Source organism: Coregonus clupeaformis, chromosome 7 (genome assembly GCF_020615455.1).
Source record: "Coregonus clupeaformis isolate EN_2021a chromosome 7, ASM2061545v1, whole genome shotgun sequence".
NCBI lineage: Eukaryota > Metazoa > Chordata > Actinopteri > Salmoniformes > Salmonidae > Coregonus > Coregonus clupeaformis.
Window position 1 is genome coordinate 57,588,043 of NC_059198.1, and position 144,179 is coordinate 57,732,221.

At 42.8% G+C, this 144,179-nt stretch overlaps 2 protein-coding genes across 2 annotated transcripts; both read left to right on the plus strand.

The window, feature by feature from the left end:
• Window positions 1-12,501: 12,501 nt before the first annotated feature.
• On the plus strand, window positions 12,502-103,331 carry trpa1b (transient receptor potential cation channel, subfamily A, member 1b). Its single transcript, XM_041881345.2, has 28 exons — window positions 12,502-12,582; window positions 26,279-26,453; window positions 27,101-27,263; window positions 27,743-27,918; window positions 33,285-33,392; window positions 39,366-39,474; window positions 55,364-55,509; window positions 57,329-57,465; window positions 59,443-59,491; window positions 59,926-60,025; window positions 60,135-60,235; window positions 68,958-69,127; window positions 75,642-75,806; window positions 76,135-76,249; window positions 76,599-76,765; window positions 79,592-79,682; window positions 80,883-80,942; window positions 81,153-81,251; window positions 81,547-81,617; window positions 82,131-82,290; window positions 88,679-88,768; window positions 90,545-90,714; window positions 93,482-93,611; window positions 93,799-93,981; window positions 99,763-99,831; window positions 100,120-100,221; window positions 101,896-101,996; window positions 102,736-103,331. The coding sequence occupies exons 2-28, from the start codon at window positions 26,325-26,327 to the stop codon at window positions 102,950-102,952; spliced, it is 3,378 nt and encodes a 1,125-aa protein (XP_041737279.1). The 5' UTR covers window positions 12,502-12,582; window positions 26,279-26,324; the 3' UTR covers window positions 102,953-103,331.
• A 25,199-nt stretch (window positions 103,332-128,530) lies between these two features.
• On the plus strand, window positions 128,531-130,094 carry LOC121570648 (musculin). Its single transcript, XM_041882122.2, has 2 exons — window positions 128,531-129,375; window positions 129,833-130,094. Exons 1-2 carry the CDS (start codon window positions 128,917-128,919, stop codon window positions 129,908-129,910), a joined length of 537 nt encoding a protein of 178 aa, XP_041738056.1. The 5' UTR covers window positions 128,531-128,916; the 3' UTR covers window positions 129,911-130,094.
• The last annotated feature ends 14,085 nt before the right edge of the window (window positions 130,095-144,179 follow it).

Consider the following 144,179-nt stretch of genomic DNA (forward strand, 5'->3'; position numbering starts at 1 on the left):
CCGCCCACTGGGGAGCCAGGCCCAGCCAATCAGAATTAGTTTTTCCTTACAAAAGGGCTTTATTACAGACAAAAATACTCCTCAGTTTCATCAAGTTGTCCAGCTGGCAGGTCTCAGACGATCCCGCAGGTGAAGAAGCCGGATGTGAAGGTCCTGGGCTGGCGTGGTTACACGTGGTCTGCGGTTGTGAGGCTGGTTGAACGTACTGCCAAATTCTATAAAACGACATTAGAGGCGGGTTATGGTAGAGAAATTAACATTCAATTCTCTAACAGCTCTGGTGGACTTTCCTGCAGTCAGCATGCCAATTGTACGCTTCCTCAAAACTTGAGACATCTGTGGCATTGTGTTGTGTGGCAAAACTGCACATTTTACATTAGCTTTTTATTGTCCCCAGCACAAGCTGCACCTGTTTAGTGATTATGCTGTTTAATCAGCTTCTTGATATGCCAAACCTGTCAGGTGGATGGATTCTCTTGGCAAAGGAGAAATGCTCACTAACAGGGATATAAACACATTTGTGCACAACATTTCAAAGAAATACGCTTTTTGTGCGTATGGAACATTTCTGGGATCTTTTATTCCAGCTCATGAAACATGGGAACAAAACTAAGTTTTGCGCTTATATTCTGTACAGTGTACATACATGTTGAGCAACATACTAAGTTGCATTTATTCCTTACATGTTTTGGTAAAATGAAACAAAACTTTGAAACGACTTGCATTAATTTTTCTTATTTCAATTCACCACATAATATTTTTTTTTTTACAGTGTGGCTGTGTGGTTGAGTGTGTAAAATGCCAATGATGTGTACCATCCTACTGCCCCAGAAGTTGGGGATTCAACTCCTGCTTCCTCCTTTCACTCTTTCTCTATCTCCTCTAAATAAAGCATTGAAATGGAATTCCACAAACCATATTCTCCACAGGCCCCACCATCAATCAATATTTAGGCTATAGGCCATTTGCATTTCTTACCCATTTGATTGTATGAGACACAGCATGCAAAACAAACATTGTTTTAGTGTGTTGATGCTGCCTCCTGAAACCAGATTGAAGAACCACTTTGGGTGTTTCAGAGTACTTCTATTCTGTTTTAAAACACTTTCTGTGTATCATCACACTTACATTGGGGTTTACATTTAAACGCCCTCTAAACACCAGTTTTCAGGTCAGCTACTGTTCATGGTTTCAGGGATGGTGATTTGAGTCTTTAAATTTGTATCTCAAGTCTATAACACGGTCCTCTGTAGCTCAGCTGGTAGAGCACGGCGCCTGTAACGCCAGGGTAGTGGGTTCGATCCCACCCATACGTAAACATGTATGCACACGTGACTGTAAGTCGCTTTGGATAAAAGCGTCTGCTAAATGACATATTATAACAAAAGAAAACATATGTATACTTTTTTTTTTTCACTCACGTCCAAATCCACTGACCTCCCAAGTGCTGACAGTCATGCTAAAGCCCTCAGAAACCCATTCTCATAAACAATTAGTCTACTCAATCACTTTGGTATTTAAAGCACAATCCAATCGTGTCTGTCATCAGAGTAGCTATACATGTTCAGTAGAGGACAGTGTTTCCCAATCAGAAAAACCTCTCCAGTCTAAGTGCCCGCGTCCCAAATGGCAACCTATTCGATATGCAGTGTACTACATGGACCTTATGGACCCTGGTCAAAAGTAGTGCACTACATAGGGAATAGGGTGCCATTTCAGACACGGCCAATGTGTCAGAATAGAAACGCCTGCATCTTGACCTTCTGTTGAGACCAGGAAGTCCTGAGAGGTGGGCATCAATAAGTCATAACACAGGGTTCACTAAGGCTCTGTCTCAAATGGCACCCTACTTCTTATATAATATGGTATATGGGTCCAATGGGCTGTGGTCAACAGCAGTGCACTATATAGGGAATAGGGTGCCCTTTGGGACGTATCCTAACTGCTCCCCCCTCCCTCAGGATCTGCACTTAGAACAGCCCTGCCTGCCGCAGTGTGTTTGATTGACAGATCATAGTTAATGCACTCTACATACAGTACAGTACTCTACATACAGTACTCTACATACAGTACTCTACATACAGTACATTACTCTACATACAGTACTCTACATACAGTACAGTACTCTACATACAGTGCAGTACTCTACATACAGTACTCTACAGTGCAGAACTCTACATACAGTACTCTACATACAGTACATTACTCTACATACAGTACTCTACATACAGTACAGTACTCTACATACAGTGCAGTACTCTACATACAGTACTCTACAGTGCAGAACTCTACATACAGTACTCTACATACAGTACATTACTCTACATACAGTACTCTACATACAGTACTCTACATACAGTACATTACTCTACATACAGTACTCTACATACAGTACAGTACTCTACATACAGTACTCTACATATAGTACAGTACTCTACATACAGTACAGTATTATACGTCCAGTACAGTACTCTACGTACAATACAGTACTATACATACGGTACAGTACTCTACGTACAATACTCTACATACAGTATTATACATACAGTACATTACTCTACATATAGTACAGTACTCTACGTACAGTACTCTACATACAGTACAGTATTCTACGTCCAGTACAGTACTCTACATACAGTACAGTACTCTACATACAGTACAGTACTCTACATACAGTACTCTACAGTGCAGAACTCTACATACAGTACTCTACATACAGTACTAAACATACAGTACAGTACTCTACATACAGTACTCTACATACAGTACTCTACATACAGTACAGTACTCTACATACGGTACAGTACTCTACATACGGTACAGTACTCTACATACAGTAAATTAGTATACGTACAATACTCTACATACAGTTCTCTACAACCAGCACAGCACTCTACATACAGTACAGTACTCTACATACAGTACAGTACAGTACTCTACATACAGTACTAAACATACAGTACAGTACTCTACATACAGTACTAAACATACAGTACATCACTCTACATACAGTGTAGTACTCTACATATAGTACTCTACATACAGTACAGTACTCTACATACAGTACTCTACATATAGTACAGTACTCTACATACAGTACAGTATTATACGTCCAGTACAGTACTCTACGTACAATACAGTACTATACATACGGTACAGTACTCTACGTACAATACTCTACATACAGTATTATACATACAGTACATTACTCTACATACAGTGCAGTACTCTACATATAGTACTCTACATATAGTACAGTACTCTACGTACAGTACTCTACATACAGTACAGTATTCTACGTCCAGTAGAGTACTCTACATACAGTACAGTACTCTACGTACATTACTCTACATACAGTATTATACATATAGTACATTACTCTACATACAGTACAGTACTCTACATACAGTACAGTACATACAGTACAGTACTCTAGATACAGTACAGTACTCTACAGTACATCACTCTGCCTCGCCTCAAACACTTAGTACACTCTTAGAAAAAAAGGGTGCTATCTAGAACCTAAAAGGGTTCTTCGGTTGTCGCCATAGGATAACCCTTTATAGAACCCTTTTTGGTTCTAGGTAGAACCCTTTTGGGTTCCAGGTAGAACCCTTTCCACAGAGGGTTCTACATGGAACCCAAAAGGGTTCTACCTGGAACCCAAAAATGTTCTACCTGGAACCAAAAAGGGTTCTCCTATGGGGACAGCCGAATAACCGTTTTGGAATCCTTTTTTACTAATGCAACATGTAGCTGCATTGGTGTATAATGATGCTAATATCACCTTTTAGGAGCCATCTATCAGGAAGCCCTGAAAACATTATACCGGATATGTCCCAAATGGAACGGGCTTAGTGGCAGTAGCAGTAGCTAAATCCCGAGTGCATATGTGAGCCTCAAATAGTACCCTATTCCCCATTTATTGCATAGGGTTCTGGTTTAAAACTCGTGCACTACATAGGGAATAGGGTGCCATTTGGGACACAAGCTCTGGCTTAGTGCCATTTGCCATTTGGGATGTGGCCTGTACGGGGGAACAATAAAACTGATTAATCCTGACTCTAGCAGGGGCTCAATAACCATGCAAATATTTGCTAATGGTAATAAACCACAGAGTAAACCTCAGCTGGACAGGTGCAGCTGCATCACCCTGGGTCTGAACGCTCAGTCAGCACTGAGTGCAGTAAACTCCATGTCTGTGTACCCAAATGCACCACATTTCCTGTAGTGCACTACTTTTGATCAGGTCCCATATGAGTATATAGGGGATAGGGTGCCATTTTGGAATGCATCCCATGACACCTCAATGGATTTAGCGTCTAGTCTAAAGCATGTGCTTGTGATACATATACAGTACCGTGAATTTTATACAATATAAGTTAATTGATGATTTTTTTGTGGAGGGGATATTTGTGGGTATACAGGCGGACAAGCCTTTGAACTAACGCATTCATAGCAAGCCAAACTGCTACAGTCGTTTTTCATCGAAGTACTTCTCAGATACCTGTTTACATCATACATAAACGTAATGAAAACGTTTTATATTAATCAAGAAGCTTCTATAAATACACCTGCAATCTCAACATAAACAATCAACAGTACAGCCAGAGTCTTACAGTTATAAACAAACACATCCACAATCTCAGATGCTTCCCTTTGCCTTGTTAATACAATTTCATCACTAGTAAAATACAGTACTTTATCTGATAATCTCACCTGATAAACAGTAGATGCCCAGCAATTTTAATTCCATCCCTCTCTTATTCCCGAGAGGAATATTCTCTAATCCCATCTACCATCAACATGGAGGGGAGGAGGTCATATTCATCCCATTTTGTAGCTATAGCTAGCTAACCACTGTCTTGCTTTATAATGCAACACTGGCCGTGTAGATAGCTAGCTGACGGTGTTATATACAACACTGGCCGTGTAGCTAGCTAGCTGACTGTGTTATATACAACACTGGCCGTGTAGATAGCTAGCTGACAGTGTTATATACAACACTGGCCGTGTAGATAGCTAGCCGACTGTGTTATATACAACACTGGCCGTGTAGCTAGCTAGCTGACTGTGTTATATACAACACTGGCCGTGTAGCTAGCTAGCTGACTGTGTTATATACAACACTGGCCGTGTAGATAGCTAGCTGACTGTGTTATATACAACACTGGCCGTGTAGATAGCTAGCTGACTGTTATATACAACACTGGCCGTGTAGATAGCTAGCTGACAGTGTTATATACAACACTGGCCGTGTAGATAGCTAGCTGACAGTGTTATATACAACACTGGCCGTGTAGATAGCTAGCTGACTGTGTTATATACAACACTGGCTGTGTAGATAGCTAGCTGACTGTGTTATATACAACACTGACCGTGTAGATAGCTAGCTGACTGTGTTATATACAACACTGGCCGTGTAGCTAGCTAGCTGACTGTGTTATATACAACACTGGCCGTGTAGATAGCTAGCTGACTGTTATATACAACACTGGCCGTGTAGATAGCTAGCTGACAGTGTTATATACAACACTGGCCGTGTAGATAGCTAGCTGACAGTGTTATATACAACACTGGCCGTGTAGATAGCTAGCTGACTGTGTTATATACAACACTGGCTGTGTAGATAGCTAGCTGACTGTGTTATATACAACACTGACCGTGTAGATAGCTAGCTGACTGTGTTATATACAACACTGGCCGTGTAGCTAGCTAGCTGACTGTGTTATATACAACACTGGCCGTGTAGATAGCTAGCTGACTGTGTTATATACAACACTGGCCGTGTAGCTAGCTAGCTGACTGTGTTATATACAACACTGGCCGTGTAGATAGCTAGCTGACTGTGTTATATACAACACTGGCTGTGTAGATAGCTAGCTGACTGTGTTATATACAACACTGGCCGTGTAGCTAGCTGACTGTGTTATATACAACACTGGCCGTGTAGATAGCTAGCTGACTGTGTTATATACAACACTGGCCGTGTAGATAGCTAGCTGACTGTGTTATATACAACACTGGCCGTGTAGATAGCTAGCTGACTGTGTTATATACAACACTGGCCGTGTAGATAGCTAGCTGACTGTGTTATATACAACACTGGCCGTGTAGATAGCTAGCTGACTGTGTTATATACAACACTGGCCGTGTAGATAGCTAGCTGACTGTGTTATATACAACACTGGCCGTGTAGCTAGCTGACTGTGTTATATACAACACTGGCCGTGTAGATAGCTAGCTGACTGTGTTATATACAACACTGGCCGTGTAGATAGCTAGCTGACTGTGTTATATACAACACTGGCTGTGTAGATAGCTATCTAACTGTGTTATATACAACACTGGCCGTGTAGATAGCTAGCTGACTGTGTTATATACAACACTGGCCGTGTAGATAGCTAGCTGACTGTGTTATATACAACACTGGCCGTGTAGATAGCTGACTGTGTTATATACAACACTGGCCGTGTAGATAGCTATCGAACAGTGTTATATACAACACTGGCCGTGTAGATAGCTAGCTGACTGTGTTATATACAACACTGGCCGTGTAGATAGCTAGCTGACTGTGTTATATACAACACTGGCCGTGTAGATAGCTAGCTGACTGTGTTATATACAACACTGGCCGTGTAGATAGCTAGCTGACTGTGTTATATACAACACTGGCCGTGTAGATAGCTAGCTGACTGTGTTATATACAACACTGGCCGTGTAGATAGCTAGCTGACTGTGTTATATACAACACTGGCCGTGTAGATAGCTAGCTGACTGTGTTATATACAACACTGGCCGTGTAGATAGCTAGCTGACTGTGTAATATACAACACTGGCCGTGTAGATAGCTTGCTGACTGTGTTATATACAACACTGGCCGTGTAGATAGCTAGCTGACTGTGTTATATACAACACTGGCCGTGTAGATAGCTAGCTGACTGCGTTATATACAACACTGGCCGTGTAGATAGCTAGCTGACTGTGTTATATACAACACTGGCCGTGTAGATAGCTAGCTGACTGTGTTATATACAACACTGGCCGTGTAGATAGCTAGCTGACTGTGTTATATACAACACTGGCCGTGTAGCTAGCTAGCTGACTGTGTTATATACAACACTGGCCATGTAGATAGCTAGCTGACTGTGTTATATACAACACTGGCCGTGTAGATAGCTAGCTGACTGTGTTATATACAACACTGGCCGTGTAGCTAGCTGACTGTGTTATATACAACACTGGCCGTGTAGATAGCTAGCTGACAGTGTTATATACAACACTGGCCCTGTAGCTAGCTAGCTGACTGTGTTATATACAACACTGGCCATGTAGATAGCTAGCTGACTGTGTTATATACAACACTGGCCGTGTAGATAGCTAGCTGACTGTGTTATATACAACACTGGCCGTGTAGCTAGCTGACTGTGTTATATACAACACTGGCCGTGTAGATAGCTAGCTGACAGTGTTATATACAACACTGGCTGTGTAGATAGCTAGCTGACTGTGTTATATACAACACTGGCCGTGTAGCTAGCTAGCTGACTGTGTTATATACAACACTGGCCGTGTAGATAGCTAGCTGACTGTGTTATATACAACACTGGCCGTGTAGATAGCTAGCTGACTGTGTTATATACAACACTGGCCGTGTAGATAGCTAGCTGACTGTGTTATATACAACACTGGCCGTGTAGATAGCTAGCTGACTGTGTTATATACGACACTGGCCGTGTAGATAGCTAGCTGACTGTGTTATATACAACACTGGCCGTGTAGATAGCTAGCTGACTGTGTTATATACAACACTGGCCGTGTAGCTAGCTAGCTGACAGTGTTATATACAACACTGGCCGTGTAGCTAGCTAGCTGACTGTGTTATATACAACACTGGCCGTGTAGCTAGCTAGCTGACTGTGTTATATACAACACTGGCCGTGTAGATAGCTAGCTGACTGTGTTATATACAACACTGGCCGTGTAGATAGCTAGCTGACTGTGTTATATACAACACTGGCCGTGTAGATAGCTAGCTGACTGTGTTATATACAACACTGGCTGTGTAGATAGCTAGCTGACTGTGTTATATACAACACTGGCCGTGTAGATAGCTAGCTGACTGTGTTATATACAACACTGGCTGTGTAGATAGCTAGCTGACTGTGTTATATACAACACTGGCCGTGTAGATAGCTAGCTGACTTTGTTATATACAACACTGGCCGTGTAGATAGCTAGCTGACAGTGTTATATACAACACTGGCCGTGTAGATAGCTAGCTGACTGTGCTATATACAACACTGGCCGTGTAGACAGCTAGCTGACTCTGTTATATACAACACTGGCTGTGTAGATAGCTAGCTGACTGTGTTATATACAACACTGGCCGTGTAGATAGCTAGCTGACTGTGTTATATACAACACTGGCCGTGTAGCTAGCTAGCTGACTGTGTTATATACAACACTGGCCGTGTAGCTAGCTAGCTGACTGTGTTATATACAACACTGGCCGTGTAGCTAGCTAGCTGACTGTGTTATATACAACACTGGCCGTGTAGCTAGCTAGCTGACTGTGTTATATACAACACTGGCCGTGTAGATAGCTAGCTGACTGTGTTATATACAACACTGGCCGTGTAGATAGCTAGCTGACTGTGTTATATACAACACTGGCCGTGTAGATAGCTAGCTGACTGTGTTATATACAACACTGGCCGTGTAGATAGCTAGCTGACTGTGTTATATACAACACTGGCCGTGTAGATAGCTAGCTGACTGTGTTATATACAACACTGGCCGTGTAGATAGCTAGCTGACTGTGTTATATACAACACTGGCCGTGTAGATAGCTAGCTGACTGTGTTATATACAACACTGGCCGTGTAGATAGCTAGCTGACTGTGTTATATACAACACTGGCCGTAGATAGCTAGCTGACTGTGTTATATACAACACTGGCCGTGTAGATAGCTAGCTGACTGTGTTATATACAACACTGGCCGTGTAGATAGCTAGCTGACTGTGTTATATACAACACTGGCCGTGTAGATAGCTAGCTGACTGTGTTATATACAACACTGGCCGTGTAGCTAGCTAGCTGACTGTGTTATATACAACACTGGCCGTGTAGCTAGCTAGCTGACTGTGTTATATACAACACTGGCCATGTAGATAGCTAGCTGACTGTGTTATATACAACACTGGCCGTGTAGATAGCTAGCTGACTGTGTTATATACAACACTGGCCGTGTAGCTAGCTGACTGTGTTATATACAACACTGGCCGTGTAGATAGCTAGCTGACAGTGTTATATACAACACTGGCTGTGTAGATAGCTAGCTGACTGTGTTATATACAACACTGGCCGTGTAGCTAGCTAGCTGACTGTGTTATATACAACACTGGCCGTGTAGATAGCTAGCTGACTGTGTTATATACAACACTGGCCGTGTAGATAGCTAGCTGACTGTGTTATATACAACACTGGCCGTGTAGATAGCTAGCTGACTGTGTTATATACAACACTGGCCGTGTAGATAGCTAGCTGACTGTGTTATATACGACACTGGCCGTGTAGATAGCTAGCTGACTGTGTTATATACAACACTGGCCGTGTAGATAGCTAGCTGACTGTGTTATATACAACACTGGCCGTGTAGCTAGCTAGCTGACAGTGTTATATACAACACTGGCCGTGTAGCTAGCTAGCTGACTGTGTTATATACAACACTGGCCGTGTAGCTAGCTAGCTGACTGTGTTATATACAACACTGGCCGTGTAGATAGCTAGCTGACTGTGTTATATACAACACTGGCCGTGTAGATAGCTAGCTGACTGTGTTATATACAACACTGGCCGTGTAGATAGCTAGCTGACTGTGTTATATACAACACTGGCTGTGTAGATAGCTAGCTGACTGTGTTATATACAACACTGGCCGTGTAGATAGCTAGCTGACTGTGTTATATACAACACTGGCTGTGTAGATAGCTAGCTGACTGTGTTATATACAACACTGGCCGTGTAGATAGCTAGCTGACTTTGTTATATACAACACTGGCCGTGTAGATAGCTAGCTGACAGTGTTATATACAACACTGGCCGTGTAGATAGCTAGCTGACTGTGCTATATACAACACTGGCCGTGTAGACAGCTAGCTGACTCTGTTATATACAACACTGGCTGTGTAGATAGCTAGCTGACTGTGTTATATACAACACTGGCCGTGTAGATAGCTAGCTGACTGTGTTATATACAACACTGGCCGTGTAGCTAGCTAGCTGACTGTGTTATATACAACACTGGCCGTGTAGCTAGCTAGCTGACTGTGTTATATACAACACTGGCTGTGTAGATAGCTAGCTGACTGTGTTATATACAACACTGGCCGTGTAGCTAGCTGACTGTGTTATATACAACACTGGCCGTGTAGATAGCTAGCTGACTGTGTTATATACAACACTGGCCGTGTAGCTAGCTAGCTGACTGTGTTATATACAACACTGGCCGTGTAGATAGCTAGCTGACTGTGTTATATACAACACTGGCCGTGTAGATAGCTAGCTGACTGTGTTATATACAACACTGACCGTGTAGATAGCTAGCTGACAGTGTTATATACAACACTGGCCATGTAGATAGCTAGCTGACTGTGTTATATACAACACTGGCTGTGTAGATAGCTAGCTGACTGTGTTATATACAACACTGGCCGTGTAGATAGCTAGCTGACTGTGTTATATACAACACTGGCCGTGTAGATAGCTAGCTGACTGTGTTATATACAACACTGGCCGTGTAGATAGCTAGCTGACAGTGTTATATACAACACTGGCCGTGTAGATAGCTAGCTGACTGTGTTATATACAACACTGGCCGTGTAGATAGCTAGCTGACTGTGTTATATACAACACTGGCCGTGTAGATAGCTAGCTGACAGTGTTATATACAACACTGGCCGTGTAGATAGCTAGCTGACTGTGTTATATACAACACTGGCCGTGTAGATAGCTAGCTGACTGTGTTATATACAACACTGGCCGTGTAGATAGCTAGCTGACAGTGTTATATACAACACTGGCCGTGTAAATAGCTAGCTGACTGTGTTATATACAACACTGGCCGTGTAGATAGCTAGCTGACTGTGTTATATACAACACTGGCCGTGTAGCTAGCTAGCTGACTGTGTTATATACAACACTGGCCGTGTAGATAGCTAGCTGACTGTGTTATATACAACACTGGCCGTGTAGATAGCTAGCTGACTGTGTTATATACAACACTGGCCGTGTAGATAGCTAGCTGACTGTGTTATATACAACACTGGCCGTGTAGATAGCTAGCTGACTGTGTTATATACAACACTGGCCGTGTAGATAGCTAGCTGACTGTGTTATATACAACACTGGCCGTGTAGATAGCTAGCTGACTGTGTTATATACAACACTGGCCGTGTAGATAGCTAGCTGACTGTGTTATATACATCACTGGCCGTGTAGATAGCTAGCTAACCACTGGCTGCTTTATATATGGTAAAAACAGAAAATAAAGGCCAATAAAATAAGGTGCTGGTTATCACAGGAATAAATGTAAAAACACAAAACTCAAGGCCATTGTATGACTGTCACATTCTAGAAGGGGTGAGATGATGCTTAGCCAATTACACATTGGGTTGGTGTGATTGGGTCAGAGGGAGAGAAACCAATGTGCATCCCAAATGACACCCTATTCCCTATACAGTGCACTACTTGTGACCAGAGACCTATCAAAAGTAGTGCACTATGGAATAGAGTGTGATTTGGGTTGCAGCCTTACTCTCTCGGGGCTTGCTCCCTTACTCTCTCGGGGCTTGCTCTTACTCTACCACAGGAGGTTGGTGTCACCTTAATCGGGGAGGACGGACTTAGGGTAATGTCTGGAGCAGAATAGTGGAATGGTTTCAAATGCATCAGACACATGGTTTCCATGGTTTCCTTGGTTTCCTTGTGTTTGATGCCATTCCATTCCACTGTACTCCACTCAATCTACTGTGTATCTCTGACCCTCTAGGACTAGGGTATTGAACTCTGACCCCACAAGGTCCAGAGCTTGCTACTTATCTCTTCTACCTGATCATTAATTGCACACACCTGGTGTCTCAGGTCTAAATCAGTCTCTGAGTACAGGGGAACAATGAAACGTCCAGAGTTGAGTTTGAGGCATCTAGGAGCTATTGTAATGGGATCAAGCCTGGGTTCAAATACTATTTATAATTTGAAATACTTTTATCTGGGTTTGATTGAGTTTGCCTGGCACAGTGGAACTAATAGAGTAGTCACAAGCAGTGCAAACCCCGCCCACCTGGCACTCCAGGCAGACTAGAACAGACACTGAAAGTGTTTGAAAGGTTTTGAATACTATTTGAACCTAGGCTTGAACGGGATGTCTCTGAACTGTGACCACTGCACTACAGTACATAAACCAGCACTCCACTCATACTGGGAGACAGACCAGACCGCAGCAGGCTGCTCTACTCAGCGAGAGAGAGACAGTCAGCATCCATCCAGCCAGCCAACCAACCATCCTAACCACCAAATAGGTAAGTAGGCATAAACCCTTCTCTTTCTATGGCTTTCTGTTACTTTCTTATGTACTGATAACAGAAACAGGGTTGTGGGAAATAGGGTTTTTTGATTTAATAAATCAAGATTTATTGAACCTAGCCAATTCTAAGCTTTTCCTACTCAATTTTTTTAAGTTTCATTTGTTCATGCTTGTTAAATTGATTGTGCCGTGGCAGTGTTAACTTTTGATTCTTGAATTCTGATCCGCACGCAACAAGTTGTTTATGCAGTTGTGTTTACTGACGATAAATAGAACTGCCTAAATCGCTGACCTGCGCTCCATCGCATACTTCACTGCTTCCTCTATATATATATTTTTTTATTTATTTCACCTTTATTTCACCAGGTAAGCCAGTTGAGAGCAAGTTCTCATTTACAACTAAGACCTGGCCAAGATAAAGCAAAGCAGTGCGATAAAAACAACAACACAGAGTTACATATGGGGTAAAACAAAACAAAGTCAAAAATACAACAGAAAAATATATATACAGTGTGTGCAAATGTAGCAAGTTATGGAGGTAAGGCAACAAATAGGCTATAGTGCAAAATAATTACAATTAGTATTAACACTGGAATAATAGATGTGCAAGAGATGATGTGCAAATAGAGATACTGGGGTACAAATGAGCAAAATAAATAACAATATAGGGATGAGGTAGTTGGGCGGGCTAATTTCAGATGGGCTGTGTACAGGTGCAGTGATCGGTAAGGTGCTCTGACAACTGATGCTTAAAGTTAGTGAGGGAGATAAGTGTCTCCAGCTTCAGAGATTATCTTCAAGATATCTTTCTATGTTCTGTGTGCATTTAACATTTCTCATTCTAACTGATCATGTTCTAGACTTAAAATCTGTGGTCAGGAAAGGCAAACAGAGTGAGTGATGTACGATTGCATCGATTGCATTATACGTTTCATATTACTGTGTAATATAGTATTCTGAAGTCATAAAGCACAATTATTCTTGGAGACATGCTGAGATCATTGGCTGTTTGATCATTACCAAACCAATTATCAGGACAGAATACAAGACACACAGCTAAACATCCTCTTTCACACACACACACACGCACGCACGCACGCACGCACGCACGCACGCACGCACGCACGCACGCACGCACGCACACACACACACACACACACACACACACACACACACACACACACACACACACACACACACACACACACACACACACACACACACACACACACACACACACACACACACACACACACACACACACACACACACAGTACAAGCCATGCAGTAAACTATTAAAGGTGTTAAAGGTAACACATTGCATGGAGGCAGAACGGTCATGTCCTTTGCAGTGATTATATACAAAACATTATGAACACCTGCTCTTTCCATGACATAGACTGACCAGGTGAATCCAGGTGAAAGTTTTGATTCCTTATTGATGTCACTTGTTAAATTCACTTCAATCAGTGTAGATGAAGGGGAGGAGACAGGTTAAAGAAGGATTTTTAAGCCTTGAGACGATTGAGACATGGATTGTGTATGTGTGCCACTCAGAGGGTGAATGGGCAAGACAAAATATTTAAGTGCCTTTGAACAGGGTATGGTAGTAGGTGCCAGGCACACTAGTTTGAGTGTGTCAAGAACTGCAACGCTGCTGGGTTTTTCAAGCTCAACAGTTTCCCGTGTGTGTCAAGAATGGTCCACCACCCAAAGGACATCCACCCAACATGACGCAACTGTGAGTCAACATGGGGGCCAGCATCCATGTAGAACGCTTTCAACACCTTGTAGAGTCCATGCCCCGAGGCTGTTCTGAGGGCAAAAGGGTGTGCAACTCAATATTAGGAAGGTGTTCTTAATGTTTGGTACAGTCATTGTATACAGTAGCTATATACCAGTAGTGCAATATAAAGGGAATATAGTGCCTTTTGGGACACAGTTTCTGCCTTTCTGCCACTGCACTGTCAATAACACTGATCTAAATCACAGTTAAAAGTGGAAAAATTAGATGTTATTTTATGACAGCGTTAGTAGATAAAGTATCTTTGTCCATTTCTAGGGTTCTATTAGGTCCTATCTAGTCTACAATTCCTCAAACTCATTGGAGGAGTAGGTCCAATTTATCTCAAAGCACATTGGAGAAGTAGGTCCTATTCCTGTCCAAGCTCATTTGGAGGAGGAGGTCCAATTCCTCTCAAAGCTCATTGGAGGAGTAGGTCTGAGAGAGGGACCTTGGAATCCTCTCTTCCAATGGCTTGGAGAGGAATTGAGGAAACAAGGACGAAGGAAGCAAAGTTTTCAGTCACAGCCTGGACTCAAAAGTCTTGATCATCACGATTGGGGTCCCATGTGAAAAACACCTGTCCCTATAATACAGACTACCCAACCATTAGCTTCAAGGTCATTTAGCAGACACTCTTATCCAGAGCAACTTACGGGAGCAATTAGGGTTAAGTGCCTTGCTGAAGGGCACATCGGCAGAATGTTCACCTAGTCGGCCCGGGGAGTCGAACAAGCGACCTCTCTGTTACTGGCTCAACTCTCTTAATGGCTAGTCTACCTGCCTGTACAGGACAGGTGCATAGGACAGGAGGGTTGACTTTACATGATGCAAATTATGTTCCATCCAGGCAGCTCTTCATTATATATATCATATGTCTGTCTGTCTGTCTGTCTGTCTGTCTGTCTGTCTGTCTGTCTGTCTGTCTGTCTGTCTGTCTGTCTGTCTGTCTGTCTGTCTGTCTGTCTGTCTGTCTGTCTGTCTGTCTGCCTGCCTGCCTGCCTGCCTGTTCAAGGGTCACACAGAAACAGCACGCTCGTTCCAGATCAGTGACACCACTGACTCAGGGTCTGTTCCAAATGGCACCCTATTAGGGCCCCCCACAGGGCTCTGGTCAAAAGTAGTGCACTATGTAGGGAATTAGCTGCCATTTAGGCCGTAGCCTGACTGGGACGGACAGACAACATCAACAGTGTAACAACAGCCATTGAAACGTCCATGCAAATATTTAGACATGTTGATAAACTGGTTGTCTATTATCTCTTCTCAATAAGCTTTTCTTTCCTCACCTACCCTTCTTCTGATCTGAGTAGACTGTTAAGTCCCCTATTTAGGGGACTTTGAGCGGTTCTGGATCGGTTCCGTCTGAAATGTTTGTGTACAGAGCGCTCTGTTAATGGTGCAACGTCAAATCGCTGTACACATCCGTTCTGGTTGTTCCTCATCACATGCGGCTCTACGCTCTCATCTGAGATGCAGTATGTGAAATCTGACAGCTCATTTGCGTAGGGAGCGACATGTCACATTTTCTGGCCTATCCAGACAAAGGATTGAGGTGTCATAAAAATAAAAAAAAAGCAAATAAAAGGTCAAACATTAAAAAAGTTAAATGACAAATATTTAGTCTATATTGATGTGTTAGGTTCTAGATGCGCGAGGATCAGAGAGGAGGAAGAGCCGCTTTAAGCTTTACTGAATTACTTTGACCTGCTGGGAACATGTGTGGCTACATTATTATAGGACGTCTTGGGAGAATGACGATCTGCAACGGACAGCGCATCTCAGAATCAGCCAGACTGGCCTGCTACTGTGCCTTTCTAGACCGTGTAAACTGTCCAGAGTAATTATACTATAATATAATATGTATGGGTGGTCCCGGGGATCGAACCCACTACCTTGGCGTTACAAGCGCCGTGCTCTACCAGCTGAGCTACAGAGGACCAGAGCAGACCCACATCTGATCCAAATGGAATGAAATATTAAAATAAGTCGCTCTGGATAAGAGCGTCTGCTAAATGACTAAAATGCAAATAGAAATGTAAAATCACAGGGCTTTTGCATTTTATTCAAATGACATTTTCACTGCAGTTTACAGCGTAGAGCAGCATTCCCCAAACTCGGTCCTGGGGACCCCAAAGGGGTGAACGTTTTGGTTTTTGCCCTAGCTGATTCAAATCATGACCTCATCGTCAAGCTTTGATTATTTGAATCAGCTATGTAGTGTTTGGGCAACAACCAAAACGTTCACCCCTTTTGTACTCACTTGAAATCAATAATGCAATTATTCGTTGCAATGTGTTGTAGGCTAGTATAGGTAGGATAATTGTATAAACAAGATCATTAGGGAGTCTTTTTGAGTCTTTTGGAGTCTTTTGGAGCTTTTGGAGCTTTTTGGAGTCTTTCTGAGCTTTTTGGAGTCTTTCTGAGCTTTTGGAGTCTTTTGGAGCTTTTGGAGTCTTTTGGAACTTTTGGAGTCTTTTGAAGTCTTTTGGAGCTTTTGGAGTCTTCTGAAGTCTTTCTTGAGTCTTTCTGAGCTTTTGGAGTCTTTTGGAGTCTTTTGGAGTTTTTGGAGTTGCGTGTCTCATGTCTTCACTGTTTTTTCATGATGCACCTGGCCTCAGCTTATATTGAGCATTGGTGCAGCTTTGAATGATTTTATGTGTTGTATGATTGCTTGTTAGCATATTCCAGATCTGGACAAATGATTCACCTACCACTATTGTCACTATAAATTGTGGATCTAGGGCAGGACAGACAGTTAGACTGGTAGACTACACTGAGTGTACAAAGAATTAAGAACACCTTCCTAATATTGACTTGTACCCCCTTTTGCCCTCAGAACAGCCTCAATTCATCTGGGCATTGACTCTACAAAGTGTTGAAAGCGATCCACAGGTATGCTGGCCCATGTTGACTACAATGCTTCTCACAGTTGTGTCAAGTTGGCTGGTAGTGAATCTCTACTCTGAATCGCTCATTCCATCTCATCCCACAGATGCTCAATTGGATTGAGATCTGGTGACTGGGCAGGCCACTGCAGTAAGCTGAATTCACTGTCATGTTCGTGGAACCATTCCTGGACAATCCTAGCCTTGTGGCATGGGGCATTATCCTGCTGAAAAAAATAATTTGCAGATAGAAACACTGATGCCATGCAGGGATACACCTGCTTGGCAATGATGTTCAGATATCCTGTGGCATTCAAACGTTGCTCCACCTTTATGAAGGGACCATTGTGTGCCATGAAAACACACCCATCACTCCATCACACCACCACCACCACCAGCCTGCGATGTTGACACGCGGCATGATGGATGCATGTACTCCTGTGGTTTTCTCCATACCCTAGTCCTCCCATCCGCATGAATCAGCAGGAACCCGGGATTCATCAGACCAGGCAATGTTTTCAAAATTCTCCAGTGTCCAGTGTTTCTTCCCACTGCATCCGCGATTTCTTGTTTTTTTGCTGAAAGAAGTGTAAGTTCATAGGCTCCCCAGTTACGACGAGTTGTGCATTCATTTTGTGGGTCTTTGGGCACCATTGCTCTACTGGACTGTCAGTTGACTAACTGTAGCCTGTCTGTTGCGCTGTACAATTCGTGTCAGCCTCCTTTGTCCTTGTTCATCAATTACCCGTTTTCGACCACTGCCTGCCGTTGGCTGGATGTCCTTTGGGTAGTGGACCATTCTTGATACACACGGAAAACTGTTGAGCGTGAAAAACGCAGCAGAGTTGCAGTTCTTGACACACTCAAACCGGTGCGCCTGTTACCTGCTACCATACTCCGTTCAAAGGCACTTCAATATTTTGTCTTGCCCAATCACCCTCTGAATGTCACACATACACAATCCATGTCTCAATTGATATAGGGGAGGACATTTGTCTAGGATGTTATAAATTATATAGTAAAACCTGCAAAAGGGCAAATGTAAACTATGGAAAAAACACACTACCCTTCCCTGTGCGCAATAAAAACACACTACCCTTCCCTGTGGCCAATAAAAACACACTACCCTTCCCTGTGCCCAATAAAAACACACTACCCTCCCCTGTGCCCAATAAAAACACACTACCCTCCCCTGTGCCCAATAAAAACACACTACCCTCCCCTGTGCCCAATAAAAACACACTACCCTTCCCTGTGCCCAATAAAAACACACTACCCTCCCCTGTGCCCAATAAAAACACACTACCCTTCCCTGTGCCCAATAAAAACACACTACCCTCCCCTGTGCCCAATAAAAACACACTACCCTTCCCTGTGCCCAATAAAAACGCACTACCCTCCCCTGTGCCCAATAAAAACACACTACCCTCCCCTGTGCCCAATAAAAACACACTACCCTCCCCTGTGCCAAATAAAAACCACACTCCCCAAAGGAAAAAAACAACAACCCTCCCTTAAATTGGTGCACATATTTGTTTACATCACTGTTATTGAGCATTTCTCCTTTGCCAAGATAATCCATCCACCTGACAGGTGTGGTATATCATGAAGCTAATTAAACAGCATGATCATTACACAGATGCACCTTTTGCTGTGGACAATAAAAGGCCAATCTAAAATGTGCAGTTTTGTCACACAACACAATGCCACAGATGTCTCAAGTTTTGAGGAAGCGTACAATTGACATGCTGACTGCAGGAATGTCCACCAGAGCTGTTGTCGGAGAATGTAATGTTAATTTCTCTACCATAAGCCGCCTCCAACGTCATTTTATAGAATTTGGCATTATGTCCAACTGGCCTCACAACCGCAGACCATGTGTAACCACGTCAGCCCAGGACCTCCACATCCGGCTTCTTCACCTGTGGGACCGTCTGAAACCAGCCACCCGGACAGCTGATAAAAATGTTGGTTTGCACAACCGAAGTATTTCTGCACAAACTGGGGGGTGGGGGGGGGGTATCTGTGACCAACAGATACATATCTGTATTCCCAATCAAGTGATATCCATACATTTGGGCCTAAGGAATTTATTTTGAATTGACTGATTTTCTTGTATGAACTGTAACTCAGTAAAATCTTCTGATTTGCTTCATGTTGCATTTATAGTTTTGTTCAGTGTAGAAAGCATTTCAATAATTCAAGCCCTTTTCCCCCACTTTTGTTGAATAAAAACATATATACAGTTGAAGTCGGAAGTTTACATACACTTAGGTTGGAGTCATTAAAACTTGTTTTTCAACCACTTTACACATTTCTTGTTAACAAACTAAAGTTTTGGCAAGTTGGTTAGGACATCTACTTTGTGCATGACACAAGTAATTTTTCCAACAATTGTTTACAGACAGATTATTTAACTTATAATTCACTGTATAACAATTCCAGAGGTCAGAAGTTAACATACACTAAGTTGACTGTGCCTTTAAACTGCTTGGAAAATTCCAGAAAATGATGTCATGGCTTTAGAAGCTTCTGATAGGCTAATTGACATCATTTGAGTCAATTGGAGGTGTACCTGTGGATGTATTTCAAGGCCTACCTTCAAACTCAGTGCCTCTTTGCTTGACATAATGGGAAAATCAAAAGAAATCAGCCAAGACATCAGAAAAAACATTGTAGACCTCCACTAGTCTGGTTCATCCTTGGGAGCAATTTCCAAACGCCTGAAGGCACCACGTTCATCTGTACAAACAATAGTACGTAATTATAAACACCATGGGACCACGCAGCTGTCATACCGCTCAGGAAGGAGACGCATTCTGTACTTGGGTGCGAAAAGTGCAAATCAATCCCAGAACAACAGCAAAGGACCTTGTGAAGATCCTGGAGGAAACAGGTACAAAAGTGTCTATATCCACAGTAAAACGAGTCCTATATCGACATAACCTGAAAGGCCGCTCAGCAAGGAAGAAGTCACTGCTCCAAAACTGCCATAAAAAAGCCAGACTACTGTTTGCAACTGCACATGGGGACAAAGATTGTACTTTTTGGAGAAATGTCCTCTGGTCTGATGAAACAAAAATAGAACTGTTTGGACGTAATGACTATCGTTATGTTTGGAGGAAAAAGGGGGTTACTTGCAAGCCGAAGAACACCATCCCAACCGTGAAGCACGGGGGTAGCAGCATCATGCTGTGGGGGTGCCTTGCTGCAGGAGGGACTGGTGCACTTCACAAAATAGATGGCATCATGAGGAAGGAAAATTATGTGGATATATTGAAGCAACATCTCAAGACATCAGTCAGGAAGTTACAGCTTGGTCGCAAATGGGTCTTCCAAATGGACAATGACCCCAAGCATACTTCCAAAGTTGTGGCAAAATGGCTTAAGGACAACAAAGTCAAGGAATTGGAGTGGCCATCACAAAGCCCTGACCTCAATCCTGTAGAAAATGTGTGGGCAGAACTGAAAAAGCGTGTGCGAGCAAGGAGGCCTACAAACCTGACTCAGTTGCACCAGCTCTGTCAGGAGGAATGGGCCAAAATTCACCCAACTTATTGTGGGAAGCTTGTGGAAGGCTACCCGAAACATTTGACCCAAGTTAAACAATTGAAAGGCAATGCTACCAAATACTAATTGAGTGTATGTAAACTTCTGACCCACTGGGAATGTGATTAAATAAATAAAAGCTGAAATAAACAATTCTCTCTACTATTATTCTGACATTTCACATTCTTAAAATAAAGTGGTGATCCTAACTGACCTAAGACAATTTTTACTAGGATTAAATGTCAGGAATTGTGAAAAACAGAGTTTAAATGTATTTGGCTAAGGTGTATGTAAACTTACGACTTCAACTTTATAGGGAACATGGTGCCATTTGGATCACTGACCTGTAGGTTTCTATGTAGATGACTGTGGTCGGTGTAACTCATTGTTTTATTGGAAACACACTTCTGTGTTCTATTATATAAGCAATAGTTTGGCAGGCTGACTCCCAAATCACACCCTATTCCCTATGGTACACTACTTTTCAACAGGGCCCATAGGGTTCTAGTGCACTATATAGGGAATAGGGTGCCATTTGGGACGCAAGTGCAGAAGACATATTTAATAATTCTCTCTACTATTATTCTGACATTTCACATAAAGTGGTGATTTTTTACTAGGATTGATTGTCAGGAATTGTGAAAAACTGAGTTTAAATGTATTTGGCTAAGGTGTTTGTAAACATCCGACTTCAACTATATACCCTACCAGTCAAAAGTTTGGACACAACTACTCATTCAAGGGTTTTTCTTTAGTTTAACTATGTTTTACATTGTAGAACAATAGTGAAGACATCAAAACTATGAAATAACACATATGGAATCGTGTAGTAACCAAACAAGTGTTGAACAAATTAAAATATATTTTATTTTTGAGATTCTTCAAATAGCCACCCTTTGCCTTGATGACAGCTTTGCACTCTCTTGGTATTCTCTCAACCAGCTTCACCTGGAATGCTTTTTCAACAGTCTTGAAGGAGTTCCCACATATGCTGAGCACTTGTTGGCTTCTTTTCCTTCACTCTGCGGTTCGACTCATCCCTCACCGCGTCTCACAAAGACACCAAAAATCTCCAATTTGGACTCCAGACCAAAGGACACAGTTCCACCGGTCTAATGTTCATTGCTCGTGTTTCATGGCCCAAGCAGGTCTCTTCTTATTATTAGTATCCTTTAGTAGTGGTTTCTTTGCAGCAATTTAACCATGAAGGCCTGATTCACACAGTCTCCTCTGAACAGTTGATGTTGAGATGTGTCTGTTACTTGAACTCTGTGAAGCATTTATTTGGGCTCCAATTTCTGAGGCTGGTAACTCTAATGAACTTATCCTCTGCAGCAGAGGTAACTCTGGGTCTTCCATTCGTGTGGCGGTCCTCATGAGAGACAGTTTCATCACAGCGCTTGATGGTTATTGCGACTGCATTTGAAGACATTTTTAAAGTTCTTGAAATGTTCCGGATTGACTGACCTTCATGTCTTAAAGTAATGAAGGACTGTCGTTTTTCTTTGCTTATTTGAGCTGTTCTTGCCATAATATGGACTTGATCTTTTAATAAATAGGGATTTCTTCTGTATACCTCCCCCCCCTACCTTGTCACAACAAAACACATTAAGAAGGAAAGAAATTCCACAAATTACCTTTTAAGAATGCGTACCTGTTAATTGAAATGCATTCCAGGTGACTACCTCATGAAGCTGGTTGAGAGAATGCCAAGAGTGGGCAAAGCTGTCATCAAGTCAAAGAGTGGTGATTTGAAGAATCTCAAATATAAAATATATGTTAATTTGTTTAACACTTTTTTGGTTACTACATGATTCCATATGTGTTATTTCACAGTTTTGATGTCTTCACTATTATTCTAATAAAAATATATATATAAAAAATAAAGAAAAACCCTTGAATGAGTAGGTGTGTCCAAACTTTTGACTGCTAGTGTATATATAATGAGAGAGGACTGTAATTTTCATCATAGGTACACGTCAACTATAACAGACAAATTGAGGAAAAGAAATCCAGAAAATCACATTCTAGGATTTTTAATGAATTTTTTTGCAAATTATGGTGGAAAATAAGTATTTGGTCACCTACAAACAAGCAAGATTTCTGGCTCTCACAGACCTGTAACTTATTCTTTAAGAGGCTCCTCTGTCCTCCACTCGTTACCTGTATTAATGGCACCTGTTTGAACTTGTTATCAGTATAAAAGACACCTGTCCACAACCTCAAACAGTCACACTCCAAACTCCACTATGGCCAAGACTAAAGAGCTGTCAAAGGACACCAGAAACAAAATTGTAGACCTGCACCAGGCTGGGAAGACTGAATCTGCAATAGGTAAGCAGCTTGGTTTGAATAAATCAACTGTGGGAGCAATTATTAGGAAATGGAAGACATACAAGACCACTGATAATCTCCCTCGATCTGGGGCTCCATGCAAGATCTCACCCCGTGGGGTCAAAATGATCACAAGAACGGTGAGCAAAAATCCCAGAACCACACGGGGGGACCTAGTGAATGACCTGCAGAGAACTGGGACCAAAGTAACAAAGCCTACCATCAGTAACACACTACGCCGCCAGGGACTCAAATCCTGTAGTGCCAGACGTGTCCCCCTGCTTAAGCCAGTACATGTCCAGGCCCGTCTGAAGATTGCTAGAGTGCATTTGGATGATCCAGAAGAGGATTGGGAGAATGTCATATGGTCAGATGAAACCAAAATATAACTTTTTGGTGAAAACTCAACTCGTCGTGTTTGGAGGACAAAGAATGCTGAGTTGCATCCAAAGAACACCATACCTACTGTGAAGCATGGGGGTGGAAACATCATGCTTTGGGGCTGTTTTTCTGCAAAGGGACCAGGACGACTGATCCGTGTAAAGGAAAGAATGAATTTGGCCATGTATCGTGAGATTTTGAGTGAAAACCTCCTTCCATCAGCAAGGGCATTGAAGATGAAACGTGGCTGGGTCTTTCAGCATGACAATGATCCCAAACACACCGCCCGGGAAACGAAGGAGTGGCTTCGTAAGAAGCATTTCAAGGTCCTGGAGTGGCCTAGCCAGTCTCCAGATCTCAACCCCATAGAAAATCTTTGGAGGGAGTTGAAAGTCCGTGTTGCCCAGCGACAGCCCCAAAACATCACTGCTCTAGAGGAGATCTGCATGGAGGAATGGGCCAAAATACCAGCAACAGTGTGTGAAAACCTTGTGAAGACTTACAGAAAACGTTTGAACTGCGTCATTGGCAACAAAGGGTATATAACAAAGTATTGAGAAACATTTGTTATTGACCAAATACTTTTTTTCCACCATAATTTGCAAATAAATTCATTAAAAATCCTACAATTTGATTTTCTGTTTTTTTTTTTCTCATTGTGTCTGTCATAGTTGACGTGTACCTATGATGACAATTACAGGCCTCTCTCATCTTTTTAAGTGGGAGAACTTGCACAATTGGTGGCTGACTAAATACTTTTTTCCCCCACTGTATATATGTATTCATTTATAGTTTTATCATATTTGTACTGTGTACTTCAGCTTTTGTTCTCAAAAAATTGACTACACCTCAGCAATTTATAACTATTTTGACCAAAAAGGTGAGATTGTAATCTTTCTGTCAGTATAAGCATTACTACAGCAGGTATTGTTCATGGTCCTCTCATGATACATAATTACTTTTTGGTATGTCTATTTAGGAGGAAATCTACATTTTGACATTCCATTTAACAGGTTAAAGCAGTGGTGGAAACCAATTAAGTATATCAGAGGAGGCTGGTGGGGGGATGTATAGCTAGCTAGCTAGCTAGCACCTGAACTTGTTAATGGCATCAAGGAGCATGTCCTGGACGAGTTAAAAATACCTAGCTAGCTAGCTAGCTAGCACCTGAACTTCTTAATGGCATCAAGGACAATGTCCTGGAAGAGTTAAAAATACCTAGCTAGCACCTGAACTTGTTAATGGCATCAAGGAGAATGTCCTGGACGAGTTAAAAATACCTAGCTAGCTAGCTAGCACCTGAACTTGTTAATGCTCATTTCTGTTTTCCTTTTCTTGTAAACACGACCCAGGACGGAGGTAACAGCCAGCGTCTCTCTCCAGTCTTCACCAATATAATCCAGTAGAGTAGCTTGGTCCTTGGATTACATTCAAGGAGATAATACAAGGCCTCTCTCCTCACCACCCCCTCCTCACCTCACCTCCCCTCTCTCCTCACCACCCCCTCCTCACCTCACCTCCCCTCTCTCCTCACCACCCCCTCCTCGCCTCACCTCCCCTCTCTCCTCACCACCCCCTCCTCACCTCACCTCCCCTCTCTCCTCACCACCCCCTCCTCACCTCCCCCTCACCACCCCCTCCTCATCTCCCCTCTCTCCTCACCACCCCCTCCTCACCTCACCTCCCCTCTCTCCTCACCACCCCCTCCTCACCTCACCTCCCTCTCTCCTCACCACCCCCTCCTCACCTCCCCCTCTCTCCTCACCACCCCTCCTCACCTCACCTCCCCTCTCTCCTCACCACCCCCTCCTCACCTCACCTCCCCTCTCTCCTCACCACCCCCTCCTCACCTCACCTCCCCTCTCTCCTCACCACCCCCTCCTCACCTCCCCTCTCTCCTCACCACCCCCCTCCTCACCTCCCCTCTCTCCTCATCACCCCCTTCTCACCTCCCCTCCACCACCCCTCTCTCTTCCTCACCTCCCCTCACCCTCCCCCACCCCTCCTCACCTCACCTCACCCTCTCTTCCCCACATCACCTCCCCTCACCCTCTCCCACCCCCCTCCTCCCCTCCCCTCACCCTCTCTTCCCCACATCACCTCCCCCTCACCCCCTTCTCTCCACATAACCCCCTCCTCACCTCCCCTCACCCCTCTCCTCCCCCACATCAACCCTCCTCACCCTCTCCTCACCCCTCTCCTCCCCACATCAACCCTCCTCACCCTCTCCTTACCCCTCTCCTCCCCACATCACCCCTCTTCACCTCCCCTCACCTCTCCTCACCCCTCTCCTAACCCTCCTCACCCCAGCACAATTAGAGGGACACATGGGACATACAGTCACACACAGCAAGCTGCCCCTCAGCTGAGGAAAACATAATTGCTTTCCTCAACAGAGGAGCTTTAACCTCCATGGACCCAGATGCCCTCTGTCTTCAAAGGGCAAGTCCCAGCAATCCCTTCAATTCACATCCCATATTGAGACTTAGAGGGCATCCTTCCTCCTTCCGGCTTAAAGGGTCAACACAGGACAAAAGCTGTCAACAAAAGCTGTTTCTTTCACAAAAAAAGTACATATTTTGTGTGTGAGGGAAATGTGTATTTTTATGGGGATTACTTTGGGATCTTTTAAGGTCTGTTATGGAATCTGCTGCAGGGTAATCTTACTGGAGGAGTGTGTGTATGTGTGTTATCCTGGGTGTGCGTACATGTGTGTGTGTGTGTTGCTGACGTCACTCTATCCTTCTTCCATTCAGTGATTGTTTCTGCCATTGGATTGTGCAACCTCTAAAAGGGTCCCCCATGCAGCTCACCAAGGAAGCGGCACGGCAGAACAGTTCCTACAAGTGTGTGATTGATGATGACGCAACAAGATCTCACCAACTCACTGCAAAAACAGACATCACGCTGGCGTCTATTGACCTGTTTGAGGTTAGTACAAGTTTATTGTTAATTTAAATGACAATTTAAAATATGAAATGTATTTTTGGCTTGTCAAGGGTCACAAAAGGGGAGGGGAGTGGGAGGGGGAGGTTAGGGGAGGGGGAAGTTAGGGGAGTGGGAGGGGAGGGGAGGGGGAGGTTAGGGGAGTGGGAGGGGAGGGGATAAAGTAGGATGGCACTGTTTCTAAACATTTACAGAACAGAAATGGTTGTACATAATACGTCATCTACAACCCTATCACCTCTGTTTGTACATAATTGGTCATCTACAGTTCAACCCCATCCCCTCAAGCCTCACTAAACATGAATACACAGGCCACACCCCCCCCCCCCATGACCCAGAACAAGGTCGGGCCACGTTGGTTATGTCATCTTTGTTCTGCTGTTTTGCTTTACTCAGTATTTTCCAGGGTTCACTGCCTATTCAGGAAGGAAACTGAACTTTTCCATTCCAATATCCTGTTGTCCTCAATGCCTCTCTATACGAGGGGTTAGGATCTGATACAATTGGTAGACGTGCAGTAACATAAAATGTGACGTCATACAATATTTACAAATGTTTTCAGTTTAATTGACTGAAGGGAAATGGGATTAACCCTTTCCTTACCTCTGTCCCCATCCGTCCCCTATGTCCAGTTGGCCCGGGGGGGCGACGTGCCCCAGCTGGAGGCGTTGGTGAGGAGGAACCCAGCGGTACTGAGGGAACAGGATGACTCTGGTGGCTCCCTGCTCCACCACGCTGCTGGTGCAGGAAACATCCCTGTTGTCAGGTTCATCTGCAGCAACACACACAGAGATGGTGAGGCTCCCGCTCAGCGCCATGTCATTCCAGAGGTCTACATCCCAAATGACACCCTGTTCCCTATATAGTGCACTACTTTTGACCAGGGCCCATAGGATTCACCCTATAACATGGTTGTTCAAATGAGTTCTTTTAGATTTGTATTTTTTAAAATATTGCATATCCTTTTCCTCTGCTTACTTTTTTTTGTGCGTGTGTGTTTGTGTGTGTGTTTGTGTGTGTGTGTGTGTGTGTGTGTTGTGTGTGTGTGTGTGTGTGTGTGTGTGTGTGTGTGTGTGTGTGTGTGTGTGTGTGTGTGTGTGTGTGTGTGTGTGTGTGTGTGTGTGTGTGTGTGTGTGTGTGTGTGTGTGTGTGTGCGTGTGTGTGCACGGTCATTGTGCGTGTGTGTTTGTGTGTGCACGGTCATTGTGCGTGTGTGTTTGTGTGTGTCTGTTTGTCCGATGACTGTGCGTCCTTCCTCTGTCTTCTCTCCCCAGAGGGGAGCCTGTACGATGACGAGGGGTCTATGCCGCTGCACTGGGCTGTGGAGAGGAACCAGTCAGAGAGCTGCAGGGCTCTGTTAGAGCTGGGGGCCGAACCCAACGTCCTCAACAAGGCCCTGATGTCTCCGCTACACCTGGCGGTCAGCCACCATCACAACCACCTGGTTGAGGTGAGACACCGTGAGCCTTACTTGGCCCTTACCGACCCCAACCAAAACCCTACTGCTTTACCACGACCCATACTGCTTTACCACGACCCATACTGCTTTACCACGACCCATACTGCTTTACTACGGCCCAAACTGTACCTGCCCTTGTGTCTTGTGTCTCTCACACAACCACCTGGTTGAGGTGAGACACCGTGACCCTTAGCTCCCCCCTGTAACCCCTCTCTTGTCCTGAACAGCCTTGGGTCTCTCCTACATCTGGTTGTTGGAGACATTTTCGGAATACTAAACATCTACTGATTTAGAACCACGGAGAGTTACTGCAAGTCGCAAAGAAAAACAGGAGCTGCCTCCACTATTCCAGCACCATTTCAACTTCAACATTTCAACATCATCTAATCAGCTATGCTTAGTCTAATACAGTGATAACTGAAAGATACCAAAAATGATTTAGTCCAATCAACATTAGCGAAATGTGATGTGTGCTGTCCTTGGTAGCCTACTGATTGCTCTGTGTGTGTGTGTGTGTGTGTGTGTGTGTGTGTGTGTGTGTGTGTGTGTGTGTGTGTGTGTGTGTGTGTGTGTGTGTGTGTGTGTGTGTGTGTGTGTGTGTGTGTCTGTGTGTGTCTGTGTGTGTGTGTGTGTCTGTGTCTGTGTGTGTGTGTGTGTGTGTGTGTGTGTGTCTGTGTGTGCGTGTGTGCGTCTGTGTGTGTGTGTGCGTGTGTGCCAGGGGCCAAGTCCAAATCCCTATTGCCATTTTAGCTAGCTAGCTAGCCACCGGAGGACAATGACACAACAAGATGCAACAATTCAAAAAAATGTCTGTCAATGACATTTGGCTTCTGATGTAATATGATGGCAGTGAATCCAAAATCCAAAATTGCCTTCCCTTGACACTTTTTATTGGTGCACCACGACCATTCACAGTTGCGCTCACTCAGTTTAGCTCAACGCTGATTGGCTGTTATTGAATCAAATAGATGGGCTACACATACTGAGACAGAAGGGGGCGCTGTTTCGCCCGCTCGGATGCTTTCCCCGGTGAGACACATTCAGCCTCTTGCAAATTGAAGGAAATGTATGAAATACAGAGAGACGAAATGACCATTATTTGTATGTGTTTTTATTTTTTGGGGGGAATTTTTTTTGGAGGAAGCCTTGCTTCCCTTGGCATCCATGAATACATGCCACTGATTTTAATAGTAATGTTAAATAATACACATTGGCTGTTAGCTCCCATTTAAGTTTATTGTGATGATAATGATGTTTGTTTTTGATGATAATTATTAGATGGAGGTCGATAGCTACCATGATATCTTCAACCTAGCCTTTGCTATAAAGTTAGAGAAACAAATTGAGGAAAAAGTAACTAAGCAAAACATGTTTTATTTTTCACCTGAAACAATACATTTATCCTGTCTTGAATGAAAATGTCATAGACAGTCTGTCCTCCATCTTGCTTTACAAACACTACACCTCCGTGATGAAATACGTCAAGATGTAAACAAGGCATAATGTTCAAAACAAACAAGTGGGAAATCAGAACTGGGAACTTGGAAATCTCTGACTTCCCACTTCAGTGCGTTCAAGACAACTGGGAACTCGGGGAAAAAACGAGCTCCGACTGGGAAAAATAGTTTTGAACGGTCATCCAATTCGAAATTCCAACCCGGGCCTCTTTCTAGAGCTTTCCGACCTGAAGATCACTGACGTCATGATTTGACCTTGTATTTTTCAGAGTTCCCAGTTGTCTTGAAAGCACCATATGACCAGGGCCCATATCCACAAAGCATCTCTGAAAAGGTCTTAGGAATCCTTTTAAAACCTGTTTCAAGACAACAACAAAAACTCCCAGCTCAGAGTAGGTTTTAGGATGATGTTAAGACACTGCTCAGACAAACTCTGAGCCAGGAGTAAAATCAACTCATAAAAGTATATCTCAGCTGGTAATCAGGACAGTTTGAGGTTCCGTAAAGGAAAGATAGTGATGATGTTTATTGACATTGTTGTAAATTGGGGAATAACCAGTCGCGATGAGGCATCGCCAGCTGTGAACCCTCTAGCCCGCGTTGCTTCGGACAACCACAGTGAATGTGACTGTACATCAAATGTTTCAATGGTAAAACCTTTTGATATCATTTCATCTGACACCATCACTTTACCTACTCTTAGTTATTGGCTAATATGTTGGCATGCATTACCTTTTTTTATTTTATTTTTATTTTTACCAATTACGATGGTTGTTAAAAGCGGAATTTTGACAATAGATACTGTCTAGATTATTTATTGAGTGATCATATAGAAATATCCAAACATGATTTTAGCAACTCCAAAGCAATTGCATAAGGCGCAGGAACCACTGATTCGCTGCATTTTTCTAATACAGTTGTGGCCTTAAGTAACCATCTGTCTTATGGAACCGTACCAAACGTAACATATCATGCTAATTTGATGTTCCAGATTTACATTTACTATGTTACGTCTAGTCTATGAGACCAGGGTGCAATGATGTAAATCAGTTTTGTTTGATGTTTTTTTCTGCATTGCATAATATGCAGTAGACTATGTATTGCATAACGGCACCATCATTTTTTTATTTCAGGTTATTTTGTCTCTGGCTTAGGCTCATATATTAGGCCTATACATATGCATGAGTGTTTTTTTAATTAATAATCACCTTAGAAAGTGCTGTACATTTCATTGTGTTAGACTTTGAAACAACATCCACAAAGACCATGTTTTACACTCAGTTTCAACCTGTTGTTGAACTCTCTTTCTTCAAATTGATCAATCACAGCGAGGTGAGTTTTAAAAGCATGATACTGTTTTGATGATAAGTGTTTGTATGTGATTTTCGATTGGATTAGCATTGATGTCAGAGTGGTTAGAGGGACAATAGAGCCCTGAGTACCAGGCCATTAGGACCTGATGGTTAGAGGGACAATAGAGCCCTGAGTACCAGGCCATTAGGACCTGATGGTTAGAGGGACAATAGAGCCCTGAGTACCAGGCCATTAGGACCTGATGGTTAGAGGGACAATAGAGCCCTGAGTACCAGGCCATTAGGACCTGATGGTTAGAGGGACAATAGAGCCCTGAGCACCAGGCCATTAGGACCTGATGGTTAGAGGGACAATAGAGCGCTGAGCACCTGGTCATTAGCGACCTGATGGTTAGAGGGCCAATAGAGCGCTGAGCACCAGGCCATTAGGACCTGATGGTTAGAGGGCCAATAGAGCGCTGAGCACCAGGCCATTAGGACCTGATGGTTAGAGGGACAATAGAGCGCTGAGTACCAGGCCATTAAGACCTGATGGTTAGAGGGCCAATAGAGCGCTGAGCACCAGGCCATTAGGACCTGAAGGTCGTCATCAGTTGGATACTACCAACGCATGTCCAGAGTGCGTAAGAGGAGAATTTTACTGCGGTCACATGACTGCCCGTGTGGCGGTAATACGGTCACCACAACAGCCCTACTTACGATCAATTTTCTACTCTGAGATGCTTTGTGGATATGGGCTCAGCTTTCAGTCTGTCTTTAAATATCCCCACCAGCACTTTATCCCCACCAGCGCTGGCTGAAATTGCCACTTTGGCGCATGTTTTTAAGGACACACATCAGATATTGCCACCCCTCCCACCTCAGATATTGCCACCCCTCCCACCTCAGATATTGCCACCCCTCCCACCTCAGATATTGCCACCCCTCCCACCTCAGATATTGCCACCCCTCCCACCTCAGATATTGCCCCTCCCACTTCAGATATTGCCCCTCCCACCTCAGATATTGCCACCCCTCCCACCTCAGATATTGCCACCCCTCCCACCTCAGATATTGCCACCCCTCCCACCTCAGATATTGCCACCCCTCCCACCTCAGATATTGCCCCTCCCACTTCAGATATTGCCCCTCCCACCTCAGATATTGCCACCCCTCCCACCTCAGATATTGCCACCCCTCCCACCTCAGATATTGCCCCTCCCACTTCAGATATTGCCCCTCCCACCTCAGATATTGCCACCCCTCCCACCTCAGATATTGCCACCCCTCCCACCTCAGATATTGCCCCTCCCACCTCAGCACAAGGAGCTCATATACGAAGCTAGGGTTTGAAAATAGACTCGCGCCTAGGGTTTGGAAAGGCTTTAACAGGTCGAAAATGCAAAACGAGCGTGCATTGCGTGCTTAACGCCAGCCGAAAACACTATTACTCTGCTGTCCTTACCCTCCCAGACACCTACTGCTTTCCCACAACTTTACTGCACCTGTCCTTGTGTCTCCTCTACACCTGGCTGTTAGCCACACACTCAACAGTCTGGTAGAGGTGAGTGTCCAGGTCCCTCTGAACCGAAACTGGTGGGGCAGGGGGCATCTGGTAACCCAGTGGTCTACCAGGGCTCAAGGGTCAATAGATCCAAGACGTGAATGGATCCATGTGAATGGATATGGGTGGATGAATGTAACCGATCGGATCACCCTGCAGAGAGACCAGTGGGAAGGCATCTTGAACAGAACCTGGTCACCCTAAACCTTAAGCTAAGAGTCAGTTGTGTCCCAGAGGTGTGGATGGACGTGGGTGACTGAGTGTCAGTTGTGTCCCAGAGATGTGGATGGACGTGGGTGACTGAGTGTCAGTTGTGTCCCAGAGGTGTGGATGGACGTGGGTGACTGAGTGTGGGTGAAAATGATGTAGTCACTCTAGGGTTAGATCATCTGGCTGGTGCACCCTGAATAGAAACGGTTCAGCCACAGCCAAGCCTGGTGCTAAAGATTATTGAACCTGAGAACCCTTGACTCTAGGATCTTGTCAGCCTTTCTGTTGTCTGTTCTGGGGGGACAACACCAGCTGCCCCTGTGGCAGGAAGCAGAGAGCAGAGAGAGATAAGGAAACCAGCTGTCCCTGTGGCAGGAAGCAGAGAGCAGAGAGATATAAGGAAACCAGCTGTCCCTGTGGCAAGAAGCAGAGAGCAGAGAGAGATAAGGAAACCAGCTGCCCCTGTGGCAGGAAGCGGAGAGCAGAGAGAGATAAGGAAACCAGCTGTCCCTGTGGCAGGAAGCAGAGAGAGATAAGGAAACCAGCTATCCCTGTGGCAGGAAGCAGAGAGAGATAAGGAAACCAGCTGTCCCTGTGGCAGGAAGCAGAGAGAGATAAGGAAAGGTATTCATGTGTCACAGAAGGCGTCATTATTCCGTTATCTGTTTTTGTCTTGTTGTTCCCCAGCTGCTCTTGGCGACTTGACATGTAATCCATCCATTCATTTGTTCATTTGTTCATTAATTCATTTGTATCTAATAAGGTTTTCATTATCCCTTTATGTGTGTGTGTGTGTGTGTGTGTGTGTGTGTGTGTGTGTGTGTGTGTGTGTAGCTCCTGTTGTCCCACTATAAGACAGAGTCTAACATAGAAGGAGATCTGGGCAACACTCCCGTCACGTTAGCCTGCTCTATCAATAACACTGAGGCTCTCTCCATACTGGTGAGTATTCACAGTGACATACTGTAAGTGCCTGTACATGTACAAATATACAGTAAATATGACAAATAATTATTTTTACAAGTTGAAACTTGCTGGGGCCATACTTGTTTAAGTTTAACCGTCAGCCAATTAAAATTGTTAGCTTTTCCCATTACATAACCTTGGCACATTTAGCCCTATGCTAACTTCACCAGGTGGCCGTGATTATATCTGGTTCAAATTCTGTAGCAGCAAATTAAACTTGTCTACATAGTTGGACGCGATAGAACACTTTTCAATGAGCGCGTTCTTAACAGCAGTCATACAGCACCGTCTGCTAATCAAAAGTTACTCAACCGGCGCATCATTTTTTTTAGCTGGACGATTACCTCAGTATTGCGAGCCTGGCTCCTGATGGTTTTCACAGTTTGCGGCAAGTTTGAATCCCAGTTTTTGTTTCTCCTTTGAAATGTAGAATTACATTTATTGTGTCAGCATGTCGTGAAGAGAAAATAACCCTTAAAACCTTAAATACATTTGATTGAGGTGCTTCTTATTGGAGTCCCTATTGCAGACACACAGGCTACTGGCACTGCTACATAAATAGTTGTCGCTACTATAGGCCATATTACATAGACGTGTAAGCTACACGTACTTGTACAACGTTTTATATACATTTTGATAATCATCTACTTTGTCACATATGCGCTACGCTACTTGACTCGAGGACCACCAGTGGAGCGTGTTTTCCTCAAATAAAAACCCTGCCCCAAGGGGGATACAAAAGGTTTCATGGACCTTTCAACTGTCAAAAACACGTTCTATCTGCATTCGCAACCAAGAGGTTCCCCGAGTAAACATCCAGCGCTGCAGCGCACCATAATTGCTAGCTAACTAGCTAGTTAGTTGGCTAGCCAGCACAAAATGACAAGTTCGTATTTCTTGATCCAACCAATGAACGGAACAAGTTATATTGACTTGTTGCTACCAGTTCCACTAAATACAATCATTAGACAACATTTATTTCCTGTTTATCATCTGTTTGTTCTTGTGGCGTTACATTTGGCTAGAATAGCAAATAACCACAGATCTAGAGGTACATTTGGCTATCACGGCAAATAACCACAGAGCTAGCGTGATGGGGCCATAAATAATCTCACATCCACCGTAGCCAAAAGTGAAGAGCACGGATAATGGAGGCAAGAGAAGAATCCCTGGAAAGTGACCAAAGTGAAGTGTCATTTTTACAAGGCTGCAAAGTAGCTCTGTAATGTATAAGTTCCATCCCCTGTGTGGCTGACTGGGCCGGGACGCAAACCCTAATCAAATGACACCTGTAGCCATGCTAACCACAGAAGAAGAAGTAGGACAGTGAGTGTCGCAGAATGAAGCAAATCGGCACAACATTGCAAGAGGAGATCTTCCCACAGCTGAGATGCTTACGATAAAAAAATATTGATACAATCACATTTTATTTGTCACATGCTTCGTAAACAACAGTGGAATGCTTACTAACGGGACCTTCCAACAATGCAGAGAGAAAGAAAATAGAGAAATAATAGAAAAGTGAAACACGTAATAATAAAAGTAATAATAAATACACAATGAGTAACGATAACTTGGCTATATACAGGGGGTACCAGTACTGAGTCCATGATAACTTGGCTATATACAGGGGGTACCAGTACTGAGTCCATGTGCAGGGAGGGGTACGAGGTAATTGAGGTAGATACAGTGCCTTGCAAAAGTATTCATCCCCCTTGGCGTTTTTCCTATGTTGTTGCATTGCAATCTGTAATTTAAATAGATTTTTATTTGGATTTCATGTAATGGACATACACAAAATAGTCAAAATTGGTGAAGTGAAATGAAAAACATAATTTTTTCCAAAACATTCTAAAAAATAAATAACGGAAAAGTGGTGCGTGCATATGTATTCACCCCCTTTGCTATGAAGCCCTAAATAAGATCTGGTGCAACCAATTACCTTCAGAAGTCACATAATTAGTTAAATAAAGTCCACCTGTGTGCAATCTAAGTGTCACATGATCTGTCACATGATCTCAGTATATACAGTTGAAGTCGGAAGTTTACGTACACCTTAGCCAAATACCTTTAAACTAGGTTTTTCACAATTCCTGACATTTAATCCCAATAAAAATTCTCTGTTTTAGGTCAGTTAGGATCACCACTTTATTTTAAGAAGGTGAAATGTCAGAATAATGGTAGAGAGAATTATTTATTTCAGCTTTTATTTATTTCATCACATTCCCAGTGGGTCAGAAGTTTGCATACACTCAATTAGTGTTTGGTAGCGTTGCCTTTAAATTGTTTAACTTGGGTCAAACATTTCGGGTAGCCTTCCACAAGCTTCCCAAAATATGTTGGGTGAATTCTGGCCCATTCCTCCTGACAGAGCTAGTGTAACTGAGTCAGGTTTGTAGGCCTCCTTGCTCGTACACGCTTTTCAGTTCTGCCCACAAATTTTGTATAGGATTGAGGTCAGGGCTTTGTGATGGCCACTCCAATACCTTGACTTTGTTGTCCTTAAGCCATTTTGCCACAACTTTGGATGTATGCTTGGGGTCGTTGTCCATTTGGAAGACCCATTTGCGACCAAGCTTTAACTGATGTCTTGAGATGTTGCTTCAATATATCCACATCATTTTCCTTCCTCATGATGCCATCTATTTTTCTGAGGTCTTGGCTGATTTCTTTAGATTTTCCCATGTCAAGCAAAGAGGCACTGAGTTTGAAGGTAGGCCTTGAAATACATCCACAGGTACACCTCCAATTGACTCAAATGATGTCAATTAGCCAATCAGAAGCTTCTAAAGCCATGACATAATTTTCTGGAATTTTCAAAGCTGTTGAAAGTCACAGTCAACTTAGTGTATATAAACTTCTGACCCACTGGAATTGTGATACAGTGAATTATAAGTGAAATAATCTGTCTGTAAACAATTGTTGGAAAAATTACTTGTGTCATGCACAAAGTAGATGTCCTAACTGACTTGCCAAAACTATAGTTTGTTAACAAGACATTTGTGGAGTGGTTGAAAAACGAGTTTTAATGACTCCAACCTAAGTGTATGTAAACTTCTGACTTCAACTGTATACACATGTTCTGAAAGGCCCAGAGTCTGCAACACCACTAAGCAAGGGGCACCACCAAGCAAGCGGCAACATGAAGACCAAGGAGCTCTCCAAACAGCTCAGGGAAAAAGTTGTGGAGAAGTACAGATCAGGGTTGGGTTATAAAAAAATATCAGAAACTTTGAACATGCCATTGAGCACCATTAAATTCATTATAAAAAAATTGAAAGAATATGGCACCACAACAAACATGCCAAGAGAGGGCCGCCCACCAAAACTCACGGACCAGGCAAGGAGGGCATTAATCAGAGAGGCAACAAAGAGACCAAAGATAACCCTGAAGGAGCTGCAAAGCTCCACAGCGGAGATTGGAGTATCTGTCCAAAATTGAGATTTTTGGCCATCAAGGAAAACGCTATGTCTGGCGCAAACCCAACACCTCTCATCACCCCGAGAACACCATCCAGCATTGTGGTGACAGCATCATGCTGTGGGGATATTTTTCAAGGGCAGGGACTGGGAAACTGGTCAGAATTGAAGGAATGATGGATGGCGCTAAATACAGGAAAATTCTTGAGGGAAACCTGTTTCAGTCTTCCAGAGATTTGAGACTGGGACGGAGGTTCACCTTCCAGCAGGACAATGACCTTAAGCATACTGCTAAAGCCACACTCGAGTGGTTTAAGGGGAAATATCTCGGAATGGCCTAGTCAAAGCCCAGACCTCAATCCAATTGAGAATCTTGGGTATGACTTAAAGATTGCTGTACACCAGCGGAACCCATCCAACTTGAAGGAGCTGGAGCAGTTTTGCTTAGCTTCCGCTTCATCAGACCACTTCTGTATTGAGCACTTCACCGGTACTTCCTGTTTGAGTTTTTGCTTGTAAGCAGGAATCAGGAGGATAAAGTTATGGTCAGATTTGCCAAATGAAGGGAGAGCTTTGTACGCATGTGGAGTAAAGGTGATCTAGAGTTTTTTTCACCTTTTAGTTGCACAGGTGACATGCTGGTAGAAATGAGGTAAGACGGATTTCTTGCATTAAAATCACCGGCCACTAGGAGCACCGCCTTTGGATGAGCATTTTCTTTTTTTGCTTATGGCCTTATACAGCTCGTTGAGTTTGGTCTTAGTGCCAGCGTCAGTTTTGGTGGTAAATAGACAGCTACGAAAAATAATGAGATTAAAACTCTCTTGGTAAATAATCATGGAGGAGACACAACTTCAAGTGTGGTCCTCTGTAGCTCAGCTGGTAGAGCATGACGCTTGTAACGCCAGGGTAGTGGGTTCGATCCCCGGGACCACCCATACGTAAAAATGTATGCACACATGACCGTAAGTCGCTTTGGATAAAAGCGTCTGCTAAATGGCATATTATTATTATTATAAGTCTCGGGGTGATGACATCACATCACATTGGCTACTAGAACTCACCTGTGACCTCACCTCTGCTCCAGCCTCACCTCATTCACCTCCTTCAACGCCACCGACAGTATAACTCAGCCGCTGACTGTATGATCTGAGTCAATGTAAAATAATTAAATACCCACAACATGAATTCTGTGGGTGCTAGATTGACTCAGTTCACATAGTGTGCTCTTCTGCAGTTAAATTACAGGTATTTTACCTTCTTTTTTTTTAACAATGTAACTTCTATGTTGTATAATCCTCCTACATCTGTATTGCTGTCAAAGCACATGAATGTGTGTGAAATGGATAGGCAGAAATGTGGGACTTTGTCATGTATGTGAAAATAATCTTTGTCCATACATTACGTTAGTAAGTAGCCTAGTCAAGAATGCAATGATCATGCAATATGGGCACCCTAAACTTGAGACTGACCAAGTGAAGGGGAATATAAGTTAACCTTGAATTTGATAGGCTGATATGGAATTTGTTAATGGAAATGATTCCTTTATTCGTGTTTGTGTGTGACATATGACATGTCATACTATTTTTGGCCAGACAGTATCAGATACATGGGCTACACATACTAAGACAGAGGGGCGCTGTTTCACTCGCTCTGATGGTTTCTTCGGTGAGATGGATGAGTCTTGCTGTCGGTGCGCGTCTTGGTCAAAATAATCACTGCCACCTGGTGAGGTTAGCATAGGGCTAAATGTGCCAGGTTATGTAATGGGAACAGCTAACATGTAGCCTTTGATCACGTGCAACTACGCTGACGATTTTAATTGGCTGATGCTTAAACTTGAACTAAAACTTAAAGGCCCAGTGCAGTCATAAATGTGATTTTCCTGTGTTGTATACAGTTTATATATATATATATATATATATATATATATATATATATATATATATATATATATATATATATATATATTTCCACACTATGAGGTTGGAATAATTCTCTGAAATTGTGAAAATGATGATAATGTCCTTTTTGGTGTAAGAGCTGTTGGTGGGATGGAGCTTTGGCCTGCGTAGTGACATCAAATTAGTTAATAGACCAATAAGAGAGCTCCAAACCTCTCTGCCAATAACAGCTAGTTTTCATGTTCCCCTCCCCACTCAGACCACTCCCAGACAGTCCTAGCTAACTCTGGCTTTTTGCTAAGAACCTATTATAATTATTTATGTTTTTACCATTTTAATTGTAAGTAAGGCACTTAATTGTTACCCAGAAATGATTTGATAATGAGATAAAAATGGCTGCATTGGACCGTTAAACTTTTTGTAATGTTAGCAAGTATGGCCCGCTTTGTTTATCGACGTGATATTTTCCTAATAACCAATCTTTATTTTATTTTTTTTACCAGCAGATAATAAAAGTCAATAGCTTTTCTTGAGAAAGAGACAGTTCTACAATTGACAACTGTATGACAAGACTATCAATGCTATCTTCCCTAACGCATCTCTGTACCGGTTCCCTGTCGTGTAGCTGAAGCACGGGGCGAGGCTCTGTAGTCAGAACAAGCTAGGCCACTTTGCCATCCACGCAGCTGCCTTCGCAGGTGCAAAGAAAGCCATGGAGGTCATCCTCAAAGCTGGTAAGTCTTTATGATGAGTTTTCTACTTTTCTATGGGTCTACTGTAAGGATAATCATAAAGTATGGTATGTATAAAGCGTTTTTCATTAGGTCTACTACTATGTGTCCCCTCCCCCATTACTACTGTATAGTTACCATCTGATTGTGTATCCAGGGGCGCCATGTACCCCAAAAGTCTGAGGGGGCACAAAGTACATGAGGATAGCTGGGGGTGGTCCCGTTCGGAATTTGGAGAATTTAGAATTTCTCAATAAACTGAAATAGCTTTTTCCTGCAAACTAGACCTATAAAAACGTATATTTTTCAGCATTTCTAAGCATACCTCTTGAGCTGTCTGTGTCCTCCTGAACAGTGGCATGTCCAGAACATTTTAATTTATTTGTTTTATTTAACCTTTATTTAGCCAGGTAGGCCAGTTGAGAACAAGTTTTCATTTACAACTGCGACCTGGCCAAGATAAAGCAAAGCAGTGCGATAAAAACAACAACAACACAGATTTACATATGGAATAAACAAAACGTACAGTCAATAACACAATAGAAAATCTATTTACAGTATTTTGGGGTACAGACCCAGTGTAGGGGGGGCCATAACATTTGGAATCGATGCAAGGCTGATTTTTTCAATATAGTTATGATGCTTCAGCTTATGTATGGTGTATTTCCATGTTTTAATAAATCATAAATCAATACCAAAAGTCTTGTTTGCGTTCAAGGTCAGGAATTAATATAAGGTTATTTGTTATGGGCTTTATAGTAAAGACATGACATTTAACTGTAAAATGTATTACATTTTAATGTCATGAACACAAGTCATGATGTTTTTATCTGATTGTCAAACAAATCACTTCAAAAAGTAGGCTAAATAGCTTACCTGCACAAAATTGTTCTACTCCAAAAGTCCAGCATCCGAAAAGTGCACCGTGCATCCGCCATTTGAATAGAAACTGAAATCTATTACAAATGGCATCAGTGTAATGGCATTCAGCCTTCAAATTGGTGTGTATTTATGGACGCCAACGGAAGCCAGGCTTCCCCCAAAAAATGTTACAATAAAAAAGGAAACAAACTTATAAAACTGGGGTTGGAACCGGTTTTGGGAACAGAACGGAAAACCGTAAAAATAATGACATTTTTCAAGGAACAAAATCAGAACCCGGAACGAAAGTGATCTATATTGTTCCGGAACAGAACCGTTATTTTAAAAGCATGGGTTAATAACGGTATTTTACCTTCCGGGACTTTTATTTCCAGTCCCACAAAAATGCAACAAAGCGCCAATGCTAAGCCCTTCCTCTGTCAATCAGAAACTTCTTCCAGCGTCTGCCTGTTGGCTGAAAATCTTTATCAGTGTGCGTGCGTGTATGTTACCTGCCCCTCCCCCTCCGAAGCAAAGCTGTAGCCCCTCCCCCTCAGAATCATAGCTGTAGCCCCTCCCCCTCAGAGGCATAGCTGTTTTTTAATTTGTGCAGCTCTGCACACACAAGCTTGTTAGCTAGCTAACTTCTCTGGTCCAACGGTAGGCCAACTCAGAAGTTCAAAAACATTGAAAGTTTCTCCATAGAAGCCGCTCCTCCGTAGGTATAATTCTGTGGACCTTAATTCAGATGATGCATGTCATCACAAGATGCCCAGTGTTTCAAGCCAAGCCTCCTTCTCCACCCTCTCTCGATCTCTCTCCAACTGCAACATTTCAGCATCTCGTGCCCGACACTTGTCTTTTCATCACGCATATAAACAACTCACTGAGCTGCTCTATTCACACTGCATGATTAATGAAGTCATTTAATGTTGAGCTAAACATTGCAGCGCACGCAAGGTCCCCCTGCTCAAGCCAGCGCATGTCCAGGCCCGTCCGAACCCCAAAAAAAAAAAATGTTTCAGAGGTTTAAAAAGGGACAGTAAGTAACAATATAAAGCAGAACTTTTTTGGGGTTCGGACCAGGTCAGAACTTTATTTTGCTGGTCAGAAAAGTGGAACGGAACGAAAAAATGTATGGTAGCAATTGGAAAATAATGTTGGTTCCAACCCCTGGTATAAAATTATTTCTCATTCGTGTCTATCTTTGTTTCATAATTTTGCTTAAACTCTCAAGAGGCTGAATCTATTTCACCAGAGAAAGCATCCGAGCGAGGCAAACAGCGCCCCTCTGTCTAACTATCTGTAGCAAATGTATCTGATGCTGTCTGGCCAAAAAGAATATGACATGTCATACTATTTTTGGCCAGACAGCATCAGAAACATGGGCTACACATACTAAGACAGAGGGGCGCATTTCGGTGAAATGGATGAATCTTGCTGTCGGTGCGCGTCTTGGTCAAAATTATAAACATATTCAGAGACAACCTATCAGATCTCAACATTTCTGGTGGGGCCACCCGGGTGGCCAATCAGATTTCAGGGGCGCCGTGGCCTCCTTGCTCCTGACTGGTGGTTCTTTTTTTTATATAGAAACTAAATAGGCTTCTCTGCAGCTCTGCTACAATCTGGGTAAAATATTAAAAGGAATGTGAGTCTTATTCAGTACATTTAGTAATTGCTTGCTTTTCTAAAGTCTACCAAACTTGCCATCAGACATGCCAACTAAGATAGTTAGACAAGCTAGCTACTCTAACTTGATTGATAGCCTGAAATGGCTTCTTGGTAGCTAGTGATGAGGTTGGGAGATTGGGAACCTATCTGGGCTAGCTAAAGACAACATCATAAAATTGCTATGTGGCTAGTTTTATTATGGTGAAACAACAATTTTTTATTTTATTATTATTGGGCAATTAGGTCGGCGTTCCAAATCATCCCAAAGGTGTTCGGTAGGGTTAAGGTTAAGGCTCTGTGCAGGCCAGTCAAGTTCTTCCACACCAATCTCGACAAACCATTTCTGTGTGGACCTTGCTTTGTGAACGGGGGGATTGTCATGCTGAAACAGGAAAGGGCCTTCCCCCAAACTGTTGCCACAAAGTTGGAAGCACAGAATCGTCTAGAATGTCATTGTATGCTGTAGCGTTAAGATTTCCCTTCACTGGAACTAAAGGGCCTAGCCTGAACCATGAAAAACAGCCCCAGACATTTTTCGTGGCCCACACCCCCATCAAAGTTGTCCCTCCTTGCACTGACTGATACACTGCAGCCATTTTGTGTCAGAATGCTCATCCGAGGAGCCACACAAAAACCAGAGACCACATCACGGACTCACTGTTTACCCAACCTGGGAGTCTGCGGCTGAATCATCATCATAACAGGACACTGGATGTGTTTAGTCCAACAGCTAAATATTTGTGAAGGTTCTGTCGTTGTCAGATTCTGACATTCACATTATTTAGGCAAGGCCTAGCCAGATCTCCACAGATGGCATGACTAAGGGGAAATGAGTTGAGTTGGAAGACTCAGATGTTCGTCCACTTGTCATCCTAGTTTCCATTGCACTGAAAGAAAAAAACAACACAGTTCAGAGTTGTTAACTTGAACCGGATATACCCTAAAAACGTAGAAATTCAACTCGGTGTATCTCCTATAAACAGAACAGCAGTGTCTGACCTCAACAGTCTAAAATGGCGTCCTCCTCTCCACTCCGGCATCTGCACTGACGCAAGAGAAGGATCCAAGGACAGGACAGGAAGACACTTAGGAATATTTTTCCAGTATTTTACAAAGGTCCCATACCGGGTAACCCCTGTATTTCCCGCCAAAACCGGAAGTGTCATTCAAAAGCATTATAAAGCATATACACATGTCTTGATTTGATTAGAGCTTTAATCAGCATGCAAATTCAAACCTGATGCTACCTGAACCTGATGAGCCATATATTAAATACATTTTAAGAGCCCATAGATGTAGCTAGCTATATAAGAGCCCTTAGATGTAGCTAGCTATATGAGAGCCCTTAGATGTAGCTAGCTATATAAGAGCCCTTAGATGTAGCTAGATATATAAGAGCCCTTAGATGTAGCTAGCTATATAAAGCCCATAGATGTAGCTAGCTATATAAAGCCCATAGATGTAGCTAGCTATATAAGAGCCCTTAGATGTAACTAGCTATATAAGAGCCCTTAGATGTAGCTAGCTATATAAAAGCCCATAGATGTAGCTAGCTATATAAGAGCCCTTAGATGTAGCTAGCTATATAAAAGCCCATAGATGTAGCTAGCTATATAAAAGCCCATAGATGTAGCTAGCTATATGAGAGCCCATAGATGTAGCTAGCTATATAAGAGCCCATAGATGTAGCTAGCTATATAAGAGCCCATAGATGTAGCTAGCTATATAAAGCCCATAGATGTAGCTAGCTATATGCTCTCTTGGGTAAATAAATGAAACTAGCTCCAGTAGGCTAATCTTTTGGAGTGTGAACTGTATTACTGTACTGTATTGCATTATACTGTATTATATGGACTGGAATTACGCACCTCGTTCAAACCATGATAAAGCAGAAGAGAACATGTGATTCTGGTGCAGCACATGCGGCCTACAAAGTTACCAGTATAGGTTAGCAAATTAGATTTTAATTTTGAAATATAATAGGGCCTATTTGTATAATTAGTAGGCTGACACATAAATACATTTCATAATATTTCCCCTAATGTTATTAGCCTACCTCCTCTCTCTCTATTGTTGCTTCATTCTTTCCTCACAGTCAACAGTTAAATGAAATACGTTTCGTTGTCCTAATCTTAATTATTCTAATGACATCCTTGAATGATATTGCACTAGAATTTGATGCAGAAGGCTTTCACTCCTCTTCACAAAGATTGAATGGTTATGGGTCTGAATAAATAACTGCTATAGCCTACCTACCGCCATCGCGCGTTCCCTCTTCTTTCAAACTACCCCTGAGTTCTATTGGCTGCTGTATTTAAAATGAGTTTGCGTCCCTCTTCGAGTAGTCTATTGATATAAGAAACACAAAAACAATTATGTCCAGCAAGCTATTCTATTCTAGTTTTTTCTGCATGGTAGAGGCCAGCTGGGAGGCCAGCTGGGAGGCCAGCTGGGAGGCCAGCGCAGAGGCCACACGTGTTTGCGTAATGCACAAGATACAGAGGCTATAAGTTAGAAGCTTATTATCCATAACCCACACTGCAGCAGGGATTTTGGCCCACTCCTCCATACAGACCTTCTCCAGATCCTTCAGGTTTCGGGGCTGTCGCTGGGCAATACGGACTTTCAGCTCCCTCCAAAGATTTTCTATTGGGTTCAGGTCTGGAGACTGGCTAGGCCACTCCAGGACCTTGAGATGCTTCTTACGGAGCCACTCCTTAGTTGCCCTGGCTGTGTGTTTCAGGTCGTTGTCATGCTGGAAGACCAGCCACGACCCATCTTCAATGCTCTTACTGACGGAAGGAGGTTGTTGGCCAAGATCTCGCGATACATGGCCCCATCCATCCTCCCCTCAATATGGCGCAGTCGTCCTGTCCCCTTTGCAGAAAAGCATCCCCAAGGAAATGTTTCCACCTCCATGCTTCACGGTTGGGATGGTGTTCTTGGGGTTGTACTCATCCTTCTTCTTCCTCCAAACACGGCGAGTGGAGTTTAGACCAAAAAGCTCTATTTTTGTCTCATCAGACCACATGACCTTCTCCCATTCCTCCTCTGGATCATCCAGATGGTCATTGGCAAACTTCAGACGGGCCTGGACATGCGCTGGCTTGAGCAGGGGGACCTTGCGTGCGCTGCAGGATTTTAATCCATGACACCGTAATGTGTTACTAATGGTTTTCTTTGAGACTGTGGTCCCAGCTCTCTTCAGGTCATTGACCAGGTCCTGCCGTGTAGTTCTGGGCTGATCCCTCACCTTACTCATGATCATTGATGGCCCACAAGATGAGATCTTGCATGGAGCCCCAGACCGAGTGTGATTGACCGTCATCTTGAACTTCTTCCATTTTCTAATAATTGCGCCAACAGTTGTTGCCTTCTCACCAAGCTGCTTGCCTATTGTCCTGTAGCCCATCCCAGCCTTGTGTAGGTCTACAATTTTATCCCTGATGTCCTTACACAGCTCTCTGGTCTTGGCCATTGTGGAGAGGTTGGAGTCTGTTTGATTGAGTGTGTGGACAGGTGTCTTTTATACAGGTAACGAGTTCAAACAGGTGCAGTTAATACAGGTAATGAGTGGAGAACAGGAGGGCTTCTTAAAGAAAAACTAACAGGTCTGTGAGAGCCGGAATTCTTACTGGTTGGTAGGTGATCAAATACCTATGTCATGCAATAAAATGCAAATTAATCACTTAAAAATCATACAATGTGATTTTCTGGATTTTTGTTTTAGATTCCGTCTCTCACAGTTGAAGTGTACCTATGATAAAAATTACAGACCTCTACATGCTTTGTAAGTAGGAAACCCTGAAAAATTGGCAGTGTATCAAATACTTTGTAGTGGCTTCCTTTCCTCTTTACCATAGCCACTGCCCTAGCCTGAAGCGGGGTTGTTTCGGACGCATACAGTCCACACTCAACGTTTCCAAACGGCCAAACATTCAATGAGATCCAGGGATATAGTGCAACAAAAAATGTTTATTCTTCTTATCTAACAAAAAGGTATTCTCCAATCAACTTAAAGCAGAGATTACTTGAAATGCAAATACATAATATAATATGACCTGTCTGTCTGTATTTCTGTATGTCTATATGGTCAAAAAACTATACCGCTCCCGCATCTAGCAAGGACTCCTCCCCCGAAGGCCCAACTTCCTGCCTTTATACTAACACAATTAACACAGTACAATGAATGGGCAAGAGGGGGGCCAAAAACTGAGTTACACTAATAACAAATGAATATATCTCAATCCGGTAAATAAATCATAAAGGTACGTACCTAATATTTCATCATATACATTAATATTTAATATATTTACACAAATGTACATGGAGCTCAGTATGTTCAGTCTTTTATACAAAATATGCCCAAATCGGCTCTAACATACCGGCCCCTAATTGTTGACTGCACTGAATGCACAACAATTACTTAATATTCAAACGTAGAGCCAATACAAAAACATTCTATACCAGAGCACCATTACAGTTCATAGCTATATACAAATATACAAGATGCCATATAGGAAAATAGTCCATAGATCTCAGTCTGAGTTGAAGTGTAAAGGTGTTCAACTTCCAAAAAATGTCAAGAGTTTGACGTCCACAAAATGTATGACATCAAAGAATGTAAGAGTACGACATCAACGAATCAGAGGTGCACGTGATTCAAAGATGGAGCACTGTGTGTGTGTGTGTGTGTGTCTCACTTCGTCGCCTCAAGGAGCAGACAGAGTTTATTGATAGGTCTCTGTAGGATATTGGTCTTAGTCTTAACCATGACGCTCCGGACAAGACCTTTGGCCCCTGGCAAAGCCTTCACCACACGCCCCATTAGCCAAGAGTTCCTTGGGGCGGTGTCATCGACGATGACCACAAGGTCACCAGGACTGAAGTTTCTCTTAGTTTTGTTCCACTTGTTCCGCTCCTGCATAAGTGGAAGATACTCCCTGATCCATCTCTTCCAGAAGAGGTCAGTGATATATTGTACTTGCTTCCATCTCCTTCGTGAGTATAGGTCACTTCTCTGGAATAGTCCTGGTGGCAGGACTGGCTTTGCTTTCAGATGAAGCAGATGGTTCGGAGTCAGGGGTTCTAGATCGTTAGGGTCATTTGTTACAGTAGTGATTGGTCTGTCGTTCATAATCGCCTCAACTTCACACAAGGCTGTCTGCAAAGCCTCATCATCCAGTACTTGCTCTTTAAGGACTGAATAGAGGATCTTTTTCACCAGTCGGATCAACCTCTCCCATACCCCCCATGGTGGGCTCCAGAGGGAGGGTTGAATGACCATGTCACTCCTTCCTTCAGTAATTTATTTTGAATCTTGTTGTGATCCAGCTCTTTCAGAGCTTCTCCTAGCTCTCTGTGTGTTCCAACAAAGTTGGTGCCATTGTCTGTTCTGATACTTGTTACTGGGCCCCTTCGACAGATGAACCTGCGCAGGGCATTGATGCAGGAATCAGTATCCAGATAACTAGCAACTTCTAGATGGACAGCTCGACTCACAAGGCAAGTAAAGATCACACCATACCGCTTCACATGAACGCGGCCTCGCTTCACCTCTATGGGGCCAAAGTAATCTATGCCCACATGGGTGAAAGGCGGCAAATCAGGTGCTACCCGATCTTGTGGAAGGTCAGCCATCTTCTGTTCCCCAGCTCTAGCTTGCATCCGCCTGCAGAAGACACAGCTCTTAAGGATCTTCCTTGCTAAGGAGTTGGCACAGGGTATCCAATATCGCTGGCGAAGTCTAGAAAGCATGTGACCTCTCCCAGAGTGGCCAACCTGCTCATGGATGTGGAGTAAGATCAGTCTGGAGATGTAGGAGTCTTTGGGCAGGATCATAGGATTCTTTAGTTCCGTAGGCATAGCAGCTTTGCTTAACCTTCCTCCTACTCTCAGAATGCCATTGTCAACTATTGGATCAAGCTTACAGATTGAGCCGCTTCTCTTGGCACATTGTTTTCCTTTTACAACTAGTGCAATTTCTTGTTTAAAGTGCTGTCGTTGCTCAAATCGATTGATGACCTTTTCTGCTTCATCTAGGTCATCTACAGACAGACTTTCTTTTCCAAACGTCAGTTTGAACTTGTCAATTTGTTCCTTCAGTGAGTTTGTCAGACTCTGATCTGATCCTGGATCAGTTTGGGTGAGAACTTTCCTTTTCTAGCTTAACTGTAGTAGAAGTCTCTTCAGTTTCAGCATCCAGGCAACTGCTTTCTTCAAGCTGTTCCATGTTGAATAGTACTCAATCAGTTTGCTGGTCGGACTCTTTTCTTCCACACATGTACTGTTTACGATGACGTCTTTTCTCACCTCTGGATCATCTGGAGGGATGGAGCCAAGCTCCTCGGGGACTTTCGGCCATTGTGTTTCTGTTTTCTCCAGGAATTCTGGTCCTTTGCTCCATCTCTTTGAGTTCAGGAAAGTTTCAACATGTAATCCTCTTGAGGCATCATCGGCTGGGTTGTGTTTGGAGTTCAAATACCTCCACAGTTTTGCTTTCGATAGGTCACGGATCATAGCAACCCTATTAGCCACAAAAGTATGGAATCTCTTGGTATCGTTGCGGATGTATTTTAGCACCGACTGGCTGTCTGTCCAGAAAGTTGACTCCTCAAGTTCAATCTGGAGCTCCAACCTTAACATCCTGTCCACTCGCACTGCCAATGTTGCTGCAGCAAGTTCCAGTCTGGGGATCGTCATCTGCTTGAGTGGAGTCACCCTTGATTTCCCCAGTATGAATGCGATGTGGACCTTTTCCATAACGTTTGTGAACCTAAGGTAGCTTGCCGTGCCATAACCTTGTTCACTTGCATCACCGAAGTGATGCAGCTGTGCGGTCTTGATTTGACCAAAGTTCTCCGGCATCATACACCTGTTGATCTGGAATCTGGAGAGCTGGTCCAGCTCTGAGAGCCATCTCTTCCATGAAATAGAGTGTTCTTCAGGGGATGACTTCGTCCCATCCACAATTTAGCTTGCAGAGCACTTGAAGAATTTGCTTTGCCTTTAATACGAATGGGGCGAGGAAACCTAATGGATCATAAATAGAGCTGACAGTTGAGAGAATACCTCTTCTTGTAAGGGGTCTGTTCTTGACAGTGACCTGGAAGTTAAACACATCCCTTTCAATGTTCCATCGGATTCCAAGTGCTCTTTCAACAGGCAGCTTTTCTCTGTCCAGGTCCAGTTCTTTTATCTGCTTGGCTTTGTGTTCATCAGGGATAGAAGCTAGTACAGTGCGGCTGTTGCTGACCCACTTGGTCAATTTGAACCCACCTTGAGAGCACACATCCCTGAGGTTTCTTGTGAGAGCTATGGCTTGTTCTTCTGTGGCCACTGACTTGAGGCAGTCATCAACATAGAAGTTGGACTTGACTGTTTGAATCACCTCTTCATCGTACCCCCTCACAGTTGTCTTCTGCAGTCTTTCGCAGTGCAAAGTTTGCACAACTTGGAGAGGATATAGCACCGAAAAGATGTACTGTCATTCTGTACTCCTCCAATCTTTTGTTAGTATCACCATCCGGCCACCATAGGAATCGCAGGAAGTCTAAGTCATCTTCATGGACACGTACTTGATGGAACATTCCTTCGATGTCTGCCATCATGGCAATGTGCTCTTGCCGAAATCTTAGCAAGACTCCTATAAGCGTGTTTGCCAGGTCAGGGCCTTGAAGGAGTTCACTGTTAAGAGATGTACCTTTATAGGATGATGAACAGTCAAACACCACTCGTATCGTTCCTTTGCGCTTATGGTGAACGCCATGGTGTGGTATGTACCATACTTTGCCTTTCTCTCTGAGGAGCTGTTCTTGTGGTACCTTCTCGGCGTAACCTTTTGTTATCATCTCTTCCATGAAGCCTTTGTACTCTGCAGCGTAACCTTTGTCCTTCTTGAACTTCCTGATAATATTTAGAGCCCGCTGCTTTGCCATGTCACGGTTGTTTGGCAGGACTACATCTTTGTTGCGAAAGGGCAACGGTAAGTAGTAGTGATGGTCTTTGAGGGTTATGGAGCTTGATACTATCTCCATAAACCTACGATCCTCAGCTGACATCTCACTTTTCTCTTCATACTCTCTCTCAGGGAAGTCATGGTTGTACTGATTTACAAGAAGAACCCCCAGGTCGGCCATTGAGATACGATTGGCCATCACCGTAGGACGCCCGGATTCTTCTGCCATGGTACTACTGTTGAGAGGACCATTCATCACCCATCCAAAGAGGGTTTTCACTGCATACGGTCCGTTGCCTTGGCTATTTATGATTTGCCAGGGTTCCATTGCCTTTGGAGCATTTACGCCAATCAGAAGTTCGACGTCAGCATCAATCTCCTTCAACTGAACCTCTTTCAGGTATGGCCACCTTTTGAGCTCTTTCTGAGTGGGAATGTTCTCTCTTGTCACTGGGATCTTATGTTGGGTATAGACCTTTGGTAATGCAAGAAATGTGTCGCCTTCCACATTGCCAATCTCTAATCCAGATATCTCAAAGCTCTTGGTAGGACTCTCCTGCCCCATTGTGCGTAGCAGAATTTCAGTCGCACTGCCTTTAGCTTGCAACTGCCTCATGAGTCTCTCCGTACAAAATGTTGCTGAGCTACCAGAATCGAGAAGCATAGGTTAACACAGACTTGCTTCCATTTGCCACCTTTACTTGAACTGGCACAATTGCAAGTGCACAATCTGTACCGGCCCCGGTATCTTCACCAGCTTCCAGTGAAACAAGAGCACTGCTGACAGTCTCCTCCCGCTTTACTGCTACACCACTCATATCTGCCTTTTGAGATCTAAATCTCTCTCTTCCTTCAATGTGCAGGATAGTGGGGTGCTTTCTTTGACAGCTCTGACAGGTCATCCTTCTTTTACATTCTCTGCTTAAGTGTCCTCTCATCAAACAGCCAAAACAAAGGCCTTTTGATCTCAGAAACTCAACCTTGAATTCATGTGGCTGTGCCTTCACCTGTTGGCAGTCGACCAATAAATGCGCACCAGCACAAAATATACATGAGATACTGGGAGCATCAGAAGGGTAGGTGCCTGGTCTCTTTACTTTGAATGTTTGTTCTTTTAAAGGTTTTTCAGAGTCACAATCTGCCACTACAGCTACTGTAGTGGCAAAGCTGCTTCCCCTACTCTTGGACTTGAACTGCTGTTTAAAGTCAGCTTCTGTTTTGGGTTTTAAAAACCTTTTGTTGTACAGGGGATCTTGAATATCTCCATACAACGGATCCTGCAGTATTTTGGCCTGTTTTTCCATGAACGTTACCAGGTCACTGAACTGGGCCCTCAGGTGACTTCTCTCTAAAATATCACATGCCATAGACCTCCATTTTTCCCTTAGTTTGTAGGGAAGTTTTGACATGATCAGCTTTATGTTGGAGGGAAGATTAAGCTCTTCCATGTTCTGTAGGTCTTGCATAGCGTTACAGCAACCTCTTAGATAGAGTGCATAACCACCCAGTCCCTTTCCATCATCGGGTTTGATGTTTGTCCAGTTCCAAGCCTTTTCCATGTAAGCAGTGGTGACTTTGATTTCATTGCCAAAGTGTTCCTTTAACAACCTCTTAGCTACTGCATAGCCTCTTCTGGCTTCCATATGCAGACAACTACGGACCAGATCCTTGGGCTGACCAGAGGTGTATTGTTCCAGGTAATAGAGCCTATCCTGGTGACTGCTTGTCTTATCTTCTATACCATGCTCAAATGCACGCATGAATGGCCTAAAGTTTAGAGGATCACCGTCAAACATAGGTATCTCCCCTAACAGGGAGTGTGGCTTGTTTGCGCTGTAGTACAAGGAGGTCAGCAATTTCATTCTGCCTTTGCATGACAGTAGAGAGGTTATCATGGCTGGTATTATGGCTGATACCCGCAGTGTTGATTCTGTGTCGATTGCTAGACCTTGCTGTTGGCTGCTGAAGAGTGTGGTTTACGACTGTTTTCGGAATAGGGTTTGATGGCTTTGTGGTCGGTTGTTGTAAAACTCTTTGTAGTGGGGTCTTTGGAACTGCACCTAATGCAGCAAACTCAACAGGTGATGGTTCAGGTTCCACATAGACCTCTGGTTCCTGTTTCTCAAAATAAGAGTTCATTCCATCTTCTTGGCTTAGTAAATGGGCTGCCACAGAATGGGATTGAGAAGTTGACTCGGTACTCTCCAGGACCTTCAGTTTGGCATTATATGCTGCTATGTCCGTTTCCAGTGCCATTTTTTTCCATCCTAACATTCAGTTGAGCTTTCTCCAGTTCCAATGCATGCTTGTCTTGTAATGATGCTTGGCGAGCTAGTAGAGCTGCTCGTTCTGCCTCGGCTTTAAGGCGTTCAGAGGACACTGAGGAAGCAGTCTTAGAATACTTAGTTTTACTTGATATTTTTGACACATTGGAAATGCTGTCATGTGGTTCAATGAGCGTTTGTGGCTCAACTTCAGCCTTTTTCCATATTTCCACCTCTTTCAGGAAATGTTCATAAGTTCTCATTCTTGGTTGATAATAGTTAATGCTCTCCTGTTCCTGTTCCTCCTCTGTGACCAGCTCTAGCACAGATTCATGAGCCTTCTTAAAGTCATTGAGCACAGCATCAAATGCTTCAAGACTCTCATTCACAGTTGCAATGTTTCCTCCATCAACAAGAAGGACTTTTATTTCATTCATTTTGCGTGTACACACTCCAAGTTTGCCTCTCCGGGCTGCATAGAGTGAATTTAGATGCTCCTCTGCCCTCTCCAGTGGAGTCTTATTTGGGATTTCCTCCTCCATCATTCACTTTTAGTTCACTCAATTTACAATGACACGGTTGTTGGTTTGATTGTTAAACGTAATGCCCCTTTAGACCTCCTTTAATCTTTAAAAACACAGTCATCCATTTCAGCATATTGACCCATTTTGAATTGCACATGTGCAAGTTTGGCATTTTAGATGCGTTTTAAACATTTCATCCCGTTGAGGTTTTGTCCCTTTAATGAAGTTTTAACACGCAGTATCTTTAGATCCTTAAGTTGCATTCGTTGCGTTGATGGATTGCATTTCCACGTTAGGCCAAATATTAGATATATGATTAGGCTACATTGTGCATAGGATCTGTGTTTCCCAAACTTAAACTTCTTAATTGTTTTCACAGCGCTGTATTTTGAATTCCATTCCCAAGTTTATCAAACATTCCAATTATAAGCACATTTGCGCTTCCATAATATGCATGATCAAACGATCGCCTTGAACAGGGCAGCTCATTCATTCGCAGTGGTTACTCACGGCTGGCGAAATCTAGGAGTTCAAATCCTTCCAAGCGAGCTGTCCTTATGGTCCGAATGCAATTACAAATAGAACAAAATCCAGCGTGTGTCCGAACCGGAGATTTCCTTCCGGTAGTAATCCTTCACTGAGTTTTTTGACTTGATTGTAGTGGCTTCCTTTCCTCTTTACCATAGCCACTGCCCTAGCCTGAAGCGGGGTTGTTTCGGACGCATACAGTCCACACTCAACGTTTCCAAACGGCCAAACATTCAATGAGATCCAGGGATATAGTGCAACAAAAAATGTTTATTCTTCTTATCTAACAAAAAGGTATTCTCCAATCAACTTAAAGCAGAGATTACTTGAAATGCAAATACATAATATAATATGACCTGTCTGTCTGTATTTCTGTATGTCTATATGGTCAAAAAACTATACCGCTCCCGCATCTAGCAAGGACTCCTCCCCCGAAGGCCCAACTTCCTGCCTTTATACTAACACAATTAACACAGTACAATGAATGGGCAAGAGGGGGGGCCAAAAACTGAGTTACACTAATAACAAATGAATATATCTCAATCCGGTAAATAAATCATAAAGGTACGTACCTAATATTTCATCATATACATTAATATTTAATATATTTACACAAATGTACATGGAGCTCAGTATGTTCAGTCTTTTATACAAAATATGCCCAAATCGGCTCTAACATACTTGTTCTCCCCACTGTAGGTCTACATGCATTGTGAACTGCACTCCATACTGAGATGGACTGTCTGTCCCTGCCCTGAGCATATAATTTAACAGTTCCATTTCATGCAATGCTGTTCATATAAATAATTTATTATAATTTACCGGTTCCTCGCAGTTATTCATCCAGAACAGCTTTCCATGCAGTTTCTGGCTTCAAGAGTCTAAAGTGGCTCTCCTCTCCTTGTCACCTCCCCTTTCACCTAGTTTACTTGAGTGTATTAGGATTCCCCAATAGCTACTGCACATGCAGCAGCTACTGTTCCTGGGGTCCACATAAAAAAAAACTGTACAAATACATGAAAGTACAGAACAGTTATAGACAACATAAGATATTACACTAAATACAAATAAAACATTAAAATAAGATAATATAATAATAATAATAATAATAAATAAGAGTTGTACGTAGCAAAGAGACAACAACAATACTCTTTACACACTATTCATATTATACATATTCACATTCCTATGTACAGTAACAGTTAAATTCGATCTTTAGAAAGGTAAGAGGCGCTGTGATACAAGATGTTTATTTTTTATCTTTTTTTTTTTAAGCTAAACTTGCATTTTGCCTGAGTAACCTCCGGTGGAAGAGCGTTCCACGATGGCATGGCCTCTATATAGCTCAGCTGGTAGAGCACGGCGCTTGTAACGCCAGGGTAGTGGGTTCGATCCCCGGGACCACCCATACACAAAAATGTATGCACACATGACTGTAAGTCGCTTTGGATAAAAGCATCTGCTAAATGCCCGATGGTTAGAGGGACAATAGAGCCAGGCCATTAGCGACCTGATGGTCGTTAGCGAGTTGAGATCTACCAAGGCATTCCCAGAGTGTTATTTGACTCATTTACATTTTAGTCATTTAGCAGACGCTCTTATCCAAAGCGACTTACAGTTAGTGAATACATATATTATTTTTTTATACTGGCCCCCCATGGGAATCGAACCCACAACCCTGGCGTTGCAAACGCCATGCTCTATCAACTGACCTACATCCCTGCCGGCCATTCCCTCCCCTACCCTGGACGACCTGGTTGTGCGCCGCCCATGAGTCTCCCGGTCGCGACAGAGCCTGGATTCGAACCAGGATCTCTAGTGGCACAGTTAGCACTGCGATGCAGTGCCTTAGACCACTGCCCCACTCAGGAGACTCCAATCATGACTCATGACTGCCGGTGTGTGGCGATAATACGGTCACCGCAACAGCGCCTACGATTGAGATGCACCCTCTGTGTGTGAGTTTAGTTTAAAATGCAGTGTACACACATCCACTGACTTTCAGGTGCTGGGTTACGAAATAAAATAAAATAATGTATTCCGGCACACACTGATGAATGCTCCTGTGTTTGTGTGTTGTCCAGGAGAGGAGATGGGTCATTCCATAGAGGAACACATTAACGTCCTTGATAAGTCGAGCAGCAGTCCTCTCCACATGGCGGTCAGGGGAGGAAACATGGACGTCATTAAGTTCTGCATCCAGAACGGAGCTAAGATTGACCAGCAACAGGTAACAGAAGGGATCATATGGTTGGTTCAGCAACAGGTAACAGAAGGGATCATATGGTTGGTTCAGCAACAGGTAACAGAAGGGATCATATGGTTGGTTCAGAAACAGAAATCCTACAAATCACTATTTCTTCTGTATGTAATTCTATGGTTTCAGCCACTATTATTTGAATAAATATACTGTAGCCTAATGTAAGTAAGTCTAAACACAGTAAATTATTATAACGTTTTCCAATGTCCAGCTACCACACGGCCAATCACATCAGGTTTCACTTTGTGTATCTCCAATCTAGGAAATTACTTTTTTCATACATTTAAATTAGGGGCTCATTGGACTGCACTGGAATACCACACGCTTAAGTAAAGATCTCTTCAGGATCTTCCAGGCAAATAATCATTTATAATCTGTACACCCACTCCACTGGTGTAGTAGAGTCTGGGAGTGATCCCACCATCTGTAAGATTGCTCCCCAAATGGCATTTACTGTATTGACCTCCCCTTCCTGTACTTTACATTTTAGTAATTTAGCAGACACTCTTATCCAGAGCGACTTACAGTTAGTGAGTGCATACATTATTTTATTTTTTCATACTGGCCCCCCGTGGGAATCGAAGCCACAACCCTGGCGTTGCAAACGCCATGCTCTACCAACTGAGCTACACGGGACTACTTACTGTAATGACCTCTACTTACTGTAATGACCCCGACTTACTGTAATGACATCAACTTACCGTACTGACCTCCATTTACTGTACTGTAATGACCACTTACTGTAATGACCTCCACTTCCTGTATTGACCTCCACTTCCTGTAATGACCACTTACTGTAATGACCTCCACTTCCTGTATTGACCTCCACTTCCTGTAATGACCACTTACTGTACTGACCTCCACTTCCTGTATTGACCTCCACTTCCTGTAATGACCTCCACTTACTGTACTGACCTCCACTTCCTGTAATGACCTCCACTTCCTGTATTGACCTCCACTTACTGTACTGACCTCCACTTCCTGTAATGACCTCCACTTCCTGTAATGACCTCCACTTCCTGTACTGAATGGTATGTGGTTTGGAGCAGAGTGGAGTGGGGAGATCTCTGCTCTGTTCCTGCCATTCATGCTTATAACCCCTTAACCGTTTACTGCAGTGGGCTAAATCAGGGTCACACGAAGTGTTTAATAATAGTCTTAAACAAATCTACTTTGGTTAAGGGTTATGGGCTTATAAAAAAGAAGACACCTGTACCATGTCAGATATAGAGTTGAAATGTATTACATTTTGAGATTGCATCCCAATATTACACTTTATATACATCACAGAAGACTGAAATATAACAACATTGTTTGACATAGAAATACAGGATTTTCAGAGTTTGAAAAAAAAAATGTTTTATTAATTATGGAAAAATATGAATAACATTCCACCCATGAGGCCACTAGGTCATTTGACTGCAGGAAAGGGCGACAGGCTTGCGTTACCCCCTCTCACCAGGGGTGTGTCCCAAATAACACCCTATTCCCTATATAGTGCACTACTTTAGACCAGAGAATGGCACCCTATTCCCTATATAGTGCACTACTAGACCAGAGAATGGCACCCTATTCCCTATATAGTGCACTACTTTAGACCAGAGAATGGCACTCTATTCCCTATATAGTGCACTACTTTAGACCAGAGAATGGCACTCTATTCCCTATATAGTGCACTACTTTTGACCAGAGCCCTGGTCACTGTGAGTGTGTGAGTGTGTGTGTGCGGTGCGGTGCGTGTTTGTGTGAGAGTGTGTGTTCTCACTGTGTGTATTGTACTGTACTCCAGGTGGACCGGTCCACAGCGCTGCACTTTGCCTGTTCCCAGGGAGCTACAGAAGCTGTTAAACTGATGCTGTCCTCTTACAGCAGACTGGACCGCATCATTAACCTGCCCGATGGAGCCAGCCAGACACCTTTACACAGGTGGGAGAGTTTGTTCACTCACTCATTTGTTATTTCATAAATTAATTCCTTTGTTCGTTAGTTCGTTAATTTGTTCATTCATTCAACCATTAATTAATTAATTAATTAATTAATTAATTCAGTCATCCATCCATTCAATCTTTTGTTTATCCATTTATTCCTTTGAATGTTATTTTGTTGCTACATTTATTAACGTCATGAACTGATCCATCCTAATACGACGTCGTCATTCTATTCTATGGTGTGGTTCAGGAGTCGGGGGGTAACGGTTGCTTGGTGACAAAGCTTGTGTTTGAAAAGGAACCATTAATCATAGCGTAAAGGGTGGCGAATAGCTTGAATAATATTTGTAGAGAAAGATAGATAGAGACAGGGCCTCACGACTTATACCTTTGGCCGCGTCCCAAATTGCACCCTATTCCCTGTATAGTGCACTACTTTTGACCAGAGCCTATAGGGTACCATTTAGGATGCAGGACCTGGTAGTGTTTCCAGTCCCTTTGTCTCTATGACCAGTAACCACGGTAACTATCCAACAGCTGTGTGTGCTGCGTAAAGAGTTTAAGGGCTTAGCTGCACCTTCCAAAACCTACATCATAACTACCCTCATAAAAAAGCTCTACTGCTTGGTTAGGAAAGCATGGCATGACTGGTTTTTAATATTTGTGATCATAAGGATATGCCTCAGTCTCACATCTCCTCTGTATATGACAGCTATGTGTTGGCACAGGAAGCAGTAGAGATTAAGTCCTGACACAATGGAAAAGGAACAGCTTTTAAAAAATATATATATATTTAGCTATTGAAACTGTATTCTACGCCTAACAGCTATGAATGCATAGCAAATGCTGTCTGATGTCGATGGAAAATCAAAACCTCATTATCATATTTCATGATGTTCATCGGTGCATCCTGACTTCACTTCATATCCAAATAAAACAATCTAATGAACAGATAATTCTGTAGTGTAGTCCGTACAATATAAATAGAATTAGTCAAATGGAAGTCTACAAATGATATGAGCACAGGTCACCTGTCTAGTTCTACAGATCACTACAGATCAAGGAAAGGAATTCTACCAGGCTAGTGTCCTGGGCAGTCACCTGTCTAGTTCTACAGATCACTACAGATCAAGGAAAGGAGTTGAGAGGATGAAGCCGCTTCATTCGCTATATTGTGCACTACTTTTGACCAATGCCCATAGGGCTCTATAGGCTGCCATTTTGGATGATATGGGCTCTGTTCCAATGTAGCGCACTATGTCGGGAATAGGGTGCCATTTGGAATGCAATACAAATGGAGATATACAGTGCATTCAGAAAGTATTCAGACCCCTTCAGTTTTTCCACATTTTGTTTATGTTACAGCCTTACTCTAAAATTAACTAAATAAAATAAATGGCCTCATCAATCTACACATAATACCCCATAATGACAAAGTGAAAACAGGTTTTTAGATTTTTTTTGCAAATGTATTAAAAATAAAAAACTGAACTACCTAGACTCGAAATTGAGCTCAGGTGCATCCTGTTTCCATTGATCATCCTTGAGATGTTTCTACAACTTGATTGGAGTCCACCTGTGGTAAAATCAATTGATTGGACATGATTTGGAAAGGCACACACCTGTCTATATAAGGTCCCACAGTTGAGAGTGAGTCCATGCAACTTATTATGTGACTTGTTAAGCCCATTTTAACTACTGAACGTATTTAGGCTTGCCATAACAAAGCGGTTGAATACTTAATGACTCAACAAATTTCAGCTTTTCATTTTTTATTAACTTGTTTTAAAAAAATAAAGCAAACATAATTCCACTTTGACATTATGGGGTATTGTGTGTAGGCAAGTGCAATTTTTTTAAATATAATTTGAATCCTTTTAAAATGCAGGTAGGCAACACAACAAAATGTGGAAAAGTCAAGGGGTGAGAATACTTTCTGAAGGCGCTGTAGCTGTGGTTTATTCTCTTTTTCCAGGGCAACCATATTTGATCACACAGAGTTGGCGGAGTACCTCATTTCAAAGGTAAATACAGTACACACGAACGCACGAACGCACACACACACACAAACAAACACACACACATCAGAGTTGGCGGTGTACCTCATTTCAAAGGTAAATACAGTACACACGAACGCACGAACGCACACACACACACAAACAAACACACACACATCAGAGTTGGCGGAGTACCTCATTTCAAAGGTAAATACAGTACACACGAACGCACAAACGCACACACACACACACACAAACAAACACACACACATCAGAGTTGGCGGAGTACCTCATTTCAAAGGGTAAACACACTACAGTAATATACCCTATAAACTGTCTCACATAATGTGCTACCGAATCCTAATATACTGTGTGACCAAATGGCACCCTATTCCCTACCAAAAAAATGAGTGTACCATATAAGGAATAGAGTGCCGTTTGTCTTGTATCTGTGTTGACAGGGTGCAGACATCGACTACATAGACTGTAAGGGTCTTTCTCCCCTGTTGCTGGCTACTAGCTGTGGCGCATGGAGAACTGTGGCTCTTCTGTTGTCAAAAGGTCAGCGGTTACACTAAATCAATCAACGTATTCAAATGCAACATATCTCTGGAACGAACTCAGGTTGTGGAGTGTGTGTGTGTGTGTGTGCGTGTGTGCGTGTCTTCAGGTGCCAACGTGAACATAAAGGACAGGAAAGGATGTACCTTCCTCCACCTGACCATCCTGCAGCCCAAAGGCCTGAAGAACCTCACAGGAGACATCTTACAGGTAACGCAACATGACATAACAGTAGATGTAACAGGTAGCAATAACAAACGGTATCCAATGGTAGCAGTGCTTGGAAAGTTACAGCGCCTTCAGAAAGTATTCATACCCCTTGACTTATTTACATTTTAGTCATTTAGCAGACGCTCTTATCCAGAGCGACTTACAGTTAGTGAGTGCATGCATTATTATTTATTTTTTCATACTGGCCCCCCGCGGGAATCGAACCCACAACCCTGGCATTGCAAACGCCATGCTCTACCAACTGAGCTACATCCCTGCCGGCCATTCCCTCCCCTACCCTGGACGACGCTGGGCCAATTGTGCGCCGCCCCCATGGGGGTCTCCCGGCCGCGGCCGGTTACGTACAGAGCCTGGATTCGAACCAGGATCTCTAGTGGCACAGCTAGCACTGCGATGCAGTGCCTTAGACCACTGCGCCACTCTTATTCCGCATTCTGTTGTGTTACAGCCTTTATTCAAAATTGACTTCCTTAAAAAAAAAAATATCCTCACCCATCTACACACAATACCCCATAATGACAAAGTTAGCAAATGTATTGACAATGAAATACAGAAATATCTCACTAACATTAGTATTCACACCCCTGAGTCAATACTTTGTAGAAGCATCTTTGGCAGCGATTACAGCTGTGAGTCTTTCTGGGTAAGTCTCGATGAGCTTTCCACACCTGGATTGTGCAACATTTGCCCGTTATTATTTTCAAAATTCTTCAAGTTCTGTTAAATTGGTTGTTGATCGTTGCTAGACAACCATTTGCAGGTCTTTGTCATAGATTTTTAACTAGATTTAAGTCAAAACTGTAACTCGGCCACTCAGGAACATTCACTGTCTTCTTGGTAAGCAGCAACATCCTGAAAAACTCCTCAGTCCTTAAGGATTACAAGCATACCCATAACATGATGCAGCCACCACTATGCTTGAAAATATGGAGTGTGGTACTCAGTGATGTGTTCTGCTGAATTTGCCCCAAACTTAACTATTTGTTTTCGTAAAAAAAAAGTGAATTGCTTTGCCACAATTTTTGCAGTATTTCTTTAATGCCTTGCAGTAGCGGTGCGTGGGTAAAATCACTGGGGAAGCCAAGCCAGGGGAAAAAAGCCATATTACAACCTATGTGTTTGTAATTGCTCTACAACATGTTAGTTCATATGGCTTGACACCGTGATTTATACAGTGCATTCGGAAAGTATTCAGACCCCTTGACTTTTTCCAGATTTATTATTGTGATGAGGTGATGTCGAAGGAGTCAGGCGCAGGAGGGTAAATCACAGAATAACAGGCTTTATTCTGCAAATACAGAGTTACGCAGTAATGCCTCAAAACACTCCAGTGTTTCCAGGCGCACTGGAAAATACAAGGCATACAGGGAAATATCCCAGCGATGCAAAATACACAGACCTCCACCGAGCTTCACAGTCCTCCACAATAAACAATCACACACAAAGATAAGGGGGCAGAGGGAACACTTATACAGGTACTGATGAGAGGAACCATATGAACCAGGTGTGTGTAATTGACAAGATAAAACAAATGGAATGATGAGATGAGGAGCGGCATAGGCTTGAAGGCCGGTGACGACGAACGCCGAAGCCTGCCTGAACAAGGAGAGGCGGCAGATTCGGAGGAAGTCGTGACAGTACCCCCTCCTTGATGCGCAGCTCCAGCAGCGCGCCGACACCGGCCTCGGGACGGCCAGGAGGACGCGGAGCAGGGCGAGCCGGATGGCGACGGTGGAATTCCCACAAAAGGGAGGGATCGAGGATATCCCTCACCGGAACCCAGCACCGCTCCTCCGGACCGTACCCCTCACTCCACGAGGTACTGAAGGTCCCCCACCCGACGCCTCAAATCCAGGATGGAACGGACAGAGTACGCCGGGGCTCGGGTGTCCGAGGAAGGAGACAAACTGCTGCAAAAACAGACACTTTTCTGCCTTAACATAAAGGTCATGTTCCAACAGTCGGGTCAGCACGTCGGGTCAGCACCTCGCGAACCAGGGACACATGCTCAGCACGCGTAGCGGAATACACCAGAATGTCATCGATGCAGACCACTACATCGCGACCAAGCATGTCCCGAAACACCTCATTCACAAAGGACTGGAAGACGGATGGAGCATTCATCAAACCGTATGGCATCACCAGGTATTCGGAATGCCCTGTGGTTGTGCTGAATGCTGTCTTCCACTCATCCTCCTCTTGGACACGCACCAGGTTGTACGCACTCCGGAGATTTATTTTTATGAAGAAACGCGCCCCATGCATTGACTCGATCACAGATGGAATGAGGGGTAAAGGATAACTATAAAGTATTGTCCCCTTGTTCAGTGCTCGGTAATCAATGCGAGGGCGCAGACCTCCGTCTTTCTTCTTCACAAAAAAGAAACTTGAGGAGGCAGGTGAAGTGGAGGGACATATGAACCCCTGGCGCAGGGACTCGAAGACGTATGTTTCCATAGCCTCCGTTTCAGCCTGCGACAGGGGATACACATGACTCCTGGGAGGCAAAGTGTCTACCCGGAGGTTTATCGCGCAATCCCCCGCCTGATGAGGTGGTAATTTGGTCGCCTGCATTTTGGAAAACACATGCACCAAATTGAGGTATTCAGGGGGAATGCGCACGGTGGAGGTAGTGTCTGGAATTTCCACCGTGGTTGCACCAACGGAAACACCTAGACACCTACCCTGACACTCTCGCGACCACCCCGTGAGAACCTTCTGCAGCCATGAAAAGGTGGGGTTGTGTAGTGCTAACCAGGGAAGACCTAACACAACAGGTAAATCAGGAAACTCAATAATAAAAAAAGGTGACTTGCTCTCTATGGTTCTTGTGCGTAACCACAGTGACTGGTGCTGTAAATTCCCTAACAAATCCGGACCCTAATGGTCGAATGTCAAGTGCTCTGATGGGGATTGGAATGGATAGGGGAACCAATGTAATGCCTAGACTATGTGCAAATGCCCTATCCATAAAGTTCCCAGCTGTGCCTGAATCTACCAGCTCCTTACACTGGGGAACTACCGTGTAATCAGGAAAGTGGATGTGTAGGGTGCAGTGCGCAGCAGAGGGCTCTGAACGAGTGAGAGTGCCCTGCCTGTCGCCTCAAGACCCCAAAGAACGCAGACGACAGCTTGCAGGAGAATGTCCTCTCGTGCCACAAGAGTGACACTGGCGCTGTTGTCCTCCTCTCTCCCGTATCGCTGCTCCACCCAGCTCCATCATCTCATGATCCGGGGGAACGGAAGGCTGGCTAGCATCGTCGAATGCTCCGGACCCGTGCCACGACTCTAGGCATGTGCTCCTCTTCTGCTGACTCCATGTCAGGTGTGTGATTCTTTGATGAGGTGATGTCGAAGGAGTCAGGCACAGGAGGGTAAATCACAGAATAACAGGCTTTATTCCACCAATACAGAGTTACGCAGTAATGCGTCAAAACAGTCCAGTGCGGCACACTGGAAAATACAAGGCACACAGGGAAATATCCCGGCGATACAAAATACACGGAGCTCACTATCCTCCACAATTAACAATAACACACAAAAACAAGGGGGCAGAGGGAACACTTATACAGGTACTGATGAGGGGATATGAACCAGGTGTGTATAATAAACAAGACAATACAAATGGAATGATGAGATGAGGAGCGGCAGTGGCTAGAAGGCCGGTGACGACTAACGCTGAAGCCTGCCCGAACAAGGAGAGGTGGCAGCTTCAGAGGAAGTCGTGAAACTTATTCTAAAATTGATTAAATAAAAAATGTTATTTGTCAATCAACACACAATACCCCATAATGACATAGCAAAAAAAAAGGTTTTTAGAAATGTTAGAAAATGTAATCCTTGAGATGTTTCTACAACTTGATTGGAGTCCACCTGTGGTAAATTCAATTGATTGGACATGATTTGGAAAGGCACACACCTGTCTATATAAAGTCCCACAGTTGACAGTGCATGTCAGAGAAAAAACTAAGCCATGAGGTCGAAGGAATTGTCCGTAAAGCTCTGAGACAGGATTGTGTCGAGGCACAGACCTGGGGAAGGGTACCAAAAAATGTCTGCAGCATTGAAAGTCCCCAAAAAACTCAGTGGGCTCCATCATGCTTAAATGGAAGAAGTTTGGAACCATCAAGACTCCTCCTAGAGCTGGCTGCCCGGCCAAACTGAGCAATCGGGGAAGAAGGGCCTTGGTCAGGGTGGTGACCAAGAACCCAATGGTCACTCTGACAGAGCATCAGAGTTCCTCTGTGGAGATGGGAGAACCTTCCAGAAGGACAACCATCTTTGCAGCACTCCACCAATCAGGCATTTATGGTAGGGTGGCCAGACAAATGTTTTTCAGCGGCAGGGACTGGGAGACTAGTCAGGATCGAGGGAACGATGAACGGAGCAAAGTACAGAGAGATCCTTGATGAAAATCTTCTCCAGAGTGCTCAGGACCTCAGACTGGGGTGAAGGTTCACCTTCCAACAGGACAACGACCCTAAGCACACAGCCAAGACAACGCAGGAGTGGCTTCGGGACAAGTCTCTGAATGTCCTTGAGTAGCCCAGCCAGAGCCCGGACTTGAAGCCGATCTAACATCTCTGGAGAGACCCGAAAATAGCTGTGAATCGACGCTCCCCATCCAACCTGATAGAACATGAGAGGCTCTGCAGAAAAGAATGGGAGAAACTCCCCAAATACAGGTGTGCCAAACTTGTAGCGTCATACCCAAGAAGACTCTAGGCTGTAATCGCTGCCAAAGGTGCTTCAACAAAGACCTGAGTAAAGGGTCTGTATACTTATGTAAATATAATATTTCAGTTTTTTAATTGTATATATATTTTTTACTTATTCTACAAACCTGTTTTTGCTTTGTCATTATGGGGTAATATGTGTAGATTGATAAGAAAGAAAAAAACATTTGAATCCATTTTAGGATGATTCTGTAACGTAACAAAATGTGGAAAAAGTCAAGGGGTCTGAATACTTTCCGAATGCACTGTAGGTCTAAAGCCACACCTGTTTCCTCACAAAACTGGAGAGCAACATCTATCCGGTGAAGTCCACAAAACATATTCCATGTAACAAACAGTTACACGACCTACAGCAGGGGTCAAGCAAATTAATGTTTCCGACATTTTAGGACTACTAAACAACTACTGATTTAAAACCACAGAGAGTTCAACGCAAGTCGCAAAGAAAACAGGAGCTTCCTCCACTATTCCAGCACCATTTCAACTTCAACATTTCAACATCATCTAATCAGCTATGCTTAGTCTAATACAGGGACAACTAAAAGATACCAAGAACGATTTAGACAATCAATGTCAGCTAAATATTATGTGGCTATCCTTGGTAGCCTACTGATTGTGTGTGTGTGTGTGTGTGTGTGTGTGTGTGTGTGTGTGAGTGGGTGTGGGTGCAAGTAGAAAATACATGTTGACTCCCCCTACTTGTAGAGAAATGCCAATACCATCCTCCTCTTTCATGTTACCTATGACTCTGTCATACAGTACACGCTTTTAGCTTTGGTTGTCCTAGGCTACCTGGCTAAAATGCTAGCTGGCTAGCCTAGCTTCCTTTCATGGGCAATGCTGAGCCAGGCCAGCAATTAGCCAGCTAGTTAACATTAGCCTACTACATCTAGCTACATGTTGAGCTTCCATCCTCTCAGGCCAGGCGCACAATGTATGAATTTATGGTTGGATCAGAATCAACAATCCAACATGGCTTCTCGTGACACTTTTTTTTTTTTGTGGGCCAGGACCATTCACAGGTGAGCTCACTCAGTTTAGCTCAACGCTGATTGGCTATTATATATTTGTTTAATTATCAAGGGAGGCCAAAGGCTCCATGGCTTCCCTTGCATCCAATGCTAGGGCGGCAACAATGTCATACTCTTTTTGATCAGACAGCATCAGATAGATGGGCTACACATACTGAGGCGCTGTTTCGTTTGCTCGGATGCTTAATCCGGTGAGATAAATTCAGCCTCTTGCGAATTGAAGGACATTTATGAAACACAGAGAGACGAAAGATACATTATTATTTTTTTCTTGGGGAATGTTTTTGGGGAAGCCTGGCTCCCTTGGCATCCATGATTACACACCACTGGTGCCTTGTTGCAAACAGGATGCATGTTTTGAAATATTTTTATTCTGTACAGGCTTCCTTCTTTTCACTCTGTCATTTAGATTAGTATTGTGGAGTAACTACAATGTTGTTGATCTATCCTCATTAAACTCTGTAACTGTTTTAAAGTCATCATTGGCTTCATGGTGAAATCCCTGAGCGGTTTCTCTTCTTTCTGGCAACTGAGTTAGGAAGGATGCCTGTATCTTTGTAGTGACTGGGTGTATTGATACACCATCCAAAGTCTAATTAATAACTTCACCAGGCTGATACGTTTAGGTTTAGGAACTTGGGTTGGGTTAAGTTTAGGTATAGTTTTAGTGAGGTTAAGGTTAGGTATAGTTTTAGTGAGGTTAAGGTTAGGTATAGTTTTAGTGAGGTTAAGGTTAGGTATAGTTTTAGTGAGGTTAAGGTTAGGTATAAATTCACTGAGGTTAAGGTTAGGTATAGTTTTAGTGAGGTTAAGGTTAGGTATAGTTTTAGTGAGGTTAAGGTTAGGTATAAATTCACTGAGGTTAAGGTTAGGTATAGTTTTAGTGAGGTTAAGGTTAGGTATAAATTCACTGAGGTTAAGGTTAGGTATAGTTTTAGTGAGGTTAAGGTTAGGTATAGTTTTAGTGAGGTTAAGGTTAGGTATAAATTCACTGAGGTTAAGGTTAGGTATAGTTTTAGTGAGGTTAAGGTTAGGTATAGTTTTAGTGAGGTTAAGGTTAGGTATAGTTTTAGTGAGGTTAAGGTTAGGTATAGTTTTAGTGAGGTTAAGGTTAGGTATAAATTCACTGAGGTTAAGGTTAGGTATAGTTTTAGTGAGGTTAAGGTTAGGTATAGTTTTAGTGAGGTTAAGGTTAGGTATAGTTTTAGTGAGGTTAAGGTTAGGTATAGTTTTAGTGAGGTTAAGGTTAGGTATAAATTCACTGAGGTTAAGGTTAGGTATAGTTTTAGTGAGGTTAAGGTTAGGTATAGTTTTAGTGAGGTTAAGGTTAGGTATAAATTCACTGAGGTTAAGGTTAGGTATAGTTTTAGTGAGGTTAAGGTTAGGTATAGTTTTAGTGAGGTTAAGTTTAGGTATAGTTTTAGTGAGGTTAAGGTTAGGTATAAATTCACTGAGGTTAAGGTTAGGTATAGTTTTAGTGAGGTTAAGGTTAGGTATAGTTTTAGTGAGGTTAAGGTTAGGTATAGTTTTAGTGAGGTTAAGGTTAGGTATAAATTCACTGAGGTTAAGGTTAGGTATAGTTTTAGTGAGGTTAAGGTTAGGTATAGTTTTAGTGAGGTTAAGGTTAGGTATAGTTTTAGTGAGGTTAAGGTTAGGTATAAATTCACTGAGGTTAAGGTTAGGTATAGTTTTAGTGAGGTTAAGGTTAGGTATAGTTTTAGTGAGGTTAAGGTTAGGTATAGTTTTAGTGAGGTTAAGGTTAGGTATAAATTCACTGAGGTTAAGGTTAGGTATAGTTTTAGTGAGGTTAAGGTTAGGTATAGTTTCAGAGAGGTTAAGGTTAGGTATAGTTTTAGTGAGGTTAAGGTTAGGTATAGTTTTAGTGAGGTTAAGGTTAGGTATAGTTTTAGTGAGGTTAAGGTTAAGGTTAGGTATAGTTTCAGAGAGGTTAAGGTTAGGTATAGTTTCAGTGAGGTTAAGGTTAGGTATAGTTTTAGTGAGGTTAAGGTTAGGTATAGTTTTAGTGAGGTTAAGGTTAGGTATAGTTTCAGAGAGGTTAAGGTTAGGTATAGTTTCAGAGAGGTTAAGGTTAGGTATAGTTTCAGTGAGGTTATGGTTAGGTATAGTTTCAGTGATGTTAAGTTTAGGGTAAGGGAAACTCAGAAACAATAACATTGGGTTGGCATAACGCCTTCTGCTGTCAATCATTTTCTGTCAGCTAAATATACACTGCCTATTTTTAAAGATAATTAAATGTTCTCTCTATCTCCATGAACCATTTGTCCCGAGTCTGTTCCTATATGCCGGCTCATTAATTTCATTACCATCTCTCTGTGACCAATGATAGTTTATTACATTTACATTTTAGTCATTTAACAGACGCTCTCATCCACAGCGACTTACAGTCAGTGAGTGGATACATTTAGAGGTTTGCCAAAAGCGTCAGCCTTCTGCTGTTGCCTCCTTTAGCTACAGTACAGAATGAATCAGACTTAACAGACTTTAGTAGACCCTTCGGGAGGGACAGAGTGTCTGTCTGTCTGTCTGTCTGTCTGTCTGTCTGTCTGTCTGTCTGTCTTCTCTTGGAGGGACAGAGTGTATGTCTGTCTGTCTGTCTGTCTTCTCTTGGAGGGACAGAGTGTCTGTCTGTCTGTCTGTCTGTCTGATCTTGGAGGGACAGAGTGTCTGTCTGCTCTTGGAGGGACAGAGTGTATGTCTGCTCTTGGAGGGACAGAGTGTATGTCTGCTCTTGGAGGGACAGAGTGTATGTCTGTCTGTCTCTCTGCTCTTGGAGGGACAGAGTGTCTGTCTGTCTGTCTGCTCTTGGGAAGTCAGGGTTGAAGAGTGTGTGTTTGTGTGTGTGTGTGTGTGTGTGTGCCCGGTGTGTGCGTACATATCTGTTTACTTACGTGTGTGTGTCCTGCCCCCCCACAGCACAGCAGTGTGAAGGATCTGCTGAGTACTGAGGACAACGAGGGCTGCACTCCGCTCCACTACGCCTGCAGACTGGGCATCCACCACTCTGTCAACAACATCCTGGTTCTACAGGTCTCTCTGGAGCACAAGTCCAAGGACAAGAAGTCAGCGCTGCACTTCGCTGCCCAGTGAGTGGTGTTAGGCCTAGTGGTGGATGCGTTGAACTCAGAGTTGAACTCAGAGTTGACCAAAGTTACCTAGCTAACTCCTCAAACCTGATTTGTAGGATACCCCTCAGGTTAGTTCTGAAGGATTCGTTGCCATAGAAAATTACCTGGCTAAAAGGTGAGTTATTTTCGTGATGCTGGTTATACCGGTTATCATATTTTCTGTCCGGTTCATATTCCCCAAGTAGACAACAAATTATAATGAGTATCTCTATTAGGCTGTATGTGATCCCAGTTTATAGTTTATATTTAACTGGTCAACATCAAGACAGTTGATCTTTCACTTTGAAGTACCTATTCTACCGCTGTGTGTAGATTGTCTTTGTAAAGAGTGTGTTTTTGTTGTTGCAATTTCTCTGTTATTCTAATCTATACTGAGCCTTTGGCTGATCAGTGGCCAACGGCAGGCCACCCTATCAACATTGTCCAGCCCGCGGTTTTCTGATAGGCTGAGCTGATGTCACGCAAACTCACATTCAAAGTCAAACGAGACCTGCTCCGACTCTGTCATGAGTTAGACAGCCAAGATCGTGGATAGTGAAACAAATGGATAGGGTGCCTATGTAAAAGGACTGCCTCTATCATCTCTCCTGGGCTTGAACTGGGACCCTCTGCACACATCAACCACAGTCACCCTCGATGCATCGTTACCTATCGCTCTACAAAAGCCGCCGACCTTGCAGAGCACGGGGAAACAACTACATCAAGGTCTAAGAGCGAGTGACGTCACGATTGAAATGCCCCCCGCTAACTAGCTAGCCAATTCACACCGGTTACGCCTACAAACATGGGTATTATATTTAGTTAGCGACCTAGTTCATGTTTTGAGTTTTCACTTTCCACTTCCCTTGGAAAACTAAAGTAATTAACCTATGATATTAGTTAGTGCACATAAAGATGTAATTAATTAATTCTGGAGTCCTATTTTGACAGTAAAATATATAACAACTATAGTCTAATTGGTATCTCAAAATTCATGACAATCACTGGATTAGGTCAAAATATCTTGAATATGTTCGACTAAACAACTTATTTATTGAATACCTCAGTAGTCTATTTGTTACACTTCTTAATAAAGCGCTATGAATGACTCTATGAGATGATTAATTCATGATTTCGGTCTGACCAAATCATGGGCTGGTGCCACCAACTGTAAGGCTCCCGAGTGGCGCAGTGGTCTAAGGCATTGCATCGCAGTGCTAACTGTGCCACTAGAGATCCTGGTTCGAATCCAGGCTCTGTCGCAGCCGGCCGCGACCGGGAGACTCATGGGCGGCGCACAATTGGCCCAGGGTAGGGGAGGGAATGGCCGGCAGGGATGTAGCTCAGTTGATAGAGCATGGTGTTTGCAACGCCAGGGTTGTGGGTTCGATTCCCACGGGGGGCCAGTATAAAAAAATATGTATTCACTAACTGTAAGTCGCTCTGGATAAGAGCGTCTGCTGAATGACTAAAATGTAAATGTAAGGGTCAGACACACCAGTAGCCTTTGCCGGCCCGAGAGTACTTAACACCTCTTAACTTAATTTGCAAACCAACGTAATTTGCGCACCGATTTTACATGTAGAATCCAGTGAAAGTAATGAAAAATGTAGGCAGTCTACAGCGGGATGTCACTGAATGATCGGCAAACAAACGTCAGATCCACATTTGGTGCTATGTGTATGAGCCTTACTAGTTAGTGCGCCCGTGACACCGAGGGAACATGTAAGTCTGGAGCCCTGTGAATGACACTTACGGTTGATACAGGGGAACACACAGACACAGTACATTCACACCCATTTACTTTTTTTATTTTTTTCTCCACATTGTGTTGTGTTTCAAAGTGGAATTAAAATGGATTCATTTTTGTCAACGATCTACACAACATGTAAAAGTGGAAGAACATTTTTTTATTTTTTTATTATGGAAAATAAAACACTAATATATATATATATATTGATTAGATAAGTATTCAACCCCCTGAGTCAATACATTTTAGAATCACTTTTGGCAGAGATTACAGCTGTGAGTCTTTCTGGATAAGTCTCTAAGAGCTTTCCACACCTGAATTGTACAATATTTGCCGAATATAATTTTAACAATTGCTAGACAGCCATTTTCAAGTCTTGCCATAGATTTTCAAGCTTTTTAAGTTAAATGTCTTCTTGGTGAGCAACTCCAGTGTACATTTTGCCTTTTTTTATTTTGATAATTGTCCTGCTCAAAGGTGAATTTGTCTCCCAGTGCCTGTTGGGAAGCAGACTCAACCAAGTTTTCCTCTATGATTTTGCCAGTGCTTATCTCTATCCCTACTCCTTCCCGATGACAAGCATACCCATAACATGATGCAGCCACCATGCTTGAAAATATGAAGAGTTGTACTCAGTGATGTGTTGGATTTGCCCCAAACATAACGTTTCGTATTCAGGACAAAAAGTGAATTCCTTTGCCATTTTTTTTGTTGCAGTGTTACTTTAGTGCCTTATTGCAAACAGGATGCATGTTTTGGAATATTTTTTATTCTGTACAGGCTTCCTTCTTTTCACTGTCAATAAGGTTACTATTGTGGCATAACTACAACGTTGTTGATCCATCCTTAGTTTTTTCCCATCACATCCATTCAATCCTGTAACTGTTTTAATGTCACCGTTGGCCTCATGGTGAAATCCCTGAGTGGTTTCCTTCCTTTCCGGCAACTGAGTTAGGAAGGACGCCTGTATCTTTGTAGTGACTAGGTGTATTGACACACCATCCAAAGTGTAATTCATAACTGCGGCATGCTCAAATGGCTATTCAATGTCTGCTTTTTTTTATTTTACCCATCTACCAATCTTCTTTGTGAACCATTGGAAAACGTTCCTGCTCTTTGTGGTTGAATCTGTGCTTGAAATTCACTGCTTGTCACGGTCGTTGAAGAACGGGTCAGACCAAGGCGCAGCGTGAAATGCATACATGTTTATTCAACTGAATAAACACACAAAAAAAAAAAAAAAGGCAACGAAACGTGACGTCGGAAGGCTGTGTACACTAACAAGCCCAAACTCACCGAGCACAAACAAGATCCCACTACCCAGTCAGGAACACAGGCTGCCTAAGGATGATCCCCCAATCAGAGACAACGAGCGACAGCTGCCTCTGATTGGAAATCACACCCGGCCAAACCTAGAAACACACAAATAATATTCACACCCTGACCAAACTAACTAGAGTTCTATAGGCCAGGGCGAGACACTGCTCGACTGAGGGACCTTACAGATAATTGTATTTGTGGGGTACAGAGATGGGATAGTCAGTTAAAAATCATGTTAAACACTATTATTGCACACAGAGTGAGTCCATGCAACTTATAGTATGTGACTTGTTAAATTAAGCAGATTTTTACTCCTGAATTTATTTAAGCGTGCTATAACATAAGGGGTTGGAATACGTATTCACTCAAGACATTTCTGCTTTTCATTTGTATTACTTTTTAAACATTTCTAAAAACATAATTCCACTTTGACATTGTGTGTAGATCAGTGACACAACATCTAAATGTAATCAATTTTAAATTCAGGCTGTAACACAAGAAAATGTGGAAAAAGTCAAGGGGTGTGAATACTTTCTGAAGGCACTGTAGGGCAGGCACTATAGCCTAACTCTTGGTATTCATAAAGTATAAGGTTTAAGGAGACAAGCAGACAGGCAGACAAGCAGACAAGCAGGCAGACAGACAGGCAGGCAGGCAGGCAGGCAGACAGCCAGACAGGCAGACAGGCAGGCAGGCAGGCAGGCAGGCAGGCAGACATATAGACAGCCAGACAGGCAGGCAGGCAGGCAGGCAGACATATAGACAGCCAGACAGGCAGGCAAGCAGGCAGGCAGGCAGACAGACAGACAGGCAGGCAGACATATAGACCGTTGGTGGCGAGTGCATTAATTAGTGTCCCAGTCTGTCCCTGGTGGGCAGTCCATCATATCTAGGTTGGGGGAAAAGCTGATGCAAAAACATTGTTGAATTCAAATGTTCTTTCTGCTGACAGGCCCACGACAGTATACCATCGTGTTCTCCTTCAGAAACTGACAGTCCTTTTCCAGACACACGCATTCTACAAACACAAAATGGTACAGTGAATGAACGGTGAATGGAGGTCGTATTCAGGGCTGAGTTTTAATGGTCCTTCACACCAGTGGAAGCTGCTGAGGGTAGGACAGCTCATTATAACGGCTGGAACGGCGTACATGGAATGGCATCAAATACCTGGAAACCATGGAAACCATGTGTTTGATGTATTTGAAACCATTCCACTAATTCCGTTCCAGTCATTAACATGAGCCTGTCCTCCCCAATTAAGGTGCCACCAACCACACACTATTTTACTACAGGTTGGATTTATAGAGGGAAACATGCGGGTGCGCCAAGTTTATACATTTCACTTTTTTTTTTGCTGTATGTATTCTTTCCAGAAATGGCACGCGCAGATATCTACTGTGAAATCTACCCACTGGTTATAAATGAGGCCTCTGGTTTCCGTCAAACCTGCCTTCAATAGCCATTTTCGTTTACAAACAAATGTCTGTGCACGGAGTCGATCAGGTATTTGTTACAGTATCCAGAACCATCGTGGGATTCTCTTTGGTGGCTAAATCGTCTTCATGTATCTAAAAGAAAACACACAAGACAGCAAGTACCCTATTCCCTTTGTAGTGCACTACAGGCTTCCAACACATCGCTTTGATCTGACTTTTCCCATCAGCACAGGTGAAGGGTATTGAGGGAGGAGGCCACTTAAGACTGTTGAGTTGCACCCATAGAGCTTGGGGCATCCCAAATGGTACCCTATTCCCTTTGTAGTGACCTACTTTGACCACTATGTAGAAAATAGGGTGCCATTGAGGATGCCTCCTTTATCGCTGATTCATTACAGCTAGGTGAACGCTAACGAGCATGCCTTGATCATTAAATAGGGTGCCATTGAGGATGTGGTCCTCTGTAGCTCAGCTGGTAGAGCACGGCGCTTGTAACGCCAAGGTAGTGGGTTCGATCCCCGGGACCACCCATACACAAAAATGTATGCACGCATGACTGTAAGTCGCTTTGGATAAAAGCGTCTGCTAAATGGCATATTATTATTATTATTATTATTAAACAATCGATTAGTCATCTATACACAATGGAGTGCTCACCACAATGGTGATCCAGTTACTGATGAATGAACATGTAATGGAATGCTCCTGATGGTGTGAAATGAGGGAACATTAGCCAATGTTAGCTGATTAACATGAGCTCCTGATGGTGTGAAATGAGGGAACATTAGCCAATGTTAGCTAATTATCATGAGCTGATGATGGTGTGAAATGAGGGAACATTAGCCAATGTTAGCGGATTACCATAAGCTGATGATGGTGTGAAATGAGGGAACATTAGCCAATGTTAGCTGATTAACATGAGCTCCTGATGGTGTGAAATGAGGGAACATTAGCCAATGTTAGCTGATTATCATGAGCTCCTGATGGTGTGAAATGAGGGAACATTAGCCAATGTTAGCGGATTACCATGAGCTGATGATGGTGTGAAATGAGGGAACATTAGCCAATGTTAGCTGATTACCATGAGCTGATGATGATGGTGTGAAATGAGGGAACATTAGCCAATGTTAGCGGATTACCATGAGCTGATGATGGTGTGAAATGAGGGAACATTAGCCAATGTTAGCTGATTAGCATGAGCTGATGATGGTGTGAAATGAGGGAACATTAGCCAATGTTAGCTGATTAGCATGAGCTGATGATGGTGTGAAATGAGGGAACATTAGCCAATGTTAGCTGATTACCATGAGCTGATGATGGTGGTGTGAAATGAGGGAACATTAGCCAATGTTAGCTGATTATCATGAGCTCCTGATGGTGTGAAATGAGGGAACATTAGCCAATGTTAGCTGATTACCATGAGCTGATGATGATGGTGTGAAATGAGGGAACATTAGCCAATGTTAGCGGATTACCATGAGCTCCTGATGGTGTGAAATGAGGGAACATTAGCCAATGTTAGCGGATTACCATGAGCTCCTGATGGTGTGAAATGAGGGAACATTAGCCAATGTTAGCTGATTACCATGAGCTCCTGATGGTGTGAAATGAGGGAACATTAGCCAATGTTAGCGGATTACCATGAGCTCCTGATGGTGTGAAATGAGGGAACATTAGCCAATGTTAGCGGATTACCATGAGCTGATGATGGTGTGAAATGAGGGAACATTAGCCAATGTTAGCGGATTACCATGAGCTGATGATGGTGTGAAATGAGGGAACCCCCTAGAGTCGATGTCCGTGCCCCTGCCCAAATCTAATTAGCATATTGTAAACATTCCCATAAAAATCTGTCTGTTTAAGCTGGAGATATGTTTTTTTTTTGTTGCATGGGCTGCGTCTCAATCTCTTCTCATCAGGTATGGTCGTATTAACACCACGTATGCCCCTAAGTATACCCCTAACCCTCCTCTCCTCTCATCAGGTATGGTCGTATTAACACATGCCAGCGTCTGCTGGAGACCATCACGGACTCCCGCCTGCTGAACGAGGGGGACGAGAGAGGGTTGACCCCGCTACACCTGGCCTCTGGAGGGGGACACACCAAGGTGGTGGAACTGCTGCTTCGTAAAGGAGCTCTCTTTCACTGGTACTAACAACATCTGTACATGACTGGGCATACTGTTCACAGTGAGAAAGACAGTGGCACTGATTCTTGTCTTTTAAAGGTTTGCAACAGTATTTAAAGTCAATCTGTAAATATTAGCGTAGGAGTAGGGTCACCAACATTTCTGTAAATGTCCCTGGTTATCCTGAAATCACGGATTCCTAGAATCAGGAGGGTATCAATAGGTCATCTGGGATTCTTCAACTGGGATTTCTGGGAAAGTTAGCTGAATTTTGAAACCCTACATGGAGGATGTGATGGTGTGTTATTGTCACGGGTGCTGTCTGTGTCTCTACTCTCTCTTCCTTAGTGATTACAAAGGATGGACCTGTCTACACCATGCGGCGGCGGAGGGGTACACTCGGACCGTGAAGATCGTCCTGGCCGCCAACATCAAACTACTGGACATGCTGGATGAGGATGGGGTTCGGACAACCTTTACGTTTCAGACAACCTTTACGTTTCAGACAGACAACCTTTATGTTTCATTCTGTCTTTCGCTAAGTTCAGGACAATTCCGTTTTTTAGCTGCCATGCTATGATATGTAGCCGACCTAGACATTCTAACAGCAATAAGCACCCCCTTTGGAAGCAAGATTAATTATTTTTTAAATGCTTTTATTCTTCAGAGGCTTCTCAATGAATGAATGAATCATTAAACATTCCTGGAGATGTGTTGATTAGGTGACAATGTGTTGTTGTTGTTGTGATCAGAGCTCTGTGCTGCACGTGATGTGTTGATTAGGTGACGATGTGTGTTGTTGTTGTGATCAGAGCTCTGCCCTGCACGTGGCAGCCAGGGAGGGCCATGTAGCTGCAGTAAGACTGCTGCTGCGGAGAGGGGCGGAGATCAGCCTCAACAAGAACCACGCCTCCTTCTTCCACGAAGCACTGCAACATGGGAGGAAGGATGTGGTCAACGCCATCATCGACAGTGACAGGTTTGATCAGTCATGTGGGTTGAGGGTTGCGAAATTCAAATCAAATCAAATTGTATTTGCCACATGCGCCGAATACAACAGGTGTAGACATTACCGTGAAATGCTTACTTACAGCACTTAACCAACAATGCATTTAGTTCTTAATAAAAAAGTAAAATGAAACAACAACAGCAAAAAAGTGTTGAGAAAAAAAGAGCAGAAGTAAAATAAAATAACAGTAGGGAGGCTATATGCAGGGGGGTACCGGTGCAGAGTAAATGTGCGGGGGCACCGGCTAGTTGAGGTAGTTGAGGTAATATGTACATGTGGGTTAAAGTGACAATGCATAAATAATTAACAGAGTAGCAGCAGCGTAAAAAAATAATGGGGTGGGGGTGCAAATAGTCTGGGTAGCCATGATTAGCTGTTCATGAGTCTTATGGCTTGGGGGTAGAAGCTGTTGAGAAGCCTTTTGGACCTAGACTTGGCGCTCCGGTACCACTTGCCATGCGGTAGCAGAGAGAACAGTCTATGACTAGGGTGGCTGAAGTCTTTGACAATTTTGAGGGCCGTCCTCTGACACCGCCTGGTATAGAGGTCCTGGATGGCAGGAAGCTTTGCCCCAGTGATGTACTGGGCCGTACGCACTACCCTCTGTAGTGCCTTGCGGTCGGAGGCCGAGCAGTTGCTATACCAGGCGGTGATGCAACCAGTCAGGATGCTCTCGATGGTGCAGCTATAGAACTTTTTGAGGATCTAAGGACCCATGCCAAATCATTTCAGTCTCCTGAGGGGGAATATGCTTTGTCGTGCCCTCTTCACGACTGTCTTGGTGTGTTTGGACCATGATAGTTAGTTGGTGATGTGGACACCAAGGAACTTGAAGCTCTCAATCTGTTCCACTACAGCCCCGTCTATGAGAATGGGGGCGTGCTCAGTCCTCTTTTTTTTCCTGTAGTCCACAATCATCTCCTTTGTCTTGGTCACGTTGAGAGAAAGGTTGTTATCCTGGCACCACACGGCCAGGTCTCTGACCTCCTCCCTATTGTGTCAATGGGCAGCTCGTGGCTGTGCTTCCCTTTGTAGTTTGTAATAGTTTTCAAGCCCTGCCACATCCGACGAGCATCAGAGCCGGTGTAGTATGATTCAATCTTAGTCCTGTATTGACTCTTTGCCTGTTTGATGGTTCATCTGAGGGCATAGCGGGATTTCTTATAAGCGTCCGGGTTAGAGTCCCGCTCCTTGAAAGCGGCAGCTCTACCCTTTAGCTCAGTGCGGATGTTGCCTTCTGGTTGGGGTATGTCCGTACGGTCACTGTGGGTACGACGTCATCGATGCACTTAATGATGAAGCCAGTGACTGATGTGGTGTACTCCTCAATGCTATCTGAAGAATCCCGGAACATGTTCCAGTCTGTGCTAGCAAAACAGTCCTGTAGCTTAGCATCTGCGTCATCTGACCACTTTTTTATTAACCAAGTCACTGGTGCTTCCTGCTTTAGCTCATAAGAAGGAATCAGGAGGATAGAGTTATGGTCAGATTTGCCAAATGGAGGGCGAGGGAGAGCTTTGTATGCGTCTCTGTGTGTGGAGTAAAGGTGGTCTAGAGTTTTTTTTCCCCTCTGGTTGCACATTTAACATGCTGGTAGAAATTAGGTAGAATGGATTTAAGTTTCCCTTCATCAAAGTCCCCGGCCACTAAGAGCACTGCCTCTGGATGAGCGTTTTCCTGTTTAGTTATGGCCTTATACAGCTCATTGAGTGCAATCTTAATGCCAGCATTGGTTTGTGGTGGTAAATAGACATAGAAATATAGATGAAAACTCTCTTGGTAAATAGTGTGGTCTACAGCTTATCATAAGGTACTCTACCTCAGGCGAGCAAAACCTTGAGACTTCCTTAGTATTTGATTTTGTGCACCAGCTGTTGTTTACAAATATACACAGACCGCCACCCCTTGTCTTACCGGAGTCAGCCGTTCTGTCCTGCCGATGTAGCGTGTAGCCCGCTAGCTGTATGTTGTCCATGTCGTCGTTCAGCCATGACTCGGTGAAACATAAGATATTACAGTTTTTAATGTTCCGTTGGTAGGATAACCGTAATCTTAGGTCATCCAATTTATTTTCCAATGATTGAAAATTGGCTAATAGGATTGATGGGAGCGGCAGTTTACTCGCTCGCCATCGGATCCTTACAAGGCACCCCGACCTACGTCCACGATATCTCCGTATATTTCTCCTGCGAATTACGGGGATTTGGGCCTTGTCAGGTGTCTGTAGGATATCCTTCGCGGCCGCCTCATGAAGGAAAAATATGAGGTGAGTAATCGCTGTCCTGATATCCAGAAGCTCTTTTTGGTTATAAGAGACGATGGCAGAAACATTATGTACAAAATCAATTAAAAAATAACGCAGAAAAACACACACATAATAGTACAATTGGTTAGAGGGCTGTAAAACGGCAGCCATCTTCTCCGGCTCCAAACAGATTGCCCATATCCCTTAGGTTTTGGTTCCTGGTTGGAAGATTCCAGAGGGTTAGGTCAGGTCATCATCAACAGTGACAGGTTAGAAGTTTCCCGGAATTAAGAGGGAGTAGGTAGGTAATCTATAGTCCTCCAACCGAGATTTCTGGAACAGATTTTGAGAAAGCTACTGGTATTTCACAACCCTAGTCCAGTGTGTCGCTAACCCAGAGTTTTTCCTGTCCTGATGACCCTTTTGTGCCACGAGTAGGAAAAACTCTGGGCCCTGTAGTCTGGCTGCTTTCAAAGACTTCTGAATGTTTTTTGGATCCTTCCAGATAAACACAGTGGTGTGTCCATGCATATCTGTTTGTTTCGTTGCAGATGTAGTGACACCCTGAGGACGTTCAGATGTGATGCTGGCCAACGTTGTCCAGTGTTGGACCTGGTCGACTTGCTGCCAGAGTCTTTCAAGGTTTGCCCTCACACACCTGAACAATTCCAATACAGTATGTTATTGTGAAATGATAGCAACATGTAGCAATGAATCTGTGTATACTTATATATGCCCACTGTATGTAGTCATCATTGGGGTTGTTCTCAGTCAACTGACTTGATAAAATAAGGTTTTGCGATGATAGGCTTGTGCTTGGGCATTGCCTTTATAAATTAATGTGTAGGAAAAGTATTTAACCAGTGTGTGGCGTTGCAACATTTTGGTAACTTGGGCCTCCCGAGTCGTGGAGCGGTCTAAGGCACTGCATCGCAGAGTTGCGGCGTCACTACAGCCTGGGGTTCAATCCCAGGCTGTGTCATTACTGACCGGGTGACCCATGGGGTGGTGCACAATTGGCCCAGCGTGGTTAGGGGAGGGTTTTGGCCAGGGGGAGGCTTTACTTGGCTCAACACGCTCTTGTGGCGGGCCGGGCGCCTGCAGGCTGACTTCGGTCGTCAGTTGAACAGTGTGTCCTCTGACACGTTGGTGCAGCTGGCTTCCGGGTTAAGCGTGGTTAGGCGGGTCATGTTTCGGAGGACGCATTACTCGACCTTCGCCTCTCCCGAGCCTGTTGGGGAGTTGCAGCGATGAGACAAGTTCGAAATTGGGATAATATTTTATTTATTTATTTTTAAATACAATTCCCATAAACTTTCCCAAAACTCCCTGGTTTTCTAGAAATCCCAGTTGGAAGTTTCCCGAAATCAGGAGGGAATAAGCAGGAAATCCGGAATCCTCCAACCAGGATTTCTGGAAAAATTGGGAATTTATGGAAAGTTACTAGAATTTTGCATCGCTAACCAGATGATTAACCAGATGATAATGTCCCCTGTTATCTCCCTGATGACAATGTCCCCTGTTATCTCCCTGATGATAATGTCCCCTGTTATCTCCCTGATGATAATGTCCCCTGTTATCTCCCTGATGATAATGTCCCCTGTTATCTCCCTGATGATAATGTCCCCTGTTATCTCCCTGATGATAATGTCCCCTGTTATCTCCCTGATGATAATGTCCCTTGTTATCTCCCTGATGATAATGTCCCCTGTTATCTCCCTGGTGATAATGTCCCCTGTTATCTCCCTGATGATAATGTCCCCTGTTATCTCCCTGATGATAATGTCCCCTGTTATCTCCCTGATGATAATGTCCCCTGTTATCTCCCTGTAACCTGCTCAGCACCTACTGGACCGCTGCATCAGAGAGTCGGACGATGACAGCAACAGTCCTGACTATCATGTGTGTAAATTCTACTGTGAGACTTTTTTTTATTGTGATAACATAATGTGTGGGACTTTTATTGTGAAACGGGAAGTCGCAGCGTCCCTGCCAGGTTTCCATTCTCATCCTCAGCCTTACACTACGATACACACTCAATACTGTATAATTACAGAAAAAGGGATTGATGTATTTGCTATCATTTTCATACAGTTTCTTTCTGTTGTGTAGATTGAGTACAATTTCCAGTGGCTTCAGGCACCGATAGCACTGAAGAAGCACTCAAATATTGACAAAAGTGTGAAGATCCAGCCACTCGCCGCTCTGAATGTAAGTGGCTACAATACAAGTACAAAACTATCTCCTTAGATTTCCATTGTAGATCTATTGTTAAGAGCAAGCATGCATGTAACAGAACGGGGATCCCTGCGACAGACAGATCTATAAACAGTCTGGTGAAGGTCTATTGAGAACGAAACGTTGGGGTACAAAAGATCCATAAACTGTTGGAAGCATCAAAGACCAACCAGTTTGCTGGGGGTTTTTCCCTTGCTATTCAGACAGAGATTATTATCCGACTCAAAGATCCACATAATCACCAACCTGTTGTTGTTCTCTCTCTGAGGCGATGGTAAACTACAACAGCATGTCGCTCCTCACACACCCCGTCTGCAAGAAATACCTGGAGATGAAGTGGTTAGTATGTTGCATCCTAAATGGTCCCCTATTCCCTACATGTATTACAATTATTCTATGAAGTGGTTAGTATTCAGAGTAGGGTTGCAAAATTCCTGAAACCTTCCCCAAATTCCCAGGTTTTCCAGAAATCCTGGTTGAAAGATTCCCGGCGGAATAAGAAGGGAATAAGTTGGGGAAAGTTTCAGGAATTTTACAACCATAGATTTCTGGAAAATCTGGGAATTTGGGGAAAGTTTCAGGAATTCTACAACCAAGATTTATGGAAAATCTGGGAATTTGGGGAACGTTTCAGGAATTTTACAACCAAGATTTCTGGAAAACCTGAGAATTTGGGGAAAGTTTCAGGAATTCTACAACCAAGATTTCTGGAAAACCTAGGAATTTTGAGAAAATTACCAGAAACACCCTACTTCAGAGTGATGAACGTTGGTTTTCCACTTGCTGTGGGCAGGTATTTTTTTCTTCTTCTGTTAATTGAAGCGGTTACGATTCTTCTGTTCCCAACTGCAGGGTGGCCTACGGGAGCGCTGCTCACCTTCTGAACCTGTTATTGTACCTGCTTGGCCTGCTTCCTCTCACCCACCTCATAGTGAGCCTGAGACCCAGCCTGGACTACACCGGCCCTGACAACACCACAGCTGTCACCATGGTGCCCATTTCCTTCAGAGAGGTACTGCACGCTGATACCCGCTGCATGGCTGTCAACCGCCAGGTGCTGTGGACTCAGCTGTAATAGTGTGTGTGTGTGTGTGTGTGTGTGTGTGTGTGTGTGTGTGTGTGTGTGTGTGTGTAGTGAAAAGAGCAGATGCTTTGTGTTGACCAACAAAAATAAAAGTGAGTGCATGGGAGGAGAGCTACATGGATTGGCTAGTGAATAACACAAGAGGGAATAAAAATAACGTATGATCGTTACTATGTACAAGGTCTAGTGGGCAAACAGATTAATGGAGGGGATTTTCATTTATTTAAACAACACACTACCATAGATACCATCTCTGTCCTGAGGATTCAAATAATCAACTCATCATTAAGCTTTGAACATTTGAACACGCTGTGTAGTGCTATAGGGCTAAAACCAACGTGTTTACACCTTAAGGTCCCGAGAGCCGAGTTTGGGAAAAAACGCCGCTGTAGAAAGACAGGTGTCTAAAGTCCAGGGACCAGGTTATCGAGTCGATTCATACACACACACAGTGCAACTGTCTGTAGATATATAAGAAGGATGACACCCAGAGGTCTGACAGGTCACACTACAGGGGCACTATATTCCCATGTAGGGCCCATCGGGCTCTGGTCAAAAGTAGTGCACTATATAGGGAATAGGGTCCCATTCTCTGGTCAAAAGTAGTGCACTATATAGGGAATATGGTGCCATTTTCTGGTCAAAAGTAGTGCACTATATAGGGAATAGGGTGCCATTCTCTGGTCAAAAGTAGTGCACTATATAGGGAATAGGGTGCCATTCTCTGATCAAAAGTAGTGCACTATATAGGGAATAGGGTGCCATTTGGGGGACACAGTAGGTGACGTCATGGCAGAGATAATGTGTAACTCTGATAACTAAAATAACTTACTCCCTGGTCCAGAAGGTGAAGGAAGACCCCCCCTGTTGGGCCTCGTTTCCCAGAGCCTTCGTAGCGTTAAGATCATCGTTAGAACCATATTTTATGATATATTTTTAGTAGCCGAGTTGTTTCCCAAAACCGTTGTTACTAAAGTTGAAAATAATTCTTATTTACCGACTGCCTCCCGACAACCACCTGCAGCGCCTTCAGAAAGTATTCAGACCCGTCATACCCGTCATACCCGTCAGACCCGTCAGACCCGTCAGACCCGTCATACCCGTCATACCCATCAGACCCGTCGACTAATTTCACATTTTGTTGTGTTACAGCCTGCGTTCAAAATGCGAAAATAAATAAAAATCGCACCCATCTAAACACAATACTCCATAATGACAAAGTGCAAACATGTTGACATTTTTTTTGTGCACATTTATTTAAAATGAAATACAGAAACATCTCATTTACATAAGTATTCACACCCCTGATGTAGCTCAGTTGGTAGAGTATGGCGTTTGCAACACCAGGGTTGTGGGTTTGATTCCCACGGGGGGCCAGTATAAAAAATAATGTATGCACTCACTAACTGTAAGTCGCTCTGGATAAGAGCGTCTGCTAAATGACGTAAATGTAAAATGTAAATGTATTACTCTCTAAAAGCACCTTCTTTCTGGGTAAGTCTCTAAGAGCTTTCCACACCTGGATTGTGCAACATTTGCCCGTTATTCTTCTCAGAATTCTTCAAGCTCGGTCAAATTGGTTGTTGATCGTTGCTCGACAACCATTTTCAGGTCTTGCCATAGATTTTCAAGCAGATTTAAGTCAAAACTGTAACTGGGCCACTCAGGAACATTCACTGTCTTCTTGGTAAGCAACTCCAGAGTAGATTTGGACTTGTGTTATAGGTTATTGTCCTGCTGAAAGGTGAATTCATCTCCTAGTGTCTAGTGGAAAGCAGACTGAACTAAGTTGTCCTCTAGGATTTTGCCTGTGCTTAGCTTCATTCTGTTTACTTTTTAACCTGACAAACTGCCCAGTCCTTAACGATTATAACCATACCCATAACATGATGCAGCCACCGCTATGCTTTCAAGTATGAAGGGTGGTAATCAGTGATGTGTTGTGTTGGATTTGCCCCAAACATAACACTTTGTATTCAGGACAAAAAAGTGAATTGCTTTGCCACATTTTTTGCAGTATTGCTTTGGTGCCTTGTTGCAAACATGATGCATTTTTTGCTATATTTTTATTCTGTACAAGCTTCCTTCTTTTCCCTCTGCCAATTAGGTTAGTATTGTGGAGTAACTACAATGGTGTTGATCCATCCTCAGTTTTCTCCTATCCCAGCCTTTAAACTCTGTAACTGGCCTCATGGTGAAATCCCTGAGCGGTTTCCTTTCTCTCCGGCAACTGAGTTAGGAAGGACGCCTGTATCTTTGTAGTGACTGGGTGTATTGATACAACATCCAAAGTCTAATTAATTACTTCACCATGCTCAAAGGGATAGTCAATGGCTGCTACCAATAGGTGCCCTTCTTTGTGAGGTATTGGAAAACCTCCCTGGTCTTTGCAGTTGATTCTGAGCCATAATGGCTTGTGTGGCTCAGTTAGTAGAGCATGGCACTTGCAACGCCAGGGTTGTGGGTTCGATTCCCACTGGGAACCAGTACGAACAAATATAAAAAGGTATACACTCACTACTGTAAGGTGCTCGGGATAAGAGTGACTGATAAATGACGTAAATGTGTTTGAAATTCACTGCTCGACTGAGGGATGTTACAGATAATTGTATGCGTGGGGTACAGAGATGAGGTAGTCATAAAAAGTCTGCTAAATGGCATATTATTATTATCATGTTAAACACTGTTATTGCACACATAATGAGTCCATGCAACTTGTTAAGTACATTTTTACTCCTGAACTTATTTAGGCTTGCCAAAACAAAGGGGTTGAATACGTATTGACTCAAGACATTTCAGCTTTTGATTTTGTATTAATTAGTAAAAATTTTGAAAAAAATAATTCCACTTTGACATTATGGAGTATTGTGTGCAGGCCACTTTATACACAGAAGATCTCCGCTAAACACAGAATAAAGAGGTTTATCCGTCTCTCTGTGACCGCTGATAACTTCAGAAGAAAGTTGACTACAAATACAAAAGTTACCAATGTCTTTGCAATTGTTGCAAACAAGCGAAGAATCAAACTGTGCTTCAAATGAAAACCGAGATGACTGCAAAAGATGAATACATTACAGGCTACGTAGGGCCTATATATTTTCATTCAATTGAATTCTATTTAGCTAAATTCTAGGGTTACTGTCTGTCATTTGTGCCTCAATATTTCATGATGTGTAAGAACATGTGCTGAATGGTAAGCATTTATTATTATTCTTTATTTATTCAGGGAAACAAATTGACACCAGGGTCTCATAACACAACAACACAATACAATATGAAACAAAACGGCGATCAATACAATGTAAAATAAAATAAAAAAATATAAGAAAAAAAAACGTTACAGTCCTCAATTAACACCCTAAACTGCCCGAGAACATCTAATTGTAATTAGTTCTGCAAGTTGTTCCAGCGGTAAAAACTAAAAGCAGATTAATTGTAATTTTGGTGGAGTCCCGAGGAACCTCAGGAGTTAACCAACCCCGTGAACGGGGTTTGGTATCTCATGTTTTTATACTTCAACAACATAGTGAGGTAAGTTGGACGCTTGTGTAGTAGAGCTTTGTTAACAAAAAAAGGGAATAGTGAAGTGATCTAGGGGGACTTTAATGAGGACCAGCCAACATTTTGATACAGGACGCAGTGGTAAGTATTATAACTGTCTCCTGTGATAAAGCGAAGGGCGCTATGGTAGACTGGGTCCAAAGGCTTAAGAGTAGCGGCTTCTGAATTTTGGTTAATGGAGTCACCGTAGTCAAGAACTGGCAGGGAAGTTGACTGTACAATCTGCTTCCTGCTGTTTAGGAAGACGCAAGATCTATTTCTGAAAAAAAAAAAAGAAGCCCACTTTAAATCTTAGCTTTTTAACAACTCATCAGTATGATTTTTTTTAACATTAATTCCTTGTCCAATCCAAAAGCAGAGATATTTATAGGCGGGAACCTGCTCAATGAAAAGAACCATCCAAGGCATAAATGTGTAAGCCATCTGAAATATTTCTAAGAGAATTAGAAAACAGCATACATTTAGTTTTTCCTGCATTAACCACCAATATTCAATCAAGAAGGACTTTCTGCAAGGCCTGTTTAGCCGTAGGGGGCAATAGCATACAGATGAACGGCACAAGTTTTTGCATATAGACCAATATTAAATTATATAAATAGTAAAGAGGACAGGTCCCAAAGTCAATATCTGTGGCACACCTTTAGTAATATCGAGATAACTTGACTTGACACCATCAGAAATCACAGCTTGTGTCCTTGTCTGACAGATAATTCTCAAACCTCTTGCAAGAAGGCTGATCCAGGCCTATTTCAGTCAACCTTTGAATGAGAATGTGATTGTCAACAATGTCAAAGGCCTTCGAAAGGTCTATAAATAAGGCAGTGACAATGATTTTTATGTTGTAAGCAATTTAACACATCATATAAAAGTGTAACCGCTCAAACGGTCCTAATCTACATTTACAAAAGTATGTGGACACCTGCTCATCGAACATCTCATTCCAAAATCATGGGTGTTAATATGGAGTTGGTCCCCCATTTGCTGCTATAACAGCCTCCACTCTTCTGGGAAGGCTTTCCACTAGATGTTGGAACATTGCTGCGGGGACTTGCTTCCATTCAGCCACAAGAGCATTAGCTAGGTCAGGCACTGATGTTGGGAGATTAGGCCTGGCTCGCAGTCGGCGTTCCAGTTCATCCCAAAGGTGTTCGATGGGGTTGAAGTCAGGGCTCTGTGCAGGCCAGTCAAGTTCTTCCACACGGATCTCGACAAACCATTTCTGTATGGACCTCGCTTTGTGCATGGGGGCATTGTCATGCTGAAACAGGAAAGGGCCTTCCCCAAACTGTTGCCACAAAGTTGGAAGTACATTGTATGCTGTAGCGTTAAGTTTTCCCTTCACTGGAACTAAGGGGCCTAGCCCGAACCATGAAAAACAGCCTTTACAGTTGGCACTATGCATTCGGGCAGATAGCGTTCTCCTGCCATCCGACAAACCCAGAATAGACCGTTGGACTGCCAGATGGTGAAGCGTGATTGATTGCTCCAGAGTCCAATGGCGGACCAGCTGTTATTTACAAATAGACACAGACCGCCACCCCCTGTCTTACCGGAGGCAGCTGTTCTATCTTGCCGAAGCAGCGTAAACCCAGCCACCTGTATGTTGTCCATGTCGTCGTTCAGCCACGACTCGGTGAAACATAAGATATTACAGTTATTAATGTCCCGTTGGTAGTATATTCTTGATCGGAGCTCATCCATTTTGTTATCCAATGATTGTACGTTGACTAATAGGACTGATGGTAGAGGCAGATTACCCACTCGCTGTCGGATCCTTACAAGGCACCCCGACCTACGTCCCCGATATCACTGTGTCTTCTTCATGTGAATGACGGGGATTTGGGCCTTGTCGAGTGTCTGAAGTAAATCCTTTGCGTCCGACTCGTTAAATAGAAAATCTTTGTCCAGTACGAGGTGAATAATCGCTGTCCTGATATCCAGAAGCTCTTTTCGGTCATAAGAGATGGTGGCAGAGACATTATGTACAAAATAAGTTACAAATAATGCTTAGAAACACCCAATAGCACAATTGGTTAAGCGGCCGTAAAACGGCAGCCATCTCCTCCGGCGCCATTCTGATGTCCTATTACTTCATTTAGTCACTCTCATTATGAACTGCAAGCGATTCATCACGGCTCTCTTTCATTATGAACTGGAAATGATTCAGCATGACTCTCTTTCACTATGAACTGGAAACGATTCATCATGAATCTTTTTCATTATGAACTGGAAACAATTGATCACACCTCTCATTATGAACTGGAAACGACTCATAACGACTCGATTTCATTATGAACTGGAAACGATTCATCATGAATCTCTTTCATTATGAACTGGAAACAATTGATCACACCTCTCATTATGAACTGGAAACGACTCATAACGACTCGATTTCATTATGAACTGGAATTGATTCATCACGACACTCACACCTCACGCTCTGCAGAAACTGGCAGTGGAAGCAAAATAGCCCCATGGGGTTATTTTGTTTCCACTGGTCCTGGAGCTTTGTTAAGGTCAACAGCATCATGAACTTTACCAGGTACCAGGACATTTTAGCCAAAAATCTGGTTGCCTCTGCCAGGAGACTGAAACTTGGCCGCAAGTTGATCTTCCAGTTGATTTTCCAGCCAGACAATAACCCCAAGCACACATTCACAATCCTCTGGTTGAACATACACTACGTTTTGATGGAAGCAACATTCACAATCTGAATCTAACTTTTTTAATTTTTTTATTTACCTTTGCCCCACAGCAAGATTCCTTCCTGTCCAGTTGCATGGTGATGGTGCTAGTGATGAACATCTACTCCATGGGGAAGGAAGTGATGCAGATGTACCATCAGGTACTGATCTAGGATCAGTTTACTTTCCTGAAGTCTTAACCTTAGGAAGACATTTCAATCTAAAATCTAACTTTATTCTTACCCTTGAGAGTGTTCTAAATCCGAGCAGTACTGGACTTAGCTTGTGCCAATTTGTTCCATTCCTCCTGAGAAATAAAGAGTGCTGAGTTTTATTTAAAAAAAAATTATGGACACATGGAATACAGCCTGGCTTTAGAATACTCCCATAAATTGAATGCACCAATTTGCAAGTCGCTCTGGATAAGAGTGTCTGCTAAATGATGTAAATGTAAATGGAATGTTATATGGGACATGGAGACAACCTGGCTTTAGAATACTCCCAAGGTATTCAAACATCTGACAAGATGAAGAAACCTAGAGAGAAACGTAGAGAGGAACCAGGCTCTGAGGGGTGACCAGTCATCTTCTGGCTGTGCCGAGTGGAGATTTAAGAGTACATGGCCATTATGGCCAGATTGTTTTTGATCATTCAAAACATTCATAGATGACCAGCAGGGTCAGATAATAACCATGATGGGTATAGAGGGTGCAACAGTTCAACAACTCAGGAGTCAATGTCAGTTGGCTTTTCATAGTCAGGCACATTAGGGGGAAAAAACATTGTCCTACGCCGGTACAGTAATGTGCATTTATCACAGTGCCCAGATCCATAAATACAGTTGAAGTCGGAAGTTTACATACACTTAGGTTGGAGTCATTAAAACTCGTTTTTTTCAACCACTCCACAAATGTCTTGTTAACAAACTATAGTTTTGGCAAGTCGGTTAGGACATCTACTTTGTGCATGACACAAGTAATTTTTCCAACAGTTGTTTTTACGGACAGATTATTTCACTTATAATTCACTGTATCACAATTCCAGTGGGTCAGAAGTTTACATACGCTAAGTTGACTGTGACTTTCAACAGCTTGGAAAATTCCAGAAAATGATGTCATGGCTGTGGAAGCTTCTGATAGGCTAATTGACATCATTTGAGTCAGTTGGAGGTGTACGTAAACTTCAACTGTATATGTTGCGTGGTGAAACCTTCACACAGTATGAGCGGGTGGAGGACATGCTGTCACGGACGTTGAAGGACGGGTCAGACCAAGGCGTGAAATGCATACATGTTTATTTAACAAAATAAACACACCAACAAAACAACGTAACGTGAAGTCCTCAGGCTAAACACAAAACAAGCCTCTAACACGGAACAAGATCCCACAACTAATGATGCAAACAGGCTACTTAAGTATGATCCCCAATCAGAGACAACGAGCGACAGCCGCCTCTGATTGGGAACCACACCCGGCCAAACATAGAAACACAAAACCTAGAAAGTGAACATAGAAATACTAACATAGAATATCCACACCCTGACACAACATACTAGAGTCCCACGAGTCAGGGCGTGACAACATGCAGACCATCACTCATCATGACGAATCATGAAAGCGTTCTGTAATAGGGTGATTATACGGAAATCTGTTTGAAAGGTTGGAATGTCGTTCTGGATCTTTTCGGGCTACATTTACATTTAAGTCATACAGCAGACGCTCTTATCCAGAGTGACTTACAGTCAGGACATTCAACAGAGTTTTGTAATACAAAATCAGTAAAAGGTGTGTTCAGTAAGCTACGGTAATTTAGAATTTGAAGGCCTTATCCTAACTTGAAAAACACTCAAAAGAAAAAAAAAGTGTTGTAACTCGTGCATTGAAGTCCATTGGGTTTTGGCCTAGTGTAAATAACATTCTCTTGTTTTCCCTCAATAGCGTTTGAGTTACTTGAAGGACATCTCCAACATTCAGGACTGGTACTCAATCATCTTCTCTCTTGTCTTCGTAATCGCCCTGTTCCTCAACGCTGAGGGGTCCTGGTACTGGCAGGCTGGGGCGCTGGCCATTATCATGTCATGGGTTAACTTCCTCCTCTATCTCCAAAGGTATTTACCAACAAACAATGTAGCCGATTTGTCTCTGTCTAGCGAGATTACAATGTTGTTTTACTGTCATTTACAGATTGTTCATTTTATGATGATTGTTAGTGCACAAATCAATGGAGTTGTTTGATTGATTGACTGACTGACTGATTGATTGGTAACGGAAATACGCTGAGACTCAACAAAAAACCATTGATTTCAAAGTTTAACAAAACATACAACTCTATGCACAAGGACTACTTACAGCTATGACATGACACCTTGGCTTTGTAAAAATCTATTTTGGTTATTGAACTACAGTAAGTGAAGTGGATTTACACACGATAACGGAATTACGGCAACGGAATTTCATCATGGGTCCCTGATCTGTGCTATACAGCAATACATAATGATGGATAAGAATGTCGTGCTCTTCATGGTGAGAATAGGAACACAAAGGTATATATTCTACACACTGGTTATTATTGTAATGAGTTCCGCCCCCAAACAAGACCAAATTTGGTTGGACCGGACCAAATATGAACCAATCATAGACATCTATGTTTCACAAGTTTGGACATCACAGTACATCACAGTACTGAGTTCAATAAAGTACAATACAGTAGAAAAGTAGAGTAGAGTTCAGTACATTACAGTACATTATACGGTACTCTACTCTAATGTACTCTACTGTACTATACTCTACTGTACTATACTCTACTGTACTATACTCTGCTTTTCATTACTGTACTGTGCTGTCAAACCTGTGAAACCAAGACGTTTATGATCGCTTCAGATTTGGTCCGGTCACCAATCACGGACGTCTATGTTTGGGCCAAATCAAGGCCGGTCTTGGTCGGACCAAAAAAATCAATGTCTGTAGACGTTGAAGTCTAGGCCGGGTCCGGACCAAAAAATGACGTCTGTAGACGTCATTCAAAGCCAGGGTGGACAGACCAAATGTAAACTTATTTTCAACGTCCATGGATGTCCGGTCTCAGTCGGTGCTAATTGGGTCAATTGCGGGTTACAGTAAATGGAAAAAGAGGGGGCTCATGGGTAGGCGTCAGTAAGAGCCGGGAGAGGTGACGTTTAACTGGAGAGAGAGAAGAGAGAGGCAGAGAGACAGAAGGAGGGGTTTTCCAGACTGTTTTAACACTCTTGCTTTGTCCACCAGACAACAGAAAGACAAAGAAAACAGTTATGAGCTGAACATAACAGTATACCAGTGGAAGGAGGACAGTAGCAGGAGACCCTATGAGCTGAACATAACAGTATACCAGTGGAAGGAGGACAGTATCAGGAGACCCTATGAGCTGAACATAACAGTATACCAGTGGAAGGAGGACAGTAACAGGAGACCCTATGAGCTGAACATAACAGTATACCAGTGGAAGGGAGGACAGTAGCAGGAGACCCTATGAGCTGAACATAACAGTATACCAGTGGAAGGGAGGACAGTAGCAGGAGACCCTATGAGCTGAACATAACAGTATACCAGTGGAAGGGAGGACAGTAGCAGGAGACCCTATGAGCTGAACATAACAGTATACCAGTGGAAGGAGGACAGTAGCAGGAGACCCTATGAGCTGAACATAACAGTATACCAGTGGAAGGAGGACAGTAACAGGAGACCCTATGAGCTGAACATAACAGTATACCAGTGGAAGGGAGGACAGTAACAGGAGACCCTATGAGCTGAACATAACAGTATACCAGTGGAAGGGAGGACAGTAGCAGGAGACCCTATGAGCTGAACATAACAGTATACCAGTGGAAGGAGGACAGTAGCAGGAGACCCTATGAGCTGAACATAACAGTATACCAGTGGAAGGAGGACAGTAGCAGGAGACCCTATGAGCTGAACATAACAGTATACCAGTGGAAGGGAGGACAGTAACAGGAGACCCTATGAGCTGAACATAACAGTATACCAGTGGAAGGGAGGACAGTAGCAGGAGACCCTATGAGCTGAACATAACAGTATACCAGTGGAAGGAGGACAGTAGCAGGAGGACAGTAGCAGGAGGACAGTAGCAGGAGGACAGTAGCAGGAGGACAGTAGCAGGAGGACAGTAGCAGGAGGACAGTAGCAGGAGGACAGTAGCAGGAGGACAGTAGCAGGAGGACAGTAGCAGGAGGACAGTAGCAGGAGGACAGTAGCAGGAGACCCACTGTGGTTTGTGACTACTGTGATTTCCATTGTAGCCAATTCACCTGCAGTAATTCCGTGAAAGATTTTTCTGTAATTCTGTCATACTTTGGTAACAGAATTACGACTTTTAATCACTTCATAATTCATGAACACTATAACTAAATGTTAGGTCTACCTTTACTTGTGACTTCAGTTAACGTTCATTATCCCTCCTCATGATGGAGAGAAATCTGAAAAATATCATAAAGATATGTGGGTTGTTGGTAGTGGAATTACAAGGCAAATAATTTCTCCAAAACGAAATATAAGATGTATTATATATATAAAATATATAATATATTAGTTGGCAGGGGCTTTTTACTTCAATATAGTTGTGTTTTGATGTATTTGATACCTTTTAAGACTTTTTCTGGTAGATGGTTTCCAAGACCCCTTTTCCATTTGTTTTGACCAGATATCAAAGCCATTACTTGTTCCTAATTATTCAAATGGAAAATGGTATAAAAATTTTTTTTTATCTATGCCTTCATTTCTCCAAAATAAAGACTCTTCGCTTTTCATTTGACACCCAATTTGATATGCGCCTATGTACTTCACATGTTGGTGCTCATGGGTCTTGTGTTTTTTTCTTTCCAGGTTTGAGCACTTTGGGATCTATGTGGTGATGTTTCAGGAGATTGCGAGGACGTTGTTTAAAATCCTGTTGCTGTTCTGCTTTCTGATGCTGGCTTTCGCCTTGGGCTTTTACGCTCTCATGCTCAACCAGGTGAGAAGAGACATTAGAAACACTGGTCCCACTTTAAAAACACATTGTTTTGTATAAGGCCTACATAGGTCATCTGTAATTTCCTCAAATCAATGAAGATATGAGATATGATGGAACTAAAATCTCTCTCTCTCTTTCTCTCTCTCTCTCTCTCTCTCTCTCTCTCTCTCTCTCTCTCGCTCTCTAGAAAGAGTTTGAGCGACTGGACCTGTCGGTGATCCAGATCTTTGTGATGATGGTCGGAGAACTGAATTACCAAAGCAACTTTCTGGACATATACCTAGACAACAAATTTCCATTTCCCTTCCTCACCTTCTATTTGTTGGTGATGTTTATCATCTTCATGCCCATCCTGCTGATGAACATGATGGTAAGCCTCTCCATGATGATGTCCTGGCCTGCACAAAAAAAAAACTCATCCAATTTACATTTCCTTCAAATCTACACATTTTGCCATGGGGCGGAGAGAAGCAATTCTACCCATTTTGCCATTAAGGAAGAGAGAAAAATTAGCAGTTTTACAGCTAATTTCCTGCAATTCTGTTGCCATTAAGGAAGAGAGAAATGTTTGCCGTTTTTAGTATGATATCTAAGAGTGACTCACAAAATCAATGGGCCCCCCCCGGTCGGTAATTTCACCATGATTACTACAATTTTAGAGAGCTGGCCGATTTACCAATCTAAAAAATGTTAGCTGTCATGGGCTAATTGAGTGACTGTCAGTGACGGACATAACAACAGAAAAACTGCTGATGCACAAACACATTTCGAAATTTCAGCTTGTGCATTCGACTATTCTAACTCTCAACAGTAATTTGAGACCCTGACTGAGTAAAAAAAAAAGTAACTTTTTTTTTTTAACTTTGGAAATTGATCGGCGGGCCTACAAAAGTTGCCCCTCCCTGATCTGCAGCTATCCTGTCTCATCCAGGGTGTCCAAGTCCATCTCTGGTATTTATTGGTATTTGTCACTGACTATTACCAATGTGCTATCGTGAGAATGATTGTTGAGAGATCTCCATTAAAAAAACTAAATAGATTTACTGTTGCTCTCAGAGAAATTCCAAAGGTTTAACAGAGCTAATTATAATGTGACCATACTTTATCACTTATACAGTCGTGGTCAAAAGTTTTGAGAATGACACAAATACTAATTTTCACAAAGTCTGCTGCCTCAGTTTTGATGATGTCAATTTGCATATACTCCAGAATGTCATGAAGAGTGATCAGATGAATTGCAATGAATTGCAAAGTCCATCTTTGCCATGAAAATGAACTTAATCTCCCAAAAAACATTTCCACTGCATTTCAGCCCTGCCACAAAAGGACCAGCTGCCATCATGTCGGTGATTCTCTCGTTAACACAGGTGAGAGTGTTGACGAGGACAAGGCTGGAGATCACTCTGTCATGCTGATTGAGTTAGAATAACAGACTGGAAGCTTTAAAAGGAGGGTGGTGCTTGAAATCATTGTTCTTCCTCTGTTAACCATGGTTACCTGCAAGAAAACACGTGCCGTCATTATTGCTAAGCACAAAAAGGATTCACAGGCAAGGATATTGCACCTAAATCAACCATTTATCGGATCATCAAGAACTTCAAGGAGAGAGGATCAATTGTTGTGAAGAAGGCGTCAGGGCGCCCAAGAAAGTCCAGCAAGCGCCAGGACCGTCTCCAAAAGTTGATTCAGCTGCGGGATTGGGGCACCACCAGTGCAGAGCTTGCTCAGGAATGGCAGCAGGCAGGTGTGAGTGCATCTGCACGCACAGTGAGGCGAAGACTTTTGGAGGATGGCCTGGTGTCAAGAAGGGCAGCGAGGAAGCCACTTCTCTCCAGGAAAAAACATCAGGGACAGACTGATATTCTGCAAAAGGTACAGGGATTAGACTGCTGAGGACTGGGGTAAAGTCATTTTCTCTGATGAATCCCCTTTCCGATTGTTTGGGGCATCCGGAAAAAAGCTTGTCCGGAGAAGACAAGGTGAGCGCTACCATCAGTCCTGTGTCATGCCAACAGTAAAGCATCCTGACACCATTCATGTGTGGGGTTACTTCTCAGCCAAGGGAGTGGGCTCACTCACAATTTTGCCTAAGAACACAGCCATGAATAAAGAATGGTACCAACACATCCTCCGAGAGCAACTTCTCCCAACCATCCAAGAACAGTTTGGTGACGAACAATGCCTTTTCCAGCATGATGGAGCACCTTGCCATAAGGCAAAATACATTTTGGGTCCATGGCCAAGAAACTCCTCAGACCTTAATCCCATTTAGAACTTGTGGTCAATCCTCAAGAGGCGGGTGGACAAACAAAAAGCCACAAATTCTGACAAACTCCAAGCATTGATTATGCAAGAATGGGCTGCCATCAGTCAGGATGTGGGCCAGAAGTTAATTGACAGCATGCCAGGGCAGATTGCAGAGGTCTTGAAAAAGAAGTGTCAACACTGCAAATATTGACTCTTTGCATAAACTTAATGTAATTGTCAATAAAAGCCTTTGACACTTATGGAATGCTTGTAATTATACTTCAGTATACCATAGTAACATCTGACAAAAATATCTCATAACACTAAAGCAGCGAACTTTGTAAAGACCAATACTTGTGTCATTCTCAAAACCTTTGACCACGACTGTATATAATCAATGATGTTATTTATGTCAATATAGCATTTGCAAAACCATAAACAGCTATTGGTTCAATTCAACCCAGAATAAAAAAAAAAAAAAAAAAAAATGTACAATAGGCCTAGGGTTTCAAGCTCTGGTTGATTTAAAATGTAATGATATTTAGTGATATTAAATTGTGTTCGGTTGTCAACACAACCAAATATCAACATGTAAAAGAGGTGAATCTTCTGCCTGGATAGTTCCATCTTTGACTTACAGTAGCCTGACTTTAATTCCAGTTTATCTACAAATTAATATAATATGTTGGATTCACGTCTCCATCTCAAACAAAAATCAAAGTTAAACAATGGGACTAAATGAAATAATATAAAGTACATTTGATTTGATTTAATCATTCTTTAACTTAGATTTTTGGTTGAGATAGAGACGTGAATCCAAAATATCAATGATTAATATGTAGACAAACTGGAATTTAAGCTAGAAGTCAGTGGCACAAATGGAAGCATAATATTAATATATTTTAATGTCGATATTTGGTTTCATTGACAACCAAACACAATTCAATATCACTTTTGAAAATACAAAAAAAGAGCCTATTACCTTGTTGACAGATTAACAAATTATATATTAGATTCAAATCTCCAACTCAACCAAAAATAAACGTTAAAGGATGAGATTAACACCAGTAGCTGAGATGGAACTATCCAATATGTAGATACTGTCTTCAGAAAGTATTCACACCCCATGACAAGCTAAAATGTCTTGAGTCAATAAGTATTCAACCCCTTTGTTATGTCAATCCTAAATAAGTTCAGGAGTAAAAATGTGCTTAACAAGTCACATTATAGGTTGCATGGACTCTGTCTGTGTGTAATAATAGTGTATAACCTGATTTTTGAATGAATACCTCATCTCTGTACCCCACAAATACAATTATCTGTAAGGTCTCTCAGTCGAGCAATGAATTTCAAGCACAGATTCAACCACAAAGACCAGGGTGCTTTTACAATGCCTCTCAAAGAAGAGCAACTATTGGTAGATGGGTAAAAAAAAAGCAGACATTGAATATCCCTTTGAGCATGGTGAAGTTATTCATTACACTTTGGATGGTGTATCAATACACCCAGTCACTACAAACATACAGGCGTCCTTCGTAACTCAGTTGCCAGAGAGGAAGGAAACCACTCAGGGATTTGACCATGAGGCCAATGGTGACTTCAAAACAGTTACAAAGTGGAATGGCTCTGATAGGAGAAAACTGAGGATGGATGAACAACATTGTAGTTACTCCAAAATACAAACCTAATTGACAGAGTACAAAGAAGGAAGCCTGTATAGAATACAAATATTCCAAAACATTCGTCCTGTTTCCAACAAGGCACCAAAGTAATACTGCAAAAGATGTGGCAAAGCAATTAACTTTTTGTCCTGAATACAAAGTGTTGTGTTGGATTTGCCCCAAACATATCACTGAGTACCGCTCTCCATATTTACAAGCATAGTGGTGGCTGCATCATGTTATGGGTATGGTTGTAATCGATAAAGGCTGAGCAGTTATTCAGCATGAATCATAAACTGAATGAAGCTAAGCACAGGCAAAATCCTAGAGGAAAACCTGGTTCAGTCTGCTTTCCACCAGACACTGGGAGCAGGACAATAACCTAAAACACAAGGCCACATCTACACTGGAGTTGCTTACCAAGAAGACAGTGACTGTTCCTTATTGGCTGAGTTACAGTTTTGACTTAAATCTATGTGAAAATCTATAGAAAGACCTGGAAATGGTTGCCTAGCAACAATCAACAATCAATTTGACAGAGCTTGAAGAATTCTGAAAATAATAAATGGGCAAATGTTGCACAATCCAGGTGTGGAAAGCTCTTAGAGACTTACCCAGAAAGACAGCTGTTATTACTGCCAAATATGCTTCTACAAAGTATTGACTCAGGGGTTCTCAAATCTCAATTTAATCAATTTTATATTCATTCCGTAACACAAAAAAATGTGGAAAACGTCACACCCCTCAACATGTTTTCACTTTGTCATTATGGGGAATTGTGTGTAGATCGGTGAGAAAGAAAAACTATTCTCAAATCTCAATTTAATCAGTTTTGAATTGAGGCTGTAATAAAAACAAAATGTGGAATAAGTCAAGGGGTATGAGTACTTTCTGAAGGCACTGTACATCTCCTTTTAAATGTTAATATTTGGTTGCGAGAGCAGCTGCCAGCTTGAACTCGTCCTTGTAGGCATAAGCCTTGTTGTAATCTCATAGCCAGGGGTTCATTTAATTGGGAATTGGGAGGTGGGGGAGCCCTCGTCTTTTGGTGACCATTTGAAACCCAAAAGCAATTTTATTGCTATAAAAATATAGGTTTTGATAGCTGTAGCCTAATTGCTATTTTTATTCATTTGACCAGTAGGCTAGTTCAATTTTCGTTTTATCTATTGGTATGAAAATAAACAGAACTGAACAACTTGCTATTTAGAGCATTTTCCCAATAATACATGTCCTGTTCTAAAGCTAGGCTACTTATGGTTTTCAGTTCGCTGCGGTCATGTGCTCTCCTCCTGTGTTGTTTAAGACACTGGCCTTGTCTGAATAACCATACTAGCGTACTACATACTTAAAATGCATACTCATTTTGGTGTTTTATCTAGTTGAATTCACTAGTCTTTTCCCACTCACCTGTTTGACAACAGATGATAATCAGATAAATTGACATGCTGTAACAAAATGAATGAATGGCGGGAGTCAACCCAATCGCGCATTAGATAACGCATTTGGAGTACTATTTTGAACATTTCACATACAGGTACTATAAAATGTTATTTTTTAGCATACTATTTAGTTCGCAAGTATCGGTATTCGGACGCCAATGCTCTGGAAGCGGGAAGCGAATGAGGTAATGTCACTGTCATACTCAGATTTAACATAGTAAACATACATCCGGGACGCACGCTTTGTATGGTATGTATTAATTTGTGGATGTCCATCATACATACAGTATGATATGTTACGAATTTACAAAACTTCTGATATGTTACGAATTACAATTTATTGTCACTAACATTAGCTAGGTGGCTAGGTGGCTAATGCTAACGTTAGCTAGGCTCATTTTGGCGTTTTATCTAGTAGAATTCACTCGTCTTTTCCCACTCACTCTAATTTGGTGCCCTGGATTTACTTTACTATGTTACGTGTAGTCAATGAGACCAGGCTGAATAGTGATATGTCTGCATTGCATTTTATCTTCATTTTGGCAGATTAATGAGTTTGACACCATCGATCTAAGGGATCCATCTCAACAATCTAAAGTGGCTTCCTCTCTGGTCTCCTTTCTTTAGATCTGTATTGATGAATGGAAGGAGACATGGACAGGAAACCGCTTCAGACTATTAAAATGCAGCCCCACTTTTCACAGGAAAGAGACTACGGGAGGTCAATGCTAATTGTCAATGGATAGTTGCCAAATCCAAATATTGATGGTTCCTATTGGTGTCCCTTTGGGTGTGCTGTAGATTGGTTTGGCGGTCGGAGACATCGCTGAGGTACAGAGAAGTGCCGCTCTGAAGAGAATAGCCATGCAGGTACGGAGCTGGATAACACTCTGTCCATTTGATAAGATTTTTTTATTTATTTTTATTTTAGGGTGATTTAAGGTGTTTTGAGGAATGTTACACATTTTGAACAGCTAATGGGCACTTGTTTTAGTGTCATTGTAAAGTTGTTCTGATTGGGTCAACATCACTTCCTCATCATACTGTACTAGTATACCAAGATATAGGTCAACCCTTCTCAACGTACTCAATATGACGAAATGCCATACTTGCGGATATTGTTGACTGAAGGCATTGATGTTTTTTTTTCTATGTCAGATTGAGCTCCACACCAACCTGGAGGAGAAGATGCCGTACTGGTTGTTGAAGAGAGTGGACCAGTCATCCATCACCATCTACCCCAACCGCAAGTGCTCCAGGGTGGGTGTGGTACCTGGGCCTGTATTCATAAAGCATCTCAGAGTAGGATTACAATCCAAAATACAAAATGGATGCTATAGTGGATCAGGACGCTGTTTAAACATGGCCCTAAAAACAAAACATAAAGTCAAAAATACAAACAGAAAATATATATATATATACAGTGTGTGCGAATGTAGTAGGTTATGGAGGTAAGGCAATAAATAGACCATAATGTAAAATAGTTACAATTTCGTATTAACACTGGAATGATAGATATAGCAAAATATGACTTAAAAGGAGAAGTAGAGTTATTGGTGACTGTGAGGGTCGGTGTGAGGTGTGACCCAGGTGCGGTGCAGGATAGACAGTAGGCAGTAGGCAGAGATGGTGAAACAAGGACCTTTACTGGTGGTCCCGAAGCCAAAATACAAAATAACGGACTTATCACTATAAAAGAAAGTTGGAGCAAATAAGCCTCCAAAAACCGCCTGAATACGGAATACAACCTACGACTGAAACAAATAACGAAACAGGGAGAACACTTCTCAAATACCTGTACACAGGTCTCCAATCAGACACTGAGTAGTACTGCTGGACATAGAGAAACTAGCAGAGAAAACTGAGCAAGGGAACACAGGGAAGTGAGGGCATAAACACACAGGGGAACAGGGAGACACAGGTGAACAGGGAGACACAGGTGAACAGGTAGACACAGGTGAACAGGTAGACACAGGTGTACAGGTAGACACAGGTGAACAGGTAGACACAGGTGAACAGGTAGACACAGGTGAACAGGGAGACACAGGTGAACAGGGAGACACAGGTGAACAGGTAGACACAGGTGAACAGGTAGACACAGGGGAACAGGTAGACACAGGTGAACAGGTAGACACAGGTGAACAGGTAGACACAGGTGAACAGGTTGACACAGGTGAACAGGGAGACACAGGTGAACAGGGAGACACAGGTGAACAGGTAGACACAGGTGAACAGGTAGACACAGGTGAACAGGTAGACACAGGTGAACAGGTAGACACAGGTGAACAGGTAGACCCAGGCGACACCAATAGGATGATGATTAGTCCAGACTGTGAGTGAGGAGGTGCCTAAAGGTTGTCGGAGGATGACACCTAGTGGGTCGCTCCGGAACTGCGACCCCCCCCCCTCCTGTAACAGGTGACTGGTGTAGTTCAATTGGTAGAGCATGGCGCCTGTAATGCCAGGGTAGTGGGTTCGATCCCAAGGACCACCCATACGTAAAAATGTATGCACACGTGACTGTAAGTCGGTTTGGATAAAAGCGTCTGCTAAATGGCATATTATTATTATTATTATTATTATTATTATTATTATTATTATTATATTATTATAATATTTAGATTGTCTTTTGAGGTCTTCAATAGCAAATGATATAGAGATAGTTGATAAATGTAGATTATACACTGAGTGTACAAAACGACGAAAGCGTTCAATAGCAGAGGCAAAAAATTATGATTAGTTATGGGCTAACAGTATGCAGGTGTCTATTGATCTCTGTTTTAGTCAGGACACTGTATACAGTATGTATATATATATATATTCAACATATATGATCTTCTTAGACTTTCTCCATCTCTATGCTAAATAATTAAAGAGCTGTGCAGTAATCACTGGTTACCTGTTTTGTTTGTTCAAATGGCCTCCATACTGAAGTTCTGGAGTCGAGGAGAGGCCAACGAAGTGCGAACTCGTCTATTGACCAACTCATCCAATTCAACCCCTGTCGAAGCTGAACTACGCAAACAGAAGTACAGGTGACACGTACGATCAGAAAGGAGTGCTAGGGGTTGTATGGTGTAAAGGAGTGCTAGGGGTTGTATGGTGTGTAAAGGAGTGCTAGGTGTTGTATGGTGTTGTATGGTGTGTAAAGGGGTGCTAGGTGGCGCAGTGGTCTAAGGCACTGCATCGCAGTGCTAGCTGTGCCACTAGAGATCCTGGTTCGAATCCAGGCTCTGTCGTAGCCGGCCGCGACCGGGAGCCCCATGGGGCGGCGCACAAGTGGTCGGCAGGGATGTAGCTCAGTTGGTAGAGCATGGCGTTTGCAACGCCAGGGTTGTGGGTTCGATTCCCACGGGGGGCCAGTATGAAAACAAATATATACGTAATGTATGCACTAACTGTAAGTCGCTCTGGATAAGAGCGTCTGCTAAATGACTCAAATGTGTTGTATGGTGTGTAAAGGAGTGCTAGGGGTTGGATGGTGTGTAAAAGGAGTGCTAGGGGTTGGATGGTGAGTGCTAGGGGTTGGATGGTGTGTAAAGGAGTGCTAGGGGTTGGATGGTGAGTGCTAGGGGTTGGATGGTGTGTAAAGGAGTGCTAGGGGTTGGATGGTGTGTGAGCAGCCTCTAGTGGTCTTGTGTGTAAAAACAGTGTCCCTCGCTCTCACATTTCCTATACAGACTAAAGGAGATATCCAGTATATATGTTTCTATGTGTTCCCATACAGACTAAAGGAGATATCCAGTATATATGTTTCTATGTGTTCCTATACAGACTAAAGGAGATATCCAGTGTGCTGGAGAAGCAACACGACCTGATAAAGCTGATGATCCAGAAGATGGAGATCACCTCGGAGGCAGACGAACATGATGGGCCCACAGAGGTCAAAGGTGACAGGCAGAGGTCAAACTGGGGTCAGGCCAAGGGCTCTAAGTGGATCCCGCTGATGAAGGCCATCAAGGGCAATAACGTGTTGAGTACTTCACCTTAACTGGTGACCATCAACTATATGACAACTAAGATGTTACCGTTAGTGAACTTAAACCATATTAATATAGCCGATTTAAAATACAGTAGATTATCATCTGTATATATACAATAATGTCACTGATTTCAAACTTCTTGTAGGATACTTGTTGTATCTCTTCTCTCTTTCTCTCTCTCTCTCTCTCTCTCTCTCGGCAAATGCTATACTTGTCTCTGTGACGTCATACCTACTGTATGCTTGTATGCATGTAATAATGATTGCATAAGATTGAAATAATTTGAAATAGTGTGTATCTTTTATATTTTAACCCGTTTGAAACATACTGTAACTGAATGGTAATATTTTGCATGGAACTAATAAAAAGTGCCAAATCATGCTCATACACACTCGTTCAAAAGTTTGTGGTCACTTAGAAATGTCCTTGTTTTCCATGAAAACATACATGAAATGAGTTTGAATAGGAAATATAGCAAAATGCATTGGAAATATAGTCATTGACAAGGTTAGAAATAATGATTTTTGAATTGAAATAATAATTGTGTCTTTCAAACTTTGCTTTCGTTAAATAATCCTCCATTTGCAGCAATTACAGCCTTGGAGACCTTTGGCATTCTAGTTGTCAATTTGTTGAGGTAATCTGAAGAGATTTCACCCCATGCTTCCTGAAGCACCTCCCATAAATTGGATTGGCTTGATGGGCACTTCTTACGTACCATACAGTCAAGCTGCTCCCACAACAGCTCAATAGGGTTGAGATCTGGTGACTGTGCTGGCCACTCCATTATAGACAGAATACCAGCTGACTGCTTCTTCCCTAAATAGTTATTGCATAGTTTGGAGGGTCATTGTCCTGTTGTAGGAGGAAATTGACTCCAATCAAGCGCCGTCCACAGGGTATGGCATGGCGTTGCAAAATGGAGTGATAGCCTTCCTTCTTCAAGATCCTTTTTACCCTGTTCAAATCTCCCACTTTACCACCACCAAAGCACACCCAGACAATCACATTGCCTCCACCATGCTTGACAGATGGCATCAAGCGCTCCTCCAGCATCTTTTCACTTGGTCTGCGTCTCACAAATGTTCTTCGTTGTGATCCGAATGCCTCAAAACTTCGATTCGTCTGTCCATAACACTTTTTTTCCAATCTTCCTCTGTCTAGTGTCTGTGTTCTTTTGTCCATCTTAATCTTGGCTTTTTATTGGCCAGTCTGAGATATGGCTTTTTCTTTGCAACTCTGCCTAGAAGGTCAGCATCCCAGAGTCACCTCTTCACTGTTGACGTTGAGATGGTGTTTTGCGGGTACTATTTAATGAAGCTGCCAGTTGAGGACCTGTGAGGTGTCTGTTTCTCAAACTAGACAATCTAATGTAACTGTCCTCTTGCTCAGTTGTGCACCGGGGCCTCCCACTCCTCTTTCTATTCTGGTTAGAGCCAGTTTGCGCTGTTCTGTGAAGGGAGTAGTACACAGCGCTGTACGAGATCTTAAGTTTCATGGCAATTTCTTGCATCGAATAGCCTTCATTTCTCAGAACAAGAATAGACTGACGAGTTTCAGAAGAAAGTTATTTGTTTCTGGCCATCTTGAGCCTGTAATCGAACCCACAATTGCTGATGCTCCAGTCTGAAGAAGGCCAGTTTTATTGCTTCTTTAATCAGCACAACAGTTTTCAGCTGTGCTAACATAATTGCAAAAGGGTTTTCTAATGATCAATTAGCCTTTTAAAATGATAAACTTGGATTAGCAAACACAACGTGCCATTGGAACACAGGACTGATGATTGCTGATATTGGGCCTCTGTACGCCTATGTAGATATTCCATTAAAAAGCAGCCGTTTCCATCTACAATAGCCATTTACAACATTAACAATGTCTACACTGTATTTCTGATCAATTTGATGTAATTTGAATGGACAATAAAATGGCTTTTTCTTCAAAAACAAGGACATTTCTAAGTGACCCGAAAATGTTGAACGGTTGTGTAAGTGGGGGGAAATCACAATGGAACAATTAGTCCCACTTTATCTGGATAGTCCCAACTGATCATCTACAGATGGTCTGGATAGTCCCAACTGATCATCTACAGATGGTCTGGATAGTCCCAACTGATCATCTACAGATGTTCTGGATAGTCCCAACTGATCATCTACAGATGGTCTGGATAGTCCCAACTGATCATCTACAGATGGTCTGGATAGTCCAAACAGATGAGCTACAGATGGTCTGGATAGTCCCAACAGATGATCTACAGATGGTCTGGATAGTCCCAACAGATGATCTACAGATGGTCTGGATAGTCCCAACTGATGACTTACAGATGGTCTGGATAGTCCCAACAGATGATTTACAGATGGTCTGGATAGTCTCAACAGATGATCTACAGATGGTCTGGATAGTCCCAACAGATGATCTACAGATGGTCTGGATAGACTCAACATATGATCTACAGATGGTCTGGATAGTCCCAACAGATGATCTACAGATGGTCTGGATAGTCCCAACAGATGACTTACAGATGGTCTGGATAGTCCCAACAGATGATTTACAGATGGTCTGGATAGTCCCAACAGATGATCTACAGATGGTCTGGATAGTCCCAACTGATGATCTACAGATGGTCTGGATAGTCCCAACAGATGATCTACAGATGGTCTGGATAGTCCCAACTGATCATCTACAGATGGTCTGGATAGTCCCAACATATGATCTACAGATGGTCTGGATAGTCCCAACAGTTGATCTACAGATGGTCTGGATAGTCTCAACTGATGATCTACAGATGGTCTGGATAGTCCCAACAGATGATCTACAGATGGTCTGGATAGTCCCAACAGATGATCTACAGATGGTCTGGATAGTCCCAACAGATGATCTACAGATGGTCTGGATAGTCCCAACAGATGATCTACAGATGGTCTGGATAGTCCCAACAGATGATCTACAAATGGTCTGGATAGTCCCAACAGATGATCTACAGATGGTCTGGATAGTCCCAACAGATGATCTACTGATGGTCTGGATAGTCCCAACAGATGATCTACAGATGGTCTGGATAGTCCCAACAGATGATCTACAGATGGTCTGGATAGTCCCAACAGATGATCTACAGATGGTCTGGATAGTCCCAACAGATGATCTAGAGATGGTCTGGATAGTCCCAACAGATGATCTACAGATGGTCTGGAGAGTCCCAACAGATGATCTACAGATGGTCTGGATAGTCCCAACTGATGATCTACAGATGGTCTGGATAGTCCCAACAGATGTTCTACAGATGGTCTGGATAGTCCCAACAGATGATCTACAGATGGTCTGGATAGTCCCAACTGATGATCTACAGATGGTCTGGAGAGTCCCAACAGATGATCTACAGATGTACAGATGGTCTGGATAGTCCCAACTGATGATCTACAGATGGTCTGGATAGTCCCAACAGATGATCTACAGATGGTCTGGAGAGTCCCAACAGATGATTTACAGATGGTCTGGATAGTCCCAACAGATGATCTACAGATGGTCTGGATAGTCCCAACAGATGATCTACAGATGGTCTGGATAGTCCCAACTGATGATCTACAGATGGTCTGGATAGTCCCAACAGATGATCTACAGATGGTCTGGATAGTCCCAACGGATGATCTACAGATGGTCTGGATAGTCCCAACAGATGTTCTACAGATGGTCTGGATAGTCCCAACAGATGATCTACAGATGGTCTGGATAGTCCCAACTGATGATCTACAGATGGTCTGGATAGTCCCAACAGATGATCTACAGATGGTCTGGATAGTCCCAACTGATGATCTACAGATGGTCTGGATAGTCCCAACAGATGATCTACAGATGGTCTGGATAGTCCCAACAGATGATCTACAGATGGTCTGGATAGTCCCAACTGATGATCTACAGATGGTCTGGATAGTCCCAACTGATGATCTACAGATGGTCTGGATAGTCCCAACAGATGATCTACAGATGGTCTGGATAGTCCCAACAGATGATCTACAGATGGTCTGGATAGTCCCAACTGATGATCTACAGATGGTCTGGATAGTCCCAACAGATGTTCTACAGATGGTCTGGATAGTCCCAACAGATGATCTACAGATGGTCTGGATAGTCCCAACTGATGATCTACAGATGGTCTGGATAGTCCCAACAGATGATCTACAGATGGTCTGGATAGTCCCAACTGATGATCTACAGATGGTCTTGATAGTCCCAACAGATGATCTACAGATGGTCTGGATAGTCCCAACAGATGATCTACAGATGGTCTGGATAGTCCCAACAGATGATCTACAGATGGTCTGGATAGTCCCAACTGATGATCTACAGATGGTCTGGATAGTCCCAACTGATGATCTACAGATGGTCTGGATAGTCCCAACAGATGATCTACAGATGGTCTGGATAGTCCCAACAGATGATCTACAGATGGTCTGGATAGTCCCAACAGATGATCTACAGATGGTCTGGATAGTCCCAACTGATGATCTACAGATGGTCTGGAGAGTCCCAACAGATGATCTACAGATGGTCTGGATAGTCCCAACTGATGATCTACAGATGGTCTGGATAGTCCCAACAGATGATCTACAGATGGTCTGGAGAGTCCCAACAGATGATTTACAGATGGTCTGGATAGTCCCAACAGATGATCTACAGATGGTCAAACTATCAACTAACTATCGGTTGATATGCAACTGCTTGCTAAGGTTCCAGTTAGGGTAAGGGTTAGGGCTAGGGTTAGTGTAAAGGTAAGGGTTAAGGTTAGGATAAGGATTAGGTTAGGGTTAGTTGAAATGTTGTTGACAGTTATTGAACATCTACTAAACATCTACAAACCATCTACTTGGGACTATCCACGTGACACCGAACTATAAACACTAACCTAGTCGGTATAAACACAGTTCTTATAGACCCCAAAATACTTTCTCAAAGGGGACAGGTTATGTGTGTATTGACTGCCACATTTCCAATGATTATGGATAAAATAACAGTCATAATGCCATCCAAATGAATAAGGCCAACCAAATGAATAAGGCCTTGCTAAGTGCACAGTTAAATTAAAGGGAACTACAAAAAAGTTTACATTTTTGAAAATATTATTCCCAGAACTCAAAAATTTGGACTTAGAATAACAACAAAATGTGATGTTCTATTTAAAAAAGTATATTTGAGAGTGAACACCTGAAAGGATTTGGACAAATCTGAAACCTGAGAAAATAAAACAGAGAAAACGGAATTTGGAAAATAACACAACAGAATTTTCAGAAAAATTTATTGGATTTTATAGAGACCTATAAATATGACTGAATTATACTGAACAAAAATATAAAGGCAACATGCAACAATTTCAACGATTTTACTGAGTTACAGTTCATATAAGGAAATCAGTCAATTGAAATAAATTCATTAGGCCATAATCTGGATTTCACAGTGCTGGGCAGGGGCACAGCCATGGGTGGGCCTGGGAGGGCATAGGCCCACCCACTTCAGAATGAGTTTTTCCACACAAAAGGGCTTTATTACAAACAGAAATACTCCTCAGTTTCATCAGATGTCTGGGTGGCTGGTCTCAGACGATCCCGCAGGTGAAGAAGCCGGATGTGAAGGTCCTGGGCTGGCGTGGTTACACGTGGTCTGCAGTTGTGAGGCTGGTTGAACGTACTGCCAAATTCTATAAAACGACGTTGGTAGAGAAATGAACATTCAATGCTCTGGCGACAGCTCTGGTGGACATTCCTGCAGTCAGCATGCCAATTGCACGCTCCCACAAAACTTGAGACATCTTGTGCCCCAGCACAAGTTGCACCTATGTAAAGATAATGCTGTTTAATCAGCTTCTTGATATGCCACACCTGTTAGGTGGATGGATTATCTTGGCAAATGAAAAATGCTCACTAACAGGGATGTAAACAAATTTGTGCACAAAATCCTAAGATAAATACACATTTTGTGTTAATGCAACATTTATGGGATATTTTATTTTAGCTCATGAAAGATGAAAACACTTAGCGTTTTTATTTTGTTAGTTATAGTAAGAATAGGTCTGATTACTTTAGTAGACTGATATATATTTCAGCACATCAATTATAAAAAATGGTAAAGCTTTGCCTCTGAAAAATGAACTGTGCCTAAAACTCAGCCAGGACAGGTTTTCAATGGTGCTATCCAACTCCTGACGCCAATGTAGTTAATTAGGGGGTTACCCTGACCAGGACTCAAACCCTGGTCCCTGTGACTGTCATTCCAAAACCATTAAACTAAAAGGATCAAATATCTTGGTAAGGTCGATAGGTTTTGTAATAAGGTTGTTTAGTACTTTTACAAGGGGTCACATTTATTTATTTTTTAAATTCCCCCCCAAAAAAATGTTTTAATCCGTTAAACATTAAGTCAACTTTTATGGCATAAACGTTACAAAAAATATCATATTTTGTTTGTATGGAAATAACAACTGACTTGGAGCTGCTGACCTTTCCTGCGGTAACATGGACTCTTTACGACATGATTAAACTTTGTTGCTCCTTGCTGAAACATGGTGTTGTAGTAAACCAGTCTTTGGTTGCCTAAGCAACTCCTCCAACTGACTCTTGGTTCCCATGGTCACCTGCAGCAGCAGCAGTCAGTAAAGGAGAACATTTTTGGAAACTCCTCTGACTCACGTTTGACCAGTATTATGCATGACAATGATATGTGTAGTTGGTTAAGGTCCTGGTTCACCGTTGACAGACACTGAGTTTGAGGGTCGGGTTGGTTCAAGGGAGACCCTGCTTATATACTCTACGGACAGACAGTGGTTGAGACTTTGTCGTGTTGTATAATGATTTGAAGACAGGCGCAGGAATATATATTAGGGGATTAATTTACTCCACCTAACACAAACATGTGTATATATATATACAAATGGGATGTAACCCAAACAAAGAGCGAGGTGTAACCTCTACACAATACACGGGACGAGACTCGTAAACAACCAGAGCACAATACACGGTACTCACGAGACCAACGGACATGGGACAATAATGGACAATGGGGAACAGACGGCACACATATACACGTACTAATCAGGGGGAATGGGAACCAGGTGTGCGTAGTGAGACAAGACAGTCCTGGGGTTGGTGGTAATGAACCAGGTCAGTGATGCCTAGAAGGCCGGTGACGTTGACCTCCGGAGCTGGTGAACGGAATGAGCAGCAGTACCGGGGGGATTCGTGACAGCCTTAGACACTGTAGAGGGATGTTAGCCATTAAGTCTGTGTGAGCCTGTTCCCCTTGCTCTCTGTTTTCAAGAAGAAACCCCAATAAAATTTACTGAGAAGGATCTTCACATATTTGCCATTTTGTGTGCAAATCACTTTTGTTTTTGGGTGTGTGTGCGTGTGAGAACCCTGGTGTTATTCCAGAGCCTTGACACAGTTGTTGAGCATTACAAAAGGCTAGCCTGTAAGCTTGTTGGTTTTAGAACAGAGCTGGGTAAGAGCCAGGGGGTGTGGGCTGGTGTAGCAAAAGGCTAGCCTGTTAGCTTGTTGGTTTTAGAACAGAGCTGGGTAAGAGCCAGGGAGTGTGGGCTGGTGTAGCAAAAGGCTAGCCTGTTAGCTTGTTGGTTTTAGAACAGAGCTGGGTAAGAGCCAGGGGGTGTGGACTGGTGTAGCAAAAGACTAGCCAGGGCTGGGTAAAAGGGGGGAGTACAGTAGGCTGGTGTAGCCAGGGCTGGGTGAAGGGGGGGTAAAGTAGCCTGGTGTAGCCAGGGCTTGGTAAAGGGGGGTAGAGTAATCTGGTGTAGTGAAAGGCTAGCCAGGGCTGGGTAAAGTGGGGTACAGTAGCCTGGTGCAGGGAAAGGCTAGCCAGGGCTGGGTGAAAGGGGGGTACAGTAGCCTGGTGCAGGGAAAGGCTAGCCAGGGCTGGGTGAAAGGGGGGTACAGTAGCCTGGTGCAGGGAAAGGCTAGCCAGGGCTGGGTAAAGTGGGGGTACAGTAGCCTGGTGCAGGGAAAGGCTAGCCAGGGCTGGGTAAAAGGGTGTAGTGATTAGCTGACTGATGCTGCGTACAGATCACAGACAGATGTGGGCTCTTGTCTGAAAGAGTTTATATTTTCTCTGTATTTTGTCCGCAACACTAGCTTCCGAAGGAAGAGTCGAAAGTGGTTCTCTCAGCTGAACGGTGGTTCTCTATGCCCTGGGCTAGGAAACACACTGTGGGAATGATAGCGTGTTTGTAGAACATTCTGACATCATCTAGATGGATTCCAGCATAAAGTTTGCGGCCCAAGGATGCATCCCATATGTCACCCTATTCCTGTAACATTCCCACAAAATTCCCAGGTTTTCCAGAATCCTAGTTGGAAGGATTCACTCCGTTCTCAATTCTTCCTGATTTGAGGAACACTCAAATAGGAATTTATGGGAAACCTTTTTTGGTTAAGGTCATTTTCCAGAAGGTCACAGTAAATGCCACAGAACCATTGCATCTCTCCTAGTGTGCAATCTGAAGAATCTGTACCAACGGTGTCAGCAATTTTTTCTTACACAAATTGATTAGTGAAATGTGCAAATGTGAGGGCAAAATAGAATAGGAGATTTTTACAGTTGAAGTCGGAAGTTTACATACACTTAGGTTGGAGTCATTAAAACTCGTTTTTCAACCACTCCACACATTTCTTGTTAACAAACTATAGTTTTGACAAGTCTGTTAGGACATCTACTTTGTGCATGACACAAGTCATATTTCCAACAATTGTTTACAGACAGATTATTCACTTATAATTCACTGTATCACAATTCCAGTGGGTCAGAAGTTTACATACACTAAGTTGACTGTGCCTTTAAACAGCTTGGAAAACTCCAGAAAATGATGTAATGGGTTTAGAAGCTTTTGATAGGCTAATTGACATCATTTTAGTCAATTGGAGGTGTACCTGTGGATGTATTTCAAGGCCTACCTTCAAACTCAGTGCCTCTTTGCTTGACATCATGAGAAAATGAAAATAAATCAGACAAGACCTCAGAAAAAAATTTGTAGACCTCCACAAGTCTGGTTCATCCTTGGGAGCAATTTCCAAATGCCTGAAGGTACCACGTTCATCTGTACAAACAATAGTACACAAGTGTAAACACCATGGGACCACGCAGCCGTCATACCGCTCAGGAAGGAGACACGTTCTGTTTCCTAGAGATGAACGTACTTTGGTGTGAAAAGTGCAAATCAAACCCAGAACAACAGCAAAGGACCTTGTGAAGATGCTGGAGGAAACAGGTACAAAAGTATTTATATCCACAGTAAAACGAGTCCTATATCGACATAACCTGAAAGGCCGCTCAGCAAGGAAGAAGCCACTGCTCCAAAACCGCCATAAAAAAGCCAGACTACGGTTCGCAACTGCACATGGGGACAAAGATCTTACTTTTTGGAGAAATGTCCTCTGGTCTGATTAAACAAAAATAGAACTGTTTGGACATAATGACCATTGTTATGTTTGGAGGAAAAAGGGGGTCACTTGCAAGCCGAAGAACACCATCCCAACCGTGAAGCACGGGGGTGGCAGCATCATGCTGTGGTGGTGCTTTGCTGCATGAGGGGCTGGTGCACTTCACAAAATAGATGGCATCATGAGGAAGGAAAATTATGTGGATATATTGAAGCAACATCTCAAGACATCAGTCAGGAAGTTAAAGCTTGGTCGCAAATGGGTCTTCCAAATGGACAATGACCCCAAGCATACTTCCAAAGTTGATGCAAAATGGCTTAAGGACAACAAAGTCAAGGTGTTGGAGTGGCCATCACAAAGCCCTGTCCTCAGTCCTATAGAACATTTGTGGGCAGAACTGAAAAAGCGTGTGCGAGCAAGGAGGCCTACATACCTGACTCAGTTACACCAGCTCTTTCAGGAGGAATGGGCCAACATTCACCCAACTTATTGTGGGAAGCTTGTTGAAGGCTACCCGAAACGTTTGACCCAAGTTAAACAATTTAAAGGCAATGCTACCAAATACTAATTGAGTGTATGTAAACTTCTGACCCACTTTGAACGTGATGAAAGAAATAAAAGCTGAAATAAATCATTCTCTACTATTATTCTGACATTTCAAATTCTTAAAATAAAGTGGTGATCCTAACTGACCTAAAACAGGGCATTTTTGCTAGGATTAAATGTCAGGAATTGTGAAAAACTGAGTTTAAATGTATTTGGCTAAGGTGTATGTAAACTTCCGACTTCAACTGTATATATCAAAGACAGTAGCCTGCTATCACCAGCTGTTGTTAAACCATTTCACAGAGCCCTAACTCTAAACATATGGACCAGTACTTTTGATGGATCAAGTGTAACATCTTAAATTGTTTAAAAGTCCCAACATCAAAATTAGATTAGTCAAAGCACAAAACATCTTAAAGTTTACATTTTAAACCATTTAAATCTGGTCTCCAATACAGGTTGACTCTGTTAAAATGAGTCGCAAATATCCTCCTCACTGATTCCATTTTTTCCTGCATCCATTCCTAAATGGCACCCTATTCCTCATGGTGCACTCATTTTAATCAGGGCCCATAGAGCTCTGGTCAAAAGTAGTAGCCCTATAAAGGGAACAGGGTACCATTTGAGCCGCGGGCGTTCTCTCTGATGGCCATGTGTTTATCTCTTGTCACACACCATTTTCGTTCCGCTCTGCAGCTGTGGAACCACCGTGGTGACCATGGGAACCAAGGTTGGGGGGGGGAGGAAAAAACACAAAATGGCCACCGATGATGTCGTAGCTTGAACTTTGCACCTGTCCCCCTCCGTCCATCAGGCACACTACTGAGTAGTGGACCGGGGCTGTGGCACAAATGGCAACCCATGTCGTTTACAACCACCCTACTACCCATAGTGCCCTGGTGAAAAGGAGTGCACTGTATAGGAAATAGAGGGGGCCATTTGGGACCCAAATAAGGGCTTCGATTGACGTAAAAACCCCTGAGAGACCATGTTGTTGGACAAATGTTGATGGACAAAATGTTAAAATGCCCCCTTCAAGTAAAATGTACCCTTCAAAACCTGTTGAGCCTGAGGGAAAATTATTCCCATGGTCAAAACAATAAGTATGTACAGTATAGCCATCCATTACTCTAATGGTTTGGGACCCTACCTACAGTATATAGTACTCTAATGGTTTGGGACCCTACCTACAGTATATAGTACTCTAATGGTTTGGGACCCTACCTACAGTATATAGTACTCTAATGGTTTGGGACCCTACCTACAGTATATAGTACTCTAATGGTTTGGGACCCTACCTACAGTATATAGTACTCTAATGGTTTGGGACCCTACCAACAGTATATAGTACTCTAATGGTTTGGGACCCTACCTACAGTATATAGTACTCTAATGGTTTGGGATCCTACCTACAGTATATAGTACTCTAATGGTTTGGGACCCTACCTACAGTATATAGTACTCTAATGGTTTGGGACCCTACCTACAGTATATAGTACTCTAATGGTTTGGGATCCTACCTACAGTATATAGTACTCTAATGGTTTGAGATCCTACCTACAGTATATAGTACTCTAATGGTTTGGGACCCTACCTACAGTATATAGTACTCTAATGGTTTGGGACCCTACCTACAGTATATAGTACTCTAATGGTTTGGGACCCTACCTACAGTATATAGTACTCTAATGGTTTGGGATCCTACCTACAGTATATAGTACTCTAATGGTTTGAGATCCTACCTACAGTATATAGTACTCTAATGGTTTGGGACCCTACCTACAGTATATAGTACTCTAATGGTTTGGGACCCTACCTACAGTATATAGTACTCTAATGGTTTGGGACCCTACCTACAGTATATAGTACTCTAATGGTTTGGGACCCTACCTACAGTATATGGTACTCTAATGGTTTGGGACCCTACCTACAGTATATAGTACTCTAATGGTTTGGGACCATACCTACAGTATATAGTACTCTAATGGTTTGGGACCCTACCTACAGTATATAGTACTCTAATGGTTTGGGACCCTACCTACAGTATATGGTACTCTAATGGTTTGGGACCCTACCTACAGTATATAGTACTCTAATGGTTTGGGACCCTACCTACAGTATATAGTACTCTAATGGTTTGGGACCCTACCTACAGTATATAGTACTCTAATGGTTTGGGACCCTACCTACAGTATATAGTACTCTAATGGTTTGGGACCCTACCTACAGTATATAGTACTCTAATGGTTTGGGACCCTACCTACAGTATATAGTACTCTAATGGTTTGGGACCCTACCTACAGTATATAGTACTCTAATGGTTTGGGACCCTATCCTACAGTATATAGTACTCTAATGGTTTGGGACCCTACCTACAGTATATAGTACTGTAATGGTTTGGGACCCTATTTGAGGGAGCTTTTTTACTTGACTAAATAGAGGAACCAGTGATAAATACATTTCCCTGGTTTCCCATAGCCTTGTGACTTTGCTCTCTGACTGGAATGAAGGTGTGCATCCCAACTGCCACCCTATTCCCTATATAGTGCACTACTTTTGAAAAGAGCCCAGAGCCCTATGAGCCCTGGTCAAAAGTAGTGCACTATATAGGGAATAGGGTGCCATTCTCTGGTCAAAAGTAGTGCACTATATAGGGAATAGGGTGCCATTCTCTGGTCTAAAGTAGTGCACTATATAGGGAATAGGGTGCCATTCTCTGGTCAAAAGTAGTGCACTATATAGGGAATAGGGTGCCATTCTCTGGTCTAAAGTAGTGCACTATATAGGGAATAGGGTGCCATTCTCTGGTCTAAAGTAGTGCACTATATAGGGAATAGGGTGCCATTCTCTGGTCAAAAGTAGTGCACTATATAGGGAATAGGGTGCCATTCTCTGGTCTACAGTAGTGCACTATATAGGGAATAGGGTGCCATTCTCTGGTCTAAAGTAGTGCACTATATAGGGAATAGGGTGCCATTCTCTGGTCTAAAGTAGTGCACTATATAGGGAATAGGGTGCCATTCTCTGGTCAAAAGTAGTGCACTATATAGGGAATAGGGTGCCATTCTCTGGTCAAAAGTAGTGCACTATATAGGGAATAGGGTGCCATTCTCTGGTCTAAAGTAGTGCACTATATAGGGAATAGGGTGCCATTCTCTGGTCAAAAGTAGTCACTATATAGGGAATAGGGTGCCATTCTCTGGTCTACAGTAGTGCACTATATAGGGAATAGGGTGCCATTCTCTGGTCTAAAGTAGTGCACTATATAGGGAATAGGGTTCCATTCTCTGGTCTAAAGTAGTGCACTATATAGGGAATAGGGTGCCATTCTCTGGTCTAAAGTAGTGCACTATATAGGGAATAGGGTGCCATTCTCTGGTCAAAAGTAGTGCACTATATAGGGAATAGGGTGCCATTCTCTGGTCAAAAGTAGTGCACTATATAGGGAATAGGGTGCCATTCTCTGGTCAAAAGTAGTGCACTATATAGGGAATAGGGTGCCATTCTCTGGTCAAAAGTAGTGCACTATATAGGGAATAGGGTGCCATTCTCTGGTCTAAAGTAGTGCACTATATAGGGAATAGGGTGCCATTCTCTGGTCTAAAGTAGTGCACTATATAGGGAATAGGGTGGCATTCTCTGGTCAAAAGTAGTGCACTATATAGGGAATAGGGTGCCATTCTCTGGTCTACAGTAGTGCACTATATAGGGAATAGGGTGCCATTCTCTGGTCTAAAGTAGTGCACTATATAGGGAATAGGGTGCCATTCTCTGGTCTAAAGTAGTGCACTATATAGGGAATAGGGTGCCATTCTCTGGTCAAAAGTAGTGCACTATATAGGGAATAGGGTGCCATTCTCTGGTCTACAGTAGTGCACTATATAGGGAATAGGGTGCCATTCTCTGGTCTAAAGTAGTGCACTATATAGGGAATAGGGTGCCATTCTCTGGTCTAAAGTAGTGCACTATATAGGGAATAGGGTGCCATTCTCTGGTCTAAAGTAGTGCACTATATAGGGAATAGGGTGCCATTCTCTGGTCAAAAGTAGTGCACTATATAGGGAATAGGGTGCCATTCTCTGGTCAAAAGTAGTGCACTATAGGAATAGGGTGCCATTCTCTGGTCTAAAGTAGTGCACTATATAGGGAATAGGGTGCCATTCTCTGGTCAAAAGTAGTGCACTATATAGGGAATAGGGTGCCATTCTCTGGTCTACAGTAGTGCACTATATAGGGAATAGGGTGCCATTCTCTGGTCTAAAGTAGTGCACTATATAGGGAATAGGGTGCCATTCTCTGGTCTAAAGTAGTGCACTATATAGGGAATAGGGTGCCATTCTCTGGTCTAAAGTAGTGCACTATATAGGGAATAGGGTGCCATTCTCTGGTCAAAAGTAGTGCACTATATAGGGAATAGGGTGCCATTCTCTGGTCAAAAGTAGTGCACTATATAGGGAATAGGGTGCCATTCTCTGGTCAAAAGTAGTGCACTATATAGGGAATAGGGTGCCATTCTCTGGTCTAAAGTAGTGCACTATATAGGGAATAGGGCGCCATTCTCTGGTCTAAAGTAGTGCACTATATAGGGAATAGGGTGCCATTCTCTGGTCTAAAGTAGTGCACTATATAGGGAATAGGGTGCCATTCTCTGGTCTAAAGTAGTGCACTATATAGGGAAAAGGGTGCCATTCTCTGGTCTAAAGTAGTGCACTATATAGGGAATAGGGTGCCATTCTCTGGTCTAAAGTAGTGCACTACATAGGGAATAGGGTGCCATTCTCTGATCTAAAGTAGTGCACTATATAGGGAATAGGGTGCCATTCTCTGGTCTAAAGTAGTGCACTATATAGGGAAAAGGGTGCCATTCTCTGGTCTAAAGTAGTGCACTATATAGGGAATAGGGTGCCATTCTCTGGTCTAAAGTAGTGCACTACATAGGGAATAGGGTGCCATTCTCTGGTCTAAAGTAGTGCACTATATAGGGAATAGGGTGCCGTTCTCTGGTCTAAAGTAGTGCACTATATAGGGAATAGGGTGCCATTCTCTGGTCTAAAGTAGTGCACTACATAGGGAATAGGGTGCCATTCTCTGGTCTAAAGTAGTGCACTATATAGGGAATAGGGTGCCGTTCTCTGGTCTAAAGTAGTGCACTATATAGGGAATAGGGTGCCATTCTCTGGTCTAAAGTAGTGCACTATATAGGGAATAGGGTGCCATTCTCTGGTCTAAAGTAGTGCACTATATAGGGAATAGGGTGCCATTCTCTGGTCTAAAGTAGTGCACTATATAGGGAATAGGGTGCCGTTCTCTGGTCTAAAGTAGTGCACTATATAGGGAATAGGGTGCCATTCTCTGGTCTAAAGTAGTGCACTATATAGGGAATAGGGTGCCATTCTCTGGTCTAAAGTAGTGCACTACATAGGGAATAGGGTGCCATTCTCTGGTCTAAAGTAGTGCACTATATAGGGAATAGGGTGCCAGTGGGGACACAGACAATGTTGTGCCTGGATGAAATATTCTCCTTGAAGCAAATACACTTTCATGTTATTTTGAAAAATATTACTATGAATCAGATGACACATAAATCCTATTAGAAAAGATTAAATCCCCTTTTGCTCGCACTTCTCTGGTTGAGTCAGTCTGTAGAGTCCCTGAACTGATGGATGAATGTCCTGGTGGTAGACGGGATGGCAGATGAAGGACACAGGAAGTCAATATCTCACCATGACATAGAGTAAGACATAGAGTCAGGTGTTTTTATCCAAAGAGACTTTCAGCTGTTCATGTTTCACTATGTATACACTATAGCATTCTGATACAGAATTACAATGTGATACACAGACATAGGATCAGGTTTAGCTGTCGCTTAGTGAACAACACCTATTCACGTTTCACCATGTTTAACTAGATGTATAGAGGCAGGATGTAGAATTACAACATTGTCACTATGTTTAACTAGATGTATAGAGGCAGGATGTAGAATTACAACATTTTCACCATGTTTAACTAGATGTATAGAAGCAGGATGTAGAATATGTTTAACTAGATGTATAGAAGCAGGAAGTAGAATTACAACATTTTCACTATGTTTAACTAGATGTATAGAAGCAGGAAGTAGAATTACAACATTTTCACCATGTTTAACTAGATGTATAGAAGCAGGATGTAGAATATGTTTAACTAGATGTATAGAAGCAGGAAGTAGAATTACAACATTTTCACTATGTTTAACTAGATGTATAGAAGCAGGATGTAGAATATGTTTAACTAGATGTATAGAAGCAGGAAGTAGAATTACAACATTTTCACTATGTTTAACTAGATGTATAGAAGCAGGAAGTAGAATTACAACATTTTCACCATGTTTAACTAGATGTATAGAAGCAGGAAGTAGAATTACAACATTTTCACTATGTTTAACTAGATGTATAGAAGCAGGATGTAGAATATGTTTAACTAGATGTATAGAAGCAGGAAGTAGAATTACAACATTTTCACCATGATTAACTAGATGTATAGAAGCAGGAAGTAGAATTACAACATTTTCACTATGTTTAACTAGATGTATAGAGGCAGGATGTAGAATTACAACATCTATATTCAAGATTTAGTATGTAGCTAATGCCGGAAGGGAATCAAACCCACAACTCTTCATTCAACTCAGCCGTCAGGACCAGGATTGGATCATGGCCCATATTAATGAAAGTAGGAGTGTTGATCAGACCCCCCCCCTTGTCCATATAAACTTATTCAATATGATCTTAATGGCAAAACTGATCCTAAATCAGACATCTTACTTTGAGACGCTTTATAAATACAGGAATCGGGAATGTGATGACAAGTTCAAGGGTATTCCCGACAGTCCTGCTGAAGTTTTCATGTAGAAAACGGTTTGGAGACGGAGTGGGATTAACGGAAGCAAGGGAATGCGCCCTTGGATTAGGGAGCATTCCTGACCAATGAGAGAGAGAGAGAGGGGGAAATGTGTGAAATACAGAGCTGATGGACAGAGTGCCCTCTCACTGATGCCATGAATGAACAAGTGGGTTTGCCCTTGGAGAGAAAAGGAAACAGTGACTGTATGTAGGCCTTGTGGGTATCAAACAAGCTCAAAACAAATGTTTCCACCGGCACTGTATTTGGGCTGTGACTACCATTTAGCCTTCAAAGGGCGTTTAAACCCAGAGCAGTAACACCTATGGGGTCTGCGAAGTTCCTATGTTCCCGTAACACCATATATCTCAGGAGGCAATGGAGGGATGCTGTAACAAAAGACACGACCTAAACCCCACCAGTCATACATGCCTATTTGACGGTGTGTCTAGAATTCATGAATGTATTTTAACCATACAAGTGCAATGTCAAGCTTCGCAAAAACAGCAATGTGCATTTTTCTTGAAGCAAATGATGGCCGAAAACCCTGGGAAGCATACGGGCGAAAGGCAGGGGCTTCAGTGGGCTGCTGGGGATTACGTCCCAAATTACATCCTGTTTACCAGGGCCTATATCACTCTGGTCAAAAGTAGCGGACCTTTATAGGGAATAGGGTGCCATCTGGGATTGGGACGTAGCCCTGGTGTGAATTGGACATCCTCCATTCAGCTGTCTGGATGCTGTGGAGAGCGGTGGTGTACAGTAGCTCTCCTCCCTCCCTCCCACCCTCCCTCCCTCCCTCCCTCCCTCCCTCCCTCCCTCCCTCCCTCCATCCATCCCTTTCTCTTTCTAGTGAACTTGGCATGGCCCGTCCGACACCAGAACGGAGCATGGATCTCAGCTGTGCCGTTAGATTATCATTGGCCCAGAGTTACTATTGTAATAAAAAATCACAATTTCACCCCAATTATGGGGGAATGACTAGGCCTACTCATAGCTATCAAATGTACTGGGAATATTCCTTAGAACAAGGAGGAGGAGTATTCTGACAGTGCTGTTGTGGGAAAAGGTTATCTCCACTTAACATGGGAGATAAACCTTTTTTGGGGGGGGTTTTGTTTCATAAAAAAATTCACTAAATGAAAATATTCTGATCTGAGAGGACTGGACTGGTGAAATCAAGTCCAGGGTCTCGTTACCCAGAGCTTTCATAGGATTGAGATCATCGTTAGAACCTTACGATGTATCTTTAGTAACCAAGGTGCTTCCCAGAGCGTTCTGGCTCTTAAAAACCATCGCACATCTACGAGTTATCCAGTATTTTATTGTTAGATGCTTTTTTTTGCCCTTCTGCTTAACTTTATTCACAGAAGATCTCCGCTAGACATAGAATCAATATGTTTAGGCTATCGGTCTGACAACTTCAGAATGAAGTTGACTACAAATAAATGTTTACATTTACAGTCATTTAGCGGACGCTCTTATCCATAGAGAGACTTACAGTAGTGAGTCATTTATCAGACGCTCTTATCCAGAGAGACTAACAGTAGTGAGTCATTTATCAGACGCTCTTATCCAGAGAGACTAACAGTAGTGAGTCATTTATCAGACGCTCTTATCCAGAGAGACTTACAGTAGTGAGTCATTTATCAGACGCTCTTATCCAGAGAGACTTACAGTAGTGAGCCATTTATCAGACGCTCTTATCCAGAGAGACTTACAGTAGTGAGTCATTTATCAGACGCTCTTATCCAGAGAGACTTACAGTAGTGAGTCATTTAGCGGACGCTCTTATCCAGAGAGACTTACAGTAGTGAGTCATTTATCAGACGCTCTTATCCAGAGAGACTTACAGTAGTGAGTCATTTATCAGACGCTCTTATCCAGAGAGACTTACAGTAGTGAGTCATTTAGCAGATGCTCTTATCCAGAGAGACCTACAGTAGTGAGTCATTTAGCAGACGCTCTTATCCAGAGAGACTTACAGTAGTGAGTCATTTATCAGATGCTCTTATCCAGAGAGACTTACAGTAGTGAGTCATTTAACAGACGCTTTTATCCAGAGAGACTTACAGTAGTGAGTCATTTATCAGACGCTCTTATCCAGAGAGACTTACAGTAGTGAGTCATTTATCAGACGCTCTTATCCAGAGAGACTTACAGTAGTGAGTCATTTATCAGACGCTCTTATCCAGAGAGACTTACAGTAGTGAGTCATTTATCAGACGCTCTTATCCAGAGAGACTTACAGTAGTGAGTCATTTATCAGACGCTCTTATCCAGAGAGACTAACAGTAGTGAGTCATTTATCAGACGCTCTTATCCAGAGAGACTTACATTAGTGAGTCATTTATCAGACGCTCTTATCCAGAGAGACTTACAGTAGTGAGTCATTTATCAGACGCTCTTATCCAGAGAGACTTACAGTAGTGAGTCATTTAGCAGACGCTCTTATCCAGAGAGACTTACAGTAGTGAGTCATTTATCAGACGCTCTTATCCAGAGAGACTTACATTAGTGAGTCATTTATCAGACGCTCTTAGTGTCTACAGTTTTTTACTTTTGTTTTTGTTCAGCGCCATGCTCTACCAACTGAGCCACACGGGACCAATGTATTTGTTAAAAAAAAAAACAAGTGAAAAATAAAATCATGCTTCAAATGAAAACCGAGATGACTGCATCCAAAGACAGGCTACATGGGCCTATATGGGTTATTTCAATCATTTTGAAATCAATTTCATTGTTCAATCAATTGAGTTCTATTTTGAGACTAGGCTACTGTCTGTTATTTTTGCCTCAATGTGTTTCATTGTGTGACAACGTGTGCAATGATGTTCCCAATCTGTGATTTAGTGCATTATTATAAGGTAAGCATACTAAGCTGCCTCAATAGCCTATTTGCAGCCATGCATTGGTAACATCTCTCTAGGAGCTGATCCGTCTTCAGTGTTGTGGAATAATTATAATGTTAAGGTAAGATTTGAATGGAGAAAGCTGATCCGAGAGCAGCGCTGCTTTTATTTCGATCCTATCAGCATCGACACGTGGTCCAACGAACGCACTTAGCGAACGTTCTCTCCACGTGCTTGTTTGGGAAAACACTCTTAAAAAAAGTTGGCTCGTAATTAACGATGCATCTGGTGCGATCATCGTAACGCTTAAGTTACAAACGAGGCCAATAACTTATCTTAGATCTGTGGTTGGTTGTAACTTCCTCCTCGACTTGAGAGGCGGCGCACAATTGGCCCAGCGTCGTCCATGGTAGGGGAGGGAATGGCCTGCAGGGATGTAGCTCAGTTGGTAGAGCATGGCGTTTGCAACGCCAGGGTTGTGGGTTCGTTTCCCACGGGGGGCCGGTATGAATAAAATAAAATAAAAATAATAATAATAAAAAATATATAGTGTATGCACTCACTAACTGTAAGTCGCTCTGGATAAGAGCGTCTGCTAAATTACTAAAAATGTAAATTAAATGGGTTGAGGAAGGGTTGCACTGCAGATGAAAGGAAGGAAACAAGGAAAGGAAGCATGCTAAGAAACCAGTACAACAGTTGCATCCCAAATGGCACCCTATCCCCCATAGGGCTCTGGTCAATAGTAGTGAACTATATAGGGAATACGGTGCCATTTGGGACACAGTCTATGATGCATTGGGGAATCCCCTGAGAGAGCACAGGGTTCCCCCCCTAAATGCCAGTGCTCCAGATGTCATGGGAAACGCTGACAGCTGTGGCCGAAGCACGCGGGCCGCCTGTGAAAGGACACCACATCTGCAGTAACCCTATCCCTCTGTGAAATGCACACAGGATTAGCCACTTTTGATAAGGTCTTCAGACATTTCTATTACCAAAGGGGAACAAGATGTGTGGGGGTGGGATCATGGTATGGGAGAGATGTACAGTCGTGGTCAAATGTTTTGAGGATGACACAAGTATTGGTCTTCACAAAGTTCGCTGCTTCAGTGTTATGATATATTTTTGTCAGATGTTACTATGGTATACTGAAGTATAATTACAAGCATTCCATAAGTGTCAAAGGCTTTTATTGACAATTACATTAAGTTTATGCAAAGAGTCAATATTTGCAGTGTTGACCCTTCTTTTTCAAGACCTCTGCAATCCGCCCTGGCATGCTGTCAATTAACTTCTGGGCCACATCCTGACTGATGGCAGCCCATTCTTGCATAATCAATGCTTGGAGTTTGTCAGAATTTGTGGGGTTTTGTTTGTCCACCCGCCTCTTGAGGATCGACCACAAGTTCTCAATGGGATTAAGGTCTGGGGAGTTTCCTGGCCATGGACCCAAAATGTCGATGTTTTGTTCTCTGAGCCACTTAGTTATCACTTGTGCCTTATGGCAAGGTGCGCCATCATGCTGGAAAAGGTATTGGTCATTACCAAACTGTTCTTGGATGGTTGGGAGAAGTTGCTCTCGGAGTATGTGTTGGTACCATTCTTTATTCATGGCTGTGTTCTTAGGCAAAATTGTGAGTGAGCCCACTCCCTTGGCTGAGAAGTAACCCCACACATGAATGGTCTCAGGATGCTTTACTGTTGGCATGACACAGGACTGATGGTAGTGCTCACCTTGTCTTCTCCGGACAAGCTTTTTTCCAGATGCCCCAAACAATCGGAAAGGGGATTCATCAGAGAAAATGACTTTACCCCAGTCCTCAGCAGTCCAATCCCTATACCTTTTGCAGAATATCAGTCTGTCCCTGATGTTTTTCCTGGAGAGAAGTGGCTTCTTTGCTGCCCTTCTTGACACCAGGCCATCCTCCAAAAGTCTTCGCCTCACTGTGCGTGCAGATGCACTCACACCTGTCTGCTGCCATTCCGGAGCAAGCTCTGCACTGGTGGTGCCCCAATCCCGCAGCTGAATCAACTTTAGGAGACAGTCTTGGCGCTAGCTGGACTTTCTTGGGCGCCCTGACGCCTTCTTCACAACAATTGAACCTCTCTCCTTGAAGTTCTTGATGATCCGATAAATTGTTGATTTAGGTGCAATCTTACTAGCAGCAATATCCTTGCCTGTGAAGCCCTTTTTGTGTAAAGCAATGATGACGGCATGTGTTTCCTTGCAGGTAACCATGGTTAACAGAGGAAGAACAATGATTTCAATCACCACCCTCCTTTTATAGCTTCCAGTCTGTTATTCTAACTCAATCAGCATGACAGAGTGATCTCCAGCCTTGTCCTCATCAACAATCTCACCTGTGTTAACGAGAGAATCACTGACATGATGGCAGCTGGTCCTTTTGTGGCAGGGCTGAAATGCAGTGGAAATGTTTTTGGGGGATTAAGTTCATTTTCATGGCAAAGAGGGACTTTGCAATTAATTGCAATTCATCTGATCACTCTTCATGACATTCTGGAGTATATGCAAATTGCCATCATCAAAACTGAGGCAGCAGACTTTGTGAAAATTAGTATTTGTGTCATTCTCAAAACTTTTGACCACGACTGTACACTACACCACAGGTTCTCAAACCTCTCCGCGGGACCACCAAAACATTTCACAATGTTGTTGTAGACCTGAACTAGCTCACCTGATTGACCTAGTGAAGGGCTTGATGATTAGTTGACAAGTTGAATCAGGGTGAGCTAACTGTGGAATACTTCAAATACATGGAAGGGATTGGGGTCCCCGAGGAGACGTTGGAGAACCCCTGGAGTAGTGTACCTCTCTCCCATACCACCACACAGTCGATTTTATTGTGCTGTATGCTGCCATCTAGCTAAATAATAAATGTTCTGAGAGGAACTAAGATGAGGAAACTGAGTAATGTTCTGAGAGGAACTAAGATGAGGAAACTGAGTAATGTTCTGAGAGGAACTAGAATGAGGAAACTGAGTAATGTTCTGAGAGGAACTAAGATGAGGAAACTGAGTAATGTTCTGAGAGGAACTAGGATGAGGAAACTGAGTAATGTTCTGAGAGGAACTAGGATGAGGAAACTGAGTAATGTTCTGAGAGGAACTAGGATGAGGAAACTGAGTAATGTTCTGAGAGGAACTAGGATGAGGAAACTGAGTAATGTTCTGAGAGGAACTAGGATGAGGAAACTGAGTAATGTTCTGAGAGGAACTAGCATGAGGAAACTGAGTAATGTTCTGAGAGGAACTAGGATGAGGAAACTGAGTAATGTTCTGAGAGGAACTAGGATGAGGAAACTGAGTAATGTTCTGAGAGGAACTAGGATGAGGAAACTGAGTAATGTTCTGAGAGGAACTAAGATGAGGAAACTGAGTAATGTTCTGAGAGGAACTAGGATGAGGAAACTGAGTAATGTTCTGAGAGGAACTAGGATGAGGAAACTGAGTAATGTTCTGAGAGGAACTAGGATGAGGAAACTGAGTAATGTTCTGAGAGGAACTAGGATGAGGAAACTGAGTAATGTTCTGAGAGGAACTAGGATGAGGAAACTGAGTAATGTTCTGAGAGGAACTAGCATGAGGAAACTGAGTAATGTTCTGAGAGGAACTAGGATGAGGAAACTGAGTAATGTTCTGAGAGGAACTAGGATGAGGAAACTGAGTAATGTTCTGAGAGGAACTAAGATGAGGAAACTGAGTAATGTTCTGAGAGGAACTAGGATGAGGAAACTGAGTAATGTTCTGAGAGGAACTAGGATGAGGAAACTGAGTAATGTTCTGAGAGGAGCTAGGATGAGGAAACTGAGTAATGTTCTGAGAGGAACTAGGATGAGGAAACTGAGTAATGTTCTGAGAGGAACTAGGATGAGGAAACTGAGTAATGTTCTGAGAGGAACTAGGATGAGGAAACTGAGTAATGTTCTGAGAGGAACTAGGATGAGGAAACTGAGTAATGTTCTGAGAGGAACTAGGATGAGGAAACTGAGTAATGTTCTGAGAGGAACTAGGATGAGGAAACTGAGTAATGTTCTGAGAGGAACTAGGATGAGGAAACTGAGTAATGTTCTGAGAGGAGTTAGGATGAGGAAACTGAATAATGTTCTGAGAGGAACTAGGATGAGGAAACTGAGTAATGTTCTGAGAGGAACTAGGATGAGGAAACTGAGTAATGTTCTGAGAGGAACTAGGATGAGGAAACTGAGTAATGTTCTGAGAGGAGCTAGGATGAGGAAACTGAGTAGTGTTCTGAGAGGAACTAGGATGAGGAAACTGAGTAATGTTCTGAGAGGAACTAGGATGAGGAAACTGAGTAATGTTCTGAGAGGAACTAGGATGAGGAAACTGAGCAATGTTCTGAGAGGAACTAGGATGAGGAAACTAAGTAATGTTCTGAGAGGAGCTAGGATGAGGAAACTGAGTAATGTTCTGAGAGGAACTAGGATGAGGAAACAGTAATGTTCTGAGAGGAACTAGGATGAGGAAACTGAGTAATGTTCTGAGAGGAACTAAGATGAGGAAACTGAGTAATGTTCTGAGAGGAACTTAGATGAGGAAACTGAGTAATGTTCTGAGAGGAACTAGGATGAGGAAACTGAGTAATGTTCTGAGAGGAACTAAGATGAGGAAACTGAGTAATGTTCTGAGAGGAACTAAGATGAGGAAACTGAGTAATGTTCTGAGAGGAACTAGGATGAGGAAACTGAGTAATGTTCTGAGAGGAACTAGGATGAGGAAACTGAGTAATGTTCTGAGAGGAACTAGCATGAGGAAACTGAGTAATGTTCTGAGAGGAACTAGGATGAGGAAACTGAGTAATGTTCTGAGAGGAACTAGCATGAGGAAACTGAGTAATGTTCTGAGAGGAACTAGCATGAGGAAACTGAGTAATGTTCTGAGAGGAACTAGGATGAGGAAACTGAGTAATGTTCTGAGAGGAGCTAGGATGAGGAAAAACTTTCTGACAACAAGCTCAAAGTGTATGAAGTAGGCTGCTGTAAGAGGAAGTGTTTGTTCACAATACACTGAGTTGGCTGATTTACATAGGTAAAAAGTAGTGCACTATATAGGGAATAGGATGCCATTTGGCACCCAGTAATGGCACAGTAGGTTTTCACTTTGCCCCTGTCCCAGTAGATAAATCAACCTCTAATATAAACGTATCATTACAATACAGTGCAGTAGGTCACAGTGTGTCCTTGTGTCCAATACAGTGCCCTGACTCTGGGGACTCTTTATTTGTTGAGTCAGGGTGTGATTTTCTATGTTGTATTTTCTATGTTTTGATCTATTATGTGTATTTCTATGTTGGCCGGTGTGGTTCCCAATCAGAGGCAGCTGTCGCTCGTTGTCTCTGATTGGGGAACATACTTAGGCAGCCTATTGGCACTAGTGGGTTGTGGGATCTTGTTCCGTGTTAAGGTATGTTGTGTGTGCGCTACCTTGGACTTCACATTTCGTTTCTTGTTTTGTCGTGGTGTTTATTCACTGAAAATAAACATGTATGCATATCACGCTGCGCCTTGGTCTGTCCCGTCTGTAAACGAACGGGACACCTTGTCTGAGAAAAGGATGGAATTACAGATCCAGAAAATATTTATTGTTTCGAAACCATTTCAGAACATCTGGGAAATTCCACCATAATCTTATTTCCAGATAATATCCCAGTCATACATTGTTTATCGATGCCTAATAAGTAGCAAAGGAGTAACAAGTCATCCCCAATGCCAAAGTACAGGAAAAATCACTCTGGTTTAGAGAGAGAGAGAGAGAGAGAGAGAGGGGTGGGGAAATGTTCCTGAAAACACTGTCACCCAGCCAATTCCAGGACACTTAAATTAGTTGGATGAGAGAGGGGGAAGGTTTCAGTTTTACAGAGACTTGACTTGCTGTACTAGAGAGGTACAGAGAATACACACTTTATTCTGAACTAAACTTTAGATCTACTGGTCGGCTATGTCTGACTACATGATAACAATGGCAGCATTCCTAAACTAGAAATGACATATTGACATCTGAGTATGAGATGGATCAACCAGGGACTTTTTAAATGATTTTTTTCGTTTTAATTTTGGTTGAAGAAGCAGCCTTCACACTCCTGGAGCAGAAGAAGTGGAACGTCTATTTCAAAACCACCTATATACAGACGTAGCATCAAATTAGAGGTGGTTCAATCAGGTATATCCCACCTGTACCTCTCCAGTGACTCCTCTGTCCTGCTACAGGGCACAGGTGAAACAGACAGACATGTCCACCGGCTCAGTGAGCGATGGAGAGGACATTGAGACACATCACAAACAGACAGATGCACCACTTGAAAGCAGCAAATCCAAACGGAACATCGCGCAGAGGCATTACACTTCCACCAAGTACTCAGACGACGAGTTCGGTACTGACGACGGTCACGAAGTCAAGACCAAGCGAACGCACGGCACTGCTGCCGGAGGAAAACTACTTTTGAAGGGGGGTCATCAAAAGGATGGGCGGCAGACGCAAAGGAACGCTGCGAACGCCAGAGAGAGGGCGAGGATGAGGGTGCTGAGCAAAGCGTTTTCCAGACTGAAATCGAGCCTGCCGTGGGTACCGGTCGATACCAAGCTGTCCAAACTGGACACGCTGCGTCTAGCAGCCAGCTATATATCACACCTCCGACAGCTATTACAAGACAACGTCTTCGAGAGCAGCTTCATACACCCTGTCAACCTGGTATGAAGCATTATTTACTAGATAATGTCTCTGTCTGTCTGCAGACTTGACCCTGTCAACTTGGGTATTGAAAGACACAAATGTCCATTTATAATTTGACATTTATGTGTTGGTCATTTAGCAGAAGCTCTTATCCAGAGCATCTAATTATATTGCATGTAAAAAAAAAATGTGCTTTGTAAAATGTGTAGGAAAATGCAACAAACAAATGATGTAGCTATACACGTTTTTCAACTTTTGCAAGTTGCATCCATTGCTTTTTGTGGAAAGTGGTGGTGAGAGTCAGACCATTGATGAGTCTACATCGTGACTCAATATGTAGGCTAAGATACTATAATAACACCTTGATGGTAAATAAAATATGATTCCTATTCCTGCTGCCTTTTTTTTTGTTGTTGCAATATTTATTAATATAGCATGTCTATTTATTCAATCTATCTCTCTTGTCTGTCCACAGACTTGGCCATTTGTGGTAGGTAGATCAGAGGACAACAACAACAACTCTACAGCCAGACAGTGTGGAGCTACATCATAGGACAGGAGGGATCTCTCTCTCTGCTGGGACAGTCCTCTTCTACCTTGGCTGCCGGCTCCCTGATCCCTACCTAGTCCACTAAAATGCTGCCCTACATAGGGAATAGGGTGGATGCCGTTTGGGACTAATTCCAAGTATAATAATATGCCATTTTAGCAGACGCTTTTATCCAAAGCGACTTACAGTCATGCGTGCATACATTTTTGTGTATGGGTGATCCCGGGGATCGAACCCACTACCTTGGCGTTACAAGCGCCGTGCTCTAACAGCTGAGCTACAGAGGACCACTTGATGAGAGGTGTTGGGTTTGCACCAGACATAGCGTTTTCCTATTTTTTGTCTTTTGTCTAAAAATATTAGAATATTCCATATCAGTGATTTTTTTTTATTGACTTTTACTGAACATTTCATTTTCCTAGACTGGGCAGGTGGAATCAGCTTCTGGGCAGGTGGGATCAGTTTCTGGGCTAAGTTGAATTTATTCTATATTGCTTTTATATCCTGACCAATCAGTGATGAGAAGAGAAAACACAACAGAGGACAAATCAGCATTGAGATAATAGACTGAAGATCTCTCTCTCTCTCTCTCTCTCTCTCTCTCTCTCTCTCTCTCTCTCTCTCTCTCTCTCTCTCTCTCTCTCTCTCTCTCTCTCTCTCTCTCGTCTCTGTCTCTGTCTCTGTCTCTCTCTCTCTCTCTCTCTCTCTCTCTCTCTCTCTCTCTCTCTCTCTCTCTCTCTCTCTCTCTCTCTCTCTCTCTCTCTCTCTCTCTCTCTCTCTCTCTCTCTCTCTCTCTCTCTCTCTCTCTCTCTCTCTCTCTCTCTCTCTCTACAGAGTATTTACTTTGAACTCTATTCCAACTTTAATTGTAATGCAGTAAGGAGAGTCTTTGGGAGCATGTTTATCATTTTGTAATAAATCTGCAGATAAGCATCTAGAACGGCCAGCTTCTTCAAAGCGACGGAGGGGACACTCTTAAAGCAAGATAAGGAGAACATTTCCTTAATGAGAAAGCTCTGTTAGGAGAAGGAAACAGCTGTTTTTATATGGTTGTTTCATTGTTATGCAGCGTCTGTTCTGTTCGTAGTCTAAGCACAGTACTCTGTGTTTAGTTATTTCAAACCATGCTGTAAATAGCACCGTACATTAAAGCTTTCACTGGATGCAGTTTTGTGTTTTATTTCCATTTGTGTGGAGAATACATCATCAGGAACAGACCTATGTCATACAGTTACAGTTGTTGATGTCCAATGACAGACACCCAAAAGACATAGCAATACCCAATACCCAAATCCCAATACCCAAATCCCAATACCCAATACCCAATACCCAATACCCAATACCCAATACCCAAATCCCAATACCCAAATCCCAATACCCAATACCCAATACCCAATATCCTGTACCCAATACCCAATACACAAATCCCAATATCCTATACCCAATACCCAATACACAAATCCCAATATCCTATACCCAATACCCAATATCCTGTACCCAATATCCAATACCCAATACCCAATATCCTGTACCCAATACCCAAATCCCAATACCCAAATCCCAATACCCAAATCCCAATACCCAATACCCAATACCCAATAACCAAATCCCAATACTCAATATCCAATACCCAATACCCAATATCCAATATCCAATATCCTATACCCAATACCCAATACCCAAAACCCAATACCCAATACCCAATGTCCAATACCCAACACCCAATACCCAATTCCCTATATCCTATACCCAATACCCTATATCCAATACCCAATACCCAATATCACGTACCCAATACCCAATATCCAATACCCAATTTCCAATACCCAACACCCAACACCCAGCACCCAATACCCAATTCCCAATATCCTATACCCAATACCCAATATCCAATATCCAATATCCAATATCCTATACCCAATACCCAATACCCAAAACCCAATACCCAATACCCAATGTCCAATACCCAACACCCAATACCCAATTCCCAATACCCAATATCCAATACCCAATTTCCAATACCCAATTTCCAATACCCAACACCCAATACCCAATTCCCAATATCCTATACCCAATACCCAATACCCAACACCCAATGTCCAATACCCAACACCCAATACCCAATACCCAATACCCAATACCCAATACCCAATACCCAATATTCCAATACCCAACACCCAATACCCAATACCCAATATCCAATATCCAACACCCAATACCCAATACCCAATATCCAATATCCAATACCCAATACCCAATACCCAATATCCTATACCCAATACCCAATATCCAAATCCTATACCTAATACCAAATACCCAATACCCAATACCCAATACCCAATACACAATATTATATACCCAATACCTAATATCCAATGCCCAGTACCCAATATCCAATACCCAATACCCATTATAAACTGGGTGGGTCGATCCCTGAATGCTGATTGGCTGACAGCCGTGGTATATCAGACCATATACCACAGGTATGACAAAACATATATCTTTACTGTTCTAATTACATTTGTAACCAGTTAATAATAGCAATAAGGCACCTCAGGGGTTTGTGATATATGGTCAATTTCCCACGGCTAAGGGAGTTACCACGTTTTGTCATGCCTTAGAGCAGTCCTTAGCCATGGTATATTGGCCATATACCACACCCCCTCTGGCCTTATGCTTAAATACCCAATACCCTATACCCAATATCCCATACCCAATATCCAATGTTCAATAGTATGAACCATTAGCTGAAAATACAGGGAATGGGGTTGGCACTTTCCTAGTGTCAGTTTGCCTGTGTGAAAAAGTCTTCCAATCTGAGTTATATTTGTTTCACATAATAAAGTACTTTTATGCAGTCACAGTACATCTGTGCATTCAACCGTTCTGTAATCAATTAGATCCTCCCAAAGCCCTTTAGAAGGGGCTAAGTTTCACAGGCCGTGACAGAGGACACTCTCTCAAAGAGTTATCCACATTGGCTGCGTCCCAAATGGCACCCTATTCCCTATAGCCTGTACCAAATGGCACCCTATTCCCTATAGCCTGTACCAAATGGCACCCTATTCCCTATAGCCTGTACCAAATGGCACCCTATTCCCTATAGCCTGTACAGCACTACTTTCAACCAGAGCCCCATATGGCTCTAGTCAAAAGTAGTGCACTTTAAAGGGAATAGATTTGGTCACACAAGCCTTGTATGATCCACATTACGTCACAGCTATTATATACCCACTACGGTTGTCATGGTTATCATATCTGATAGGACCAGCTAGACACATAAACCCATCTGGGTTGAACGGACGGCGACACACACGTACACATGGATGTTGAGTCGTAGATATGTGGTAGTAGAGTAGAGGCCTGAGGGCACACACTTAATATGTTGTGAAATATGTTATGAATGTATTGTAATGTTTTTAAAAATGTATAACTGCCTTAATTTTGATGGACCCCAGGAAAGGTAGCTGCTGCCTTGGCAAGAACTAATGGGGATCCTTAATAAATACAAATACAAATGTCTATGATGATGTGGTGATGTGGTGATGTCTATGATGGTGTGGTGATGTCTATGATGATGTGGTGATGTCTATGATGATGTGGTGATGTCTATGACGATGTGGTGATGTCTATGACGATGTGGTGATGTCTATGACGAAGTGGTGATGTCTATGATGACGTGGTGATGTCTATGATGATGTGGTGATGTGGTGATGTCTATGATGGTGTGGTGATGTATATGATGATGTGGTGATGTGGTGATGTCTATGATGGTGTGGTGATGTCTATGATGATGTGGTGATGTCTATGATGATGTGGTGATGTCTATGATGATGTGGTGATGTGGTGATGTCTATGATGGTGTGGTGATGTCTATGATGATGTGGTGATGTCTATGATGATGTGGTGATGTCTATGATGATGTGGTGATGTGGTGATGTCTATGATGGTGTGGTGATGTCTATGATGATGTGGTGATGTCTATGATGATGTGGTGATGTCTATGATGATGTGGTGATGTGGTGATGTCTATGATGGTGTGGTGATGTCTATGATGATGTGGTGATGTCTATGATGATGTGGTGATGTCTATGATGATGTGGTGATGTGGTGATGTCTATGATGGTGTGGTGATGTATATGATGATGTGGTGATGTGGTGATGTCTATGATGGTGTGGTGATGTCTATGATGATGTGGTGATGTCTATGATGATGTGGTGATGTCTATGATGATGTGGTGATGTGGTGATGTCTATGATGGTGTGGTGATGTCTATGATGATGTGGTGATGTCTATGATGATGTGGTGATGTCTATGATGATGTGGTGATGTGGTGATGTCTATGATGGTGTGGTGATGTCTATGATGATGTGGTGATGTCTATGACGATGTGGTGATGTCTATGACGATGTGGTGATGTCTATGACGATGTGGTGATGTCTATGATGAAGTGGTGATGTCTATGATGACGTGGTGATGTCTATGATGATGTGGTGATGTGGTGATGTCTATGATGGTGTGGTGATGTATATGATGATGTGGTGATGTGGTGATGTCTATGATGGTGTGGTGATGTCTATGATGATGTGGTGATGTCTATGACGATGTGGTGATGTCTATGACGATGTGGTGATGTCTATGACGATGTGGTGATGTCTATGATGAAGTGGTGATGTCTATGATGACGTGGTGATGTCTATGATGATGTGGTGATGTGGTGATGTCTATGATGGTGTGGTGATGTATATGATGATGTGGTGATGTGGTGATGTCTATGATGGTGTGGTGATGTCTATGATGATGTGGTGATGTCTATGATGATGTGGTGATGTCTATGATGATGTGGTGATGTGGTGATGTCTATGATGGTGTGGTGATGTCTATGATGATGTGGTGATGTCTATGATGATGTGGTGATGTCTATGATGATGTGGTGATGTGGTGATGTCTATGATGGTGTGGTGATGTCTATGATGATGTGGTGATGTCTATGATGATGTGGTGATGTCTATGATGATGTGGTGATGTGGTGATGTCTATGATGGTGTGGTGATGTATATGATGATGTGGTGATGTGGTGATGTCTATGATGGTGTGGTGATGTCTATGATGATGTGGTGATGTCTATGATGATGTGGTGATGTCTATGATGATGTGGTGATGTGGTGATGTCTATGATGGTGGGGTGATGTCTATGATGATGTGGTGATGTCTATGATGATGTGGTGATGTCTATGATGATGTGGTGATGTGGTGATGTCTATGATGGTGTGGTGATGTCTATGATGATGTGGTGATGTCTATGATGATGTGGTGATGTCTATGATGATGTGGTGATGTCTATGATGATGTGGTGATGTCTATGATGATGTGGTGATGTCTATGATGATGTGGTGATGTATATGATGATGTGTGATGATGATGTGTGATGATGATGTGGTGATGATGTGTGGTCATGTCTCTCTGGGTGTTACAGGGACTGGGAGTATAGGATACAGGGTTCCTTGCAGTGAGATAGCCTATTGATTAAAATTAGCAAACTATCAGTATTGACTCACTAAAGCTATCTTCAATCAGCCTCGTCTTCCCCCATCTCTCTCTCCCTCTCTCTCCCCCAGCCCTCCCTGACTAGGTCTCAGCCCTCCCTGACTAGGTCTCAGCCCTCCCTGAGTAGGTCCCAGCCCTCCTGCCTAGGTCTCAGCCCTCCCTGAGTAGGTCTCAGCCCTCCCTGAATAGGTCTCAGCCCTCCCTGAATAGGTCCCAGCCCTCCCTGAATAGGTCTCAGCCCTCCCTGAGTAGGTCCCAGCCCTCCCTGACTAGGTCTCAGCCCTCCTGACTAGGTCTCAGCCCTCCCTGACTAGGTCTCAGCCCTCCCTGAGTAGGTCCCAGCCCTCCTGCCTAGGTCTCAGCCCTCCCTGAGTAGGTCTCAGCCCTCCCTGAGTAGGTCCCAGCCCTCCTGCCTAGGTCTCAGCCCTCCCTGAATAGGTCTCAGCCCTCCCTGAATAGGTCCCAGCCCTCCCTGAGTAGGTCTCAGCCCTCCCTGAGTAGGTCTCAGCCCTCCCTGACTAGGTCTCAGCCCTCCCTGACTAGGTCTCAGCCCTCCCTGAGTAGGTCCCAGCCCTCCCTGAGAAGGTCTCAGCTCTCCTGAGTAGGTCTCAGCTCTCCTGACTAGGTCTCAGCCCTCCCTGAATAGGTCACAGCCCTCCCTAAGAAGGTCTCATCCATCCCTGAGAAGGTCTCAGCTCTCCTGAGAAGGTCTCAGCCCTTCCTGAGAAGGTCTCAGCTCTCCTATGTAATGCTCAGCCCTCCATGAAGTCCCTACTACCCTCTCCAGATGGTACGTTAGTTAGGCTATCCCACAGTCAGTCCCAGTCCAGCCATAACAAACCACTTCAACAAACTCTTTGAACCTTAGTCAAGTGTTCCAGGCCTAAATTAAACTCACGTAAGGTTAAAAAAAACACTGCACCAAGACGTGACAGGGATCTCTTGATCTACCAGCAGTATCTTTGGTATAATCCCCAAACTATACGTTTTGGGAGCTCTGTTGGGACACACACAGAAATGTGCATTGGACACACTGATAATTAGAACTTGTGCTGACAGAGGAGAGGAAGAGAGGAGAGACTTTTCATCGTGCTCCTGGAAGGGTTGCAGCTGTTTGGTGGTTGGTTAATTTCCCAGGGCTGTGAACCGGTCTCATGGGACACACGGGGCACTCTGATGGGCAAGGCCAGCTGATGAGGCAGCCACTCACATTCACCCCCTGGTTCTTCCTCACACCAACCATCCACAGAGATGTACAATAACAAGGGAAACAAAGATAGATGTAATTATGGGATTTACAGTCATTTAGGTAGTCACAGACGTTATTTTCCATAGTGCACAAAATAGCTAGATGCAAGTATCTGGGAGGTACTATAGAAGGACCTGCCAATACTAAAGAAGGACCTGCCAGTACTATAGAAGGCCCTGCCAGTACTATAGAAGGACTTGCCAGTACTATAGAAGGCCCTGCCAGTACTATAGAAGGACTTGCCAGTACTATAGAAACCCCTGCCAGTACTATAGAAGGACCTGCCAGTACTATAGAAGCCCCTGCAAGTTCTAAAGAAGAACCTGCCAGTACTATATAATGACCTGCCAGTACTATAGAAGGACCTCTCAGTAGTACAGAAGGACCTGCCAGTGCTATAGAACGACCTGCCAGTAATATTGAAGAACCTGCCAGTACTAATATAGGACCTGCCAATACTAATAGAGGACCTGCCAGTACTATAGAAGGACCTGCCAGTACTAAAGAAAGACCTGCCAGTGCAATAGAAGGACCTGCCAATACTAAATAAGGACTTGCCAGTACTATAGAAGGACCTGCCAGTACTATAAAAGGACCTGCTAGTTCTAAAGAAGACCTGCCAGTACTATAGAACGACCTGCCAGTAATATAGAAGAACCTGCCAGTACTAAAGAAGCCCCTGCAAGTACTATAGAAGGACCTGCCAGTACTATAGAAGGACCTGCCACTACTATAGAAGGACCTGCCAGTACTATAGAAGGACCTGCAAGTAGTATAGAAGGACCTGCCAGTACTATAGAAGGACCTGCCAGTACTATAGAAGGACCTGCCAGTACTATAGAAGGCCCTGCCAGTACTATAGAAGGACCTGCCAGTACTATAGAAGGACCTGCTAGTACTATAGAAGGACCTGCCAGTACTATAGAATGACCTGCTAGTACTATAGAAGGACCTGCCAGTACTATAGAAGGACCTGCCAGTACTATAGAAAGACCTGCCAGTATTATAAAAGGACCTGCCAGTACTATAGAACCCCCTGCCAGTGCTATAGAACGACCTGCCAGTAATATAGAAGAACCTGCCAGTACTAAAGAAGCCCCTGCAAGTACTATAGAAGGACCTGCCAGTACTATAGAAGGACCTGCTAGTACTATAGAAGGACCTGCCAGTACTATTGAAGAACCAGCCAGTACTATAGAAAGCCCTGCCACTACTATAGAAGGACCTGCCAGTACTATAGAAATACCTGCCAGTACTATAGAAGGACTTGCCAGTACTATAAAGGACTTGCCAGTACTATAGAGGGACCTGCTAGTACTATAGAAGGACCTGCCAGTACTATAGAAGGACCTGCCAGTACTATAGAATGACCTGCCAGTACTATTGAAAGACCTGCCATTACTATAGAAGGACCTGCCATTACTATAGAAGGACCTTCCAGTACTATAGAAGGACCTGCCAGTACTATAGAAGGACCTGCCAGTACTATAGAATGACCTGCCAGTACTATTGAAAGACCTGCCATTACTATAGAAGGACCTGCCAGTAATCCCACTCCTGTTTTAGAGGCAAGTACAGTATCACATTTACCCTGAATGTGCATGAAAGATGCATTTTGTATTCAATCAAAAGACTGTTACAGCCATGTACTTGTCTGTCTTTGGCATGTGCAACATCCACACAGATGTGCTGTTACCCAAGAGAAAACAAGTGAGATATAAGTATCTGATTATCATTGAGGAAGATGCATTGAAGACGGCTTGGCCATTAATCAACAGATGAGGATAGAGCTATAGAGATGTCACTATGTGCTCTGTTTCAAAAGTAGTGTACTATAAAAGGAAGAGGGTACCATTTGGGAGTACAGTCTCTGGCTTTCCATTAATAATCAAAATATTATCATCGACCCATGGAGTTGTAAATGGTTGCCTCCCAAATGGGACCCTCTTTCCTTTATAGTAAACAGGGCTCTGGTCAAAAGCAGTGCACTGTATAGGGAATGTAGGATGACAGTTAGGACACGCCCCTTATCTGACACTTGACTGTGAATACAGAGCCCCCGGAAACAACGTACAGTGGGGGGAAAAAAAGTATTTAGTCAGCCACCAATTGTGCAAGTTCTCCCACTTAAAAAGATGAGAGAGGCCTGTAATTTTCATCATAGGTACACGTCAACTATGACAGACCACAACGGAAAACAACCGGAAACAACGTATCTGACAACTCTGGTTTTGAAACATCAGCATGAAACATATGAAAAAGGGTGGCTCATCCAATAGCTCTGATACACAGGTCCATGGCTATCCAAGTGTGATTGTTATTTGGCAAAAGAGAAGAATCCTTAAACAGCAATACAGTATTTAGAAACTTAAAGAGATTCTCTGGTACTTTTGTACACTTGTTAGCCAGTAGTTCTGAAAGTAGCCCCCAAAGATTGTGTACTATGTCACAAATGTGCAGATATGTGCACCACGTCATCGCTCTCTCTCTCTCTCTCTCTTTACTGTGAGTGTCTTGCTAGCTGTCACTCAAATGGCGAAGGGCTGAAGCTCGTTGGTTGAAACTCAATTTGCTAGGGGGTTGGCCCACATGAGGGTAAATGTAGAGGAAAACAGTCGCATTCAAACTAGGGATTTCGTGGCTAATTGACGCAAGACAGTAATTCTGCTCATAGAATATGGATATGTGAACTACACATTGACACATCCAGCCCAAAGCGGGAGGTTTAAAAAAATGTCAACACTTACTATTCACACAAGTACCGGAGCATGTCTTTAAGGTCTCCTGAGTGGCGCAGTGGTCTAAGGCGCCGCATCGCAGTGCTAACTGTGCCACTAGAGATCCTGGTTCGAATCCAGGCTCTGTCGCAGCCGACCGGGAGACTCATGGGCGGCGCACAATTCGTCCAGGGTAGGGGAGGGAATGGCCGGCAGGGATGTAGCTCAGTTGATAGAGCATGGCGTTTGCAATGCCAGGGTTGTGGGTTTGATTCCCACGGGGGGCCAGTATAAAATAAAAAAATAAAATAAAAAATGTATTCACTAACTGTAAGTCGCTCTGGATAAGAGCGTCTGCTAAATGACTAAAATGTTAAGAGCTATGCTATTTTTACAAGCTGGGGCGGGGTGGCTTCCACACTGCAATAACAGCACCATCTAGTGGTGTGAGGAGAACGCTCAGGCAGGTGGTAATATCCTACCCACCTGTAGTCCATACCACACACAGGCCACCTCCATGACTGACAGATGTGTTGTTTTTTTTGTAACTCACATTGTAGGCTAGTAGGGGAGAACGGGGTAAGTTGAGCCACCCCGTGTTTCTAGGAGACCACAGACAACATTTGACCAAATATTTAGGAAGAGGTCATTATTTCATGGAAATTTAGGAAGAATCGACAAAAAAATTGTAAGCAAGTCAGGTCCAAAACAACAGATGTTCGCCAAGTCAAATTAATGTATTGTGTTGGAGGTTTCATGATCCCAGTATCTAAACCAAAGTAGATTTTTTTTTTTTTTTTTACATCAGTTGGGATCTCTATAAGCTACAATATGAGGTCCTTGTAGCTGTGGGGGCTAATATAGTCAAAATATTTTCCTTGGGGTAAGTTGAACCAATGGTCGCCATACCCCATACAAATTATGATTACATTTTCTACATTTTATGCATAGTATTTTTGCAATGTGTCATTCATATGGACTTAAGATGCATTTGTATTGTTACAGAGCAGACATCATCATGCCCTGTAGAAACATAAAACAAGCAGGGGTCTAGCCCCCCTTGAGGTTCTTGAGAGCAGCCAAGGAAGTGTTCCCAGACAACTGGTCAACAAATAGGAGGGTAAGTGATATTTAGCAGATACACCACATGACCAAAAGTATGTGGACACCTTCTCGTCAAACATCTCATTCCAAACTCATTGGCATTAATACCCCTTTGCTGCTATAACAGCCTCCACTATTCTGGGAAGGCTTTGTACTAGATGTTGAAAACATTGTTGCGGGGATTTGCTTCCATTCAGTCACAAGAGCATTAGTGAGGTCGGGCACTGATGTTGGGAGATTAGGCCTGGCTTTCCAATTCATCCCAAAGGTGTTCGATGGGTTTGAGGTCAGGGCTCTGTGCAGGCCAGTCAAGTTCTTCCACACCGATCTCGACATGCACAGGGGCATTGTCATGCTGAAACAGGAAAGGGCCTTTCCCAAACTGTTGCCACAAAGTTGGATGCACAAAATTGTCGAGAATATCATTGTATGCTGTAGCGTTAAGATTTCCCTTCACCGGAACTAAGGGGCCTAGCCCGAACCATGAAAAACAACCCCAGACCACTATTCCTCCTCCACCAAACTTTACAGTTGGCACAATGCATTCGGACAGGTAGCATTCTCCTGGCATCCGTCAAACCCAGACTAGTCCGTCGAACTGCCAGATTGTGAAGCATGATTCATCACTCCAGAGAACGCCTTTCCACTGCTCCAGATTCCAATAGCGGCGAGCTTGCCATTGCACATGGTGATCTTAGGCTTGTGTGCCATTTCATGAAGCTCCCGACGAACAGTTCTTGAGCTGACGTTGCTTCCAGAGGGAGTTTGGAACTCGGTAGTGAGTGTTACAACCGAGGACAGACAATTGTTATGCGCTACATGCTTCAGCACTCCGCGGTCCCGTTCTGTGAGCTTGTGTGGCTTACCACTTCACGGCTGAGCCGTTGTTGCTCCTAGACATTTCCACTTCACAATAACAGCACTTACAGTTGACCAGGGGCAGCTCTAGCAGGGCAGAAATTTGACAAACTGACTTGTTAGAAAGGTGGCATCCTATGACGGTGCCACGTTGAAAGTCACTGAGCTCTTCAGTAAGGCCATTCTACTGCCAATGTTTGTCTATGGAGATTGTATGGCTGTGTGCTCCATTTTCTAAAACTGTCAGCAACAGGTGTGGCTAAAATTGCCGAATCCACTAATTTCAATAATGAAGTTAAAGTTGCATATACCTCGGTCATTATTTGATGTGTATTTTCTATGTAAATTCTTCCAATATCGAAACATTGCTTTGAAATATACTGAACAAAAATATAAATGCAACATGCAACAATTTCAAAGATTTTACTGAGTTACAGTTCATAGAAGGAAATCAGTCAATTTAAATATCTTCATTAGGACCTAATCTATGGATTTCACATGCCTGGGAGAGCAAAGGCCCACCCTCTTGGGAGCCAGGTCCAACCAATGAGAATACGTTTTTCCCCCAGGGCTTTATTACAGACAGGAATACAATTTTCTTTAATAATAAAGACAGATTGTAATTGCCTGCATCATTTCCAATCCCACATATATTTTTTGTAAAATATATTTCTTTTTTCTATTTTATATATGTTCCTTTATTATTTTCACCTAACCCTACCACCCTCCCCCAAATTGGAGTAAACTAATTGACAGCAATACTTAGGCTTCTACTTCCAGCTTATACTATTTACATTTTACGGACACAGTATATTTTACATTATATATTATTGATCGATTGACTAAGACTTTTCAAATCACCCAGCAGTGCTATTTGCAGAGTTAGCTCCAGGTAAATGTTCTTCAGCCATTCCTGAACCTGCGACCAAAAATAAGCTACATATGGACAGTACCAAAACAAATGATCTAATGATTCTGTCTCTTCGCAGCAAAATCTGCAGGGCTGGGATGATTGTATCCCCCATATACAGTATATGAAATCGGTACATCAAAAATGTCTTCCCAACTATTTTTGCAGCTGTCAGTGTTTTGGTCCTTAAATGAAACTGGCATACTTTTTTTAATCACAATTTTCTGTCAACGATTTTGGTCTTCTCCCCTTTCCACTTGCCTCCTCAATTTTTGCTGTAACGTTGGGCTAATTTTTTGACAGAGCAGACATTTCCATATAATTTTATTAGCTGCATGTGTGACATAACTTCACCAGTCCTATTTATGATATAATTTACAAAGATTATGCCGTTTTATTTTTTTTTCATAAAAAAAAAAAGATCAATTAGTATATTTGAGTTTAACCATAATATTTGTTGTAATATTTGTTCTGTCTTTTCTGGTGTATTAAACTGAAATTGCAACCAGCTTTCCATGGCTTGTTTTAAAAGAGCAATATTTTGGAGATGATTTAATTTTCAAATAACAGAAAGTGAGAGGTTGTAATCTGAATAAAGGGAAAAAGGCCATTCTAGAACACGGGGTGAGCCATTCTTACCAATCTGCTAGAGAACCAGTTCGGATTTAACTTTTGTATGACTGAAGCCTTTAGTGATAGGTCTAATGTTTTAACATTTAATCATTTCTTCCCTCCGAATTCATATTCATTATATAAATAGGCCTGTTTAATTTTATCTGACTTGCCGTTCCAAATAAAGTGGAATATTTTTGGCTCATATATATATATTTTTTAAAACAAGTCGTTAGGTGTAGGCAAGGCCATAAGTAAATAGGTAAACTGGGATAAAAATAGTTAATCAGGGTGATTTTTCCACAAAAACACAGGTTCTTCCATGGTAGCAAGATCATATTTAGGTTTACTAACTTTCTATTAAAATGTATCGAGATCATTTCTTTTTTTTTTTTTTTTGAATACTGAGTATGTCCACTTTACCGTCAGACCATTTTATTGGTAAACTACACAGTAATGTAAAATGTATATTTTTTAGCGATCCAATACATAATCTGGTGCACTTATCATAATTCAGTTGCAATCCAGAGAGGTTAAAAAAATGATCTAGATATTCTCTGAGGCTGTGCAGGGATTTGTAACACGTTTCAGTAAATCATTTTTGGTAGCATTTCTGTGTTGAAGATTCAAAAATAATTGGGTAAGTTTTTCCCCATATTCCATCCAGTTCGCTTTATTTTTTTATAATATATTACACTTGATCTTTCTTAAATACGTTCCTTTTTGTTTTTCCTCTAATGTATTCTGTGCCTCTATGGTACAGTTTGTATTGTACTGTTAGTCCCTCTATTTCCTTTGTTAATATTAATTATTTTGACCTAAATTGCTTTTGTTTTAAAGATGAGTATTGCATTGCATGGCCTCTAAAGGCAGATGTCACAAAGTGCTTATACAGAAATCCAGCCTAAAACCCCAAGCAATGCAGATGTAGAAGCATGGTGGCTAGGAAAAACTCCCTAGAAAGGCAGGAACCTAGGAAGAAACCTAGAGAGTAACCAGGCTCTGAGGGGTGGCCAGTCCTCTTCTGGCTGTGCCGGGTGGAGATTATAAGAGTACATGGCCATTAAGGCCAGATTGTTCTTCAAGATGTTCAAACGTTCATAGATGACCAGCAGGGTCAAATAATAATCACAGTGGTTGTAGAGGTTGCAACAGGTCAGTACATCAGGAGTAAATGTCACTTGGCTTTTCATAGCCGGGCATTTAGAGGTTGAAATAGCAGGTGAGGTAGAGAGAGAGAGAGAGTCGAAAACAGCAGGTCCGGGGACAAGGTA

Excerpts from the sequence above, each read along its gene's own strand:
- trpa1b (XM_041881345.2), top strand. The coding sequence starts at position 26,325 with ATGCAGCTCACCAAGGAAGCGGCACGGCAGAACAGTTCCTACAAGTGT. Across the intron at positions 27,919-33,284 it reads ATCACAACCACCTGGTTGAG|CTCCTGTTGTCCCACTATAA; the intron begins GTGAGACACCGT and ends GTGTGTGTGTAG. Across the intron at positions 88,769-90,544 it reads TGATGCAGATGTACCATCAG|CGTTTGAGTTACTTGAAGGA; the intron begins GTACTGATCTAG and ends TTCCCTCAATAG.
- LOC121570648 (XM_041882122.2), top strand. The coding sequence starts at position 128,917 with ATGTCCACCGGCTCAGTGAGCGATGGAGAGGACATTGAGACACATCAC. Across the intron at positions 129,376-129,832 it reads TCATACACCCTGTCAACCTG|ACTTGGCCATTTGTGGTAGG; the intron begins GTATGAAGCATT and ends GTCTGTCCACAG.